At 45.6% G+C, this 144,179-nt stretch overlaps 1 protein-coding gene across 1 annotated transcript; it reads right to left on the bottom strand.

Annotated features, from left to right (window-relative positions):
* Window positions 1-50,625: 50,625 nt before the first annotated feature.
* Window positions 50,626-141,213, bottom strand: RCOR1 (REST corepressor 1). Its single transcript, XM_076345486.1, has 12 exons — window positions 141,022-141,213; window positions 140,858-140,917; window positions 94,820-94,903; window positions 75,607-75,659; window positions 71,341-71,502; window positions 68,592-68,710; window positions 64,882-64,960; window positions 60,345-60,539; window positions 59,267-59,344; window positions 58,485-58,542; window positions 57,704-57,933; window positions 50,626-55,078 (listed from the first exon to the last, which is right to left on the bottom strand). The coding sequence occupies exons 1-12, from the start codon at window positions 141,206-141,208 to the stop codon at window positions 55,037-55,039; spliced, it is 1,347 nt and encodes a 448-aa protein (XP_076201601.1). The 5' UTR covers window positions 141,209-141,213; the 3' UTR covers window positions 50,626-55,036.
* Between the last annotated feature and the right edge of the window lie 2,966 nt (window positions 141,214-144,179).

Below are 144,179 nucleotides of genomic sequence, written 5' to 3'. Positions count from 1 at the left end.
CAATTGCTGCAGAATTAAACCAACGTAATCCAGAGCAGAAGGAGGCCCCAAATGTCTCCTGGCCCGTTCAAGATAATACACAGTCATAAAACCAAAAACCAGTATCCCTCCCTCCTCCAGTTTCCCCGAGGTATCAGTAAACGTTCTGATCTTAGATCCAAAGTGGAAAGCTGTGGTATTTGCACTAACTTTCCTGGAGTTATTCCCAATCCATACTGTGGTAACAGACTGTCAACTCAGCTAAGATCAGAACTTTTTTTTCTTTAGCTGGGCCTCCCATTTCAGTGGTTGTGGAGAGAAGGTGGCAATCTGCATCTTTCCATGGAGAAGGAGAAGTTATCTCTAATGGTATTGCCGCAAAAGTATAGCTTTGCATCTTTTATATACTTCAGGAACTTCTTTATTTGTAAGAAGGGCATATCTAAAACTCAGACACCTTTGAGGAGCTACAAATTGCCAATTCTCACAATTTTTATCATGTTTTGTGATATTTGAGGCTTTTTCCTCAAAGTACCAGCTCTTGGAGTGATGTGATTATGTGAGAAACTCTCATTTTTCTTTCATTTAAACAAAAAGGCAGTAATTTTCTTGCTCTCATGGTTGTAGCAAGAAAGCTTAAAAATATAACCTGAGCACACTGCAAAGGCTTAGGAATCAGAAAGCAAAGTAAAATGAGTTGAACATATTTTTGCTCCTAAACGTTATAATTAGAAGTCCATGTCATAATATTTTTTTTTAAAGAAAGATCTGACTCATGATTTTTAGATGATTCAATTTGGCAATACCATATAGATTAACTATGCTCTTGGATAAAATTCTTTGTCACGCTAAAGGCTAAATTGAGCCAAGAATAAGTTCACTATAAACAATTACACGTATTGTCTATTCTTGGCTTTTTAAAAACGTCATCTACTCTTTACAAAAACTCTATAACACAATGAAGACTAAAGCTTCCATCCAGCCAAGCCCCAGTATATGACAAATATAAAAATTGAAAGGCACAACAGAAACAGAAGCTAATAAAACTTGAAATAGGTTAGATTTATTTCTTTCAAGTGTAACTTTTCCCATACCCACTGGACCACAGTCTGTTCTGGGTTACACTAGGGTAAACCCAGAGTAAATCCAGTGAAATAATCTGACTGTTGGTCATAACTAATATATTTTGCAGTGAATTGGTATCAGTTCTGCTAAGCGTATTTGTCATTCCATTTCTAGTTCCAGCATTTATATCAAAATGTAGTAAGAACAATGTGACGGGGGAATTGAGGAAGTACTAACATTAAGCCTGTGTGCGCAACTTCAGTTTGACTGATATCCCATCTGCCCTGCTTCTGAATATTAATTCTGAAACCTTTAATGATGCGATCACATTTTCTCCACGGGATCCTCTACCTCTCTGAGTAATGGATCACTCTGTTGGTGTTTAAGTGTGAAGTGTGCAGTAAGAGAGACTCCTGCCTTCCAGATCTCTATTTCAGTTTAACCTTAAAGAGGTACTTGGAGCTACATAAACCAAGTCCTATAGAAAGTAGGTGAAAATGGGGTATTTGTGCACTCAGCTGGTAAGGAATCTCAGACTGCAAAGAGAGTTTACCATGCTCTGCTTCAAACACCTTGAATGAGAAGGGAAAAGCATGTGGCCTGCAAAAGAAAAATGATCCAGGGTCATACTTGCAGTCTTCTGATCTGTAATCAGAGGGTGTTAGCCATTGTGCTACTAGCATGCTGTTGGCAAGGTCTTTGCTTGGACAGATGCACCCTATAATCAAAGTTGAAAAACGGATAATGAAATTTATTTCTAAAACCCCACCTAACTCTTCCCCAAAATAACAGAGCAAAATTAAACCCTTGCCAGGCTGATATGAAGATGAATCGAGTGTTTGCGAAGCCCTCACTGCACAATCAGCAGTGATGAGCACTAGAGAAAATTTTAGGACTTGAGCTACCATATTGCTGACAAAAAGTAAGGGGAGTAGAGGTCTTACATGGTAACTAGTAGAGGTCTTACATGATAACTCTCAAACCTTCCAAAGCCAGGAGCACCTATCCCTCAAACTCACTTTTAAAATCCTGATTACCTCCTAAAAAAATCACCCAGATAGGATTCAAAGGGCAGAAAAGAAGGATGTACCAGAGAAAAACAAATATATGGCATCCTTACTTAGAAGGAAACAGATGGCCTTTGAAACAAGCCTGAATAACACAGAATAAAATATGTAGGGGACCACACATTAAATACTGCAGATAAAACAAAATGACTAAGGGACCCTCTGTCCATCTTGTGTGCCAAAGAAATTCAAGTCCTTTGGAAAGAATAGTATCCCACTGAGGACTGCATCATAACGCAGTCTTTGTCATTTTTCTGAGTCATCTGAATTTCTGAATCACCTGAACTTCAACCTCATTGTCACTTGTACATGTATATTTCTAGTTTGGGGTGAGGGGAAGGAGAGTGAAGACTTTTTTTTTGATGTATCATCTGGAATCATTCATATTCTCATGCTCAGAAAGAGGAGACTCTTTAGATCCACTCCACAGACTTCTACCGCTTAACCTAATGGAGTATCTGCTCACGATACTACAATGCCATGTACTCTGGAGGGGAGAGCACCTCTCCTGCCATCACAGCTTCACTGCTATTTAATGACAGCAGAACAGGGAGGCTCAGCAGCCTGATTGCCTTTCCATGCACTGACAGAGGGTATCACACATCTTGATGGGCATTCCCCTAAAATGGACCTTTCTGCGTCTCAGTCTTTTCCACATTCCTGCTTCCTCTCATGCTGTTCACTTCTCCCATTGTTTTAACTTCACTCCCCATTGCTCAGGGATCTCATCTTCATGCCAGTCTCTCTGATGGCCTCACTATAACCTCCTTCTCTGGATTCTCCATCCAAGTACTGTTCTCTTTCTACACTGTCAATGCCTTCGCACTAAAGACCAGCCATCTTTCAATCATGTTAATTCCTGTTTCTCTTCCCTATTGCTTATACAATTTCCCTTTCCCTTTCTCTCCCTCTCACCTCTAGGCCTGTGCCCCATGCCAGGGTACCATTGTGAAACTTTTGCCAAAAAAAACCCCAAAGGCAGGTTATTGAAGACTGCCATGCTGCAATCTGAGCTCTTGTTGGTGCTTGAACTCTAAAAGGGCCATATAACACAAAGTATTGAAATACCATAAAAATACATGCAGAAGTCAGGGTCAGTATGTTTGTCTGTAATTCAGGTTCATGATTTCAGTAGTCCATCACTCAGTACACTTCACAGAATGTGCACATTTTTAAATAGTTATAGGAGGGCCCAGGAAACCTGAAAGCTGTCTGGAACTGCAGGGTCCAAGAATCAAGAACTTTAACATGTGCTCCGGTCTGCTTAAGAGAACAAAAGAAGGGGGCTAATTAGGCTTGACACCCTCTTTCCTGCAATGCTAGACTTGGTTTTACAACCCAAATGGAATGGGAGTAGTCTGGTGAGGATATTTATTGAATGTGAAGTAAATCCAGAGATTCAGTCCATTCCACACCCTTAAAAAATTAGGCAAAAAATCACAAAATCCCCAGACTTCCCATGGCATAGTCAAAGCCCTTTCCTCATTGAAGAACATCAAGGAAAACAGGTTTGGAAATCTAAAATTCACCTGATTTCTGAAGAAAGAAAAAAACCCCACAGACAATTTTACCATGAAGCATTAAGAAGAAACACACTTGCAAGTAAAAGGGTCAGAGTAAATACAGCGTATCCTGAAGCCTTCAAAGTGATAGCAGTAACACACTTAATACACCAGTGTCAAATTTTTATGTCCTTGGTGTATTCCAGTAATAACTGGAATAAAACTGATTTTTGTCTCTAAGCTTATATGTCTCTTTTCCCACAGTTCAGAGAAACCCTGCTGCCTGGAATAAAGTTTTGAGGGGACAAAGACAGAACAAGACTAGGCATGACTAGCTGAATTATTAGGGATGGCCTGGGATGCTGAGACTCAGAGACAGGTGCTGTAATATCTGGAACAGAGTTATTCTCCCCCTTTCTCCTCCCTCAAGAATCTCTAATTATTTCATGGAGCAAAGAAAAGCTTCAAAAGGTCTGCAGGGTCTTCTCTTCCAGCACAGTTCCAGCTATGCCTGGATGCTCTGCTGATAGACAGGAGGCGAATGGATCTCTTTGTCAAGTGCTCTAACCCCTGCCTCTTGTGTCATCTCCAGCAGCTGACACAACAAAAACAACAACAAACAGACGAACACAATAAGGCAAAGTTTCAGGCATTTAGCTCCAGTTTGAATTTTGAAAGGAGAAAGGCACTGCCTGGTGGCATGCAGTAAGATGTCTATGCCATGGGAAGGGATGGATTTAAAGCTTTGGTCAGATGGCCTCTTGCAAATGTAACTGTAGCAGCATAAGGAATTAGCTCTTTGTCCTTCAGCTACAACTCCTGGGCTGAAAACTGTTGCTTTCCCTTAGCAGGGCTGGCAGAGTTGCTCGTGACATAACTCATCTGCTTCAGTGCAAGAACTAACCGGTCAGACATTGCACTGGAGCAGGTGAGGAGCGCTCAGGTGAACCGTTCTGCTGTGACAATGGTAACCTCAGGCAGAGACATGGTGAACTCAAACATCTGAAAGGACAATCATGTCTTAAATTGCTGCAGCTTCTTCTAAAGTGGTAGTGTCCAAGGACGTCTCCTCTTTTCAGTGCCTCCTTTGGACTATTTTTGGTAACTGGCATTTCAGCATAGTGGCTTTTGTGATCCCCTTCTGATGTTACCTCACCATCTCCATGCACTGGGGGACCAAGGGGTCTACCACAGATCTGCAGATCCTGCTGTGTAGCTGTGTTCTGATTACCCCATCTGTAGGGCAATCCTCCCTTCACAGCGAATAAATGCACTAACAACTCAAAGGCACTAGTAAAAAGGAGGAGGCCACAGAAAGTGTAAAAATAACACTTTTACAATAACTGATAGGAATTTTTTTCCCATATCAATCTTACCACAAAGTTAGTCAAGCTTAGCCAAGAGTCACTTGTATCGAAAGAAAATATCCTTTAGCTAAAACATTGTTGTCACCGTTACGTGATGGTCCAAAGAATAACTTTAAACATACCTTTAGCAAAATAAAACCAATAGCAGCAGAAAGGCATGGAGAAGGCAGCTGGTGCCTACCCAGTCTGCAGGATCCCCAGACATGCACAAAGCCAGCAGGCTGCCTTTTGAACCTTGAATGTGTTTACTATTGACTGACTTTGGTTTTGCCCTGTCTTCTGCCTCCCTTCCTCATCATCACTATGGTGACTACCGTATCACAGCCTGTCTCCCAGCCTTTGAAACTGTCTCTCTCTCCCCCTTATTCATCCTTTCTCCCTTAGCGTCCCTTTTCCCTTTGACCCAATCCTGCCCTTTAAATGATAGGATCAGCTCTGGACTGTGGCTGAAGTCATCCCAGCTGTCCAGCCTGTCCCTGCTGCGTGTTTGTCTCATTGCTCATCAATCATCTCCTGAACTACCTCGGTTTGCCAAGCAACATTTTAAGGCAAACTGAAATAAGCAACAGTTCACCTTGAAACACAAGCTCCAAACTGTGGCAGCCAAAGAGCTGACTGACAAGCAGCTGTACAACAAAAGGGGGGCGAACAAATGTCCTAAGGTAAATTTTCCCTTCTCTTAAAACAGTCTCCTCAATAAATACAGGTAATGAATGCTCATCCATCTTCCTCTTATTGATTTAATCCTATGCCAAACCTACCTTTTCACATATTCTGGAAGAGATCCTGTTTTCCTCCACGTGTCACCTAGCATCACCTACCACAGCGGCTGATAGGAGCAGAGTTCAGGGATGATGATGAGCTGTGTTTTTTCTGATGCAAGACACAGCCCCAGAGGCTTGGAGGTGCTAACTCAACTTCAACTTGGTAAATGAAGTCCGGGGCTTCAGACAGAGGCATCTCAGCCCTGCATATCCTCCTTAACGTATTGAAAAAGAGAGAAAATATTAAAAGCATCGGATATGCAAAGGATCAAGTAAAGCTGTTACTTTTAACACTCCTTATTCCCTTTCCCATTAGCTTTTATCCCTATTTTCTATAGAAATAAGGCTTATGAGATCAGCTGGGCAATGCACATCTCTTCCTCTCCCCATGTGCTTTCCCCCATTAGCCAATCTCAACAGAATTTAATACAGAAAGTAAAGTTCTTCAGAGTTAATTAAATTCTTATGGGATTTATAAAAACCAGTGGCCAGGAAGCAGAGAGCATGGTTTGGACCTCCCCAAGTTGACATCAGGTGATTTTGCTCCTGTTATCCAATTTCTAGAATATCACTTGGCTTTAAAATACTCGGGGCTGGGGGGAATGTTGTAAGGGAAAAGAAAGAGGAAGCGTAGTGCTTTGGTGAGTACCCGTGGTGCCTCAACTCACGCTATACGCAACAGCCACTGCGGTGCCATTGTGGTAAAGGCCAAACACAGGAGCCCTCCCGGCCGCACTGGGATAGCATGCCGAGGGCAGGCAATAAAAGGAAGAGTGCAGGCTAATGCAATGCCAAAAAAGTGTGAAAAAAAACCAGGAAACCTCACGTAGCTGTGTAACTGCAGTCACACCGGTGGGACCGACAAGCTTCTCCTAAGCAGCATGGCTTATGGTCCAGACAAGGACTAACCAAATCCTAGTCTAAAGGTTTGAAGTCTGACTTAACACAAGCTGTAAAAGGATATTGGACATTAGGGATATGTCATCCGGGAAATGTCTAAATATAGCTTTACGTGAAAATGAACACGGGGTGCTGACAATGACTGCCATGAACGTGCGACCTTAGGATAAGGATAAAAAATTAATCAATTAAAAATGTATAATAGGACATAGCAGCCACCGAGGAAGTGCACTGCACAGTGCAAAGGGCTGATTGAGTACCAGGGAGGAGTAGCTGTAGCTCAGTTTCCACCTTTATTTGCTGTGCCACATGGGCCCTGGTACTGGCATTACAACTATATACCCTATATATATATATACACACACACCCTATACTATATATATATACACACTATATAATACTATATTACAACTATATATATATATACTATATATCCCACCCCATACCAAGAGCTGGGATGAACCCTGTGCTGTCTAGAGCTGCGTGAAAGAGCTGTAGTCCCTGTAATGCAGTGGCAGACAACAGGAAAAAGAGGTTCCCTAGCTGGATTATGGCCACTGGATAAATGGTCAACAGTGGAGGAGGACCGTTGATGGGTCCCATCTCTGGAGCACGGCTAGTTCTGGAGGGTCTGTTGTGGTTAATGGGGGTGTGAGAGATCTTTAGAGATCACCGGTTGTGGGGGAGTGGGGTGAGGTATCGCCCCACTTCCCCTGGTGCTCCCCGTGTATGGGGAGTTGTTGCTGCTTGACCACAGCCCTCCCGATATTTACAGTTACATCAGCAGCTCGCACGGCCCTGCAAAGAGAAGAACAGTCACATCAGGGGAAAGGATGGGTTAAAAAGGAGGAGGAAATGGCAAGATGATCTCAAGAGAAACCTGGAGCAACAGAAAAACACAGAAGCTGTAACGTGCAGGGAAGGTGGAAAGGAGGAGGAAAGCCAGCTAGCTAAGGCAGTGGAGCGGCTGTGGGGAGGCAAGGGAGGCAGAGTGGCTGAAGAATATGGAAGTCACAGACCGTGATATCATCTACACTTTATGCAGAGATAACAGCAGATCTGAGTATAATTAACATAAAAGTCAATACTGCCCTTTACATGATAGGAACATAGATCTGCAGAAAAACAGGCTTCATTATTTTTCCTGCTTACAGAATGACCTACTATCAGGGAAAGCCACTCTTTGGACGGCTCTTGTAAGGTACTGGAAGTGACAACTGTCCATTTTGGCAAAAAGGGAAAAGGTTATTTTAAATAGGCCGGAGCAGGTGTTGTTTTCTTTTGTTCCTCCAGAGGAAAAGAGCACACAAATGGAGAGCGAGAGGGAAGAGCCGCAGAGACAGAAAACACAGCGGCTGTTGTGGTGCTGACTCTTCCTCTCCATCTCATTGTGAAAGAAAGGGCACAGCGCACACTCTTATCATTTCCTCTGAGATTATTTGTACCAGCATTCGGCTGTTCAGGGCACTGCTCAGCCTTTCTGAGCACCCTCACAGTACTCTAACAAAAACGCGATCTTGGCTGCCTAATCCAGACTTTGAAATAGGGGCACAAGCAGACAGGAGAGAAGAGGAAACAGGGAGAGGGAAGAAAGAAAATAAGTAGAAGCCCAACCGGGTGGAAATGAAGATTTCAGTCTGATTCTTTCCTTCAATTTCCCTGACTACATAATTTTTCCGAGATCAAGTAGAAGACCCCCATTTTAGTAACTTAGTGACTTCTGGGATTCGAGAAGAGCCTGGGCAGGGCAGCCCTGATGGTAACAGTTTCCCCAGAAGCCTGTCCTCCTCACCTAGTGCCCACTGCAGAGCCCAAATGGGCAGAAACCCCACTCACTCATCATTTTATCCTTTATTAATGACCTTCTAATTTGCCACATGAATTTAACAGACACCTGAGCCTGTGACAATAGGCCTTTTCCTCCAATCAATTCCATGCATTTTTAATACTTTCATTACTTTTATTTTTAAAAAAAATCTTGTGTGAGGGACTGAGTTCAACCCCGTGTAACCCCAAATACTTTAAAGGTGTTTTTCCACATTTTCACCCTGCTTTATTAAACCAAAATCAGTCCTGCTTTAATTTAGTGTAGCGGACTGTCACAACTGCTGCACTTCAGGAGCTCCTGCACATCCTCAGCTCCCGTCCCCACTGTAGGGATGCCGGGGAGGGTGGGTACAGCACTGCTGGGAAGCTGATTCAGCTGTCACACTCTAATCCACTGCAGCGTGCAAGCTCCCAGAGAGTGGTCACCTCTTGTAGGACAAGCTCTCCTTGTGCCGGGCTGGGCTGCGGCAGAGCCCCCATGGCTGGTGCTGGGAAGGGAGCAAGCACCACACGTATCCTGCTTCCGTGCTTTCGCAGGGGCTCGGGCAGGGACCCCGCAGAGTTATTGCTCTGGCTGGCACCACGGCCATCTCCAGCCACTGTTCTCCCCCATAAGTGGAGGGATGAGCACCATGCTCAGTGCATGAGCAAACACCTACCCCTATATCGCCAGGGAAGGGATTGCAGGGCCCCAGGGAAAAAAGCAGGCTGCTGCTGCCAGCTGCCCCGGACAGAAAGCAGGCAGGCAGACCCTCCCTCTGCCAGCACGGCAGCAGCGTCCCCTCTGCAGCGCAGCTCCCCTCTGTGTCCCACAGCACAGTGGTCCAGGCACTAACGCAGGAGAGAAACCAGCCCCGTCTCTCCCAGCCCCTGGAGAGGATCTGAGCCACTGGGCTGCTTGCAAGGCTGTTATGGCTGTGCCGGAGCAGAGCCTTGGCCCAGCACAAGGGGGGACGGGAGAGACATTGCAGAGCCAGGGGGTCCCCTCACCTTGATTTGCAAGAGAGCACAGCTACTGATACATTGGAGGTGGGTTGGATCCTGTCGTCTGCCGCCCCTGTGGGGAGATGCATGGGCATGGTCTTAGCATCATGCTTTTGGCTTTAGGGCTGAAGGGCCTCCACACACGCACACAAACTTCAGGTATCCAGTGAATTTTCATTTCGAAAGCCAAGGTGCTTCTTTGGGTTAGGTTTTAGCTACAGAGGGATTTTCAAGATTGTAGTTTTCCACTTACTCGTGTACAGATCTGCCCTTTGCTGCCCATGTGCTCTCTCTGCGCAGTGGGTATAGCAGCACCCGAAAAAGCTCCTGCCGCCCGTGCCTGGTGCGTGTGTTTGTGGCATTTTGTTCATTCTGTTGCAGTGTGACAGGCTGAGGGTCCCAGCTGTTAATTCCTCTCTCCTTGCATTTGAATGGGGCCAGTCCCACCTGAGCCATGACAGCAGAAATACTTACTATAAAAGTACAAATGTGAGGAAAAGTAAGTTGTTAAAATATTGACCCTGAAGTACAGCGTGAAGTAAAGAGAGTCTCCTGAGAAAGCCTCCTCTGCTGCATTTTATTAAACAAAAATAACTTGGAGACGCCGGAGAGTCAACTATTTGCCCAGGCCGCAGTGAAGAGGTTTCATTTTTATTCTTCTCTCGCCGCTGCTGCCTTTACTTCCCCGTGAAGGAAGGAGGATAAAAACACCTCCCCAGGTTGGCAGGAGGGCCCTGTTCAGACCTGAGCCCAGGGTCCAGGCAAGGGAGCTGACACCTGAGGGTGCTGCTGGGTATGGTGGGGGAGAAGGGACAGGAGCAAAAAAAGCTGGACAGGCTTTCTGCGTCATGCAGTGACCCACCTGCATGAAGTCACCTGAAGGACTGACATCTTAAACTCCAGGACATTTTATACATCTTAACTTCATGCCAACAAAACTGAAACAGAGCTAAACAGATATTTGCCTCCACTCCCTGTAAACTTTCATAAGCTGAATGAATCGGTTTAGTCTTTGCTTTTGCTTTGGGACCATCATTTTTTTTTAATAATGCAGGCGTTGCTTCAAGAGAAACCTCGGGAGCTGAAGGACTGTTAAAGCTGAGGAACACAGGTAGCCAAAGAGCACCCCAGCCCAAGAATGAAACCAGTAGTCCTTGACAAAAATAGATCATTACTGAAATAGAACCTAATCTTAATAGATTTTTTAAAGCAATTTTTTAAGGTATAAGGCCCAAGAATTAAATGAGTCTTATCTAGAGGCTAAAGTGTACTGGTCTCTTGAGATTCTCCCCAAGCCCCCAGAGATGACACGTGATACTGGGAGTTCAACTGCAAACACTCATAGAAGGACACCAGTCTATTTTAGTCCTCAGGGTCATTTCTTGCCCTTCCATGGAAATACCCGTTTTAAGTCTCTTTGCTTCTGACCCCTCAGGCAGCCCTTAGTCCCATTCTGAGCACTTGGAGGATCTCTTTGAGGAGTGTGATGACAGAAGAAAGGGATTGAAGGTCCCTTGAGAGGTCATCTAATCCATCTGGTTATCTAGTCCATTCAGGAGGATCAGCTCTACCTTACAGATGTAAAAACCTTAGGACTCTCCCAGATTGCAAGACATTTAGTTGCTGAGCCAGGGTGAGAGGATTGTAAAGCTTTCCTGGAGGATGATTCCAGCAGAGAAAATCTGCACCCCAAAGAGAGCTGCTAAAGCCAGACATAGAAGAATAAGGAGCAAAAACACAGTGAGGCATCCTGTAATTTCTCTGCCGTTGCAACACCCGTTGGAGATACAACACCCATGCAAGATAAGGCAGCTTTCCAGAGTTGCTGCATTCATGCTGCATGCTAAATGAACCCTCAGGATCTCAGTTGTAAGCTTCTCACCTTGCACCAGCATTTCTACCAGCACACCAACAAATGGAGACAGACAGCAGCACGTTGGCTCCTCAAGACCCGATAGATGAGCATGGAATGTGGGCAACAGGGCAACCTGCATGAACGCCTCCAAGCCTGCTCAGAAATGCATCTGTCAGCCCAAAGAGAACAAAAATCAGGTAACTCTTTGAGAACTTCAGGTATATTAGGACACTGACACAAAGGAGGACTCATCTGCAGGTTAACTTTGGAAGGTTACTTTGGAGAAATGATTTAATACTGTGCTGTATTCGGGATGTGCAGGATGTCAAAGTGAGGTTTGGTCCATTCCTTTATTAAATAAGGGGTCATTAGTATGTTTTCAAACTACTCAAGCATCAACACAACCTGAGACCTGAAGTGGGAGGTTGGTCTTCCTTTCTCACACATCAGCCAGCCAAACCCAGCCCTTAGCTGCAGTTGTCTAGGTGGAAAGCATGGCAGCTACCTACTTCTTGGTCATCAGCTTAAAATAACAGATTTCAAGACAAAGCCCAGGCATGATTTTTGCCACTGCTTTTCAAAATGGACAGCTGCTTCTAGGTTAGTAAAAGCACTTCTTTTTCTCTATCCAAATTACTTATTTCCTAGGTTCTTACCAAATCTTTTTAGCCCTCATATGCAAGAATTGCAAGAGTGATTTTTATTTAGGTGACAGAATGAACATCCCCAGGAGACCTGGGGGATGTACAGGAGCTGGAGCTCCTACAAACATTGGCACACAGGTTTCCATGCACCAGTGTTGCCTGAGACTTTGCAAACAGTATCTGGAGAAGCTGGAACACATGCTGCAAAGGAGCAGCTTTCCTCCTGGACATGTAGCGTTTCCAAGAAAAGGATGTTCTGTTCTCCGCCACCTCTAAAAACAAAACTGATTCTGTCATCTCCATGTTTGTTTTGCTACATCTGATATTTTAAAATTGTTTATTAAATACAGTGGTGATTTAATTGAGTGTTTGTAATAACGTGAGATCTGTACCATTGGCCTGAGCCAAGAGCCAGAAGGCATGCAGAAAAATTTCCCCCATCACGCTGCTATTGCCAGGCCTCCATGGCTTGCAGAAAATCCCTTTCCAATCACCCAGTACTAAACCTCCTTAATGTGATTCCCCCACCACCAACAACAGGGATGAAACTGCTGTGAGAAGTTGTCTCAGAGTCTGAACCCATGCACAAAGGACCTCTCTTTAATTTCACCATAATTGTCAAAAATTTTTTTCCAAATCCTATCGTAACCACAATATAGAAAGGGTTCATGTAAAAATCTTCTCGCTGCATTTTCCAAAATCATAGGACTCGTGCTGCAGTACTATTGTACTAGAAACTATTATAAGGAAAGCTCATTAAATTTCATTGCAGAAGTGACCAAACATGAAATGTATACAGCAAAACAATTTCAAGGAAAAATCTTAAAAGAGCCCATTTCAGGAAAATGCATGGTTTCCGTCTGGAAACCGAAGGCAAGTCTCTGCTTATGTAGTTACAGTGCTAAAAACAAATACCAGAAAATATGGAAATCAGCTTTGTAATAATGAAATAAAATCATTGCAAATTAAGTGACTGCTTACACAAAATACGCTAAACAAAAACAATGTTAAAATTACAATATTAAGACATAATATTGTATTTTATGACCTCCACCTCTGTTCCCAAATCCCACTGTGCTTTCTGCGCCTTGCTTTTGCCAACATCTCGTGCTTCCATAGACCCAGCAGCACCATGCTTCAAGGATAAAGGACAAAGGCGCAAAACAAATTTGGAAGCTATTAATGTAGCGCCATACATATTTATACTCTTACACAGATAAGACCAACTTTTTCACTTAGGAATATAGGGCCAATCAAGGGCTGCAAGAGCACATACAGATCCATCCCAAAATAATGCTTTCTGTATATTTCAGGAATGAGCCTTAACTATACTTAGGATAAGGAATTTGTCTTCATGTGATGAGCCTGACCTCATCATCTACAAAGGGAGAGGTTGTGAGCAAGCAGACACTCCTCTCATATGCAAGGTCCAAATCACCAGTATATTTCATATATTTAAAGTACTGATCTGGAACCCATTGCCGTAGCGTCTGGGTGCCTTGTAGTCTGCCTAAAAATAAACAAATATCAGTTACCCAAGTGGGTGACTCATAATCATACACGAGCCCCTTCCAGTGTGAGCGGGTTGGCTGGTTAATTAACTTGAAGTCTGACTAACACATGATCCTAATACTATCCTCAAACTACCATCAAACCACTTTAATTAGTATGTGTAAAAGGTCCAAGGTGCACAAAGCTAGTAAACTAACCTCCCCTTCCCTCTTACACCATGTGCTAGAAAAAATTCCCTGTTCTCAGACCAGAATTCATCCCTATTGACAAGAAACGCTCATAGAGCTCTTTCTGTCCCATATTCAAAATATGGGCAGAAGGGCAGGTTTTCATCATAGCACCAGCAAAAACCCTTCACCAAACCATGAACCCAGCGTAAAATTCAATCCACTCTTCAGATACTTGCCACGATGCTCATGTAGCCTGTTGTTGATATTTCTGATAACTTAACCTCACGCTCCATCCCCTCCACACTCCTAAAAAATACACAGTCTATTGAGATGATACTTCTGAATCTTGACCTCATGGAAATATTTTTTTAAATAACATAAATATTTCAAAATAAAAATATTTTTGAATGAGTGGAGCCCTTTGGGATCTGATAAGTGGTTTATTTCCTTGAGTTTAGTTTTTTGTTTTTAAAAACTCCTGTCTACATATAGGTATATACACACACACGAGAATATATATATATCTATACACATACACACATACATATAGATATATGGGACCATATGGAACTCTTTTTGCCAAGCCAGACTCAGCCCAGGGGGAGCTTTGTTGGCGAGCACAGGAACCTTTGCCATCCTTTGACTCAGTAGCAGCCCTCTCACTGCCAGCAACATTAGTTTAGGTATCATTCAAAAATACAGAAAAAAAATCTAGGCTTAATTTCCTTAAAAAGCCGCCATACTCAATTGTTCCAAGAAAAATAAAGTTCATCTTTTTTTTTTTTTTTTTTAAAAGAAGAACAGATCTTGTGGCAGCTCTCTATGAAGTGTTACAACTGGCCACCTTTAAAAGACGCTTGAAGTCTAAACCCATGTCATACTCCACATGCTGGTTGCTTTCCAGTTCCAAGCACCTCCTCTGGGCTGGAGAGGGAAGGAAGGGGGATCCCGACAGACACTCCTCATCCATAATCAGCAGCTATAATTGCACTTTCCTTTAGCTGGCTCTAGCATTTTCCAGGCTAAACCCCACCGTTCTCATGCAGGGAAAACTCTTTGGAAGTCAATACAGAACTGCCACTCTGAAGTCAATGAGAATTGACTTTTTCAGCCTGTCTGCAGGTGCCGGCCACGGTTGCTTTTTGACATCCCTGCATTACACCGGCTTTGTGTGTACAAATGAGTGAAGTTGCTCCCCGGTGACTGACTTGAAGAGACTTATTACTGCCAACAGCTGCAGGAACTCTCTTTTTACTCAAGAGATAAAAAAGTAAGTGGCTCTTTTGGAGCCAAAGAACCAGTCAGAGTAAAACACACTGAAGCTGATGAGAAAACTCCTACCAACTTCAGTGGGACCAGGAATTCACCCCTTCTCCTGGTGGCTAATGGGTATGTGCAGTCATGCCTCTTGGCTTTGCGGCTTCTTTACAGCTCGCACCCCAAGGGTCTGCTCTGCAGCCCTGCAGCACACACGCACAGCAATATCAGGTGTAAGATCAGAGGTCACATCACAAAGTGGTCTCATATCTACATCAATCCCAACATTTTTCTCTGCTGAAATGTATGCCTGCCAGTGCCATCTAATGAATGAGAAAAACATCTGGTCTCATAACCGCTTCTATGGGCTCCATGGAGCTGAACTGAGATGACTCTTTAGGGCTAAATGCACACATACAATACTTCTCTTGGCATTGCTACTTGAGTTTTCTATCAGCATTCCAAAATGTGTGAAAACAAAGATAATTCAGGTTTTCACCTTACTTTATTGACTATTTCAAAGCAATATGTTCACCATTGCCTACATAATTATCTAAGTGAGATAATACAACAAACACCTTTCAAGCCACAGGACTGCATCGGTGGATGAGCTGTGCATATTACTTGTACCATGAAAAATACTGTTTAAGTAAGTAGGGTTTTGTTCTAAGTTATCCTTCAAAAGTTTTTTTTTTTTTGTAGGAGTTATGAAAGTACATGAAAGCAAATGGAAGAATGTGCTGTAAAGGCAAACACAATGCTCACCACAAAAGCCAGCCCAAAGGAAAAAAAAATTCCCAACATTGTTTGTGTGGGTTTTGTTTCAGGGAAAATAATTAGCATGAATAGTGCAAATAGGCAGTTCTCTGACCTGACCGGAGTCTGAACAAAGGCAAGAAAACATTCATGTTGTGGGTTTTTTTCCCTTTTATTTTAAGATGCGTGTGAATTTCATGGGACATTTTCAGCCTGGTGTTGGGAGTGTGTTAGAAAATACAGACAATTTCATGTGCTACACCTGACCCTTTTCTTTCCACTGGATATATAATTGCAGTTTCCTTTAGAGCGTCCTTACTCTAGAAAAGAGCCACCTAGAACTACAAGGGAAACAAAATAGCTGATTTTACATGAAAGTAGCAGCAAAACTGATTATACAGAGCATATCCTCAAATTTACCCAGGGAACACACTAGAAAAATAGAGACATTTTAATTATTTGGGGTAAAAGTAGTGTGATGCTGAAGTTGGTAGCATCCTTTCAGCATTAGCAAAGGCTGACAGTTTGCACTGGGCGTCAGAGCATTCTTTATCTCTACGTAATTGGGTTTTCTCATTTAATGAAGGTACATACACCTCCCTCTGCCATCTTTTTTTTTCTACTTCTGTTAAGGAAAGCAGGAGATGACATAAAATATTAGAAAACCCCTGGCACAAAAACAAAGGATGAGTTTAAAAGACATTCAAACTACAAGTTTTATTGCTGTCTAAAATAGGTCATTTGTGCCAATGTACTGTGTGCTGTGACATTACACTGCAGTGAAGTAAATTCTGCCATTAATGTTACTAAAGGAAAACAGTTTCTATTGTAACTCCCACCTTGGGGCTTGTGTCTGGGTTTGTTTTTCAACGGAAGTTTTTTTCCTTACTTTAAAGTTCCTGTATAAAAAAGACCTTTAGGTTTTGGGGGGGTTCTCTCTTAATTTCAGCATCTAAAAAGGAATTCAGCCCTTTTGCCTGGGTGAAGCCCTGTGGCAGGGTAAGAGCCCATGTCTGGGGGACTGCCCATACCAGCATCCTCAGGGTGAGCCCTTCCCTGTGGTTCCCTGAGACCATGGGGGAAGAGCTCCCCGCTTCTCCCTCACCTTCTCTCTGTTGCCAGGAGCTCAGAGCTGGTGCTCCTATGCAAGTACCTCATCCATTGCTCGTCTGCCAAGCAGTTCCTACAGGATCCAGGGGACATGAACTTGGCCCCTCTCTCCTTTGTCTATATCCTGAAGCAAGGAGAGAAACAAGTTATATCTTCAGAGCCTGCAGAAGTGCACTCAGGTAAATATGGTCATGATCCACCCATGTAGTGCACACATGCTCTGGACTGTTCCAGCTCATGGAGATCAGACTTTGCTCTGAGTGGAAGCACTTCCCAGGTGCTACACATTGATGGCTGAACCAGATCAGAAGTATGATCTAAAGTATGTAGAGAGCTCAGAATCCAGAGAGTTTGGCACAGGTTTTTTTCATGATACCAGTAACAGAGGGACTTGGAACGTCCTGTGATCGTCTGGCCATGAAGAAAGGACTATCCATCCTATGCTACTGCTGCCAGTGATAGCGCTGTTGGTATCACTGATGGCAGGCAGACGGATTTCAAAAATCTCTTCCCATCCCTTGTCTTTGTGATTCAGTAACCAGCTGATCCCGCAACACCCGTGCCAGCCCTGTAAGCCTCAGAGGCATGTCCACTCAGTGCCAGAAGTACATGTGTCTGCGTGAGATTCAGTCCACACTGCCTGCCTCACTCTCATATCACAGCCCTGAAATACCTGCTGAGCACCATCAGCACCAGCAAAACTGTGTCAGTGATGACACTGGTTTGCACCAGCAGGACATAAACGCAGGCTCTGAGCACAGTCCTGAGGTATCTTGGTACCTTGGCATGAACCATGTCTCAGGCTCCCACACCCATCCTCCTTCTGAAATGCAAGAAGAATACAGTCTGTCATCACCCCCATTCCTACCAACCTGTCATCATCCAAATTTGACTTCGTTAGGGTCCTTCCCCAGGCATATCCAGGTTGTTGTTACCTTTCTGCTCAACAGACTGACCCACTGAGCAAACTGGCAGGTCCAGGTCCAGGCAGGGGTCTCCCCGAAACTCACTGCACTGGATTTTGGCCCAGGCAGCCAAACCAACCCTGATGAGTACCAGGGACATCTTCATCTGTGTCACCTGATTATTCATGCTGCAGGCCATCAGCACTGGTCAGCATCTTCAGGCTACACCAGGGGCTCTCTTGAAATTGTCCATAGGGGACGTCTGAAGAGCAGCTGCTCCACTGTTCACCCCTCACCTCCCAATGCACCGTGCCATGACGAGTTCCAACACAGATGTCGGAGAGGCTGTCCTGCCCTCAGGCTTTAAACAAACCCTGAGTCTCAGCACCATGCAGCCCTACTTGGGATGTTCCTACAGTAAAACAGACAAGTGCAATCAATCAAAGAAACAAGTAATACTGTGCACAGCAAAATAAATACAGTTTTGTTTTCTACAAACATCTTAAAGGTGAGGCTGGATTCTTCCCAGATACCCAGGGAAAGATTAGTTCCTGCCCCTTCCCTGTCCTAGGAGTGGTAACAGGTCTATGTATTCATGGAATTGAAGGAGCTTGATACTTCTGAGGTCCCCAAAATTTTGTCTAATTTGGTCAAATGAGTTCAACATCAGAGGAGGACGGAGTGATAATAGGAGCATGTAATCTCACTTGCATAGTAACCATTTAGCCCAAGTCACACACCCCCTTCCTGCAGCTCCCTGGCCCTCTGCGGGAACTGAGGGCAGGACAGCAGAAGGACATGCGCCACCTGGACCTTCTTACTGTGGGAACTTTTCCTGTGTGCTGAACAAGAGCACAGCACAGCAAAATGTGTGTGTCACACACCTCGAATGGGACACCTCTACGAAGGCATGTAACCATTGCTATTTTTTTCCCTGCTGGCCCACTAATGCCAGGGGGACTGTTCATAACTGAGATAGGGACTGCTATGCAAGCAGTAACATCCAGCAAAGGCTGGGGTGGTCAGATAGAGACAATCAGGCTTCAAACCGCCATCACGGGACCTCCTGGAGCTCCTCTGACAAAGCCCTTGGTCTCTGTGGCTTAGCCAGTCTCATGAAGATAAAAAGACTCCCTTTCTCCTGCTTGCGCTTGTCTGGCTCTCATTAACTGCAGAGGTTCAAAAAGCATGCAGGGGAGCACCCCAAAAACCTGGGGTTTATTTCTTCTTTTTTTTTTTTTGTAACAGAAATGCATATAAATTTGCAAGTTGTTGATTCATGTTTTTTAAAAGGATATCTTTTCCTTCCTGAGCATCCCCACCTTCCCCAGCTATAGGTCACATCTTCCAGCGAACACCCTTACAGAAATGCAGCTTATTGCAACGTCCTTCGGCTGGAATATCTCAGACCAGCTCTTGAGAGAGAGAAAACAATGCCAGCGAAGTCCTTTTCAAGTGATACGACTGCATCAGCACTGGGACATTTGTCAGCACAGCTGTTTTTGGCAAGAGAAGAGTAAAAAGCCACTGCTCCGACCAACATAACAAAGCTGGCAAAACAGAAGCTCGGGCCATTGCATCTTTAATAGCATCTGTCTCCTCTGCCCCTCTTCTCCAGCTCCACTTTCTCCCACCACCACCTACACACACACTTTCGGGTCTGCCCGGGAAGGGAAGGGGTGTGCTGCTATCTCCTCATGTGGATAAAGCCAAAATATCTCACGTAAACAAGTCCAAAGGACCTGTGGGAGATGCGGACCGTATGCTGCAAGTCAATTCATTCACTCATTCACTCATCACCTCATTGAGCCTCTAACCTGACAGCATCCCCTCAGATGTCCTTGCTAACTACAAAGCTTTTGTTTCAAAGGAAAATACTTTGAATGATCTCGTGCAAAACAAGACACCGTGTCGAGGATGAGAGCTGCAGTGCTGCCGTTTGGTCTGTGGGGCACCGCTGAAAGAAGCAAACAGCCAAAAGCTTAGCTGCAGCCTCATCGCTTTAATGAGCAGTGAACTTCACGGGTGAGTTGGGACTGTTTCATCAATAGCGTTATTAAGCTGAGCTCATTTGCCCTCCCACCTTCCACCTGTGAAAAAAGGAGAGAAGTTCAATACCAAACTCTGCGCTAACACAACTGCAAAATTACAGTTTAAAAAAGAGCTCAAAAAGGGGAAGCTGGGGGGCTCTTTTAGCAGCAGCCGTAGACCAGCCTTGCTGCAGTGACCCAGGTGGGCTTCCCCGGGTGAGGGCACGCTGACAGCATTACAGCTTCGATCACGATGCTTCGGCACGGCAGAGAGCGCAGGGAGACTTGGCACAGCCCGAATGCAAGTTCGAGTGCCTCTGCAGGCTCACACCTTGGCTTTCATTTTAGCAAACAGCGCGTGGTGCAGTCTGACAGTGCCTGGAAGGAGGCTGTGCCATAGCTACATATGCATGCAAGCAAACTGAGCAACAGATAGGAAAAACAAAGTATATGCAGCCACATCTCTGCTGACATGCAGGTAAATCCTGATGATAGACTGTAATCCTTCTTGTTAACATAGATAAATTTCTTCCTACCGTTTAGCAAGTTGATGCTATTTGAGCAAAATACCACAATCAACATATAAGTTGGCAGACACGGCAAATTGAAAAGGCTTTGAATAATGTTGATCCAATTCCTAGCTTGAAAGCTTATAGCTTACAAACAGCATAACATGTAACAACACTGCGTATTGATTTCATTAAATAATAGCATTGGGTGGGGGGAAATTGCTCTGAATAGCGGCTTTTAGGAAAATCACTTTATAGTCCACAGTATCTGATAAAAACGTAATGCTGGCAGCCGAGACCAAGGGGAGAAAGAGCTGAATCAGAGGCCCCCGGAATGCAGTGTCAGTCTCTGCTGCAAGGGTGTGGAAATCCTGCAGCAAATTTTACTAATTCTCCTCCAGTCCTGCAGTAGCAGCATGTGACTGCAATCCCCCGGCCCCCAGGCTGCCATCGACAGCCCCGCTCTGCCCTGCGTCCCCAGGAACCGCCGCTAAAATCCTTCATGGCAAGACACAGCATCAATCCCTCCAAGCAGCGCTTGTGCTCGGACCGGTCAGATTGTGCTGCAGAATAAAATGTTGCTGGGGCAGCCAGAAACATTTTGGATAGGGGCTGGAGCTGCGCTGGTGGGGTTTTACTGGGATAACTAGACCAGACTATCCCCAGGCAAAGTGGCCTGGGCGTAGGCACTGGTCATCTGCAAAACTGAGTTTCTACCAGATAAATGTACCCAACCTCTCCTCTGCTCTCCTTACCCCAAACAAGCCCTAGTAGAGAAAAAGCTGCTTGGAGGCATATCCAAGGGGCTTTTTCCAACATGATTCTCTCAAGAATCTACTGCATTTCATCATGCCTCCAGCCAGTGCAGCTCTGCGGGGAGAGACCAGAACCTGGCTTCCAGCAAGATGCGAGGGAAAAGCCTCAGGTTTGTCAAATTAGCTCCCACTCAGAGCGGTGTGGACTGCATTAGGATCTGGTGGGGCAGATGTTTAACCTCACCATTAAGTTGCCATCAGGCAACGCCACTGCCCCTGCCAGGGTGGAGCCCAGTTAATTGGGCTTGTGACCTCCCTGTTCCCCGGCTCCTCTCATTCAGAGCAGGCTCATAAAAGTGCTGAGGTTGCCAGCCAGAAGCATGCTATTAGTAGTAATAGTAGTGGCGCTGTTATTATTAGCTAGTCTTTTATTTATTTTTTAGGAAGTTATACTGCTGGACTGCAGACCTGCCTGTAATGCTTTTCTAAGGGGGGGTTGGGGAGGGCAGACTCCCCGGCACCAAACCCATCATTAATCTATTTTGAAAACAAGATCGAGTTTTCCAAATACCACTGCATGACTCGCTCCTATTCTGCCAACACATTTTTATGGTGGTTTGGGATTTTTAGGGGGTTTCTTGGTGGTGGGGGAGGAGGTTAACAACTGATAAGTGTACTAGCCTGCTTCGCAGCGAGCCAGGAGAAGAGTCCATGCCCTCACCCCGGGTGTGCAGAGCGAGTAAAGCCTTTCTGCACCAGGTGGGGATCGGCTCCCTGGGAAGCCCTCTCCACGGGCTCTGGCTGTAATCCGTTCCAGCCGGAGGATGTGCCTGTTTCATTATGCAGCGATATCTGGAGGCAGCGGCGTCACCGGCCACGCATGCAGTTTTGCTCGGGTGCACGCCCTAGGAGCATGGTTAACCCCCCCAAAAAGCTAGCATGACTGCAGCCCAGAGAAACACAGGGCCAGATTCTCCGCCGATGCTCTGCAAAGCTGAACTTTAACAGCCCCGTCCCCGCTGGAACAGCTGCCTCTCCTGCAGCGCAACACCCCTGACTTCCCCGCAAGGCTGACCCTGCAGCCGGTGGTGGAGGGGAACTGGACCTCGCAGGAGCGGCTCTGCCCGCTGCCTGGGTAGGTTCTTGCGGGCCCCAGCCGTGTTTGCTAAGTGCAAAGGTCCCGTCTTTGTCACTGCTGTGATTAAAGACGAGGATCAGCTACAGGCTCCATGCCAGAGCTGGTCTGAACGGTTTACAGTGCTCGAGAGTGGACCGGCACTCCAAATCCAAATGGATTTGCCCTGCACCTCAGTAAAGACTAGCTCAGGATCGAAAGCTGGTTCAGTCTCTAACTGCTGTTATTTAAGGGAGATGTGCACTGTCCTGATAGGAAGAAATGAGCTGGCTCCTGGCAGCCTTTGTGGGCAGGAGCAGCAGGGACAGGCGCGGACCAGCAGCCTTGCTGTGAAGACCATGAGGAAAGCGAAACACTAGCATTTTAGCTCATAGCTTTGGACCCCGTTTGGGGAATTCCCAGCATGCAAGACACTGTTTGCTTTCTCCTGGGGTCCCTCAGGAGCTTTTGGGCAGTTACAAATGCATGTGGCGGAGCGCAAAACCTGGCTTCTCCCTGGGGTAGACGAGGCAGCCTGGTCCTGCACCAAGGGCTTTCAGCAGCCTGGAGGAGCCGCGCTTACCGTGAGCCTCTGCACCTCCCCTGCCTCTAGCTGGCACTAATGTGGGTAAAAGGCACCCGAGCAAGAAGCAACACAGGTGTGAGCACAGACCTGCAGCTCAAGAAACACAGTCTCTACTTCCAGCACGACCTTCGCCTCCTGATGATACAGGTACAAGATGCCTGGCTCTGTGCCTCAGTTTCCTTCTCTGTAAAATGGGCTTGCAGCCACCCTTCTGGTAAGCTCTCTGACAGGTAGGGAGGGGAAGTGCTGTGAGTGCTATCACACGGGTGCTGCCCTGGGGAGAGGGCAAGGGAAAGGGGACAGGTAGATGTGCCAGCCGTGTAGCAGGAACAGCAGAAAGGGCCTTAGCACCTGGTTTTTCTCAGTTTAAAAAACAGGAATCCTGGGCAAAGGAAAAGAAATTAATAAAGTCAGGTAAGAAGCCAGGTAGCTGGCAAAGTCACACAGCTGGGGAAACTGAGGCAGAGACAAGCTTCAGTTGGGAATCGGTTCACTGACACTGAAAAGCCTCTTCAGCAGAGTGTCTCATTCACTCCTGAGACTGGGACAATCCTGGCAGTGAGAAGTCCATGTGCTACTTCTAAATATTGCAGAAAGTCCCAGCTACTGCAGGGAAAGGAGTCCTCCCCCTAGGGCAGAGCCAGGCCAGCTCAGGAGAACGTGAGTGTGCTGCAAAACAAATCTCATGGAGAGGCTACTGGGTGCTTTGCTCATTTAAAACGGCGTTGTGCTTATTCATCTTTGTGCAGCGTCCCCTGTGATTGCACACGGCTGCACACAATACCGGAGAAGTTAGGAGAAATTCAATTATATTGATTTACAGAAGAAAGAGACAATAACAAATGTAATGGGTAGTTGCTATTCCATATTTTATTGTGAGCCATTAAGACTTCAGCTTCTAATATCCTCTACTTTTAGCGTGAGAATGGAATTAAAACAATCATTTTCAGGATGAGGGGCTTCTCCCCGCAAAGCCCGGAGCTGCCAGCTAACCAAGTGTCGACACACATAAATCAAGACCTCCTCAAATCTGGGTGCATTCAGATGCTTGCTGGAAATCAATTGAAGAAGGTTCCTCTCAGAAAAGGTGCTTCTCAGTATAAAGTATGCCAAGCGGGCGTCCCACTCATTGTGCAAATCTAGTAGTAGACTGGATAAATATACAGTAGGAAACTGAATCTGAGGAGGCTTCTGTTTAATGTCTGTGCTTTGAAGATCCACCTTCTAATTACTAGGTAGGTGACCACAGTCTACAGCAGGGAAATAGAAGACTCAAAGTATTAAGCTAAAGCAAGCAGAGAATTGTACTGGTCTGTAGCATGTTCCAGGTAACAATGACCACAACCTGACTGATTTTAGGGAGACTTGAAAAAAGACAGATTTTTGAGAGGGGTAACAGAATCAGTCATCCAGACCTGAGGTTACTGGCTAAGAAATCCCTGGCATCTCCCGCTGCTGGATACGCGTATCACTAGTGACAGCTTAACGTGCTGCTGCTCTGCTGCCGGGTGTACAGCTCCACTTCCACAAGAAATAAAGCCCTGAGCCTCTCCTAACGGGACTTTCCTCCTCTGGCTCACCTTTCATTAGGGGTCGCAGTACCATGATGGCCCAGACGGAAAACAAAGTGCAACCAATTCTCCAAACCTCTTCCTTTCAGCAAGTAAAATCTGAAAGCACCTGCTTTATAGGTAGGCTGCTAGTGGAGGAGTCTCCCTCCCCAGTATTCAGATTCTACTGAGGACGCACAACCAGGCGGCTGCTCTTTCTAAGGCAGGCTGAAAACGACTGTTCTTTATTATGGGCAAGGGTTAAAAAGCTGCTGAGGCACATTCCAGCATTGTAATATTGCTCTGAATAGAAAAACAATAGGATAAAACTCTGGCTTCTTGAGGTAGAGCATTTTTATGTTAATTGTGGTTTAGGAGCCCTGCTCAGTAATTGAATGAATGGCTATTTGTTTGCAGTGTCTTAAGCTACGACTGCATGCAGTTTACAGCAATTTAACAGAGTATTTATAGCCGAGGTTAATAATTTCTCTGCAGTTTTTCTTAGCTCCATGTTACCATTCGACACCTTGAATGGCTCCTCCCCACCCACTGCCTGGACTGAGCAGTGACATGCTGCAAAAATGGCAGCGATGCCTCCTTCAGTGTGCTCCTGCCTCGGCTGAGCAATGGGAGCAACTTTTACCTAGCTAAAGCATTTCTGTTCCCAGAAATCAGTTTTGGAGTCATACATCTCGCTCCCTGACCCCATCAATGCTGAAGGCTTCCCAAAAGCCCCCCCTCAGAGACACCAGGGCAGCCTGCGTCCCCTCTGCACAGAGGTTGGTGGGACCCCGGCACGGCCCCCATGGGACGTGAGGAAGACTGCCAACCCACCCAGCTTTCCTCTGATGAGCAGACCAGGGCACTGCTTCAGTCTGCAGCTGTCTGGCACTTCTCCAGGTGATGCTTGCTTGCTTGCTTGCTTTTTAAAAGCAAGCCACCCACAGCCCTCTCCCCGGCAAGGTGTGACGCGTGGCAGCGCCTGCCGAGCCCTTGCCAAAGGTGGTCTCCCAGCCCTTGTTTTCTGCACAAAGCCTGGAGGCACGTCATGGTCCAAAAGCACTGGTAGGTGGAAAGTGGCTACTTGAGCCCTGGACATGGACCTTCCCCAGACCATCCTCCCTGCAGGAGGCCTCCAAAGGGCTTGTGATTTCTCCCAGCAAACTCCTTTCCCTGGGGTGGAAAGAATCCAGAGGGCAGCTCCCTTCATCAGGCTCTTCCCTCTGCCCCAGATCGTGGGTTTTGCCCCTGTTTGGATGGATGGATGGATGGATGGATGGATGGATGCTTCAGTGCCTCCACCTCCTCAAGGATGCATAGCTCCTGTAGGGCAGGTCACTGAGGGCTGGCTCTGCCCCAGCCCAAGCCTGGAGCTCATCCCACAGGTCCCTCCAACACTTTCAGACCATCTTTGGGGCCTGAGGTTTGGGTGGAGGCCGGGCAGGTGGGAGGGGGCTCTGGGGCATCCCCGGAGTGCAGAGCCGGGGTGTGAGGGGAAGTGGCAGCTGCACGCCTTCCCTGGGGAGCAGAGCGCGCGCGAGATGGGTTTCAGTGCCACTTTTAAAGGCACATGCTTCTCACAATTAACCTCTGGCCTCCCGGCACACCCTGAGCCAGGCTGTTTCCAGTCTCTTTGGTGTTTCAGGGGCTTGGGGCATCCTCCTTGAGCTTTAGAACAGGGCTACAATGCACTAGTTGTGTCTCCAAGCAGGAGGAGGGAGCAAGAGGAGCAATGGGACTAGATGATTTGCAGTATCAGGATGGCTGAGGCTGGCAGGGACCTCTGGAGACCATCTGTCCAGCCCCTGCCCAGGGCAAGGTCAGCCAGAACAGCTTGCTCAGTCAGGCTTCGTGTATTTCCATGGGTGGAGATGCTATATCCTCTCTGGGTGACCTGTTCCCATGTTTGACTACTGGTAACATCCAGGCAGGCTGGGATTTAATCTTGGTCCACATCTGAAAATGTTGTCAAAGCTTGGGCAGAGCTGGTGACCTTCACCCTTACTCCAGGTCTCCTCCTTTTCTGTGTAAAACTGCTATCCTCTGCAGGGCCCCTGGTCCAGCTCTGCTCCTTGGTGCCCATGGGAGCCTTCACCACCCCAGAAGTACGATCACATCAGCACAGGAGACTCGGTCTCCCAGCTAGACCTACATTCCCCTCTGAGTTCACCGTCCATGTATTTGATAATTCACAGATTCAAATATTCTACCTTTGCCCATTTAACCTTTGTCAGCAAAGTTAATTTGCAGAGGCAGATTGTGAGCTCTGTGGGTTAGAAACCACATTTTTCTAGTGTGTTGTACATAGTAACAGTTTCTATGTAATAATCCATAGAACTAAGAGTCTTTATAGAATGGGCTAAATATAACAGCTCTAATGAAGTTACCTCTGGTCTTAAACATAACGTGCCACCTTCCAGCCTGCAAGGCTTCAGCGCACGCATTGTTCCCCTTCATCAAAAATAGGGGAATAGCACGGCTGTTTTTCTGTCCTCGGGCAGCTTTACCTGCCTCCTCTTTGGCCTGGGAGCCTGTCCTGGTTTCGGCTGGGATAGAGTTAATTTCCTTCCTAGTAGCTGGTACAGTGCTGTGTTTTGGATTTAGGATGAGAACAAAGTTGATAACACACTGATGTTTTAGTTGTTGCTAAGTAGTGCTTACACTAGTGAAGGACGTTTCATCTTCCCACGCTCTACCGGCTGAGAAGGCTGGAGGTGCACAAGAAGCTGGGAGGGGGCACAGCCAGGACAGCTGACCCCAACTGGCCAAAAGGATATTCCATACCATGGGACGTCATGCTCAGTACATAAACTGGGGAAAGCTGGCCGGGGGGGCCGCTGCTCGGGGACTGGCTGGGCATCGGTCGGCAGGTGGTGAGCGATTGCATTGTGCATCACTTGCTTTGTATATTCTATTATTATTATTATTATTATATTTCAATTATTAAACTGTTCTTATCTCAACCCACAAGTTTTCTCACTTTTACTCTTCCGATTCTCTCCCCCATCCCATCAAGGGGGGGGAGAGTGAGCGAGCAGCTGTGTGGTGCTCAGTTGCCAGCTGAGGTTAAACTACAACAGAGCTGCTTCAATACATCCTTCGCTTTCTAAATATCACATGGTGACCCCTAGGAAATGTCACAGCCCTCTTTTGCCACCTCCTCCCACCCAGGCCACTTCCCAGCTCTGTCCCACCACTCCATGGCCTCCTCCACCTCACCCCTGCCATTGCGAGAGCCCTTTACCCCTGCCTTTCTTGGCATCTCTGTCCCTCACCGATTCCCAGCACTACCCAAATCTTAGCAGAAAACAGGTCTGCCACCTTTTGCTATGCTCATTTTTTATTTCCAGTTATTATCTCTAAAAATGAGGAGATAAAGCTTATATGAAAGAAAACAAAATCAGCTCCCCAACCTCAGGATGAACAAAACTGAGCGTTGCCTGGTTAGATAGGGCAGAATTGAAACTTCCCTCTAAAAGCTCACAGCATGGTAGCTTCAAAACCAAGGAAACTTTAATGACCTCAGCTAATCATGCCTATGAATTAGGCTGCTCGGGTTGGCTCCTACTTGTGAGTTATACAGGATCACACACAGGGTAGCAACACAGCCATCCAGGTTAAAAACGTGCACAATCACTTCCAGGGTTGCAGTCAGTAATGGCAGACAAGGGGTTCCTGCCCGGCCCGAAGAGCAGAGCTCCTTGGATCACCGCACCCTAACGTGTAAAGTTACTAAATGCATCTATTGGGACCATCTGCTCCGAGACCTGCAGCGTGAGGGCAAGGGAAGCTGCCTGCAATAGCTTGTTGTCTCTAGCTGCTTATCTGGAACCCGAGTCACAGTTGGCTGGTGGTCCAGAACTGAGAAGTGAAAGACACCCAAATGAAATGTAGTCGGCTCGAGCACTGCTTTAGCATTTCGCTAACAGCCCGCCTCGCTTAAAATCACTTGCAACTTCTGTTACACATGCAGAGGGAAAGAGCAGTCCAGAAGTTACAGATACTCTACAGATGCACAAAAATAAACAGCGGCTTAGCTAAAATTGTGTATACATACGGGGGGGGAACCGCAGTATCTCTATTATGCATTTCAGGCTCTCAGATAATAAGACTCTGATGCAGCAGTGGCACTTGCTATTTGCACAGAATTGTCTTTACTGTATAAAACTGACGTCGTGCTCTTATAAAACAAGCCAGAGACCCCGTCGCACACTCCATCACTAGAGTACACCTACTATAGGTGTACCTATAGAACTCTACCTATTCTATAGGTAGAATAGGTACACTCATTCTCTGTACCCAAAGGATATCCTGAATGAACAAGGGGAGAAGTTCCTTGCAAATACCCGTTTTGCATTCCCTGTGAAGGCCAGATCCAGCCAATAGCACTCTGTACCGCATGCATTGCAAGAAGCTGTAGATCATCGTTTGGCAGGAGACCCACAGACTGCCAAGCTGTCCGGGAGCTAGTAACAAGACACCTCGCTGCCTCTGGCTAACCCTGACGTGCTCGGGGCATGCGGACCACTGTGCATCGCTCTCCCCCATGAAGCAAACACCGCTTGATCCAGGTCATGACATCGCTCTCATTGGCAACGGTGACCAGTGCATCTGGCTGCATCTCAAGTCACAGCTGAAAGCCTCTTGGCTGGGGTCATTTTGTACAGTCCCCCATGGGCTCCCTTTGCAAAGGGCAACCAGGCGGGGTGGAGGCTAATGCTGCTGGTCAGCTGGCTAGTGTTCCTGCTAGTAGCAGTGGAGGGTTAATCTGCCCCGGGGGATCTCAACTTGGGATGTTAAAATTCCAAGTAATAGGTCAGTTTACTGAGTTAGACGGAGAGCTCTGTGCTTGCTGGGGCCTGAGATGCTCTTTCGAGTACCACACTGTCATCAGGAGCCGGCCGCCTGCCAGCCCCAAGGTCTCCAGGTTGGGGCTGCAACTTGACTCCGAAAAAAACCCAAAACCCATGCAACGTTCTCATTTTCTCTTTTACCACTCTGAAACGCTGTGGTTGCTCAAGCGGCCGACTGTACTCAGCCGTCACCACCGAGCAAAGGCAGCTCAGCAGCCGTGTCCACCCTGACACCCGCAGCACGAGTCCAGCTGGAGAACGTGGCCATGCAACCGGGGGGAAGAGCTGCACCAGAGGACCTGCAGGAGAGGTGGGAGAGAGGATCTTCCTTCTGCTTTGCTCTCTGTTCTGTCTTTTCTCCTTTTATCACTTTCACTCCTGCTTTACCTTTTTCTGCTGTTTTCTTCCTCCTCTCTCCTTGGCCATGAACCCTCCCTTGGTTCCCACCAAAGCCAGGTGGGTCCAGCCTCTGACATTTGCAGCCCCCAGCACTGAATTAAGCCGTGCTTTTTCTCAGGAAAGGAGCATCATCTCCCCCACCAAAATTGGTCCCAAATCTCTGCACCTCCATTTCCCTCCACAGCTTTTTCCCCACCGGTCCCAAAGGACATGAGTTGTCTGGGTGAGGTTAGATTTGGAAACTGCAGGCAGATGCCTGTGGTGGCAGAGGACAGCCTTTTGCTGGGTCGCTGGAGCAGAGCACTGTGGACACCTAAGGTTAGATGCCAAATCCACATGTCACCTGTAGGTATGCGTGGGCATGGTGCGTCCATCTGTCCAGCTGTGTCTGGACCCACAGCTCTCCCCTCCCAAGCTGGCATCTCTACTCACGTTGTCACCACGTGCTCTGCCTCCAACACTTGCTGGTAACTCAAAATCAGAGGGTATTTGCAGTGATTCAGTGGGAGGTAACTGTATCCTTCATTCCTAGTGTTTCACCATGCAACAGTGAGCAGATACTCTTCAGATTCAATTTATCGCAAGAATTTCTTTCATTAAGTCCTCGCCAGAAACCCCTCACGTTATCCACGCTGCTAACACAGCGCAAGACTCGGCGTTAACCCAACACGCAGCCACCAACAAATTCAGATTTGTTGCTAACAAACGTGAGGAAATGCTTGGCTGCTGATGCATCCGTGACCTTGTCTCTGGTGTCACAAGGAATTACTGTTTTCCTCTTACCTGCCGCCTTCTCTTTCATTTTCCAGGGTATGAAACAATTAATCATGGAAGGTGGGGAAAGCGCTCCTCCTCACTCCCGGGGAGGGGAAGGAAGGAGCTGCAGGACATTTCTAGCCCAAGTAAAAAGCATCGGGATGACAGTCTGGCACCAAGTCATTCTACAGAAAAATTAGCAATGATCTCCACTGCAACACGAACTGGAGCTGGCTGGATATTTGTCAGGGTTTTGGCATGTGTGGGTTGGGGTTGGTTGGGTTTTTTTGCTTTTATATAAATTAATTTAGAAATGGAATGCAGAGGTGCCTCCTTTATAGTGGCTCAGCTCAGAAAATGTTGATTTGCAGTTTTTGTGAGGGTTTAGGTGATAATGCTCCTCTTGCTTTCACTGTAGCAGCCCATTTCTAGACCACAGAGACACCAGTTTGCTTCCTCTTTGCTAGTTTGTGAGGAATATATATCATATATATATATATGTGTGTGTGTGTGTTTGTTTCCCATGTTTGTATTTCAGACATCCTTTTTTTCCTCTCCAGGCATCCTTATTGACAGACTAATAAATATTACAGCATCTCTTTCCTGTGGATTAGGAGGGCTGCACTATCTGTTCAAATGCTCAGAATAATTCATTATTTCACTGCACATAATAGGGGAGGGGAAGAAAAAGCAACATAACCCACAATGGGCGATCAGGCAGGGGAACAGCATGTACACAAAAGGCTCCATAGCAGCTCTGGAATTACACCATGCCTGTTTCTGAAAGCTGAATTGTCATTTCAGGATTTTGTATACCAAAGGATCCAGCTGCAGGCTTGAATCATTGTATTCCAGTCAGGGCAGCTCACAGAAATCGTCTAGGAGGTAATTCATATACCAGCATTGCAAGGTATAGTGTTTTCTGTAGGCCAGGTAAGAATGGGTTTGCCGAAAAAGGGGCGTTTCAGAACAACAATGTGCCCATAGTTCTGGAAATGCAGAATCAGGTCTGAGGTTCTTCAGTCAAGAGCAATCTTCTGGTCTTCCCGAGCACCTAAATATCTCAGGATGCCACAGGCTCACCTCCCTTCCCAGAGACAGCGTTGCCTTAGTTACCCCCGTGCTGCAGTTTGGGACCAGGCACAGGAAAACCACACTAGATTTGCAGGCAGGATTTGCATCACTGATGTATTATCATACATATATACCCTACCCTACCCTATATCAAGGGTAGGAAGGCTCTGCAGAGGGACCTGGACAGGTGGACTCTGCGCTGGGTCAAAAACTGGCTGGACGGCCGGGCCCAGAGAGTTGTGGTGAATGGAGTTACATCCAGTTGGCGGCCGGTCACGAGCGGTGTTCCCCAGGGCTCAGTACTGGGGCCGGTCTTGTTCAATATCTTTATCAATGATCTGGATGAGGGGATCAAGTGCACCCTCAGTAAGTTGCAGATGACACCAAGTTGGGCGGGAGCGTTGATCTGCTTGAGGGTAGGAAGGCTCTGCAGAGGGACCTGGACAGGCTGGATCGATGGGCCCAGGCCAACTGTATGAGGTTCAACAAGGCCAAGTGCCGGGTCCTGCACTTGGGCCACAACAACCCCATGCAGCGCTACAGGCTTGGGGAAGAGTGGCTGGAAAGCTGCACAGTGGAAAAGGACCTGGGGGTGCTGGTCGACAGCCGGCTGAACATGAGCCGGCAGTGTGCCCAGGCGGCCAAGAAGGCCAATGGCATCCTGGCCTGTATCAGAAATAGTGTGGCCAGTAGGAGTAGGGAAGTGATCGTGCCCCTGTACTCGGCACTGGTGAGGCCGCACCTCGAATACTGTGTTCAGTTTTGGGCCCCTCACTACAAGAAGGACGTTGAGGTGCTGGAGCGTGTCCAGAGAAGGGCAACGAGGCTGGTGAGGGGTCTGGAGAACAAGTCTTATGAGGAGCGGCTGAGGGAACTGGGACTGTTCAGCCTGGAGAAAAGGAGGCTGAGGGGAGACCTCATCGCTCTCTACAACTACCTGAAAGGAGGTTGTAGCGAGGTGGGTGTTGGTCTCTTCTCCCAAGTAACTAGCAATAGGACGAGAGGAAATGGCCTCAAGTTGCGGCAGGGGAGGTTTAGATTGGATGTAAGGAAAAATTTCTTTACTGAAAGAGTGGTGAAACATTGGAACAGGCTGCCCAGGGAAGTGGTGGAGTCCCCATCCCTGGAGGTTTTTAAAAGACGTGTAGATGAGGCGCTTAGGGACATGGTTTAGTGGGCATGGTGGTGTTGGGTTGACGGTTGGACTCGATGATCTTAGAGGTCTTTTCCAACCTCAATGATTCTATGATTCTATTCTATGATTATGGCTGCAAAGCTTGATGCTCTAGGCAAGGCCAAGGCAATGGGACTTACTAAAATCACTGCTTTTCCTCAAAAAAAGTCATCTCTTGCCTTTATCACAGGAAAGTTACCCATTGACACATGGAGTTTTGAGAGCACAGGGCATCAAGTGGATAAAACAGACAGGGGTAAAGGAGAAACAAGATATGAAATTAAATAATGGATTATAACACTCGTCTCTTGCCTGTGGGAATTTGGAAAATAAGAGACAGGAAGATGCCTAGCACCAGAAATACCATCAAAAAAGGCTCATGCAAGATTTTATTTTTATGAAGACACGCTCAAAAGGAAGACAAGCAAAGCATGGCTCTAAAACAAATATAATTTTTTACAGTCAAAAAGATTAGTCTTGCTGAATAGTCTACAGCTAAGTGGGAAGAGCTGGTTATTAGGCAACACTAGAAAAGAAATAGAACACTGCAGTTTTAAAAAAAAATATTGGAGGGATCTCAGTTTCATACAAAGACAGAAGCTTCTGAGGTCCGAGATGGGAGATTTACATCAAACCCACAGCCCAGTGAAATGCCTAGTTTAAGGCTAGATTGTAAGGGCTGTCAGAGACTCAAAGCTGGAAAAGAGCCTGCTAAAAGAGCCCAGTAAGGATTCACCATTGCTGTAGATCACAACTGCAAATCCTGGCCAGAAAACCACGGTGGACCGAGCGAGCAAATCCCAGCCCCAGGGACCAGGGATGCGGAGCCAGAATTGCAAGACCCAAGAAAAGATTTGCAAAGCCCAGCTTATTTGCACAAAGGGTTTTCCATCCAGTGTGGAAGTACGCGTGGGCTTCTGAAACTCTGCTGTGTTTACAAGCACATGGTGAGGACCTACAGAAACAGCTTGAAGGAAACCCCAAAGGTCCATCCCTGCGGGGAGTAGATGGCCTCCGTACAAAGATGAGGAGGGAAACCGCTCGTGGGGATTTCTCAAGAAGCCAAGGCACCCAGCAAGTGGAACGTCAGCATGAGCATGAAGGTCTCTTATAAATGGAACACTTCTGTGGGTGGGTAGATAGAGTTTCAATGAAAGGGTTGAAAAGAAAACGTAATCGTGCTCATCGCTGAACTCAGATATCAAGTAGGAAAATAACTTCTATCATAGATAGAAGCAAACTAGACGTCAGAGGAAAACAAAATATTGAAGAGTTTGTTTCAAGTAACAAGTTCCTATTCCAGGGCTGAAAACATCTTAAGCTTCAGCGTTTGGGTTCATCTCCCCCAGCTTTCAGGATGTCCAGTATGGAAACCTGCATCTGCACTGCCTGTCCCGGGTCCCTCGCGGGCTAAGGGAGGAGAACGGGCACCTCTGGGATGCAGTTCACCTTAGCTAGTTTAGAGATCTAGCTTAAATCTAGCTTAGGAGGAGATGAGTTGTATCCTAGAAGTGGGTATTTTTCTCCATTGGATAAAAAGGGAGGCTTTACAACACAGGTATCTACACATGAGCTGGTTGGTCACCATCATCTGAAACCAGGGTGGGATTCATCTTACCTTACTGAATGAAAATTCATATCATAGGACAGGAGCTTGCGGAGAAAAAAAATAAAGAGAAGCAGAACTAAAGAAAGGAAAAAAACCCCAAATAAAAGCCCAGTTCCCAGTAGTAGATGAAGGCAATGCAGAAAGTGATACCTCTAAAGTAAAATGAAAAAGAGACAGAATAAAAAACCCCCTAAGCTAATGTTTCTGAACATGCTGAAGGAAGCCAGATTCACAGGCCAAGGCTGGCACAGGCCTGCTTATGCTGGGAAAATATATATTGATTTTGGATCATTGTTCTTAGAATTCAAAACCAGCATTATTAAAGATTACAAACCCATAACCATGTGGTCTCCTGTCTAAAAGTCTATCTGCCAGTCATAGCATAACAACTATGGAAACAACAGATAACAAACCATAGCTTGAGTGTTACAGGTTTAAGTGTTTTAGGGGGAAAAAAGTATTTTGAAGAAACTCCTCTGACCCTAAAGCGATTTGGCTCAGTCTGGGATCTCCAGCTTATCTACCTTGTGGAAGCAATGCCTACAGTCCCAGCCCAGCATACAAATGTATAACAAGGTATTATTCTGGGTGCTGGGGGGGCAATTCCACCCTCCTCGTGCCTCCAAAGCAATTACTAGAGGGGACCAGACCTCTAAGAGAAACAGGAAACCCTTTATCAGATTCATCCAGAAAAAGGGGAGATGGCAGCTCTGGCTCTCCAAGCTGCAGAGCGAGGCCTGCTGGGCTCATTGCACCAGGGAGGGGACTGAGGGGGTCAGCACAGGGACACTTGGGGTGCACAAGAGCGAGAAGGCCAGCGCCGAGCACAACCAAGTCCCACTGAATTGCTTTTCCAATGCTATGCAAGTCCTTCCTTCCTTCAAGACAGTGGGGCTGAACCACAGTGTCCTAGAGCAACCCAGTCAGAGCAGTTTTGGGAACAGTAAGAGTTTGCAGCCGGAGACAAGCAGACAATGCCTTTCTTCAGCTGGCAGGAATATTTCTTAATCTCTCTCTTACACTAAGATGCATCCAAGTCATTACCCCAGCCAGGCAACTGCCTCCCCCTCAACCACCACCACCTACACGTACTGCCTGTGTGAAGAAGCTGTTACCAACACCTGGACATCTCCACCCAACGCTGTGGCTGTACCTCTGTGACCGAATTACCCAGGGGGAGTGGGCTGGTCCCGCAGGGGCCAGCGCTGCCGAGGGGCCAAGCAGTCGCTGGCAGAGCTGCAGCCCTGTCTGGGTCACCGGCGGCTCCTCTGTGTCCGGAGCACTGCAACCTCTAGGGTTTGCTGCAAGCTTGAAGTTCACGTTCAGAAACTGAGAATTTTTAGCCCTTGGCAGAGGCACAAGAGAGGATGGAGGAGGGAGAGGGGGATGGAGAAGAATTTGATGCTGTTCTGAGCACAGTGAAAACTAGAGAAAGAAAAAATAATCCTGCAGAGGTAGAAAAGCTGATTTACAGCCACGCTCGTTTCTAGAGTGGCAGCCATCAACATCTGCTAATGGCAGTAAAAGTCCTCCCACTTTGGCTACATATCAGCTCCTGTATAAACTCATCCGAAGGCTGACAGGCATCTGGGGTTGGCTGTTTCAGTACGTTTTATTGCTTCAGTGCTTGCAAAGGGAATGAATTTGTGTCCCCAGTGGCTAAACGCAATGTGTAACCTGCAGCCTCACCTCTCACCGGGGTTTAAGACCCCCCCGCATCCCTGGCTGCCCCAGCAGCTGTGGCTGCCCCAGGGCCCCAGCCCAGCACCCACCTTCGCAGCAGCTTCACCAAGTCCCCACTTCCCCGCAGAGGAAACACCGCGGCAGCCGACCGGGGGCTCCGTTAGGAGGAAGGCTCCAGCCAATCAAGCCCAGGGCAGGCATCGCCTGGAGCTCACAGCACAGGCTGAGCCACCTAGGGTGCTTCCAGCAGGGCAGGGGAATACCTACAACTTCTGCTAAAACTCCTCTGCAAAGTACTCGAGATGCTAATGGGTTTTAATTTTCCATGAATTTGCAAAAGCGGTATCCTGCAAAGCCGCAGATGACTGTTCATGCTTCCTCACCTAGTCTAACATTTATTATATTTTTTAAACAGACATTAGTATTAATTTAATCTTGATTTTCTTTTTTTCCTGAAGCAGGCTATAATTAAATGTCCTTTTCCCGTGACATTTGCTGGGATATAGTGAGGCCAGGGCATTTTTAAAGACTCATTCAATATAACTAGCATTTCAATTAGTGTAAGTAAGTGCATGAAGTAAACATTAAAAAAAGCAGCCCAGTCACTTGAACTCATACACATGGGACAGTTTGATTTTTAATTGACTGGAATTTTATTTTTTCAAAGAAGAGGAAGTCTGACTGAGTGGTGGAAGTCCTAGCAAAGTATGCATGTTAAAGCATGCTGAATTTCTTTTCATTTTCTCCTCAGAGCTGTAATATATTTTCCTTTGCACAGCTGAAGCTTCATGTTGACACTTCATCTCTGTGCTGCTGCCCTTACTTGGGGAGATTTTCATATGGGAAATTTCCTACTGTTTCACTGAACAAAGCTTCTCTTTTGGTCCTTCACATCAACATGCCCAAGCATGGATTGGCAAAGGCATGTGTAATATTTTCAACAGCTTACCATTCCTCTTTAAAAGCAATCACAGAGACATATGTAATTCTTCTCATTCCTATTTTTCAGGGAACATCTCCAAAAAAAAGCCTTCTCTGGGGGTTCACAGATCCCAGCTATCTACTGAGAAGGAGGTCATTAAAGCAAGAATCACATCTTGCTGTGTGCAAGATGTGCAGCATCTCAACAACAGACCCCTGACCTTGCTCGGGGTGCTGGGCACGAGGAGGCAGTGCTATGCAGCAGCAACAGTCATTGAGCCTTTTAATAAGTTGTCTCAAATTACCATAGGAGACATTAAGGAAAGGGGCATTTAATTACAGTTCTCTGTTAGAGGGAAAAAAAGCAACAATCACTTTAATCCATCTCCCACAAGTGTGGAAAAGGAAGAGCATCATCCCCACGCCATTTAAGTCTCCTTTCTGTACCGCTGGTGACCGAAGCGGAGGGTGGTGGGAGAGGGTGCCAGCCCACGGGCCGACAGCGGCTCCTGGAGAAGCAACGTGGAAGGCTCGACTTTTCCAACCCAATATAATGGTACTTATAATACAGCACTGGGAGACGTTGTCCTGCTTTGAGAAGGCTCCCCATGTTCCCACAAGCACCTGCTGGTTGCACAGCTCCAAGGGCGGTGTGTCCGTAAGAGGGCTCCAACACTTCTGGGCTTGTTTCAAGGGCCACAGGGAGAAATGATGCACTGAAGGTGAAGAGACAGGCTTGGGGAAAAAGGCAAATCCAAGATTTCCCTGCTTGGATTCCTCCCCCCCAGTGGAGGCCTGGGGACTCGCATGGTAAGAGGGGCACGTCCCCAAAGGGACGGTTCAAAAGTACATGCAGGAGGCTCCCAACATGGCTGCAGCAGCGGCGAGGAACGCTGCATGCAGATACCTCACCCTTGAGCAACCCAACCAGGCTGCAGTAAATTGGGCAGGTCTTTGGGCCCTAATTACCACCAAGACCTGGAGGACCATGGGAACAGTGCTTGAGAAGAAACCCGGCATCCGTACCGCTGTTTCTCTTCCTGATAATACTGTTGCAACACCAAAATGAAGCATGATTACAAAAGCCAAGAGCATTTCTAAAAATAAAGGAAATACCAGTAAATGCCTACATATGAAATGCAGCATTTTATCTAACACTACCAATTGAACTAAACACTGCGCTGCTCGCTCTGCCGTTCCCAGAATAAGCACGGTGCATCTCCAATTGATTTACCCTTATTACTCATTTTGTACTGGGGTTTGCAAATTCCTCTCCCAGCGCAGAACATAATTTTTCTCCGTTGCTGACGGACGGCAGCAGGCTGACTCTGATAAATCCCACTTGGTCAGAATCGAGTATCTACATAATCATTCCTCCTAACCAACCGGCTGAAACACTGCCAGCACTGCATTAGCGGGAGGCAATTTCAGTAGTTGCATTTATCCTTTCTTTAGCATCTTCCACAGATCCCAGAGCTTTCCCGTTATTTCAGACGCTGGAGATGCTTTCCTCAACTTAGGTGCAAAGCAATCCTCTCCAGGAGGAGAGGAGAGGTTGTAGCGAGGTGGGTGTTGGTCTCTTCTCCCAAGTAACAAGCGATAGGACGAGAGGAAATGGCCTCAAGTTGCGCCAGGGGAGGTTTAGATTGGATGTAAGGAAAAATTTCTTTACTGAAAGAGTGGTTAAACATTGGAACAGGCTGCCCAGGGAAGTGGTTGAGTCACCATCCCTGGAGGTATTTAAAAGACGAGTAGATGAGGCACTTAGGGACATGGTTTAGTGGGCATGGTGGTGTTGGGTCGACGGTTGGACTCGATGATCTTAGAGGTCTTTTCCAACCTCAATGATTCTATGATTCTATGATTCTATGAATACCATCACCTCTGGGTAGAAAGCCACCTTTAGGAAGGCTCAACCCAGAACCACCATCTGCTCCCGAGGGGAAGTGAGCATCCCGCTGCCCTTTTCCCACTTCAACCGATGGCACTTGGCTTGAGCTGGAACCCAACAGACCCCATGGTCGGGGTAAGATTTACGAGCAATTTAGCAACGTGTTTATTTTTGTGCAGTCGGTTACTACAGTTACTGCACACCGACAAGTGTCCTTAAGGTGACAGTAGGCTCTCTTCTGGGGCTGGCACTTCCTGCCCAACAAGTCTACCCAGGGGCTCTTATTAATTAATCCCTAGGCATGCTCAGTATTTGCTGACGGGACCCCTGACTGGGGGTCTGCGCTGCCTTTTCCTGGGCACAGAGAACCTCATCTTCCCCCCCCCTTTTTTTTTTTTGATCGAACTTGCAACAGGTGGGTACCAGAGATAAACAGGGGAGGAGGAGGAAGACGAGAAGTTAAATGCCGAAGCTGACCTGCCCGGCATGCTAATGCGGCTCCTCAGCACGCTGCCACGCTTGCCGGCAGCAAACATTTCCCCATCTCTCCCTACAGCAGCAGAGAGGTGGCACAGAAGAGCACTGCAGGGAACGCAAACCCGTTAGTGTTGCCTCTTAGTTAAAGGCAACATGTAGAAAGCTCCTCACTGCAGGAGGGAGGCGGCACACCTGGCCCGCTGTACCACTCGGTATCCTTGGGAAGGGATACGGGGACTGGAGCCTCCCCACGCCCTTCCCGGAGAAGCCCACCCAGCTCCCTGCCCCACGGATCGGTTTTGCCTCGAGATCTTGGTGCCCCCCAGGCCTCCATGGGAAACCACATTTTTTTTCTCAGGGACGTCTTTTAACACCTGGGGCCTCTTGCCTGGACTTTGCCAATTAGAGACAGAGTTGCAGAGGCTGCAGAATTGCTCTCATTTTGTATTTCATTTTTTCAGTTAGATTAGTTCAGGGATCAGAAAATGAATGAGCTTAGCTCAAGTCCCACGAGCCTGCTTTTCCGCCAGGCAGCTAAACACACTGCTCTGCTTGCTAGACAAACATTTAATCACTTTCTGCACTCAGCATCCTCCGCCATGCTGGGAGATGGGCTCTTGCCACGTTCCTCAAACAGGCAAAGCAGCCACACGCGTACGTTTATTTCCCGTGCAAGTTTTGGCCCATGCACAAGGACAGACACAAAGAGAGGAAATTGCCTTTTGTAAAAGAGAAAACGTGTAAATAGGATCAGGTTAAACAGGATCTCTGACTTCCAGAGCATCTTCAATGCAAGTGTAAAACAGGAACCTACCTGATAACGTACCTATCAGACAAATTATGCCAGGAAACATAGGGGAAGGGAGATTTACTTCCACACATTACCACTGCCAAACACCATAGTTTTGAGAGGAGGGCGACAGCAACAATTTCAGTTCTGTAAAGTTTGCCTTTTCATGAGGACAGCAGAAAACTCATACTACTCAGTTTATGCAAAATGAGACTACGATGTAGGTGACTCCTCATCTACAAGTACCAGGCTGGGAAGAAGTTCCTGATAATAGTCTTTAACCTAGCAGAAGGACATGCAATGAGATATACCAAGTAGAAAAAAAAGAGATGCTGGGCAAATTAAGGCAGCAAAGGTAACTTACTATTGAAGCAACTTGCTTAGGGACCCTTGTGAATTCATCGTTGCTTGAAGTCAAACCTGGGCATCTTTCCAAGAGCTACGTTACAGCTGAAGAATAAATTACAGGTGTGACAGAGCTGATGTTCTGGAAGCGCAGAGATATGATAAAGGCCGTGGAAACAGTCACATCAAGCAGAAGTCATTATGAATAAATTGGTATTCCTTACCTGATGGGAACTGCTGAAGTGTGTGGGAGAGGAAAGGGGAGAAAGGGATAATTAGGGCAAGCTCCCACAATTGCCTGCATAGATGGCTTGTCCTCTTGAGACATCACCTCCCAAAGAAAGCAGTGCCATTTGGCTCAGGAGGCTGGATGGGACCCTTGAGCTAAATACCAGCGCTGCTGGACTCGGAGGAACCGTCTCACTCCAGAACAAAATGCCGAACATGTGCTCCCACTGCCATCCTCCTAACCTGAGCAAACGTGGACTTGCTTTGTGGGACCCTCTGCGATGCTACTGCCGCCAGCAGAGCTGGGGAGGTCAAGCTGACATCCAACGCGTGGCAATCACGGTACATCAGAAGGCGGCTGTGGGTTTAAAACCCATCCCTGGAGAGACATGAGTGTGGGACAGAGACAGCAGAAGACCTAGAGGAGTCCCTGAGGAGCCATAGAAGAGCTGCAAGTATGGCCACCCTGGGGGTCTGAACGGGGTCTCGGTGCAGAGGTCATCAGGCAGGTTCTGAGATGTTTTAGGGCTATTAAAGTCTGAGTGGTGGGATAAGCCACACAAAACATGGCTGTGGGCCTTTCTGGCCTTCAAAACCTACAAGAATTCATCCCACTTGCTCATTTATCACTAGACACGTGGGTCCTTCATGCCTTCCAGCACAGCTTGTGCCTCCCCCTCAAATTACACTCATCTAGGCTTCTCTTCAAAGAAAAACCCCAAATAAATAATTTGTGATTCGTAATTTATTCAAGCAGTTCCCAATCCTTTGGACTAGGTATTGCTTGGGTTGCCATCTGACAAGATTAATCGCTTTTCGGAGCCACTGGGAACACCTTCCCCGTCTTTTCCTCCTCAGAGCTTTACTGGCTCTGGCAAAGTACAGGCTGGAGGTGCCACCTGGCACTCCTGCATTGAACGCAGGCTGTCGAGAAACAGTTTGTGTAGAAAGACAACCAAACTCAAAGTTTCACAGCAATAAAGAATGCGGCACATCTGTCACTCAGCTCTGCTAATGATTAATTCCCTTTGCCGCCTCGTTTCCAGGACTTTGTCAAGAGCTAATTTCTAGCCCTACCACACAGCCTGGGCTGAAGCATCCACCTGTCCACCACCTCCTGCAAAAATAAATCCTGTCGGCTCAGGGCTCCGAGCTGCTCCCTGCGCCCACGGCGTAGACTACACCCAGTGCCTCCTTTCCATCCGCCGAGGACTGGCACCGCTTCCCTCCGGCCCCTCGCCGTTCCTGCCATCGCTCTTCTACAGCCTCAGCTTCACCACTGGACAAGAGGTGGATTTTTTAACAGTAGAGTTCAGTATCTTTGAATGGCTGGAGCAATCCTGACTTATACCAAGCTTCCCACACAAAAGACCTTTTTTCTTACAATGGGGGTAAGGAGGGAGCAAAGAAGAAATGTGACGACACATCCATGCCCCTTCCTCCTGTAGGGTCTACAGATTCTTCCCAAGCTTCTGCTGTAGGCAATATTTAAGACAGCAGCACGCATGCACTGCCCAGCTTCCAGCCACCAACACATGGCTTCCAATGGCTTCTGCAAGCATTAATCAAACACTTCAGGACACGGTTTTCACATACTAATTTACTTAAATGACATGTTACTTTGTCTTCACAACTGAGACACCTAAACAGCTGAAGAGAAATCACAAACTGAATCTCACAGGAATAATTAGTATAAGAAAAATAAACCAAGCTGAGCTAGAGCCACCCAGGCAAGTGGCCCTTGGGGTCTGCCTACAAAACAACTCATTTAGAATCAAAATAGTTGCATGCTGAAGAAATTCGGACAGCATTCTCCAAAGCTCCAGCTATTCTAGGAAAACAACCTGCTATAAAAAGCTGTCATGAAAAATTAATCTTGTGATGTGCAGCCAGACCCAGCATGGAAAACAGTCCAAACTGTTCATCCATTCCTCAGGAATGGTCTTAGAGGTGGGACCATGGCAGAGGTCCCAAGCCCCACCTTCCCCCACAGACCGCAACCGTGCTTCCACTACTCCCAATATAGGTTCAAGGTACTTTTTGTTGATTTCTAGACTCCCACGCTGTGGGAGTAGTTGTCTGTAGCTGGAGCACAGCCCAGCAATCTTGTTGATGTGTGTAATATCAAGACATTCTTCTTGTGCTCTCCAACTTTCCTCTGTGCTTTGATTATCCCTGGTTAGGAGTTTCCAGAAAAACCTGCTATAAATACCATCATTGCCAAGGAGCAAGCCAACACCAAGGGCAATACCCTTCTAGCATCAGAGAACTTTGGCCTTCAGAAAGCAAGTCCATACCGATATCTCTCTCCAGAAGCTTCTTGCATCCAACCAAGGACCCATCCCTCCAGTCTGCTACTCAAACACATGACCTCAGCCTCTGCAATGTTCCTCCAACAGGGCCACACTCACAACCACACGCAGCTCTCAAGTCAGCCCCCTTCCCACCAGCATCGACTTTTCATAGGGCTTGTTTTATACAAGTCAAAAATAACCCTTTGCTACTAGACAACATCTACCACAAGTAAGGTACAACACCTTATTTGAGTGCACTGCCTAAAATGACATTCTGGGGCCTTTGGTAGCCATGTGTCACAAGGATTAGGAAATGCTTTCTTCCTTAGGTACGTAATTGCTCCTCTACAACTGTGCAATATTAACGAAGGGTTTTACCTTCTAAACACCCACAGGTTGGCAATCCAAGCCCTAACTGGGCATTATTCTAGGACTTACTTGTCCATAGGAAGGACACATCCTAACACTTCCCATCTGCAGACGTCAATGCTTTCATACTGACATTACTACTCTCTACCCTGAGCTCACAGGTGAGTTAACATTGACTTAGTTTTGGCAGAAATTAGCAGAAATTATAGTTTTGCTCCTCCTCCTCCTCCTCCATGAGCACGTTAACGACTCTCAGCAGTGCTGTGAGCCCCCCCAAAGTGACCAGCAGTTGTCTGAAGCCTTTAGTAGGTTCTGAATTTTTAAACAAAGATGTATTCTCCTGAGTGTTTACAGGGCATTAAGTAAATGTAAAAACATTGAAAACCATCTCAATTACTCAGCTTTCATTTATACAGCACTGTGACCTCTCCATCCCAGGAGGCTGTAGAAACAAGACGGAGTTACTAAATGAAAAAAGGCACCTTTACAAGAAAAACAGAGATGACTCCACTGCCTTTTGGCAACCTTCAAATGCAAGAACAGCAACAAAAATGATATAAAAACTCTTCACTTCATTTTACAGATTACTTTTCCTTTTCATACCAGAGCAAAAGCAAAACATTGCAGGACAGAAAACTGGACAACATCCAGGCTCGAAGGCACTGCCCTCTTGTTAACACATATTACTAGTGAAACCCTTGAGATTAACCAGTTTGATCCAGGAAATGACCATCGCCAGTGAACGAAGTAAAAAGCAAAGAGTTTCCTGAATGCAACATAATTCCCTCCTCAAAGTCCTCAAAACAGGTTCGCCGACCAACAAGGAAGCAATTCAGAGGTGCTAGATGCTCTCTCAAGTCAGTAAAGCATTGCTGAAATCTTGCTGCTTCTCACAGCGTGCTGACGCTTTCCTTCATTAGCAAGGCACATCTTTCTTTGTCAAGTTTCTGCTTGGCCCCAGACACTAATGAGAGGCTGACAGGGAATCATTTAAAACTGCATTTGCTCTAACGTTATAAAGTTATTTACTGTCCACCTGGTCCAACTCTTACTGCAGACTATGTAAAAGTACCTAACAAGGCTTGGACTAGGCTCACTACTATTTATTTGATGCCTATAGCAGGGGCATCCTTGTGTGTGGGACTTGCAGTTTAAGGCATTAATACAAAAATATCTTGGGAAATCCAGCAGAAGTTAGGGAATCATGAGTAATTTTTATTTTTATATATATGTATATAAAAATTAAGTTTTCTCCTCTTACTGTAAGAGATTTTCTCTGCACCTTGAGAGACAGGCTGGCAGTAGAGGACTGAGTGTATTTCACATTATGGAGGCACCAGGCAGCGCACATTTGAGAGCGGTGAAGATGCAAGTCAGTTCATAGTTATTTATTATGGGTCTTTTTTCTTGACACTGCATTCTGCACTGCAAATCTGGAGCCCTGGGCAGATCCCAGTACTCCCTGCTAACAATGCACAAAAGTAAAACCAGGAGGAAGAGAAGTTATCCATCCATGCCTAGGGCTAAAGGCATTGTTCCTAACAAATTGCTTGACTAGTTTATCTTCCTTGTGTGCATAGCACAATTCTCTTAAATTATTTTTGTGCTGCTAAATCCTGCTGTGGTTCTGGGTCACACATTGAAAGTCAAACTGAGAGGCTGCTTGTGCACAGACACGGGGTATTGTTTGCTTCCCGAGTACGGCATGGCGCTGAACCCAGGGCCTCCCGTGATTAATTGCAGAAACTGGAATCTTTATACAAATACTTTTAAAGGAGAATTTGATTAAGCTTAAAAGTTATCTTCTCAGAATATTTGTACCAGTGAGACTTGATAGCGCAAGGAGAAGAGAACCAGCCATGCAGCAAAAGGGAATTAGCTTAAATAGAACATCCAATTAACTGCTTTTGGTTTTGTTTTTTTAATAGTTGTTTTGAATTTATTTCTTTAAGGGAGAACATTAACAGCACAAGATACTGATCAGAGGTGCAAAGCTACTTTTGGCATCAGAAAAGCTGTCCCTAAAGTTGTATTGGAAAGGCCAAAAATGATAGGAAATGCATAAGAATAACAGCAGGTCCAGAAGAGGGCCACGAAAATGCTCAGGGGGATGGAACACCTCTCCTGTGAAGAAAGGCTGAGAGAGTTGGGGTCGTTCAGCCTGGAGAAGAGAAGGCTTCGGGGAGACCTTCTTGCAGCCTGTCAGTACTTAAAGGGGGCTTATAAAAAAGGTGGGGGCAAACTTTTTAGCAGGGCTCATTGCGACAGGACAAGGGGGAATGGCTTTAAACTAAAGGGGGGTAGATTTAGACTAGATATAAGGAAGAAATTTTTGATGCTGAGGGTGGTGAAGCACTGGCACAGGTTGCCCAGAGAGGTGGTGGATGCCCCATCCCTGGAAACATTCCAGGTCAGGTTGGACGGGGCTCTGAGCAACCTGGTGTAGTTGAAGCTGTCCCTGCCCACGGCAGGGGGGTTGGACTAGATGACCTTTAGAGGTCCCTTCCAACCCAAACTATTCTATGATTCTATGAGTCTATGATTTTTTGGCTCTAGTGAATGATGACAGTTCTTCCCCAAGCTGTCTCTTCAAGAGAGGTGGGACACAGGGCCCAAAAGAATGGAAATTGGGTCCAGTGAGGTTTCCCCCCCAATACAGGTACATTTCTAGAGTACTGAAAAGGTACCAAGCCACAGGGGAGCTAGTTCTGTTATCAGAGGCATATTTCAACAAGCAACTAAATTTGGGACCTTCAGGAGGACATACGTGTTTAGAAGCTCCAGAAGTTTCCAACTCTGTCCCAGATTTCCCACTATTATCTCATGGCAGGAAGCAGATTTAATCTTCCTTCACGAGGAAAGAGGACAGGACAGGAGTAGGGACCCTTCCTACAGGAAAGCAGGGCAAGCAATTCAGTTATCAATGATGGAGACAAGCCTACAGCACGTGCCATGCTGCAGTTTGGGGAAACTCAACATCTGCTACTGAAATTAAAATAAACAGAATCCTTCAAGCCAATCTTTCCTATAGGGAACCCAATTCATCTTACATGAGGAAAAAGAAAACATAAGCCAACACAAAATCCCCAAGCCAACACAGCAGGAATCTCTGGGAATCTGCTAGTGCTCCCATGAATGCCCTTCCCAAGCCTCCCTGAACCAGCAGCGAGGTCCTGGGTCTGGCACTGGGAGAATGAGCAGTTATTGCATCCCAGCGGCAAGTAGCCTGGCTGCTGTGGGCTGCGGTCCAAGGCTTCTTCAAATCAGCTTTTATACCCAGAATAGCACTTGCAAAATCCAGACCAGAGTGCCACAACTTCTACTTGGCCAACTTTTACTTACTCCTTGTAAAGTCCTTAGACATGACTAAGACATGTCTCTTAGTCTCCCCCTATCCCAAAGCCATTTATCCCACCCCGCAGGCAGAACGCAGAGCATAGCCATGGTCCTGACAGCTCCAGGGAGCCCTCCATTCCCAGCTCTCATCCACACAGCTGTCAGCCAGCAGCTTCATCCTGGTGCAAGCTCGGACTCGAAATCCACAGCCAGCACACTCTTACATGCTCACAGCACCTCTCCTCATCTTTCATACCAGAGAGCTGCCTGGCCTCTGCAACGCGCTGGCCAGCTGCAGGCAGCCAGGCACCTGGAAGAGGGGAAGGCTAGAGATACAATCAGAGGTAGGTATGTCTCCTGGAGCACCCTTCCACCAGAAGCTGTGGCCCTGCCAACAGTACAAATCCCTGTGATTCAAGACCACTACTCTCCTGGAGGAAGAAAACCAGCTGGCAGTAAGGGTGGACCCAACTGGCAAACCAGAGCTTACCCAATACCCTTCTGAACCAAGAAGCAGGGAGCTGGGAAGAATCTTGTGCGTATGAAGTTCAGCTCAGTAACCATGGCACCTCCTATGTGTACTTTCAGAGCTTAGGATTAATGGAGAGATTTGTCCCCAAAGCTGGAAGAATCACCTCACTAAGACTATGGACAAACTAAAATCCAGCCTAGTTTTTCTCCCATCGACACTGCCTTTATCTTAACCTGTGACCCCCGGGGTGCCATTTACAGAGAACAGGCACAACCCCCAGCCCTTCTTCCACCTACCCGAGCAAGCCAAGCTCACTGCGTGCCTTCCTTTCGTTTCCATCTGCTCGGGCAGACCTGTCTTCCAGAGGATGAACCAGGATTGTACACAATACCTCAGAGGAGCTTTTTAAAGCATTGGTATGATGGTATCAACGTCTCCTCATCATTGTACGCTGGAAGTACAATGCCCAGCGCCACAGTGAGGGGTCTGAGTCCTTGTCCCCTCCTGGGGTTAAGCCCAGGCAGCCATGGCACTAGCGTGGTTAATGCCCAGCTTCCACATCTGAGACAGAGCCCTAGGCTCTGCCTAGAATCTATAATACGGAGAGAAATAAGCACTTTCAGAATGTAATATATTAGATCAGTTTTCAACATCTAATTTAGGATTAATTACACCCTAGAAAAGCTTATTTCTCTCTAAGGGATTCTGGACAGCAAGCTCGGGCAACAATATCCGTATCTGCTGATGAATCCTGCACCTTGTGATTGACTAGTCAGGCACAAGTTTTTCTCCGGCAAACCCATTGCGCCCATTCTTCTATTTTATTAATTCATCTAATTCTCCTTTCCGTCATGACTTATTCTAAACTTAGAATACACAAGGCAGTATCAAGAAGTCTGCAGCTGTCTAAGTCTCCTATTCATCTTTTTCTTTTAGAAATCAGTTCAGTTTTGTCAGTCACATAGTATCATCTTCCATTTTAAAAGCTTATTCAGGTCTTGCCAAGCTATACAGTTTCATATGCTAGGTGTCACATTATACCTGCTCCCCCAAAGTGTGCAGATGCGGAAAAGCTCCTCCCAGTTCACATGTACACATTTTGTTTCTATCATCCCACACACCTTCTCCTGTTCCAAACTACCTTACTGAAAACTAAGCGTCCACCCAGAATCAGAACAAACATCTCAACCTCTCCCTCACCATTGTCTCTGGCTGGAAACAAAGAGAAGTCAGCATGACATCTGTCAGTTCTCCTCTTACTCCCATTTCCTGATCTCCCCAGTGTAAACTCCTTGGCTGATCAATGTTTTTCCCCATCTTACAAGTCCCTGCCCTTTGCTGCCCTTGTTAGGCTAGGCCCGCAGCCTTCTTCCTTGCAAACTTCTCCCCTTTCAGTAGGGGAAACTTCCAGGTGATTTCTCCATCTTTTATAAAAGTTCAGACCTCCTGTATGCTACTGTCCTCAGGATTTCCCTTCTTGATGACTTCAGAAACTAGTTCCCTTAATATTTTACAGTAATTCTCTCCCTAGCCCTTCTGCAGAAAAAGCAAACCATTCCTTTACCACTGATCAGCACGCCCTTTGCTGAGTGTTGGGTGGTTTCTGTTTTGTTTTTGTTTGGTGTTTGTTTTTACATACACACATGCACATTTTGTTTACTGTTTACTAAAAGCAAGACCAGAAATTAGATTTGCTCTTATTAGTTCAAAGATGATTTGGGTGGATAAGCCAGAGCATGGTTTAGAGCGGAATGAGATAATAGGTTTGATACCCAGTTCTCTCTCAAACATCACACTGTATCTTTCAGAGTGGAAGTTAGTTTATGAAATAAAATCCACACTTATACTGTTACTTCATAAAGCTGGTACTTGGGGATTAGATTAAGATCTCAGCACACAAACAGCATCAACACTGAACTCTTCCCTTTCAGCCTGAACTCCAGCTCATATCGCATCCTGCAAGGCAGCTCCTATCCTAGGGGAGAAGTGCTCGCTGCTGCTGTGCTGTTCATACTCCACAGCTTGCAGAAATGGGAAAGGCCTGAAAGACACATGCACGTGTTCTGGAAACTAAGGTTTCCCCATTACACATATTCCCATCCTTAGTGAAGGTCCAAAGCTTAATTAAGGTCAGACCTTGAAGTCTAAACCACAGTAGTTGCTGGAGTGCTGGTGTCTTAAGACTTCAACACTGGAAGTTATCAGATACCAGTTTGTTTATGTAGGAAACAGGCTATCAGGAATACTAAATACCAGCATTAATTCAACACTGCATTCCCATTTACAAATACATACCATTACTAGGTAGAAATGTAGCACTTGTGTTTTTAAGAACAGTAGCATTACCACTGCTTTACCTTTGCTTCTGGACTCCTCAGGAGACTCCTCAGGTATGTGTTTGGGCAGAGGAAGTCCCCGTTTCCTCACCTGCTTATGCTCCCTGATTGAAAGAAGGGGAAGTTCCTTCTTTTTTATTTGTTTCTCTCTGCTTTCCTTTGGGGTTGGGGGGGGCATATGGGCAGGAAGGGCTGCTTTGTATTGAAGGTTAAGGGCTGAAAGATCTTCGAGTCAAACGACTCCACTAAAAAAGCGGATCACTACCTTACAATACTGATTCTCCACCACCAGGAAAATTACAAGGATGCCTTCCAGTAAGGAAACACCCTCAACTCTTAAAAATGCTGTCTGTGCTTCCAAACCCCAAGCCCGTGTCCCTCCCCACCCCCCTTGCTTTACGATATAAAGGCATGACTAATTCCTGCCCTCCATACACTACAGCATTGGAAACCACCAGAGTATCTTGCTGTATTAGTTCTGCTGCATTTAACACGTGAGCAAAGCAGAAAACTCCTTGTCATTTGTCCCGTGCTAACACCCAGACTCACAAAGCGCTGCTGGTACCCTACCTGTGGAATGTAACAAGACAACACAAAGCAGTTTTCTCCTAACTGCCCTGTAACGTCTTATCTGTGCTTCTGCATTTAGTGCTTAGTTGCAGCCAGCACGTGAAGACAGAAAATATTGCCTTCCTGAAAATTCCAAGGTTCAACCCCAGTGCAAAATTTCCTGCCATTTTGAGCATCTGTGATAGCAACATCTACACACTGCTAAGCTTCAAGGGCAAGAGTCGCCTTTTCCCATGTATTTTAAATGCATTTCTTTCATTGCAGGACAAAGATGATGATCTTGTTAAGTTGTACAGCCAAGTGCATGCAGACGACAGCAGTTTATTCTTCGGGTCTCATTACAATAGCGATGACACTGTCAGCTAGTCTCTATCCATAACCTACAAGCTAGACTCCGGCTCTACCCCCTCAAGACCAGCCAGCATCCCAGTCCCACCGCTTCCCAAACACGAGAGCTGTCTCGCAACAGCGCTGCCCGTTGGCTGAAGGCGATGCCCGTGCCAGCAGGACTGCGGAGAGCGTGGCTGCGTGGCCAGGGGAAGGAGTATGCCGCACCATCAGAAAAGGAGCGGCAGTCTCTCCAGGGCCACTGGCATGGATTGCACCAGACAGCTCCAGCTGGTAGCACCGTACTAAAGGCTCCTCGAGTTTTCCCAAGAGACTGGGACTCTGCCCACCGGCTCCAGCAGCAGTTAACCTGCCCTCCAACGACACCTACATGTGGACGATGCAATACAGGAAGGGGCAAGCCCCGGTCGGTTCTCCTGACCAAAATTTGAAAGGTAGTGGATCGATTACATTTCAGAACCACATTCTACATCAATAACATTTTACTACATATTTTATTACATCAATGGCTTGAAAAAGTTTTATTTGATGTCAGCAAACATTGGAAATCATAGAAAAATGAATTATGTAGAATTTCACAAAGGAATTTACCCCACTATAATTCCTCATACAGTAAAATAATTCAAAACCAAATGTTACTTTTCGGTGGCTAAGCAATTTTATAATGCTATGAACATTCATCACAGTAAGTGTGCTGAATAATAGAAAACAGGCAAAAAAGACATTTAAAATATTACTTACAACAGCATTATTACAACATACTTTCTTTAAAATCCCAACGAGTATTTTATCACTTCAAAAGCTATACAGCATTTCCATTATATTTGCAAACTTAACCTTATACATCTTTTAAAATCTTGAAAAAACTTCTTTTAAGCAATCTATAAGCAGTTAACAAAATTGATAAAATCTACATAATGGAATACTATACACTCCAGTATAAATTTTATTTTAAGAGAATATGAATGTAAACACTCATTATTATACAACATGCATAGACTATACTGACCTTCCATCTTCTGAACTGTAACTTTCACTGCAATTGTGCTTTACTATCAACAGGAAAAGCTGCATTAATCCAGGGAGTGGCAGAAAGTATTTGCTTTAGGGGCATTGCACAAGATCACTAGACTTTGACTTGCTGAAGACAAGCTGGAGCTAATAAAAATCATTTTTCTGGTTTGTTTTTTTTTTTTTTAAAGAGTAAATAATAGGCCACTCATCACTGAATGGGCTATGCATAATTTTATGCAGATTTGAAAAAACGCATTATCAGAAAAATCTCCTATGATATTTTTGCGCTTCATTGACTTGGAGATTTATGTTCACAAATCCAGTGATCAAGTTAGTGTAATGCACTGTTTGGCTCATATTTGGTGTGCAAGAATACCAACAGCATATTAGCGATTTAGAGAATAAAAACTGAAATTTAAAGTGACAATGAGCATATTTTAATACATAATGTTTCAGATGCATTGGTACAGGAAAGAAAAATGTTTGTCAGGACATTGCTTTAAGAGAGTAAGAGTTTCACTCTTATATTAACTATTAAAAAAGTGTTCTAGTGGATATTTATGGGGTCTTCCTGGTTGCAAACTTGTAAAAATATATTAAGAATTCATTATCCCCATTGGTATTAAATATATCAAGACACAACCATTGTGGTTGCACTACCAGTTATGGCTACTATGGTCTTAAGCATCTGATTGTACATTGTTGCTATATTGTTAAGCACAACTGAGGCATGTATTTTTTTTTTCCCTTGGTTATAAGATTATATTACAAAAATTGATCACTGTTTCAAACCAGTTAAACACGAATATTCAAGTAACAAGGTTGTTTTAATGGATAAGCGAAAAGAGAAGTTACCTAGCACTTTACACAACTACATAAAAATTAAATAGAACAAATGAAATTTGTTTATGCATATGCAATACACTTTTATATCTTTAAGATTTCTAAAACTAAAACTTAAACTATCATTTTCTTTAACGATACCATATTTTGCACAATAACTTATACTTAGGAGAAATAATTTCCCATTTTCCACAAAATATATATAATTATGACATTCACATTGATAGTTTAAGAAACAAAATTTAAGTGACTATTCTATCTTATGCAGTTTTCTTTGTGGACCCTTCTAATCAGAATGCAACCAGTTGATGTATCTAATGCTTGACCCATTTAAAAAAGAAAGAGAGGGTCTTCACCTAAACAAGACCAAACCATTTAAACTTTCAAAAGCTAAAATGATTTTATCGCATTTAAAAACATAGTTAAAGAGAATGTAAAAAACTAAACGTTTAAAATACAGTGCTATTATATTGTATGTATCAACTACAATAAGATAGCAGTCAACTGAAAAGTAATTAAACAACTTTTTTCTTCCTAATATCATGAATTATACATGTTTCCCCCTACCCCTTGGGGATGAAGCCAAAACACAACTTTTCTGATCATAAGGATGGACAGATTTGAGGGCAAAAACCGATGAGAAGTCTTCACAGGTAACTTAACTCGCCAGCAGAAGCCTCTCCTGATGAGTTTCACCAACTGGGATGCAAGCTCATACAACCCTCACACTGGCGAGGACCCGTCTCCATGCACTGCTACCAGCAGGAGGTTTAATACTAGAGTATTTCTAACGAGCGGCATTGCTTTACACCAGAACTGTCAGCTGAATTCACAGTGCTATTTGCCCATCTTTAATCCTAATTCACACTGGCTAACAACTAGTGTCTTTTCCCACAAGAGACTCCCAACTCCAACTGGCACAGGACTGAAGGAACATCTGCAGGGCCACCATCAGAGCTGCCAGTTCATATCAACAGCTGTAGAGACACTGCCACAAACTTGGGATTACACGTTTCCAATACAGAGGATAGGGAATAGCTCCTTTCCATCCTCCCATCACCTCAGCGCATCTCTCTGGAGGTACCAGAATGAAACTGCTCAGAACCAGCTGCAAAGTAGCCGAAACAGGCCCTTTTTGGGCTCCACACTCTAGCTTGCCCTAAGAAATGGTTATTTGCTCCTTCGCCTGTGTGGTGTTGCTCGATTTCTGATGTTGAATTACTTTCCTCACACACGGCCCAAAGAGGAGACCACCTCAGCAATACATGAGCCTACCTCCCTGCCTTTCCTTGGGCTGTGTTTACACTGCAGGAGGTGCAGTCACAGCTGGCTCTGTTAGCCAGCTGGCATTAGCCTACCTCGTTTAGGTACAGAGAACAGAGCCATCACAGCACACAACACGGCACAGCCCAGCAGCTCAAACATCAGCACCAAGTTCAGGGCTAGACTCTGAGCTGCAGCACCTCAGCTGCAGGCCAGAACATGGACTAGCTCATTTCAGGTTGTGTTAAGGGAGGCTGGTGCCGTACATTGCTGTGTGCCATCTTGGCTTGAACCCTCTGTAGAGGAAGAGAAGCAAAGAAGGTCCTTTTTTCCACTTGCAAAGACAGCTGGTGGTTTCTTCCAACATCATTAAATTAACCATTTTTAAATGCTTTGTGACTAGTGTTATTTTGCAGCTTTCCACTAGACAAGAAGTAATACTGCTGCTTCTAGCTTCTCTGAAGACTGTCTGCTTGGCAGTCAGCAACTACCTTGTTCAAGGTGCAAAGTCCTCATACAGGACTTTCAAGAACAGCTCCAGTTCAAGCCAGCTGGATAGGCCACAGCACAGGTCATCCAAACAGAGGGCTGGGGATTTGAAAGCTGCATGCACCAAGTATTTGGAAAAGCACCTCTTAGATTTTAAATTGCATATTTTGGTTCAGAACATGAAAGCGATGTGTGCTTCAGAAGGGTTAAAATGGCCAATGAAATTAACCCAGTCCTTCTCCATTAAACTTCTGAGAGACTAAAAACTACCTGAAGGTTCAACTTTGTGCTCCAACCCTCGTCCAGACTTCCAGTGGGAGAAGTAGTTTGATGTCTTTGGCAAACAGCGCTCTGAAGAGAAATGAGACACTGGGACAGAAAGTGACCTATGGTAGCCAAATGTAAAAAGGCACATATTCCAAAAGGAGAGGCACCAGAGAAAGTTGTTTTGACTTAATCCCGCAGAGGATCAGGAAAAAGAAAGTTGTGTAGCACGCATTTAACAAGTTACAATGCAAATGCTGAATGCCAGGGGTTAAATAGCGTATCAAACAGTTTCAGGTTACGTATTCCCTTTTGCACTAAATAAAAGCCATTAAAATATACAGGAATAAAATGCTCAATTAGGGAGCTTTCTATGAAGCAAGAACACACAAATACAGTGGAAAGAATTGCACAAACCAGAAGTGTAATGAGTTACGTTTACAACCTTGGACTGACCAAACCTTAGAAATAACATTTCCTATCACTTTGCATTATTCAAGATTGCTTGTTAACATGCCCTGTCATTTCAGAACAAACCTGACACCACTGGCACGTGCACAGGCCTCTCCTTTATAGAAAGCTCGCTAATAATAGTGTCATCGTAAGAATACACAGGAAGCGGAGACCACAAGGCCATGCAGCAATATGTACTTATACCCTACGGACCAAGTATTATAAGAACTCCTAATGTGTAGAGTTACTGTGGGGCTGCTAAGGAGCTCCTTGTTTTGCAGGTTGGTCAAAATTTACAGACAGGTGTTACTGGTTCTAGAAATCCCCATGCTTAAGCAGGACATTGATGAAATGGAGAGCTGAGCTACCTGGGTGCTTTTGAAAGAAAGTGGAGGCAGTATGGAGGAATGAGGGGAGATTAAGGCAGATGTAGCACAGGACTGGAAGCGTTTGCCTTTTTTTGGTAATAGCTGCTTGTCCACAGATATGATGCAGATGGCTGTCTGAGGTTTGCTAATACCTGATATCCTGGATAACACAGTAGTCAACACAAATTGTTCTAGGCTACAGCACCTTCTCACGAAGCAGATGCATATCTGACATCAAGAACAGAAGTAGCCTGGAGGGAAGGGGGAGGGGGGAGAAAAAGGAGACGTTTAGTTTAAAAATGAATACACATAGGCTTTCTTGCATCTCCAAACTTCACCCCAGATCCACGGTACTGAAAGCGACAAAACAGACAGCCCTGGCACATGGGAGGAATCACAGCAGCTTCCCATATTCTGAGCCACACTGGGATTTGTTGGGAGTGTAAACATACAAGAATTAAGCCTGGAGTTGAGGCTGCTTTATAATCAGCAGTCTTACCTCCCTTCTTCAAAAAAAACCAAAACAAAACAAAATGAAAAAAAAACCCAACAACAACAACAACAAAAAAAAACGGAACCACGGCCACTTGCTATAAAAACACACTGAAGGGGAAAGCCCAGAGCAGTCAGAGGGCTGACGAAGCTTTTACTAGGCTGGCAGCCAGGCAGACAAGGCATGCCAGGGAAGAAAGCACCCGAGGGACTTCAGTGTTAGGCCAGCAAAGTCTTCTCCTGGCTACTGCTGAGTGAGTGCCCCTGACTTGACCAGTCGCCTGTGCAAGTGCTCTCAAGAGCAGGCACCAGCTGCATGGTACTGCGCAGCTCAGGAGGGACCAGGAACCCCCCTCCCAGCCCATGTAGATCAGTTATGTGATAATCCCAATGACACTTCACTTTGCCCCCAGAACTGCTCAGACAGGCACCCAGTCAGCACTGTGGTTACGTTACCTCTGAAGGCAGCAGCATCTCATTTATAGCCAGCCTGAGAGGCACTGTCTGATGTGCTCAGAGTGCATGGTGGCCATTAGATGTCCATGGTGTGACACCCTTGTGTCCCTTCCTTGTGCATTTTTATAAAAAGCTGCAGGCTTGGTAGTTAAAATCCCCTCCATGCTGCCAGCACCTTCCTCCTCCCAGCTGTGACACATCAGTTCCTACTGTCCAGAATAGGCTTCATCAAGAACCACAAGCCACATGGTGCTAGTGTAAGGCACACATGGTATGTCACGGCTGGCAGGTCATGGCCACCCTGCCTGGCTCCTGCCTGTGTCAGCCTGGTGCAGGCAGGCTCTGCCCTCATCCCTTACTATACTGCAGGGCACAGGGAACTGCCCGACTCTCGCAATAACTGCCTTTTCTCTAGGCTTTGCAACTATTCCCACCAGCCTATTGTTTTGGTCCCCTTTCCACCACTCAACACTTGCTCGGCTCCAGCCTGGGCACTCTCCATCACTAGTTTGGGGATCACGACTGCTGCTCCACCAGTCATTTCACCAGACCTTGCTGTCATGCCTCCACTCTTCCTCCTCCTCCTCTGCTAACTTGTCTGGGATCCTCACTGCTCCAGTATCCATACGCTTGGACACATCAGCACACTCCAGTTCCTGCTGCAACCATTCTCTTCCTATCTCAAGTGAGACTCCCCTTTTTTGACTGTAACTTTCAGGAGCAAGGGTGTATTTGAGGCCAGGAAGAATCTCAGAGGGCTCAGAGAAGAAAAGTTCTGCACTGCTAACAGATACAACTCTACTGGTCACAGGGAAAAGCAGTGACACAAGCCACCTGTCTTTCAAATGGGTGGCTACGTGCTAGTACCATTGCTTCTTTGCTCCACCTCTCAATTCTGGAAGAATGGGACAATTTCACTCACACCCTTCCAAGAAGGCAAGTTTTTTGAGTTTGGTTTTGTTCATCTGTCATACCTTTGGATCTAGTCCCCATATATAAGCATCTTTGAATAACATGTTATTGGGATTTGTGAAGCAATGAAGTTCTGCTCTCTGAATGTCTGAACGGCAACGTACAAGTGAGTCAACCATAATCAGGGCAACAAAAATATACAGTCACTGAGAAGTCTTTAGTCCATGTGAGACCAAAATTCACCTTATGCTGTTGACTGTGCTTGCATTTAGAAGATACGGCTTTTGTGTCAAGCTGTCTTATAAAATTAGGCCAAAGGGAGTCCTAGACCAGACATTTTTAACATGCAAACCTCTAGCAGGGTTTTCTTTTGCAAGACTGTGTTAATATTACATTTTTGTAACTAACTTGCACATTTAAACACTCTACAGTCTCTTAGTTAACTTTAAACACACATTGTATTTGGAGAAGTGTTAACTCCATGAAGCTCCATCAAGGAGAGGCTGTTCCTAGAATTTCTGTCTTCACAGAAACTTTGCCTCTAGGTAATTCCAGAGTGAACAGTTTCACACACTCGCCTTGTTTATAGCTTTCTTCCCTTCCCCTGAGTGAAACCACTCCATCGTCAAAAATGAAAGAGCGAGCTTTGCCTCAGAAGACTGTACGGTCCCACAAAGCCAAACCTAGAACAGCTTGGAGAACTGAGTGCAGGGAAAACATCCAAGTGAGATAAAGATGTATGGGGTTTCAGCAGCAAGAGGCATTAAAATGTCCATGTGCTGAGGAGATACAGATACTGTCAGAGGGCTGCAAATTAACTGTTCTCTTTCCACTTTCATGTATGTCTGGAATTCCTAATTCCCAAAATCAGTACTGGAATCTGTATATCCAGAGGAAGTAAAATATGCTCAGTTTGAAGATTGTCAAAAATGGCTTTTGCAAAAAGTATATATATATACATCTATCTGATCTGAGCTCAGATTGGGAATTTTATGCGATTTTTAAATTGGATTTACCTCGTCTTCCTCTTCGGACATTTTAGTGGAATTATCAGGGGATTTTACAGGCTTCTGGCTATTGGTTCCATTTGTCTCCTCTTTGCCGTGCTCTGCCTCCCACTCCTGTAGAACTTCATCTATGTTGAAACGACGTCGATAATTTACAAAAAAGTTTTTCACTTGCACCACAGATTTGTTTCCAATCACATCAGAGATTGCCTGAAAGTCTCGGCCGTATTTCCTGATTGCTAAAAGCAACAAAAAGAAAAACAAAAGCAACATGTTATTTCCACAAAGACCACAAATCAGGCTCAAGTCACAGCATAAGGATCCGAAGCTGAACTTCTGTCAAGGTTTCAGGCCTTTCTCAGATTAATCCAGGGGAAAAGAAAAAAGTCTAAACTGGGCAAGAGATGCAGTTAAGACTAGCCCTGAAGAAGAGGAGAAAATAGAAGTGTCATAAAGATGGGCAGAGCCAAATCTAGAAGACCTGTGTAAATCTGCCTGTACTACTTGAGAAGCTACACAGGCAAAGAGCATAGCAGTGACTCCGGTAGAGTTTCACTTTCTGAAAGCTTGGACAAGCAGAGATTATTTGCAAACATTCATACAGTGCAATTTATACTGCCCAGGGAGGGGAAGGGGGGATATTGTTTCCTTGTTCAATTCCGTTCTTTGGGCATTAGTACACAGCAATGTCAGAATCCTTCATTAGCCACTGAAGGGAAACACAGCTCTGAAACGCAGCAGAGTTTTGATTATCACCGACTGAAGTACAAATAGACTTGTAGTGCCATACCTTGCACAGCAAGAAGCTGCTCATCCGTGGTCCAACGTGCATTAAATTTCTGAACGACCTAGACATCAAAAAAAAATTAGATAACTTCATTTACATAAGCAACAGCTTTCCCTTGTATCCGAGCTCATGAAAACCTCATAAAAACACAACAAGGAATTAACTGTTTGTCAAACTATATCATTCCTTTAGTAGCAACGTTTTCAACAAAGAACTGCGTATGGCATCCATTCAGTTAACTGTGATATACACTGCGCCTGTAAGTCACGGTAATACAAAAAGATAGGGAATGGTCTGAGCAGATAACCAAGAGCCACTCTCTTCCAAAGCACCTACTTGGTTTTATCACAGACACCCTCTGTAATCTTGGTCAAATTATTTCCAGCATGAGGTACCAGAGTTGGAAGGAAAACAGCAAAAGCACCAAGTGCCAAGAGAAAGATGGGCCATTAACATCCTCTCCTACATTTCTCAGTATTTAGAGGAAAGCAACTACCTCTCTCGCAAGGGCATATGGATACAACACTGACAAAACATGGTATATCTGGGATACCTGTACTTCTGTTAGAAACCACTTTCACGTGTGAAACTGCTCTTACTTTCTTCTCATCTCCCATTTCCATTACACAACAACAGTGAATATGGTAATGGTCTTGATTCACACTGACAACTAATAGGACATTGGTCCTAGTTTACTGGCAATGCAAATAGCCCTATATAGTTTCTATATAAACACAGATTAGCATTTATCTCCACAATAAACAAGGGTCAGAAAATGATCCTACCTCTGGAAGTCTGTATTGTTCTATACCACCTTCAAGTTTTTCTTTGAGCGCGCTGTTTGTCTGTTTGATATTCTGAATCTGAAAAAAAAAGTTTCATCCCTTTAAACAAGGATATTAAAAAAAAAATCTTTGGACAAGCCTTCTTCCAGCTGCCCCGGCAGGAACCCCACAAGCTCAGCATTCCAGTTTTTCTCACAACCTCCCTTTTCCAAAAAAGAAGGTTTGTTATACTGTAATAAAGGAATGCAGGAGCAGCTGGCACATCAGGAGATCCCATTTAATTTATTCTATCCTGTCTGCAAGTTATTTGGTGCAAGAACTGCCCCAACTTCCAGGTCTGTATAAAGCCCAGCATAAGACGACAGACCCTGTTCACAGCAAGTAACGAATCAAAGACTGCTAGAGAGCTCTGCTTCTCCCAGAGTGCCAAGAAAAAGGCTTCAGGCCAAAATACCAATTCTATTAAGTTTAATAAAGAGCTTGAGCCAGATCTCTGCTTTAAAAAGTGAAAATGTTCAGATCTAGGAAACAGACTCGTAGTATAAACCTGTCTTTACTAACAGATATTAGAAAAACATTTGTTTAAAAGGCAGATCCATCAGCAAATCAAAAAAGGTACGTAGGAAAGTTTGTATGATGCCTGTCTAAGAAAGAATAAAACAAACGTATCTGCCTGTTCCAAAAGCGCCATATGAAAAGGCAAAGAAAACTGAATGCTGCAGATGGAAATCAGATACTGCTGAAACCAGTGTCATCTGAAGGAAGTTCATAGTTAAAACATAAGGAACTCTGAACTGCAAGAAACACTAAGCGCCAACAAATGTTCCTTCAAGTCAGTGCTGTGGACTTTTCCTTGCTTCACTTTAGGTATAAAGTAGGCTTGCCCATAGAACTAAAACATAAGAGACATAAAACACAGGGCTGCATTGGTTTATAGCACAAGGCTAGCAGCTTGTCACTTAAGCCACATAATGATGTGCATCATTGCTGTCAAGCTACAAATTCCTGTGAACTTTGCAGACTGTGACAGGCACTACCACCAAAAATAGCAGTTATTCTTGACCAATCCCATCCATACCTGTCGTTTTATTGAGACTAATTCCATGTCCAATTGTCTGAGTACAGTGGTAGCAGCTGTCGCATTGGCAGAAACGGCCTCCACATCTTCTTGGGAAAGGAACATTCCTTTGGGAGGTTTCCTCTTCGCCCTGTTTTTGGCCTGCGTACTGTGCTTCTCCTTCTTCACCTGAGGAACGGTTTCAGCAGGTGGCACCTGGCAAACAGCAGTCATTTTACAAAATTAAGTGATCTTTAAAGGTCCCTTCCAACTCAACCATTTTGTGATTCTATGACTTTTAGCCATTGTCAAAGGTTGGAGAATGAAAAAAGGTAGCTTGCAGACAGGAAGACATTTTTTGCTTTAAGTGGCATGTCATACAAACACTGTCTTAAACAAATCTCTCCTTTCTTCTAGGCAGCTTTCAATGTTTACAGAGATACTGGTTGTCTTCTCTGCCCGTTTTCATTTTGGGATACAGATGCCCAATTTTCCAGCAGTTAAATATTCTGGTTATTTTCAAACACTCCGAAACCTCTCTTCTCACTTTCATCACCAGGCCTGAACACGCCAGTTTAACTGAACACCAGAAGGAAACAAAGTGGAGTTTGGAGACAGGGGAAGAACACAACTAGAAGAGTTTACAGAGACCTTTTCTTCTACGTGTCAGACAGGAGAAGCAATAAACCAAATTTATTTAAAGGCTAAGGATAAAGGAGTGAGGTGACTACAAAGTAATTCTTAGATCGTTACGCAGTTCCTTGGAAGCCAAGTTTTCTTGCATAGCACTGATATATCAACTGTTCCATTAAACTGATGCAGTTTTGCCCACAAATAAAATTTAAGTCTCTTTTGGAAAAGGGAATATTACACACACCACTAATTATTTTTATGCTTTCTGTCTAAAGCAAAGAATTAGGCGCACACCTCTGACAGGTAGATTAGCTAGGACACTATACTACAGATCCTTCAAGAGCACATCTGATTCTCTAATACTAAAACCATTTATTCCAGAAGTTATTTTCAACAAGCAACTCATACCCAAGATTTATTACCCAGTGGCTGGAGCCTGGCCAAGAACACAGAAGTGAAGAAGAGTGGCGGGGAGGGAAAAAGCAGAGAGGGGAGGCCACACGTCTGAAATCCTCTAGTTGATCACTGCCAGCTTTAAGCACATTGGCTTCACTTAGCACTATTGTTTCCCTCCTAATTTGCAGCTACATGTAGTTTCTACACAGTTTGAGGCATTTGCTCATTAGTGAGCATGAAAATGCTCACATTCAAACCCACAAGAGGCTGAGCACAAAGCCCCACGTAAGCATGAGGCTCTGCTTCCCAAAGACTGGAGGACCCCAGCACAGCTGCCAGCAGATAAAAGCTTGCACCCTCTTCATGGGCTCAACGGCCAGAGCCACATAGGAGCAGTAATGTGGACAATGGCCTGTTCTCAACTTTTTTCTTCCCTCCTTTAGTGCAAAGGACTCCTCCATGAGAGACAATGCCTAAGGCAAGCCCAGGAGCAAGAGATAACTATTGCTGTTGCAGGATGGATACCCTATTTCTTTTTGCAGAAGGGAGTGGGGAGCAGAAGAAAACAGATGGGTTTAGCTATGTACAAGTGAGGTAAGCTCTGCACTCCGCTTCAGAAACGAGCACTTTGATAACTGAGCTGGGTAAATTATTCAACATGGATACACATTTCAGATTTATTCCTATTTCATCTACATACAGAATTTCACGGGATCACGCGGTAATGCCTCACAACAGGTTCAGGCTGTAGGTTGACCAACACACAATGCCTGCAGTGCAAATACCCCAGAAGCCTCAACATTAAGGAAAAAAGAATTCAAATGATTGTTTTACACAGTTCAAAGAATGTGAAGCTCTTGTGTTGTGGACAAGAAGCCAGAGCTCCAGCAGAACAGTTTTTGACAGCTCCAAATGCCTCTAGGCCCTGGTGATATTGCACAGGCTCTGAAAATTTGAACATCTACCCTATCTTGGAAACTCTTGCTTTCCTGGCCACACACATCTCTGTACAATTAAATCAATTCAGGAAAACCAGAGAGAATTAAAATGCAGGGATTTAGCAGTGCTTCTCTGTTTATTTAGATACCGCCACTGCTATCCAACACACTTCAGTCTTAAAACCCCTTAATACAAACAAGGTTCCCCTCCTCAGATTTCATGGCGTAAAAAGAGAACACCAAGCTGTCTCAAGCCATGTAAAAGCAGAGGATGAAGTGGGAGGCATTTCCAGGAATAGGGAAGATGTGGAGAAAGCAGCTCTAGTCCATGACCTCAGCATTATGGAGTCACTATCTGAGGAAACCTGAACAGTTGCACTAACACTGAAAGTACTTAAAAAAAAAAAAAAAAAGGGAAGATTTCCCCCTCCAATGACCCTCAAAAGAGGAAACGGATGAGAGATTTCAGATACTCTGAGAAATCCCAGTACTACTCGGCAAGTCATACAGTAACCAACATGTCTCAGAGCTGGAAAAACCATCTCTGCGGGGTTGGGACAGGGAGGCTCTTTACGGTAAGAGTCCTGGGCTAGTGGTACATCACCACCCCTGCACGTCTGACCACGTCATTAAAAGAAACATAATGATCAAGAAAGAACATATCCCCCCTCCTGGATACCTGCTCTCTCAAGGCATTTTCAATCAGCCCCAGGCTCAGGTACTGCAAAATCAAATCAAATTAACTCTGAACAGGCTATGCAGGTTGCCAGCTTCATTTTACCCACCAGTACATTCCCTGTCCAGAAAAGCCCTCTCAAGGCTACCCGCCATTGCATACACGGCCAGACTGCACATGCTCCATGAGTTCTGGTGATCTCTTTCAGATCAGTTAGTGCACTGTGGCCTTTATTAATGTGACAGGGAGGGCAGACAGCCTCCTCCCATACCAGACTTTCTACAAAAATGTCTTGATGGTAGCTATCAGCCATCTGCTCTGGTTTGGCCTTACAACAAAAGCAGCCAACTACCTTTCCCTCTTCTGCAGCAAGTTCAGAGCATGCCAGCATGGTAGGGAAGGAATCTCCCTATCTTCCCTATTCCTGGTAATAAAGGGGACTGAAGGGAGCTCTCTTACAGATACAAGCTTTCAAAGAGCTTACGGAGAAATCTAAACTTGAAAATTTATTAAAATAATGGGAAATGAGATGATAGTATTAATTATTTACAAGACACACTGGAGAGCTGCGGTATGCAGCTGCAACTTAGCCAAGTGAGAACCCTTCCAGTTTGCATGTTGCTGAGGTTTTTGAGAACTCAGCTTCTTGTAAGGGTGAACATGAGTGGCTTCACATCCACTCTGCTCCTAGGAAGTCATCAGGGATGCCGGTTCCTTCACTGGAAGCAACAGCTAGGCTTTTCTAGAAAGTCTAGAGAGCACCCTGGCATGGGTGAAGAACAGACTAGAATGCTGTGATTTTTCAGTTATTTCCATTCAAAATAATTTATTAGAGGAATTAATCTCACTGACAGTGACTGACAAAGCAGCTGCTCTAGGCCTTTGATTTTGCCTGTGTGCAATCATGTTTTTAAATAACTCTAGTGGTTTTTTCCTACATACACCCTTTTAAAAAAAATAATTTAAAAAATTGGAAGAGAATGACTGTGGGAGAGAAATCGGGCTACAAGAAATCAGGAAAGGGAGCTACGTCAAGGAGAGAAGGCCTTAGGGTAAACATCTTCCTGTAGTACTCACTCACACATACAACTCACACCGCTGCTGAACAGCAAGGCTGTTTTCTTTAGTAACAGATAACCAGCAGGTTATACACATGAAAATAAAGTATACACTTTCCTGTTAAGCATCACAGACTAGGTTTCCAAAACTGTTCTATTTGCATGGCTCTATTTTAATCTAGAACTGTATGCTCACTTAAAATGAAGTATTAAGTGAGGTGCAAGTACTACGTTTTAAATAGACAAAATATTATGTGCATAACAATAGGTTATTGTTTTATATATATGGCTCCTCTGCCAGACAAAATGAACTGGCCACACAAAAGCTCTCTCCTCTACTGTTCACCACTGTAGTTGCAATCCTGGTGCCACCGAAATCCTCAGTTTGGATTGCTGAGGATTTCAGTACATCAGGAATTTACCTTAGAATCTAAGTTGTAGATAAACACACTCTTGCTAGCCTACCTAGAGCAGATTAAAGGACATATTTCCCCTCCACCAAGCCATCTCAGTGGGGACATAAGTGCTTCTACTCCATCTCCACAGTTAGGTTGATTTAAACCATCACTGAAGGTGGTTCAAGCTAATACAGCCAACTCTGAATCAAAGAGACTAGAAACATTTAGATAGTACATTATCATGGGATAGTAAAGTCTTAAGTTTTCCCAGCTCCATCCATAATAACTTATTTGTCTATACTTGTCTTGATCTAAGAATAATTCTGAAGACAATTCTTCTTTTCTTGTATGACAACTATATGAAGCACAAATAAAGAAGATTAAATACTGTCAGCTTCTACATGAAGTAGGTAGTAAGTAAACACTTTAATTTGTACAATAGTAAGAAAAGAATTATACCTCCTTTTTGCTCTCCTTGTTTTGTTCAACTTCAATATCAATAGGGTTATTTCCATTTGCTTCCTCCATTTCATCCTCACTGGAAGACAAAAGCAAACAGTACTGTATCAGTTTGTGAGGCTCTCTTTTTCTATAAATAGCATGCTAAAAGAAATGCATGGATGCAATAGCAAGTCCAACGGGTTTCCTTAGTTTTATTCCCAGGGTGTTTTTTTTAGGGGGTTGGGGTGGGTTTTTTTTGGCTTGGGTTTTTTGTTTATTTATTTTTGGTTTAAGTCAAGAAATTCTTAATTGTAGAAATACTAGGGACCATGTCTTGTAAAAAGACTTCTCAGTAGTGTACTTAAGCAAAATAAGTCTGCTCAGATGAAGGCAAGATGCATGAAATTGATTACACAAGTTATCTTTTAAAGAACATGGGACATTGAGCATTTTAACTTTAGCCAAACTGAGACAAAAACAAAGACTTAGAATTACAGCAAGTAGCTAAAACACAGACTTCATACAACTCCTTAACATTTAGCAAAATAGACATGCACAAGATGAACTCCCTCAAGAACAAGCATAAAAAACATTTGAGGTTTTTTGTTTTGTTTTTTGTTTGTTTGTTTTTTTCAGTGACAGCCTCACATTTCATTCTCCCCTGGAAAAGAAAAAGAGGTTATCAGTTACAGAATAATAATAGGCATGAAATTGGGGCCATATTGAAAGTGACCTTGGCACACCTGGCCAGTTTGGCTTCATTGGAATTTTAATCAGACATTAAATCGAATATATTTTCACCATTTAGAATTTTTGTACTGTACACAACTAAAGTTAATTGCACCATTTGGGATGATGCCCAGAAACGGAAGAAATAAGCTGACCTAATCAAAGCTTTTTTTTCCTTTTTCTTTTTTTTTTTTTTAATTTAAAAAAAAACCCAACCCTATTTTGCCACATCAAACTTTATAGCCTGGGACAAGGAACTTCAGCTGGTGCAGGTATGTCACAGCACCAGCGCAAGGCACAGCTGTGCAGAGAAACCCCAGCAGAAGCTGTGCTACACTGCTGGGGTGCTGGAGCCAGGCGGGGTGCGTTCACACAGAAGCAGGGGACAGCAGGCACAGCGGGTGCTAAAGAACATGGCTGTGGTACTGGCACTCGCTCACAGCTGTCTCCCTGCTGCAGCGACGTCCTGTGCAGACATAGCCTAAGGAGGAACGTACTGCCAGGTGGCTTGAGCTGGCATCCATCTCTACAAGAGCAGTCACTTGTACAAGCCATTCCTGCTCTCCCAAGCCACCTGGCTCACCAGCTGATTCACAAGATATTTAGTTTGTGTAATCACGATTCCAGGGAACAAACTCACAAGCACCCCCTCCCAGAGCTGCATACACAAAGCCCCTCACATACAACTAAGAACAGCTACTGAAAACCTGGTCCCAAATGCACTGGGAGCTATTTTAGTGACAATCTGAGGGGTTGGGGAATTTCCCTGCCTAGCCACAGAAGAGATATAGCAGTATTTGAGTGAGATACCTCAGACTGCCTCTTCTCTTAACCCCATCTCCAAAAGAGCTTCCTCGTGTTCTCACCTAGGTTCAGATCTCAGCCTTTCTGCAAAGGCCAAACCCCCATGGGCTTTGCTGTGCTCAGTTTGCTCTTCTATTCCAGCAAGTTCCATAGACATGAGTTGGATCAAAACCCACCCACTCATTTCTGCAGTTTTAGACATTGATCACTATTAACAGAAGCACATTTTTGAAGTTTTGCCAACACCCAATGGCACAGTACAACCTCAAAATCCGGGCACCCCAAACTCACCCAGCTTTGCTTCCACGCCCCGCATGGCTACACTGACAAATCCTTCGGGGGTGTAGGGGTTTGAGTATTTTACATAATGAAGGGGAAGAAGGGAAATCAAACATCAAGCTGGTGTTTGGTGCTTAGCTTGCTGCAGATGTAAACCAAATTACGCATTTCCAATCCAGCTGCCTTCCTCAAAGGTTACAAAATTACAGCACGTGGCAGCCCATACAGTTCTTTCCCAATCACCAGATGGTCTGAGGTGCTGCTTTTCCCAGCAAACAGGCATAGGTACCAGTGAGGTGTATTTCCAAATTGTAGTAATTTCATTTATGAGCACAGAACAAAAATAAAGAGGTAGTATTAACAGATCCTAAACTACATAGTACAAGACAAACACATACTCCTTATAAGAGATTTTTCCCTCCCCTCATAAATTAGTAGGAAAATCTAAAAAAAAAAGCACAGGATACGGGGGGGGGGGGGGGGGGCGGGGAGGGGAATCAAGACAGCCTTTGCAGAGAAGGGAAAAGAACAGAATGGAAAAAGAGACTCAGGTCAGAGAAAGCCAACCAAATACTGGACAAGTTGGCTGGTAGTATTCTCCCTGGCCCTGCCTGTTAAGCAAGCATTGTTGATCTAGTGGAGAGATGGGAGAGGTTGAGTGAGTCATTGGTGCAGTACAGCTCAACCCTGGGAACCCACTTCTTCCCCCTTCCCAAACAGGGCTCGCTCATACGCACTGGAGCCAGCAAACAGCTCCCTGGCAAGTGCTAGAGCAGCAACTCCTTTGAGAGAAAAGCTTTTGCAGAATTTCGCCCAATTATGTTAAGAGTCTTCCAAAGCCAGGCACACCTCAAGTTTGGTCTGCAAAGACATTAACTGCATTTTAGAGCAGGTTGAGAAGGCACCTGCGTCAAGCAGATGGAGTTGCTGCTGCTCAGAGGGGTTGGGTTTTTTTTTCCACACACACACCTGAGGCCACCGCATTTCTGAGGCCCTGTCAGCTCCAGAACTAGGCAAAGTCACCAAGTGGCAGTTCTAACTGTACAGATACTTCTAGCAATACACACAAGGCCACTGGCTGACCTACCTTCAAGGGCTTGCATGGGTATCCAGGAGGGTGAACTTGCAGACAAAGCTGCACAAGCAGGAGTCAAGCTCATCTGCTGAAGCTCAGTGGCTAGTGACCTCCTGAACACCACCACCCTCACCCAAATCCTAATGCACCCAGCACTCCTTGGGACACCTCTGCCAGAGAACCCATCCCAGGTTCCCCTGTGCTACCCTTTTCTCAGTCACTCAAAAACACAGCCTTAACTTCAGCTTTCTCAGGGAACAGAGCTTGGCCCAACAGCCTTATACTGGTAACAGTTTTCTAAGTAAAAGGCAGGGGAAGGGTCTGTGTGTGCATACACACAGGCTGAGGGGTGCTGCGCTGGAGCCTGTTCCCCGTCAGGTGCATGTTCTCACTCTACTGAGCTTCACATGGAGGAAATAAAGGCAGATTTCTAGCTCTTTCATTACTTCCTTTTACTGTCCTGCTTATCAGCTTTTCTGGCTCTGCTGACAACAGTGCCAATCAGCTTGTAAACAGTTTTAATTTCATCTTCTCCACCCTCAAGCAGTATCAGAGAAAAGGCTTTTAGAGTGATAGGATGGTGACCACTGCACCAGAGGGCAATCGGGAATTGCACAGCGTTGAAAAAGGGAGCACCCCCAATTGCCAACAGATTCCTTTTGGCTTTAAGCAAAGCAAAACATGCACAGCAGGGAAGAGGGGTGGGGAAAGAAGGTGTGGTACCAGGAAACATTTTGGGGAAAATCCTACATCTAGTTTCTTACAAGCTAACAGGAATCTCTGAGATAGTCTAAAGATACCAGTGTGTGTCAATACACAGCCTTTCTACTTGCAAACCTACCTTTCCTCACGTTCCCTTTTTTGTTTACGAGCATGACGGTCCATCACGCTAGTTTTAGTCCTTGTCTTCTTCCAGGAGTAGTAAAATTTCACCAGGCTGGCTATTGATTTGTCAGGAAGCTGTAAATTAAACATGTATCCTTTTATATGTTTATATGTAAAGTATCCCCAGGAGTTCACATACAATTGGTCTGTTTTTCTCAAGGAACATCTGATCTCTCTGTGTTGGATTCTCTCAAAGGCTCAAGCAAGGCAGTTCTGCAGCCTTTCCAAAAATGATCTAGGGGGGAGTGTTTCAGGTTAGTGCCTACTATTTAGGACATCAAAATCTCTAAAGAGCATCTCAGCAAGCCTCCACTCACCAGCCAGGTAGCTGGTTCCCTTCAGAATAGAGGAACATACCAAGAGCAAATCCAAAATGGGGCCTTGAAACTGAGATAACAGTTTTAAAAGCCAACACAGGCATGGGTAAGCAACCACAGGAACTGCTGAATTGCAGGCTACATCCCAAGCATACCTTTGATGTTTGGTTAAAAAGGGTTATTCACACCATTCACATGATGAAGTCTATTCAAAGGTCTCAACAAAAGATGTTTTCACAAAAAGTGAAACGTTACTGCATGGTGAACTGAGGATATAGGAAAATACGAGAATTTTTTTTTTTTTGTCCTCTTACACTAATGTCATTGCCCTGTAGCTACGAATGAAAAGTCTGCCTCCAAAAAGCATAAAACTACCTTAAGACTAATTCTCTACTTCTGACGTACTCTGCATTGATGTTCTTACACAGCACTTCTACAAGGTAAAATTCCAGCCTTTCTTGCTGAATAAAACATGTTTTAGGTAAGTGTCTGATTCAGCTTGGAGGGCAGGACAGGTGGGGAGGAAAATAAAACTGTGAGCAAGAGCCAGATATCTCTTATTCAGATACTGCAGTTTAAGTCTTCACTTGAGATAAGCCTGGTTCTCAGACTGCAGGTTGACTTTAGGTCCTAATAATGGATCACACCAGAACTACCACCTTGGCCCACAGCTGCACACAGGCATAAATCCATCTGCACTGGTAAAGCACAAGTGCTATGTCGATGTTGTGCTGCCAACAGCCATACAGCAGACCGGTACACTGGAATTAAGGAGTTCCACAGAACAAACTCAGGGACAAGGCTGTTCGTGACAAACATCCACTTTGCTACAAACACATGCTAAGAGTACCAAATATCAGAACCAGCTCCGGTAAATAACATAATTCACTTTTCATTCTTTAGCTTCGATGATTTTTCCCCTCAGTTCCAAGCTGCACTATTGCTAATGGGGCAGCATATATAAACTAACAACTAACGTGCTCCCGAGCCATTGATTCCTGTCCCCTGCTAAACACAAAGCTTCATGCCATTTAATTCTTTTCATGCAGGATGGCTTTTCTGGGAGCAACAGTAAAAAAATATCATTACTTAGGGAACAGTGCATGAGCTTGGCATCCCTGTATTAGAATGCACTTCATTCAGGGACAGAGTCATACTTCTGCACATAAACTGAATTGAGAATTTCTTGCTTTGGCATTTAACCAAGCAACAGGACAGGCTTTATGTTCTCTTTTTTTCCCCGGGACATTCCCCTTCCCATTTTTTTCCCCTATGTAAGAACAGAGGAATAAAGAAGAAAACAGCTTCACTCTTCAGGAGTCCACAACTCTCCAGACTGTCTATATCAGCTCTCCATAATATGTGCAAGCCCCATCATCTGACCCAACGGAGTGGAAGACCCTAGGACTCCAAGAACATTTGGCAACAAATGCCAGTGAAGTAACATTCAAGGAGGACATGAGGAGAATGAGCATCTTCCTGCCACCCTTTTGAAAAGGGACCTGGCAGTTTTCCTTCATACTTAGGAAGCAAGTTGCCTTTCGCTTTTCAGCAGGATCAGCAACACAGACCTTCACACGTGCTTTAAAGAGGCTGGACAGACTGCAACAGCCTAGGCTCACTTCAGTGGGTCACAACCACCATAACCGGGTCCTGCTGGAACACTTGAGAGGCACTTTACTGAAGGAGAGCAAAGAACAAAGTCTGGTTCCCACCCAAGTGATGAACCATTTGAAGAGACTCTCAAGATATCATTAATAAAAAAACCTTTACATCCCATCCTCTCCCTCTTTCGAAAGAAAATTGCACACACCCCAGCAGTTCCCTTTCAGGCAGAAACCTACCCTTGAAGTTTTCAATCACAGTTTAAAAAAATATCACTACCAACCGAAAGCAAAGGGCTGAATGCTTGCAATGATGTATAAACCTCCACCACAGCATCCACTGACAGTCCCAAACACATTAAACACAGACTTCATAGTCAAATAAAATGAATTCCTAAAAAACAGGCTGTAAGAAAGGAAGTCAACTTTGCGCAGAGATGATCTTTACTCTGTGTGTGGGCAGGCACGTGTGTATAGACCATGCCTGAACTCCAGCTGAGATGTAAACACTACCATAGCATGCAGGGGACTGAAAACTCATTTCCAACCAAAAAAATTGCACAGTCAAAGTTTATCCTGAACCAGTAAAGCGCTTCAGGAACACACTTCTACAGAGACTCTGGAAACAATGTTGTTTCTTTCTATTCATAGTAATATTTTTCCTCTAACACCCCCTTTGGCCTGTTCTCTCCCAAGAGCGTTAGACAGGAGTTCAGCACAATCAGCATGAAAGACAACAGTCCAACCGCCTATTCTGCTTTTCCATTCCTCTGCCACCACTTACCATCTGCTGGATCCTGTGAAAGGTTTTCCCATGGAAACTGAAGGCCTGTTCAAACAAGACCTTGTCTTCCACTGTCCACTCATCTGGGAATGGAGTAAAGTTTGGCAGATCTGCCAAAGACTTCTCGATGTTGTGCTTGTGCCAAAACAGCATCCCAAGAGCCTAGAAATAACAAGGATACCAAGGGGACAATTGTAATCACAAGAAACATTATTATATGCATGCAAAGGCAGAGCTACAGCATTTTTCTCAGGCAACACATTAGACATAATTTTAATTCTCAGCTACATCAGACACTTTCCTGTGTGCAAGAAACCTGGAATCTGACCCCCACCCCGCTAGGTTTTGAAGACCAACTTGAAATTTATTCAAACCACACAGGTAGTAATGTAATAAGAGAGTAGCAACAGAAAGGGGGGAGAAGAAAATTGAAGAAGTGACTCCAACTTTACTGATCATGGTATGCACAGGAAAGTTAAGCAAAGACTTGGGAAGACTAGCTAAAAAGCTTGCTGGACTAAAGGAAGCTTTTTGCCAGTGCTAAACTCCCATCATTTCCCATGCAATTAGGAGGACAGTTTAGTTGACTGGGGGTTTTTATGGTTGTTTAGGGGGCTCTTTTTGAGGGGGAGGGGGGAAAAAGGGGAGGGGATGAGGGAATAACTGGAAGAAGGAAAGGCAGAGAGCATGCACAACCTTGACTTGCTGCTAAGATGTCCCTGGCCCGAAGGAGGAACAAATCTCACTTGTTTTGGGGGCTGCTCATTTGTTCCCTTCAGAGACGCCTCGTTTCACTGTTGCAGTCTCCGGTTCTCAGTTCCACAGACAAAGTGCATGTGCTGCGCTTCACCACCTGCAAACGGTCCTCCTCCCGCTGAGACACTCGCTCACAGCCACCCCTCTCCCAGGGGTGCGCAGCCCCTGTGCGTTATGACACATCACTACATCTGGCATGCCAGCGACCACCGCAAGTCATTTTGGGAAGGCCTGACTCTGCAGAGCTAGAAACCAGCCTTTCGCAACGGCTGTAAAGTGAAAACAATCCCCAGCACGCTGAGTAAAACATCAGAGTAACCTGCTCATCATATGCAAACTGAGCTCGGGTTTCACAGACACAGTTACCCCCATCTAGTAGTTTCGCCCTGGCTGCTCAGAGCTACAAAATCTCTCCAAACTCGGGGTTTCCCCATTATGCTTTGCTATGCAAAAAGCAGTTCCTTTATGGGATCTTGCTCCCCTGAGATTCTGCGGAGAGTATGCATATAAATATTAATGTTATCCAAGGTCTTGTCCTGACCCTACTGGCCTCTCAGTGCTGCCCAGGCACCCTCTCCTCCCTTTTGCCACCATGCAGAACAAGAAGTAGTCTTGGTTGCAGCCCAGTCACTCGAGGTGTCACAGGAGCCACTCAAGCCACTTATCTCCATCCACTCTGGCAAGCTATGGGGCCAAAGAAACTATTCTGCAGTCATGAAGGACCGAGTTTTCTCTCCCCTGTCATCCCTTTCAGCTTCAGATATGAGCTGTACCAAATATCTCTGTGAGAAAGCAAGGGAAAAACAAGGAGGGAGACCTTTTGGGAGGGCAGGGTAGTGTTAAATAGCACTAAGGTGCTAGCGAGGGCTGAGGGGACAACTGCTTACACAAAGCAAAAGGTAATCAAAAAGGTTTTCCTTATAGGCTTGTTTAACAGGAGAGCAGTATTCCTCCTCCAAGCCATGCTGCCCTAGAAGAGCTCTGCACTCATACACAGGCGAGTACACAGCTTTTCCAGCCTCCTTTGTCCCAGGGCATCTGACACAGGCTGGCAGGAGAGCACAGCTCATGGCCAGACTTGCTGTAGTGCTCCCAGAAACCTGTGACTGCAACGGCTCCACACAACCACCTACCACAGTTTGCTAACACCAGCTGAAGTGGGCTTGCCCTGCCGGAGCCTGCCCTGCCGGAGCCTACCCTTTGCCTGCCCTCGAGCTGGCGAGGCTGCAGGGACGCCCACCAGCACAGCCCCGAGCCTCCAGCCATCATCCCACAGCAGCAGAGCCAACAATGGGGCACTCGGCCACCGGCAAGGGGAGAGAAAGGACAGAAATATGGGAACCACGCACAGTGCAGATGTGGCCAGCTGGACGGGAAAGCTGCTGGGCAGAGGAGCGCCAGCACACAGCCCAGCCACCCTGCCAGACAGCTCACCACTCCCTTTAACAAACTGGCACATCCTAATCTGCAAAGGTAGGTTTTGGACAGGGGGCACGGATGGAAGAAGGGGAATCTCTGTGCAATGACTGTCAGCCAAGCCACCTGCACAGGGGTCCAAAGAGACCAGCTGTCGGGGGGATGCACATGTGGGAAAGAGCTGCCTCGGCCAGCAAAGCCCAGAGACAGTGGCCAAATTCTAAAGTGAGCTCTGACTGGCTTCCAGAGAGTCCGTATCAGCTTGTCCACAGTTACCCAGCCAACAGAAACTCTGATGATACCCACTGAAGAGAGAGCGTCCCTTGGTGACACAACAAATCATCCTGATTTGAAAGCCCTGACACTTGTCCCTGTAATACAAAATGAGTATGTGGCTTCCAGAGCAATACAAGATAGATCCTCTCCAGTTATCTCCTGGAAGTGCCTAGCTTAGCTGTCTAGGAAATCACAAAGGACCTGGGAAACATAACAGTTAACATCATTAACTCTAGAGTATTATACGAGAGTGCTAGGGAAGGAATGAGAAAATTTTTAGAAGGAGCGACATTTTTACAAGTTGCTCAGCCACTTTACATCCTGGTGTGGTGAGTCCCATAACTTCTACTTCTGTACACAGAGGAGGGGAGAAAAATGGGGAGAAAGTCTTTGAGGAATGAGTGGGATGTCTAATTCCAATGTTAAAATGAATGCAAATCTCTGTTAGCCAAATCTAAGGGTTTTTTTTAAAAAACTGAATTCTCATGTTTTGAAAAATCACAAGCTTCATTCTGATCAGTCTTCTGGATCAGTCTACACTCTCTAAACAACACCTCTCCACTAAAATAATGAAACCCATTTTTATTACCCCAAGACAATCTCTTTTGGCAAATACTACCTACAATATCCAATACTAGGATATACCCATCTCAACTGAAGTGAGCTACCATCCTTATTTTTATGCAAGTTTGCAGCCTTTTGGTGCCTTCGTGTTCCTTTTTCTGCTGTTTTCTGCTCTTAGAAACTATAAATATCAAGCCTGATCATTCCTGGGTTTGCTGGAAATTTTGCTGGCTCTCTCAACTTCAATGTTCTTGTTCCACAAGAAGTCTTTTTGAGCACAAGTATCAACCACTGAAAGTCTGACTCAAAGATGACAGCAGAGTCATTTAAATAGAAACCCTTGCCCATCCAAATCATTGGTTTCTATGCTCATGGCCTTTGCCTGAACAATTTCATAAACTTTCAAGTTTTCATGGAATCCCTTTCTAGAGACAGTACATAATTTGCCAATACAGTAAGTCACGAGATTCCCCGCCTTCCCTTTCCGGGCAAGTATTAGTGCATAAGGAAACTCCACACAATTCAGAAAAGCTTCCCAGGCACAGGTCTACTCATCTCCCCAGATGAATGTTGAAATCGATGTTAGTTAACACAGGGAAGATTAGTACACAATCCTAGACCACATGGAGTAAAGGAGAGGTCTGCTCCTCAGACCAGGATTTCCATCCCAGGGCTAAAGGCACTGGCTAACCTCAGGGACAGCTGGTGAAGTCATCCACCGCTACTGCACCGACATCTGAGGTACCCATCTATGAAATGCAAAATGATTTGCAGCACAGTTTTAAGGTAAATAACTGTGGATGTTGGTTTGCCTCAGAAAAGCATATGATGGTTCAATAGCTCATTAATAACTGCCAAGACATCCATGAAGCAGAGATGGAGCAGTCAACTGGAAACTGCAATGCAATCAGGCAGCTGTCCAAAGACAAGCCAATCTTTTCAACATTGTTTAGGGGTTCTGAAAATGCTCAGGAGGTAGTCACCATAGCAAGCATAATACTCATGGCCAAATTCCGTTAGAAGTTATGATGGTTTTGGTTTTCTCCTTTTGACTCTTGATGTAAAACTAGGGGCGAACTCCATATCCCCAGAGCACAGGTTACTGTTAGGAACAGTCAGTTTTGGGAGAAGTATGAGGAGAAAACACAGACTGTACACAAAGGAAGAAGCAGTTCTAAGCAGTCACTTTAAGTCATGTTTTAATACCTGCTGAAAAATATTTTAAAATAAACTAAGTATTCAAAGGGTTGTTACCTGCTCCATATTGTATCCGTGCTTCTCTTTAGCAATGGCAATATATTCGTCCACTGAAAAACAAAGAGAAGGCATAAGAGCATTTCATATAATGATCTCATCTCTCCTTCCCTTCCCCTTTCCAGTCTAAAACCCAGTCCTGCAGCTCTGACTTCAGTCATGGTCATTGCATCCACCACAGAGAACTCTCATGAATAGCTGCTGTTTCCAACAATTCAGGAAAGGAAGGAAACAGAAGAAAAACAACAGTCACCAGACAAACTACTACATATTTTCCTTAACAAGCCTAAATGATGCATGATATCCAATCCAGTTCCAGTACTTCTGAAACATAGCATATAATGTTTCAGAACTTGTTCACCAAAGCTATAGACATGACTGTCTCAGCTAATTTTCTTTTTTTTAAATCCCCCAAAGAAGTTGTTTTCTTAAGAACAAAAATCCTCATACACAATCCATACATTCCAATACTGCCAGACTTCTAGTGTTGCACAACCACTGCATATATCTTGGCAAATTTTTCAGCTTTTATGCGTCAGCAATTTTCATCTTGGACCAAACCTCAGCCCTATGCATTATTAGGCCCCCACAAGCTCCTAACCTTTACAATGTGAAGATGCCCGAGGAGTTATATTTTGTATAGATGGGACTAAAACCCAAATGTCTCTTTCAGTATGAGTGACTGAGCTTACATTATATGTTCAACAGCACCCATTTGAGAGGATTGGATCAAAGTCAGTACCAGTGGTGGTGCTCTGAAGTCTGTGCCCTTGTGCTTGGTCATTATTAAATGCACTGTAATGATAATAACACCCCTGAAAAAAACAAAAAACAAAAAAAAACCCAACCAAGCTAAAAGGTGAGAATCCTGCTTCATCTAATGGAATGGAAGATGCTGCAAGCATTGGTTGTCTGTAGGATCCCCAACGTGCTAGTACCCTGAAAGACTTAGAACTGGTACACACAGCCAGAATTCTCATTCTTCTACAAATTTTGGACTTCAAGACAAGTCACTTAGTAATGAACTCAAAAATCATTCCCGCTTCCTTCTCTGCTTGCACCCCTCCCTGGGTATCTGCAAATTCCTGTGCTGAGCACCCGACTCATGGAGAGCATGCGCAGCACCTCCGGAAGGAAATGGTTCTGTGCGCACTGCAGCTAAGGAAGCCACATTTCCCACAGTCTGGGCCTCACAATTAACTTCAGCTCTCAGATGTGCTTCTCCCACGTTTTCTGCCTTTATGGACTCTGGCATGGAGTCTCTGGTGTCTAATAGCGTGGCATTTCTTAAAGCCTTTCCTTCAAGCTGGGACACTCCTCAATTCTTCCTTCAGCTGAGCAAACTAAGCAATGAACTCAAAACAGTATTGGGAAAACAGAAAGATCAGAAAATGCACAGCAGGAGAGCACCAGCCTCTTATTTTCAGCTTGTCATCGATACAAAGAAATTAAATCTAGGTACTTAAAATAGACATCCCATCTTACTAGACAACATGACGTGATAACAATGCCAGCCCTTCATTTGGAGAGGAGATGCCTTAGTTAATTTTCACGAAAAGGGGTTGCAAAAAAGGGCTTTGTTAAGTGCCATGGAAAAGTCCATGAGAATATTAATACAACCACATGTTGTGGCAGGAAAAGAGCATGCACTAAATACAGGCACAGTTCCACGTTAACAAGGACACTCCATGAGGTTCTTGCTCTTTCAAGCTCCCACCTGCACGCAACAGGGAATCCCAAGGGGCTGACAAACCTGTTTGTTGGACCATGTTCTGGATACATTCAGTAAAAGTTTTATGAGCCCTTCAGAGAAAGGTGTAGCCACAACCATTCATTTGCACCCCTGCAGCACAAACACATCTGCCTCTTCAACAAATTGTTTCCAAGGACCATGCTGAACTGGGATGAAAACTATTCCTTCTTGCAAACAACCTTTTCTTGCACAAGGCAAACATAGTAAAATAGTTGCACAGACAGTGGAAGTGACAGGGACAGTGATAGAAACTTCTTAGGCTGAAATCGCTGCATTGCCTAATAGAACATCCTGAGGGTTACCAAAGGGTAGGAACCCCGGAAATTAGCTTTGCCATGGAAAATAACAACTTGTAAAACCACACCCCAAGGGGAGAACATGATCCAGGAGGACCACACAGGGGAAATGGGGACAGAGAAGGGAACTGCCTCCTCCCTACACACTATCCCTTCCCTCCACATGCCAAACAGGGCAGGGAACATCAGTAGGATGTGGGCAGAAGAGCCACTTCAGATGCCTCCAGACTTCATAACCACACCAAAAACTGCCAGGAAACCCTAAGTGCAGCATTTCCCTGTACTTCAGCTAAATGCTCTCGGCTTCCTTAGGACAGGTATTGCACATGCAGTGTTATATATTTTGTCTAAGGGGGCGGTGAAGGAAGGGGGCGGGAAAGGAGTTGAATTCTCTGAAGTCCAAGGCTGAATTAAGCTCTTGAATGTTAAGTACTGCTGCATTAACTAGCTCGCTTTCACTGTGGAAAGATCTACAGTTCCTGATTTGACTTCAGCATCTTATCCTTTAATATATACAGAGAAGAGATGAGGTCGTTCTCCTTTCCAGCATATTACCTTTCTTATGACAGATGCTATAAGCAATGAAAACATACTTCCCCCCCTTGCTCCCCACCCCCCAAAATATCATTACAGCCTTTTCTCTCCTAACTGAGCAAGAATGTTAGCAAGGTCCCCCCATATCAATAGGATTTCTCTTGAATCAAGTCAATACACCACAGAGCCAAACAGTATACTATGAGTGATCAGACACCATGAAAGGAGGCAGGATGCTTTTCTTGTCATGGTGGGGTCTGTAACACCTCAGTGTTAACACCTCATTATTACAGTGGAGGAAGGGAAAAGAAAAATAAGGAAGAGGCAATAAGGCAGTAAACCGACCATGAGCACACAGCAATGCTCCTTCTATACACTAAAAGAGTGTTTGTGGATGAAGGAAGGACAAGGAGTACACCAGTTCCCTGCCTGCTTACTGACAATCTAGCCTGTTCTGCTTGTCATTTCTTGGCTAATTGCGGGCTCACTCACTTTGATGCTTGCACCATCTGAGAGGTATGCCAGTCCCTTGAGCAATCCTTCTGATTGCTCTTTCTTTACCATCCCCCTTCATATGAAGTGAGCAAGAAAGAGCATGGCACCAGCTGAGTCACAGGATCCCTTAAGTCTCCCACACCAGTAGAGCCTGGAATTGCCACAAGCTTAATGCTTCACATGCCACGCCAGATAAATAAGTGCCCTCTTCCATCTCTGCCTTCCTCACACACCTCTAGCAAGCCCAGGGCAGCGGGCACATGAAATTCTGCTCCACTACGTTTCAGTGGCATTCAGTCACGCTCAGCATGTAACCCAGCAATCTGTTTAGACATCAGAGTTGGGAGCCAGAGGAGCCTGGGGCAGAGCCCTGCTTAAACCAGACGAGACAGTTTGCCAACACAGCTCTTAGCTGCTTTCCAAAAGAGAATAAGCAAGAGCAGCAAAGCAATCCCATCCCATTTCCCCCAGCATAAACTACAGCACCACGTGCTCTTTCTACCAGCATAACTTTTCCCTGAACAGGGCAGACAAGAGCATCCTCCCCACCCATCCAACTAATTTCTCTATGCCAGAAAGATATTTTGGCCAAAAAGACAATGATACTTGACTAGAGACAGTCGTGTGACACAGGAGATGCATTGCTCCTGTGAAGGCTCTTGTTGCTACTAGAAACAAGATGGGGGGAGGGACAGAGAAGAGAATCATAAACTGGTATTTCTTTACCTATTTGGCTACATTTCTTCTCTTGCATGCATTTTAGCTCTGTGGGGGTGAGCAGGACCCCCCTGTCCACCCCACGCCCAAAATGGAGTGAGCACTGGCCCGAAGAGCCCCTTCCTACAGCCAGTCATGCTCAGGAAGGCAGAAGTAGCACAAAAGGTGGGGACGCAAAGGGAACAGAGCCCCACGTACACATTGTCACCAGCAAAGAGGAGCACAGTGTTCAGATGCTAAAAAACACCTCTCCCTAATACAAGAAGTGAGGTCTACAGTGAGGTCATCAAAGGACCCCTGGCGTAGCACTAACACAGCCAAAGAGACAAGGGAAACAGAAGGGAGTGGTAAAGGAAGCAGAGAAAGATGCTTCCCTCCCTGCCATCTAGAGAGGAGAGTTTGACCAAAATGGTGCCATCAACCCCCTGAATTTTGTAGTCTTGTTTCCAGCTGTCTTTCTCATACACCCTTTTCTTCTGCTAACCATCTTCCTGCAAGAATTCCTCACTAGAGGCAAAAGAAAGGGGAACCTCTTGGCTGGCAGAGGGAAGGAGAGACAAAAGCAAACAACTGCATTGCTGATTTTCAGTCCCGCATCCTAGAACAGCGAATTGAGAGATGTAAAACAGGAGCATTAATTTCAAGGGGGTGGGAGAACTCTGAAAAGAGAAATGCCTGAAAGCAATGATTCCCCTCATCACCATTTGATCAGATTAAACGATCTCTCCAAGTGGGTCTTTTGGGAGAATTTCTCCCCCTACCCAAATTGCTTCTTAATGACCCCCACAAGCATCGCATCATGTTTAGTGGACTCAGTGACCCCAAGTAGGGTTTGCAGCAGAAGCGAGTGTGCTAAAGCCTATAGAAAGCAACAGGAATGCAGAGGTAGAGCTGTTGCTGCAACCTCAGTTCACCCCTATTACTGGGGTACTGCAGGAGCTCTGAACACTTTGCGTATTACGTGATGCAATACCCTGACAGAACGGGGTGAAATGAGGACAAAAGCAGCAGCCTTCACAGCCTCAGTAATGTGCTTCACAGGGTTTGATCAATGCTGGAACCTGTGAGGAATTCTGGATGTTGCTGTACATCTCCCCCTCCCCTCCATCTCCCTTGAGAACAGAGGAAAAAAAAAAGTCAAGACGCAGAACAAATCAATGCTATATAAAGAAAATAAGGAACATGGATTAGACACATACATGTGAAATTCATCCAAATTTCAAAACACAATTATGATGGTACACAAACAACTAAGCACAGTTTTTGCCTTGGCTATAAAAATGAGCAGCTGCATTGCCGTCCCGCCACCCTCGCAGCATCGGTGGAACAATCCTGCCACCTCGTGGTCCCAGCCCAGGAGAGGAAGCTGCAAAAAGCACAAGAGTTTGGACAAGTGTCTCACTAAAGCCAGCTGCAACAGGAGGCAGGGGGGAGCAGGCAGAGATCAAAGCGAGGTGGCTTGACCACTTTTTCTAGGCAGAATCACTTAAAAGAAAATAAAGCCTGCCTATTTAAAAGTGTCTTCTAGCCTTAGAAAAGCTATTTCCTCTTCTTGGCAATATGTGATGTGTATCACAGGCAGGACAGCAGCGAAGAGCCAGAGCACAGCCATGTTTTGTGCCCCGTGCTGCACCCACCTGGGCAGGCATACAGCCTCTTAACACTGTTTCTAGGAACAGAGAGCACTAGTTACAGCAACACAAAGGCTACTTAAAGATCACTTCATGCAACTGAAGGCACGAGAGGATTTAGGCCTCAACTCCATTGCGTCTGCAGCAGGTGAGGGAAAAGTCTGGATGCAACTACAAGGCAAAGGAAAACCAACCTTTGCTGGAGAAGCTTATAGGAGCACGAGAAAATACCCTGCTGCGGGGCAGGGTACCTTGACTACACAGTATATCTCAACCTCCCACCCACTTACCTCCCTCTAGCTCAGATTTTATTTGTATATCATCTCTTGTCCACGTACCAAGGACCATAGGGTGCCATTGCATTAGAAGTCTCCTTTGGCAGCAGGGCCAGGATAAGTACCCCTAGTCTCCAGCCACCTCTTCCCACCTGGGAGCACAAACATTTGCCTGGACCCCCAGAGAACCGGACTGGGAAACTGTTCCACCTGAAAAACAACCAACCCTCTCCTGCTGCGTTAGCTCCCTCACCCAAGCAGCAGCGAAGCCATAGGAGCACAGAGTGGTGGTGGTTGAAAGTATGGAGATGCTCTCACCTAACCAGGAGGGGCAGTCCCAGACTCTCCTATTGCCAGCCCTAGCTACGCAGGCTGCCCCCTTCTTTTGCGCTAGCTCTGGAGCCACTCAAGGCACTGAACAGCTGACCACCACCAAAGCAGCATGCTATTCATGAAACAAACAGCTTTACACTTTTTATATGGTTACACAAGCCTGAGAAGAGATGAGCCCTCCTGGTTCCAGCAAGCAATGAGACTGGCTCAGCCAAAAGTGCGACTCATTCCTTGCCCCGGCACAGCACAGTAGCAGGGATGAACAGGCAGGCAGGAACAGGCATGGCTATGTAAACTAGCACTGGTGAGGAAAGAGTTACTCATGGAACCACACACGGAGCCAGGAAACTGCAGCCTCAGAGAGCAGAAAACAAGGAATAAAATGGAGTGCCCCATTGCTGGGAGATTTATCCCTTTAAAATCTCTGATACCTACCAAAAGCTTCTTTTCTCAAAGGCAACCACCTAACAAGCTAGCAAAGAAACACACCTATTTCCCTTTTTTAATTTTCAGTGCTGCTCTTTAGCATGGCCTGCATCTAAGGGCAAGTCCAAAGTTGAAGCTCCAGTGATGGTTAAAGACCCGACTCACCTGCCTTTAGATTTTGCTATACCAGCAAGAAAGCTGTACCGCAGACACAGGTGTACTGACAAATCTAGCATAGTTTTTGTAGCTTGCCAAAACTATTTTAAACTGTTTACCAGGAAAGGCCTTTTGCTAGCATACATGTGTTTCTTTTAAAGCTTTACCAACATAGGCTCTTTTCTAAAGTTGCACCCTCAGCTGACACTATCACATCAAGAAAAGGCTCAACATACTGTGTATATGTGTGGGACAGTGTATTAATGAGGATTACCATAAGGAAAGCCAGCCAGCTGTTGCTCTCTTGCCACCCTTGCTCTCTGATGATGATGCTGCTCTCCCTCAGCAAGGCCGTGTGGATGCCCATTGTAAGGACATCCATGGAGGACCCTCTGGGAAGAAAGACTGCTTCTTACATGTCCATCACATTTACCCTTCAGCCAGAAATTTGCTCTGCCATAGCACTGAATGCCACTTTACTAGAGGAGTGGCACAATTTTCAGTATCTACAAAGCCCTGGGTCCCATGAGCTCAGATGTCTCCTTATGTACCACAGTAGAGAAGGGACAAGGGAGATCTGAGAGGGCAATAGCAAAGAGGAAACGCTACCTCTGGGACCTAGCACAGAATAGGCAGAGCCACGTCAGATCACCTGGAGACCTAACCTGTGACCACACAGGATCTGAACATGGCTGGATCATTTAGCGGTGCAAACCTGATCATAGAATCATAGAACCATTATTAAGGTTGGAAAAGACCTCTAGGATCATCGAGTCCAACCGTCAACCCAACACCACCATGCCCACTAAACCATGTCCCTAACCGCCGCATCTGCACGTCTTTTAAATACTTCCAGGGATGGGGACTCAACCACTTCCCTGGGCAGCCTGTTCCAATGTTTAACCACTCTTTCAGTGAAGAAATTTTTCCTCATGTCCAATCTAAACCTCCCCTGGCGCAACTTGAGGCCATTTCCTCTCATCCTATCGCTTGTTACTTGGGAGAAGAGACCGACACCCACCTCGCTACAACCTCCTTTCAGGTAGTTGTAGAGAGCGATGAGGTCTCCCCTCAGCCTCCTCTTCTCCAGGCTAAACAACCCCAGTTCCCTCAGCTGCAAATCTGATCCTAAATCAGACACAGGCACTGGACTGTATTAAATGTAATTAGCCACAGCACTTGATGTTGGGTTTGAAGCCCACGTACAGACATAAAACCAGCACACAGTAGCTTCTGGCAGGGAGGGAATACTCATTCCCATATATGACCTTCCAAGACATAGTCAGGAAGTTACAGACAGGATAAATGCACAGAGCACGTGCCCCAACAACAAAGCGAGTTTATAGCAGAACAGCTCTTTGCATTATTCAGCACAGTGCTCGCAATTCAGTCTGAGGAGCCCTAAAGCCAGATTTATTCTGCTGTCAAACCATGTCTTGAGTTAACTCTACTGAGAGGTTATAGCCTCGGATTATATACTTCAACTACAGGCAGCAACATGCTCAAGCAATGCAAGTAGCAACATTATCAATACAGTTGTGACAAGGGGTAGAATATTAAAAAAATATATATTCGATCAGATGGTTCACTGCAGGAGATAGTAACTTGGATTAGAAGAAACCTCCCTTGTGGAGATTTTCTTATGGAAATTATTTTTTGCACTCCTTGAGAATGCCGGACCCAGTGCATCCTTTCCAAAAGCCAGATTCACTAATTCGAAAAAATACAGTTTGACACACACTGATGCCAGAGTCAGTATGGGAGACCACAGATTCAGACTACTAGCAGTCTGATACAAGGCTTCGGTACTCTACCTAGGAACATTCTCAGCTCTTCATCCACGTCATGCTACATATGCTGAAATACTTGGTCTGCAAAATAGTCAGCGCAGACTACCATAAAGCTTGGTCAAGCAACCTGCTGTCAACCAGCTTCAGAAGCCTCCAAGGAATATCCAGACTCAAAGCCCTCTAAAGAGAGTGAAACCTTCCACAAGGTCCATTTTCCACCCTCCACAAGATTTTGAAAGCTCCTGTCTAAAACCAGAACTGTTAAATTCCCCATTGTAGTAGGAATGCAAACTAATAAAAGCACTGTATCAGAGCCAGGCTTCCTAAACAGCATGGGTAACTCCACTGCCCCACAACACAGGATCTTTGTGCAGCATGAGGGAACACACACAAGGAGTGTGTGGGAGCAGAATAGCCATCAGGTTGAATTACAGCTCATTATTATTGTTACTGATAATAAAGCCTATGACAAGAGAGTAGAAGCCATGCTGACCCCCTTTATAATGGATACAAAAGCAACAGAAAAGATCAATTTGTCCCCTAGCTACCTCCTTGAAGGATGTCACTTGGGCGGAAAGGAAGTATCGAGCAAGCCAGCAGGCAGCAAAAGGAAGGAGACAAGTCAGAGTCACACAGAAGAGCTGCCCTCGGCAGATGTGCCGAGAGCCAGGAGCTGCTCACAGAGGGGAGAAAACCTCCAGCTGTAATTGCCCACATCCAGCTCCTCAGCAGCTGGAACAGGAGAACCCCGTGATGCTGAATGGCAAGTGGTCACCACTCGCACCACTTACTATTTCAGTTATTTTTTGCAGCCAGCCCCCTCACTTCCAAGCCCAGCTATATGAGTAACATAATAGTCTCAGCAACCCAGGTGGCCTCTGCCCTCATGAACAAGTTGCACAAAACTTGCTTCCAGCAAAATTAGATGAAGAATGATAGGGACTAAGTGAAGGCAGCTTGATGTTGGAGGGGAACTAATCCTTCAGTTGCATTTTCTGAAGTATTACTGAGATGCTTTTGTTCCTTCTACATCTACGGTTAAAAACCTATTTTCAGGTGTTTGGGGCTGGCCCCTTCTGAGAAGCCATGGGCCTTCCCACAACTCCACTCATTGCACTACCACACCTGGGTGCTAAGAATGAAAAAATTAGGTCTCAAACTTGCTCTGAAAGACTCCATTTTCCTCACTTTCACATCAGCTGGATGTGAGCAAGTTAGCGGGAAGCAGAACAATGGAGACAAGACAAACACTTCCAATGCACAGAGTGCTGCACAACCTAAAGGGAACAGCTTATCTTGAGAGTGGTCGTGGCTCTGCCCCCCAGCTGCCTGCCCCATCCTTCTCCTGAAAGTTCCTGTTCCTGCTTCCTGCAACAACAGTTCGGCTGCTTGATCAAGCAGCTGCTTAATCACTTAATAAGACAGGCCATGAACTAAGGCAACATAAACAAGCGCCTACTGCAGGTTAAGGCACAGTGGTTCATTAAATTCCTGGTACCTTACCCCACACAACATGAGAACCTGGACAATAAACAGAGGTTTAGGTGAAGAGCCCTTTCTCTACCGGAGATCAGAAGCTACCTATGGACAAACTCCTATGGATTGCCCTACTGTGGGCAGGCCAGCCTTCGGGAGACACTAGCACTCAATCCATTCTTGCACTTGTTTACTTCCTACAGGTCTGAAACCAAAGAGATGCAAAGAAATGCTTTTGACCCCTCCAAGAAGTCTGTGCAGAAAGACAGCAAGCTCTACACAGCCACATCTTGGACAACATAATCTTTATATTAGCCTCTAAACCAAAGTATTAGTGTCATGTTGACAGATACTAAGGCATTCAAAAATACATAAAATTAAGCCAATTTAGAAAAAGTCAAGTTACAGATCCACACAGCACATGCTGAAACATGGATTTCATACAGGCCCTCAGCCTTCAAGGCTGATGCTAAGAGACTGAGCAGAAAAGCCTACGATAAACCAATGTCACTAACTAGATCCTGGAGCATCAGTGGTAGGCAGTCACAGCTTTTAGCCAGGATTTAGAAGCCCAGTCCTTACTGAGAAGTTATTATGCATTACTACTGATGTTTGCAGTGTTAGAAAATTCACTACTACCCTATCATAATATGAATCTGCATGAGAAGCACATGATCGGGAAAGTAACTTAACATGGAGTGCAAAAATAAGAGTACAGGAAAAATAACTAGCAGGAGTGGTTCCTAACTAGAGCAAATAATACCACAGCAAACACACTGTGGTGAGGGAAGCTCTGGCACATGTCCTTAAGAAAGCCCAGCTGCTCTGCCTCCTGCACTAGCACCTCTGTAAAGGTCACACTCGGCAGCATATGAACTCATCACACCAAGCTGTTATGACCATGACCTCTTTGAGCATTCCTCAGTGGAGGACGTTGCCCATAAGAGCTCCTCCCTGCCTGTGCACAGCTCCCATCACATCCCTATGAACATGCACATATTGGTGCATTTGCTGACTAACCTTGCTCTAAGGAAATAAAAAAAATTAAAAAATAGTTACCGTCCAGTTCCCTGACCCTTCTTATTTTTCCCCTCACAGCTACAGTAAGAGACAAGAGGTCAGGAAAAAAGGCCTAGTCCTCTGAAATGCTCCGAGTCTGCCATTTCCACCAAGACCAGCAAGACTGGAGCACACTCGGCCCGTCCCAGGGCTGGGTCCAAGCAGTGCAATGTAGCTGCAGCCTGCTAGTTCTCGTCATACTGGTCCTACAACTCACACAGCGCCTATCAGGCTGGCTAAGACTGCTCCCAAATGTGTTTCAGATCAAGGCTCACTGCCAAGGTAACTCTTAACATGGCTATCATCACTCCATTACATCCACATCATCTTGTCTCTAAACTTCTTTTAGGAAAAAAGCTTCTTCCTAGTGCCAGCACTAGTTCAATCCCCGCAGCAGCAACAGTAGTGGCAGCCGGCATTTTCAAACTGGGTCATCTCGACATGTTCAGAGAAGGCCTGTTTCACACTGCAGTAAAAAGGAGAAACAAACAGGTGGCAGGAGAGAACAAGGCACATGAAGAAACTGGTGACTGTCCCCCCCTCTCCCAGCACAGCAGCAAAAATTCCTCCAGGACAACACAGCTACCTTAGATAAGACATCCTTTTCCTGGATACTCTCCAACACATTCTCTCCTTCAGGTTTTTCGTGGGTTGGTTTTTTGGGTTTGGGTTTTTTTGGGGTGGGGGTTGTTTGTTTGGTTTGTTTTTTTTTAAACTGTACCTTGGGTGAAATCTATCCCAAACACACACCCTAGTCCTTTCAAACTAAATTGCTTTCCTGGCTCCAGTACAAACCACTGCTGTGAAAGGGTTAAAACTTCATCTTAATTTAAATATGCATTCAGGATCCAGAAATATCAACCTGCAGCAATAATGATGAAAGAGCTGCTCTGAGATTTCCACACAGCATTGCAACAGCAACTAGCACAGCAGATGACAAAGGGGAAACTGCAGCTAAGTTTGCGGCAACTCAGCCATTTCTGAGATACACCCATAGCCTTTGAAGCCTGGTATCTTCTCTTTGCTGTTCGCTATATTGCTGCTATAAGCATCAAAAGTTGCCTCAGTTAAAATGAAAAACTGCATCCCTTCACCTTCATCTTTTGAGCATTTTCTGAAGTGCAGTAACTGCAGCTGCTGGGAGAAGTGGCCATGACTATTATTTCTACAGCTAAACTCAAGCAGAATCTTAAATTAAACACCAGTTCTCGTATTTCTGAATTCATGGAGTTGTATTCTTCAGCTACTGTATTCGCATCCAAGCTTCACAACTGCCAGGTTCACTCCATAATATGAAGTTTGGATTAGGGATAAACATAAACCCAATTCTGCTTTTCCATTAATCCTTTTTGCTGTTATTGGGACAGCCAACAAACTGATATTTCTAGGGAAGGAGCACATACAAACAGCAATATCATAAGTTTGGTTTTTTTGCTATCTTCACTTGCGTGACAAAAAGTAAGCACCTAGCTTCAGGCAAGAATTATAACCCCTGAAGTCCACCCCTCAGAGACCTGGAAGTCTTGGCTCTACCTGGCAGCTATTTTTTTTAAGGCTAACACTTTTCCTACTACCAAAAAAAACCTCAACAAAAAAAACCCTCAGACACAAACAAGCAGAAAAACCCCAAACAAGAAAAGCACAATACATACACTCAATCTTTCAAAACCTCCCACAGCACTTAGCCAGCCACAAAAAAAAAAAGTATAAGCTCAGCTAAGAGTTCAACAATACTTTTTTCTCTGGTGGCAAAGCCTAAGCAGGTCCTACTCTCCCATCCCTGAGCAAGGTGGCTGCACTCTCACCAAGCACCAGCACAACCTTTCTTGGGGTTGTGTTATAAACCAGGTCACAGAAATGATAGGGGTTGGAGGGGAGAGGGGCCCAAAAATAAAACCACAATTCCAACTGTTTCAAGGATCCTGTTTACAGCATGATGGAGAGGAGGGACTTAAAAAGCAGCTTTGCTGATGCTGAATACACACTGGACTACATCCTCTCCCTCACTGCTACTGCCCAGGGCAGGGGTGCCTGTGCACCAGGAAGGGGGTGGCTCTTGGGTACCTCTGGAGCATTAATCCCTTCCATTTTAAATGCTTCCTGTTAAGTAGGGGCTTTATTTTCTAAAAGGGAGATTTTAAGATCAACACACTTTCCCCAGTCTACTCTCTCCCATTTGTGGTTTTCCACTCACATTTATTTATTGCTAGGGCACCCTACACCCCAAGGAAAATGAGAACTGATGACGATAGTTGATGGAGTCGCATGTCCACAGAATTCACAGGCCAAAATAAGTGAGCCGAGGGGGAAAGGATATGCCCAAGCAGAAGCCCTTCTTAAAACAGCTATGGCTCAGCTACACACTGAAAACATTGACTTGCCACACAAAGCGTGATCAGACACACTCAGCAACCTGAGGAGACAAACATTTTCCTGTCCTCTACTCTGGCAGTCATTTTAAGTTAGAAAATTTAGACAAAGGTGATTTCCAAGGCTGTTTAACATGCCCTTTAAAAGAGAAACTGAAAAATAATTACAGCCTGTTCTATGCAAAGATTACCCCCTGAACTACAGCTGGAGACAGATTCTGGCTACTTAAACCTGCAACCTGCCCTCAGAAATTTTGGGATTTGCCTCACCTTCACAACAGAGGACAGCTACCAAAACTCACTCTCACCCAAAGAAGGCTGTTGACACACTAATGACCAGGACACACTTACAGACTTGGTTGGGACATAGGCTTTTGAGATCCTGAATGCTAACTCATAGCTTCTTAGGGTGGAGCACCACTGCTCCACGTTCCCAAACCGTTACCCAGCCTGTGGCACAGTTAACTAAACCTTGCCCATCCAGACACCACAGGGTTAATATCCTTAGTAACCATAGCAACCAGTACTTCTTCCTCCATCAGAGCCTCAGCTGGCACATTGCTGCCTTCCCAGCATCAGGTTTTGCAGCACATTTAGGGACCTATCCCTTTCCCCCCAGCCACGGGGTTTGGCCAAGCACATCACAAGGATGTTGGAACACTCACTGCTTCACCTAATTCTGTCATTCCTCTGTCCCCATGTCCCCTGGGCACTTCTACCTCCCCTCCACAGGGGGAAGGAGGCTGTCTAAATTCTCTCCAAGTGCACCAAGGCAGGCATAATGTAAAGCAGGGAGCCAGCTGCAGCCTTGCAGGAAGAGATGCCACAGGGTAAGGGAGGGAGGGACTCGTGCGCGTCCAAAGTTGGCATGCCGATCAATCATCAGGTCAAACAGAAGCAGCACTGCAAGACCAGGGGACTCAGCTGCCATCCACGACCCACTGTCCCATGGGTATTAGGGACAGCTAACTGCCTCTTCAGTGACACCCCGTAAATCCACTGGAGACACCCACCAAGACCATCAGTGAGAAACCAAAACTCCCATCTAGGGGCACACATTCTGTCAGGAAGAAAGCAGAAAAATGACTTTGAAAACAGAGCTTATCACTAGCAAAACAATACATCTTTCTCCTCTTGTAGTTCACCTCTGAACTGCAGATGCATAAAAGCAATCATCACATCCTATCCTCCCGCCTGGTTTCCATCCCTTGCTCCTGGGCAGCTGCAGCATGCCAGCACTTGCTCATTTCTAAACCAACTCAATGTCATTTTTATGGTTCCACCCATTGGTGTACTTGGCACAGAGAGAGACACTGCTGTTTTATTAATAGCTTCATGCTGGCCCAGCTCTATCCTGTGCAGGATTTCCACAGCATCATTACAATGCATTTTTCACTATTTCCCTCCCTCCTTCCCCATGTGCCACTCAAGGAGAGCAGATGCTTGTCTTCCACCTAGCTGTTCCTGCTCCTCAATGTCACCTTGCTCAAGACCTCACTCCTGCTCTCTCCCTGTCTCCTTCCCTGCTCTCCACGACAGCGTCCCAGCACAGCCAGAACAGTTGCCCTCCATGGCACCAAGTCCTCAGAGAAGCCTCTCAGGAGTCTCATTTTGAGAGCAAGCTCTTTGTAAGACATGCGACGCCAGCCACAGCACATGGGGTATTTAGAGCAGAGCTGGAAAGGGAGCACGGTTATTTTTAAGTCCAAATGTTCAGTTACTGCACAATGACAATTCTTTCTTTCTTCTTCAAAAGAGACAGGACAAACTCCTAGCTTTGGGCTAACTTTGTGAACTACTCACTAATGGTGGCAACTGCTATGCAAGTGACCCCTCAAAGGCAGAAGTCTGGCAGCAGATATGGAACATGCTGGCAGCATTCCACTTTGGTATTAATATGGGCAAGGCAGTAAGTGGTTTGTACCCAGGATTAATGGTTAACAAGGCACAGGATAAAAACAAGTGATCAATGTGCCAACACATACTTTGGTTTGTTTTCATCTTCTCTACCATATCCATCATTTCATGGCATCCAGGCAAAAGGTTTCTCCAACATGATTAAAACATTGCTCCAGCATATAGGGTGCATGGGACCCAAACAAGCTTTAACTAATTGTATGAGCCTGGAGCATCAGGTATGCAGATATCCACCACGCCCTGGCTGACACACTGGTCTTTCCAGGATTCATTTCAGCAACTCAGAGGACCGTCCCACAACCTCCACCAGTTTTGCCAGCCCTCTGCCAAACCCATCAGCATGTGTTGCTCTGAGCATTGTCACAGACCTGCTCACAGTGTTTTGTAGCACAGATTCACCTTTAACGGAGATGGCTTCCAAGAGCTTCACTGCACAGAACTGTCCTGCTCATGAGAGCTACCAGTTCACTCCAAGCTGACAGCTAACTTGTGCTGCATTAACTTCCATCTTCACATTGAGCCCCAGCCACAGGAACAGAGAAGAGTCCTAAGACTTTAAAAGAGTTCACCACGAGAACAGGCACAGGATGGATTAAAGGCTTTGGAGTACAAATGAAAGTAACTAGACACAGGTACCAACATGCTGCTGATTGGAAAGATTTGTTCACCCACACTTCAACCTGAACAGCAATATTAAGAATGGATGTGCTAGCTAGCATTCATAGTACATACAGCCCAAGGGGCTACACGAACCTCCTGGAGACCACAGCTCCTTCCACTTGCCATTTCACACTGCCAATGATTCCTCCCACCAAGCATAACACACACGTCACAAAAATCCATGGTTTAAAAAAAAGGCATCAAGAAATAGAGAATCTATCACTTCCCTGGATAACTTCCAATAGTTAATCACAAAAAAACCCCACACACACTCAGACATTTCATTTCAGTCCATGTGGACTTATTTTGTAGCCATTTATTTGTATTATGCACATCTCTTACTATGTCAAAATTTCCTTTTGAGAAAATAATTGACAATAGTCCCCTTTCAGTAAGCTAAACAGATGGAGTTTGCTTCATCTTCAGTTTCCAAGACATTTCAGTAGCTCCCATCTCCATCCTTTTCTCAGTTTTTCAACACTAAAGCCACTACTCTGAGCTTCATTTTCCTGAATGCTGCTGGGTACAGAGGCAGCAAACCATTCCAGTGACTACCTCACTCTTCTCTTTACACCCACATCATCCATTGGGTCAAGCAGGACACCAGGAAGCTTTGTCAAATTACCTGCCCACTGTGGCCCCAAAATTGCTCTCCCAGCCACTTCTTTCTAAACATCAGCCTTGATGCAGAAGATAAGGCCAGAGCTTTCAGTACTGAGATTCATAACGCTGCAGTTGGGTCATTAAGAGCCCATTGCGTTGGCATCAGTTCAAGTTAAGAAAAGACCCAAAGCACTCTACAAGACTATCTGTAGCATTCATTTCATTTACCATCCTGTCAGTCTATGGCTCATCCTAAATGTCTCTCCACAGCAATTCTATATCAATTCCCATATCACTGATAGAAATGTTGATCATCATCAGTCCTCTTACACGTCCCCACGGACCCCATTTAATTAGGATTCACTATCAACAATGCCCAGACTTGTCAGTGAACTCAAGAGTAGCCGAAGAAACCTTCTGTCCCCTGATGTTCTTTCTTCATAAACCATAAAACAGGTTAGAGGACTCTGCTTGTAATACATTTAGTAAGTGCTCTACAGCCATTGGAGAGCACTGGTGTTTTGGAGGAGGTGCCCATCTTTTGAAAGGAAGGGGGATTGAATCAGACTCTCGTGCAGTAGCAAATCAATGCCTAACAGCTGGCTGAATACATTAGAGCTACAAAGTTATTTCTACTGATCAATCCATTTCTAGTCTCAAAAAGAACAAAACCAGCTACCTTCAGCAGGATTTTTCACAGCTCACTTTTAAGTAATGCCAGGTAGAGACGGTAATAACTGATACCTTTCAGTAGTGTCAGCTCAAATTGACACAAGACAAAGCAATGACCAACCAGCCCACTCTTACCCTGTTCTCTCATTCCCTGCACAGCTGCCCTCTCTCCATCTACTAGTTTTCCTGCCACCCCAAGGTCCCCTCAGCCACCTCTCCCAATGCTCCTTTGGTTTTTTTACTACTAACTAGATGCTGAATTTCACAACTCCATCCCTCTATATCAATTAGGCGCCTGGGAGATATTTTGTGTGTCATGTATGGCACAAGAGCATCATACTTCTCTCCCCCAAACACTGTATGAAATATTTATTAATTTTTTTCTGTATCTTTTTTGGAAGGTAAAATCATTGATGAGTCTACACTCTTACTAAAATTGAGTCTTTTGAGAAATTTCTTCTTGCCCTCTTCTTACATTCATTTTTTCCCCAACTTTTTTATTGTACCAGCAACAGTGAACTGCCACCTATTTTTTATTTATCAATGTCATACTACATTTTTAATTACCTCTTAGGTTCATGACGACATCTTAGCAGATATCATATCCTTTTTATGCTCTATAATATCCTTGCATATTTTTGTGCCAATTGCCACAGAATATTCAGTCACAGATTATTTTACGCAGTTCCACATATTTTCACTCCTTTTCCTCCTCCATTCTCTCTTCCCTACAAGAAACCTGTTTCCTATCAGGCAGGAGTTAAATGTTCCAAAGCTGAGCTGAGATTCAAAAGACTCTCAGACTTGAGAGGCAGCTACAGGAATCCTCTGTGTCACAGATGACCCACGAACAGTCGTTCCTTTTGGTGGAGGCAACAGTTTCTTGCTCTTACACCTTTTTAGAGGTTTCTAGCTGTAGATAACCGTCAGATATATCCCTCTCCTCATCAGCCTTATTTAGTTCAGCATCTAATAGCCAGCAGGGAGCAGACAAGACACCACTGGCAGGAGAGAAGGCAGACATGATCCTTGCAAAGCCCTTTTTATCTGTAGATCACAGTACCATCATCCTTCTATAATTTAAGGGGCAATTTGCTCAGTGGAACAAATGCCCCAGGGCTGAACCCAGCCCTTTCATGACAGAGCCAGTTTGTGCACAATCTCTGCTGCCTTAATTTGCAAATGCCACCACTACATCCTCACAAGTGTCTTGTGATGCATCTTAGCCCTTGCGTCTAGGGGAAAACCAGGTATCAACTTAATAGTGCCACCACAAACAACTGCAGAGGAACAGGAATGCAAGATTCTTATTCTTGGTCTCAGAATTAGAAAGGAGGGGGGAAAAAAGGTACGAGCACAAAGTCAAAAATAGGTCCTTTCAGCTCCCTCCCGCAAAAGCACTTAGGTTTAGTTACTGCATTCAAACAGCAGCCCTTTAATCAAGGAGTCCTACTTATTCATGAGGAGAACTGTAGCTAGACAAACCTTTCAAACACTAGTTCTGCCATCTGGCAGCAGCACTGAGGCTTGTTCCCAGACACACACAGAGCACTGGTAATTGCCCTCACGTGGAATTCCAAGGCACTGCAATTGTTCTGGCATTTAAACTTCCATGGGCTCCAGATGTGGAATTTATTTGTGTCTTTCTGAGGAAAAAGGTACTACTAATTACTCTATACTCCCCCCCGCCCCAAATACTTTTCATTTTGCTCTCCCCAGTTATTTCTGTCATCTTCTACAGCACCAGCAGCAAAAAAGCAGATCATGTAGGCCTGTGGATAAGTATCTTAAAGAATTCATACCAAGGAAGAAAGTGTGTCACATTTCTCCTGCTTTTCCTGCCTCCGTGGATTTGATGCTCTGAGCAGCTGCCCAGTGGAGAACAAAGCTCTTCCGGGGGATTGCTTTGTAGGCTTTTCTTTTTTCAAATTAATTTCAAATCATAATGGAAAGGTCACAGACATAACCTCTCTACTGAAAGTGGCAACTTTGCATTCTTGAAGCGATACATGTAAGGGAAGGGGGGAATAAAAGTATTTGAAGAAACTTACATTTTGCTTCAGACAGATTCTGGTTAGGTGACCAGACCAGCATGCCGAGATTCTCTCTCTCCTGACTTCGCCTTGCGAGTTTGGCTTAAGAGAAAACAGATACAAACCAAGTTACAGAGAAAGTCATTTCAGATGCAAAATGGATACAAAAGTGACTTACCACACATCTGCAGCTTTTAATCAAGATTCAAAACCCATCTGCAGAGTTAAAACCCTATCTTCCCATTTGACATGAGGCTTTTCCTTGTTTCTTCAATGCATCACCCCCTATATAACATGACAGATACCGCACACTCACTCTTTCATGCAGTACACTAAGAAGCATACGTTGCATCTAAATTAAAAGTTAATTAATGTTTCTCTTCCAGCATACTTGATTATTTTTCTTCCAGCCATCATTAAATGAAAAAGGGAGGAGCTAGGCTCAGGCAGCAGGCTCCAAGCCCTTGACATCATGAGACCGTACTGTGCAGCTAGATTAACACTTCAGGGTAGATACATGCATGAACCTCCCGGATTTCACTTCTGAGCGCTTCCTCCCCAGCCCCAGCAGCCCTTCTATGCCTCCGTCCCCGATACAGACAGGAATGCCCACCAAGGTGACACCAGATCCCTCAGGTCAGTCAGGTCCTCTGCTCAACCACTCCAGAGAAATTCTTGTGCATTCACACCCACACTGCGTACACGCACCCACGCTCAGAAAGCAAGTCCGTTTTTAACCAACTCAACACCTGGCTGGCATGAGAGCTCTGAAAGTCTCAGGTGAAGACTAAGACCACAGCTGCACATAGTTTGAAAGAGCAACCTCAAGCTAAGGTACAGAAGTACAGCGAGTTCTTGTGAATCTGCTGTTGTTCGGTCAGAAGCAGTCAAAAGAGGAGGAGGACGAGAAGAGAAAGAAACTCACTCTGTTGAGTCAGCACGCACACAGCCAGCTCAACTACCCACCCTGGCCGAGAGAAACTTGCAGGTCTTGTTATGAATGAGTGCCTACAGTACTACTTCCACTACAAAACATCACATAACGCTGAAGTTTTATGCAATATTTCAACACAATGCTATTTTCTCTGCGCTGTGCAATTAGACATATAAGCACCACTTCATGATGCATTAAACAAACAGGTCAGAAAAGATCTAGTAACACGAAAGATGCAGTGCCAGGACGCTGTCTCACGGCACAGGGTATGAAATCAGAACATAATCTGCTCACATGTCTCCACTGCAGCACAAAGAGGCCTGCCAGCATCCAGCTCCTGCTTATCTGAACACATCAGAAAGTTTAGTAATTACAATGCTATGAATGCTCATGGTTTGACTACTGTTCTTAACCTGAAATCTGCTCAGCTAAGAATAGTTAGGGTTTAGATGACAAAAAATATTTTAACATTAAATTTAAAGCACAAATAGCATGTATTAAAAATAACCCGTCGCCAGCAACATATTTACATTGAAAATTTTTTTCATGGCAAACACCATTATTATCTTTCACACAGTTTGTTTGTTTTTTAAATAAGGTCAGCAACTGCACATACAAGATATTTTGTGCACTGTGCATGTTCATTACTTTCTACACTAGGCAGAAAAACAGGAGTGAGAAGAGACAACAGCCTCTGGCGGCAAGAGATGGGGGGTAGAAGCCAGGTCTATACACAGAACACGAAGGGTGTCTGAATTTAAAGTTACCATACTGAATTTAAAATTACAACTTCACAAAAAAAAAAAGTCTTGAAACATTGGGGATTAAATTTTACTTTCTCCCTCATTTCAAGTCTAGGTCAGGAATGCAAAGAAAGAGGCAATCTTAAGCCTCCCCTTTATCAAATTTTGCTCCTCACTCCCTATCCAGGATGGTCTGTCCTACTAAAGTCTAGCATAGTGTTCAGAACACAGAAAGAAAAAAAGTGTCTCCTCACTTTGCATTACACTGAAAAGCACATTCTCATCCCATAAAAATACTCAAAGACAGAAATCATCAGTCAGGTCTCCAGGAAGTTAAACACTTTCCACCCAAATCCCAACACACCCCCAGTAACCCACTGCAGTTCAGGAGCCTGATGCCCAAATTCTGCCAGCGAGGCTTAACACTAGGCAAATTGTCAGCCTAGCTTTACCACAGTCTCACTCGCTGGCGAAACCCACCTAACTCAGGAAAAGGGAAAAGTTTTCTCCTAGTTTAGCAGGCTGAACCTCCTCCCTGACACTTCACGTGCACACCCCAGCCCGGCTGTCCCTTTCAGGAGGAGAGCGCCACCAGCTCAGCTCACCTAGAGTAAGGTGGGTGAAGTTTCACCTCCCACGGTTAAAACCCCAAGTTACACTTTAGTGCATTGCAGAGGCAGCACCACAGCCTCCCTGGCTGTGAACTGCAGTGAGCGCTGGGAGGTGACAACCACTGCAGGGAGGTACTGTGGGACCTCATGGCACCCAAGCAGGGTTGGTGAAATGTGCTCCTCATCCTCCATCACAGCTTCCCCCCCCCCCCCAGGCACCCAGGAGCTCCCTTTGCCTTGGGTTAGGAGCTACCTCCTTCCAGCCCCACATCCCCTCCCTATGAGCCAGGGTAAACCACCCCCTGGACCTCACATGCAGAACAAGAACCTCCTGCAGATGCTGGGCTTCATGCAGTCCCCAGGAACCCTTCTGCCCAGTTCCCACAGCCCAGCTTCTTCCACTCTGCCTCCTGCTCGCCTCTTGGTAGCAACAACCAGCAAAGTTACACTGCACTTGTAAACGGGCATGAAGCAGCACCTCTGGTACTCCCACAACATCTCTCCCACCCTGCCTCTCCACCCAAGCCCACACCTGTCCACCCTCAGCCCTCATTCCTCAACAGAGGGAAAGGCCAGTGCAAGGCACACAGTAAGGTTAAGTTAAAACTCATGCTTCTCTCATGCTTCCCCTTCTTAGGGGAGGTTTAGATTGGATGTGAGGAAAAATTTCTTTACTGAAAGAGTGGTTAAACACTGGAAGAGGCTGCCCAGGGAAGTGGTGGAGTCCCCATCCCTGGAGGTATTTAAAAGACGAGTAGATGAGGCACTTAGGGACATGGTTTAGTGGACATGGTGGTGTTGGGTCAACGTTTGGACTCGATCTTAGAGGTCTTTTCCAACCTCAATGATTCTATGATTCTATGATTCTGCAAAGGACAGAAGCACCTAAAGGCCAACACACATGGGGGGGTGGGGGGGTGCATTCCTCAAACATCCACAGAGGCCGAGACTCCCTCCCTAATATCAGAGGTGACTTAGCCTGCCACCCAGCTCCTTCACCATCCAGCACCACATCCTCCCCATCACCCCTTCTCAAGCCCACAGCCCCCACGTTTACCGTTCCCCACACGCAAGGCAGACACGACAGGCATTCTTCCGAGTCCAGTGTTGACCCCATCATAAATACATGCAGCACAAGCATTCTTGCTACATGATGTAGCACAGAAGAGCTTAAGAGTTTGCTCAGAATTTCGAAGCACATTAAAATGGTTATTTCAGAGCAACAGCCACAAGAGGAGAGGAGGGGGCTTATAGCAGAGTGGTTATTGCATCCCTTTCCGGCATCTTTCCAAGTACAGCTGCAAGGCCCACCAACACGGGGGAATTCCTTCTCCTGTCCCCTGCTTCTGGACAAAGGATACCAGGGTGAATTCAAACACTCTACACTTCAGTTGACAAAGCTAAAAAGCAAATTCAATTTAATCCATTCTATATTTCATATAAAAATAGCCCCGTAAGGAGGGCAAGGGTTACTCTTTTTTAGGGAAGCAGATCAATTTAGGATCAATGGGTTTGCTTGTTTAAGCAACTGCAGTTAAACCAGTGCAACCTGTGTTTAGAGAAGCTGTATATTGGCAGACGAGATCATCTGACATTTCAGTTAATCCTGCACTTTCATGTAGGCTACCCACCAGGTATTTGTAAAGTCTCTGCCATAGCCATTAGCTCCCTATCACAGCTGTTGTGGGAGCAAACACTTTGTAATCACTTTCCCACTGCTGGCTCTCCCGTTTGTCCCAAGTCTGGGAAGAATCACGGATGCTTCCTCCAACCCCAACAGAAGAACCTCTGCTACAAGCAGCACCCCCTAAACTTTGTTCCACTGCAAGAATTCACAGGGGATGCAAGCTCCCATTGCCTTTACCCACGCAGAGATGTACAGCCCCAACCAGGCACAGTATCATGTTGCTTTTTCCACAGCAGTTCCCATCCCCCTCTTCCCTCATCCCCCAAACATACCCCTACCCCATGGACCATACGCTGAAACACAAGAGGGAACTGATCCAAGTTAAAACTCACTGTGTAAAGAAAAGGTTAAAGTTGGTCCCACTTACAGATCTAGTTTACTGCACAAGCCCAAACAGTTCAACTGGTACAAGAGAGGAGATTAGGCAGGGCAGAATATCCATAAGCCAACAGTATCCTAAAAAGAAGTTGTGGGGGCTTTCCCCCCCACACCCCGAGCTGTGAGGGCACATCTCAACACCAGCGTGCAGTTGACCACACAGTGTGTAGGAATATATTGATTTGCACAGCAGAGAGACAGCACCGCTGTTGGAGTTCCTATCACTTCTGCCCATAGGCTGCAGCTCTCTGTCCCCAGGGGCTCGCTGGGCTGCCCATGCTAAGGCACCAGCCTGGCACACGCAAGAGCAGCACACTGCAAGGACATGAAACCCTGACCCGCAGCAGCTACAGCTCTTCCCCAACTTTTGGAAAGCTGTTGCAAGACTGCCCCACAGAAAAACAAGAGAGGTTTCAACCAGCAGCAGCAGTCAGTTCAGACTCCAAGAGGCATTAGGCTGATTTTAAAAAAAAAAATCTTGACTGAGTCTTTAAAGCATGTCTTTCCCCCTGCTGTGAAGGTTACTACACAGCACAGCCTCACTCCCAAGCATCTGTCTGTCCAATTTTCACTTGCATACAGAAAGATGTCAGTCCTGCTATCCCACTACCACCCACAAAGTTTAAAGCTGCAGGGGTAAATCCACCTTAGACCCCATACCTGAGTGAGCCCAGCTCACACAGAAAGAGGGGGAAAAAAAAACCAAAAAGAGTGAAGTGAGAGCAAAGATTTTTTCTGTCAACACAAAAACAAAACCCCACAAAATCAAAACAAACCAAAAAACTCTTAAAACCCACTCTCTTCCTCCCAGAGCCACACTCTGCTGCATTTACTGCAAGTCAGAAAGCAGAGGGTCAACCCTGCCAGGACCCTCTGCAGAAACAGAGGAGAAAGGTGGAACTTGCAAGTTCCTTGCAAGGAACTTCTTAGAGCACACCAAGCCCTAAATACCCTTGTGAGTCCTCTGATGTGTCTATTACCTTAACCCCTGGGTCTGGAACCCCTCCCTACACCAAGAAATACACATGTATCTCCTCGCATCTGAGGGGTTCTTCTGCAGATATTGTAACTTCATATTTTCTCTTAGGCAAATCAAAAAGTTGTACCAGTGCTAGAATCAGGACTGTATGAATAAGCTCAGTGTTGAATGTGCTGCAGAGTTTGTCATCATGAATACATTTGTGTTGACGTGAAACCACAGATCTTTGTTCAGGCTCTCTCCAGAACGTTGCAAGAGAGCCAAGACATGCACATGTGCCCTGTAGGCTCCTCAGCCACCATGCTCGGCAGAGTTACTGCAAATGGGCAACAAAGCGGGGCTGAAAGCAACAAGTGTGCTTCTCTCCCCACATCTACCGGGTGCTGTGAAGTCAGGACACCTGACAGGGAAAGGGAAATGGGCACATCTCTTAACAGAAACTACCAAAGACCATTGCACTGCACACATGAAGTCCCCACTACAGGTCAGAGGGTACCTTCCCCATCCTTCTGACCTCTCCCCAATTTCACATTAGCCATGGAGCAGCTGGCATCAGTACAGAAGGAAAGCTGTGCTTGGCAGTAATACCACTTCTTTCATCCCACCTGAATTTCCTTTCGGTGAGATGAACTAAGAGCTTCTGAAGAACCGTGTCAAAAGGCCAAAGGGTGAAGTTTGCACTTCACAGCTTGAATCCATCCAACACCTCACCACTTCAGAAGGGAGAGGAGGTCCTGCTCAGCCAGCATTGCTCTGCTCTCCTGACACATGTTCCCTGCCTCTCCCCTCCATCCTGTGTTGTCTCTGGCATTTATCCCTCCAAGCCAAGCACATTTGCTAAAAGTAACCTGGCAAAATAGAAAGCAAACAGCATTTTCCCCAGTTATTAAATCAAATCAGCTGGCTGCAAGATGAAACAAACAGCCAAGCAGGTGCACAGGGAGCAGCAGGCCCACATGGACGGGGGCCTCTCTGCCTTCATGCCGCAGAGCTTCACACCCCAACGTGATGGTTCAGCAGCACCACTGCAAAAGAGAGGGAGGCTGTTTCCCCTTCCACCAGCACCAAGACCTACTTGACAAACCAAAGCAGGGAATCTACCTGAGCTTAAAAAAAATAAGTAATCCAACAAAAAAGCAGTTAGCTTTAACTCCTATCAATTCCTAGTTTTCTATTGCATATCCTAAGAGACAAGGAAGGGGAATAAGCAGGGACAGGCAGGACACCTCTCAATCACAGCACCAGTTTAGGCTGTCTTAAGGACCACTGGTGGAATGATAGCATACGTGAAGAGCAGGCAGGAAGGCAACGGAGCCTGCCAGCAAGCGGGAGCCCAGCACTGTGCAGCTCCAGCCTGAAACATCCTATTTTATTTGTCTTCTCTAAGTTAGAGAAGAAACGTGCCAGAATAAACTCAGTGGGAGCCGAGGCCTCTCAAAGAGCCACCAATCACTCTGTCGCCTATTATTTTGCTTCTGTGCAAGGCAGCAGTGCCAGCTCCCACTTGAGTTCCTGCACTTGAGGGAGCTGCTCTGTCTTGCAGCTCTCCCCAAGGATGCTGCATATTCCAGCTGCAGCTGGGAGCCATTCAAGAGTGCTTTGCACTTTGCTTTTGGCACCTGCACTGACCCCTCGGAGAGATGATCCTTGTCTCCTGCAGATGCCAAGACACACTTTGCTCCCAGCTCCATCCTGCCCAAGTCAGGGTGAAGCTCTGCCAGGAGGCCTCCTGCATTCTTCCTTCTCCATAACCCTTTCAATAGTCTCTGATGTGTTTTTGCTGTTGCTGTTTGCACAAGGCATTTCAGAGCTATTGAAGCCCTCTGAGTTTCAAAGCAAAACACACTAACACATGACTATGTAAGAGCACTGCAACACACACCATGAAGAGTGGGAATATGCTGCTAGTCAGTTCCTCCATTATTTAGAAACGGCAAAAGGTAACTCAGAAAAGCATGTCCACCATCAGGCGCTCGATACAGATACACACTTCTGCACCTTCTCTGGAAGGCAAACACAGGCAAATCAAAGTTTAAAAAGCACTTGCCATAGAAGTACAGGGAATTCTTCAGGCACTGATCTTTTGCAAGGCAACAGGTAAGAAAACAGATCTAAACAATGTATTTCATGAAGTTAAAGTTTACACAACAACTGAAATATTCAACATATGGATATTTCTCGTCATCCAGGATGGCAAGATTCCCACCTACAAAGGCTACTGCATTACTAACAGCACTTATTGATCCCCCCCATAACGAGTACTAACTCATTTTTAAATCACATATTGCAGGTTTAAAAAGAAAGACTAAGAAACACCTCTTCCTTTTAATATGTAACCCTCAGCATTATATATAAAACATGCATTGTATAATACCCAAAGGTGAATAAATGTTTTTATTGTTTGGGGAAGAGCTGGAGTTGACATATAACAACTTAGCTGTTGAATGCTGCTTAAAGCAGTTTTGGACCAAGTCTAAATGTATTTACTTCTAATGAAGTGAGATTAAACAAGTGCTTCCATTCCCAACCCTGCATTTTCTTTATCAATGCAAACCTTATATTTATTGCATAGGGTAAAATCCCCTGTTTACAGTACCCATGATGACTGTTAGACAAAATAAGACAAGGGAGGCACCGGCTCCCATAGTTTAAAACTCGCTCTCACTAGTTCATTGATATTACTCAGACTCACAGTGTAATTGTAAATGCACAACTGTGATACAACAACAAAATACCTATGTGGCACAAAAGAACTGAACCAAAACAGAGTTAGAAGAAAAGGTTTTTCCGCCCTCCTTCCCCACTGCTGGCACTGGTGTCTCAGCAGCAACTCAAAAAGACATTTGAAGAACTTTGCTGCCCATCTCCACTTCCTTCTGCATGTGACTTCTCCCCAAGTCAGCAGATAATGCTTGTGATCCCCTTTCATTTGTGTTTTCTGCAGACTGTCTAGATATAGTAGCTGGTACCTCATAGTAATATTATCTTTGTACACACTATAGCAGCATGAAATGCAGCAGAACATTTTAGACTGGAATCCTGTAAGTTGAGGAACATTTTTTTAATTAAAAACTTATAAATTAAGCAGCGGTTAGCTCTTCCTATACATGACTACACCCGGCTGGCACTGTAATCTATATGCAAATAAAGTTCTGAGGGCATTTTTGTATCTGCCTAGGGAAACAAAGGCAACTATTTGGGTTTCTATACAGAGCAGCAGCACTGGAAACGCAGGCTGAAGGGCCTTATTGCCTGAGAATAACTGTAGGTGCTGTGCTACAAAAACCCATGGTATCACACATTACAACAGTGTGAAGAATATTGCTTTAAAAATTGCCCAGTTAAAGATTAATCATCCAGCAATGATTACAAAGGTCACTTTGCAGTGATAAAAATTATTACCATTAGAAGAACTGGAATAGAACATGAGAAAAAGCATGGATAGCAATACAGTTTCCTTTTCTTTAAAGTAATCAAGTTCAACCCATACTAAGTCTGAACTTCACATCTTTGTATGTTTTTATTTTATTTTAAACCTTTTAAGAACATAGCTGATCCAAGATGCTTTTCCAGTTTAAGAGCTAGTAGTAAAGCAAAAGCTGTGGCCTACATTTTGCCCACAGCCCGGGCCAGACCGAACAATGAAGCCAGAACAGATGTTGAGGCCTCGCCTTGATTTTTTTTTTCCTGAATAATAGGAGTCCACTCATTCTTTCCCGCAAGCAGGTGGCACCAATGTGCAGCCATAGATGAGGTCTGAATAACTATACAAGCAAACTGCCTTTCAATATACACTTTAAGTGTGTAAAATTATTTTTTCTACATGCATGCAATTCCAATCTGAGCTCTGCAGCAAGTTCTGCATACACAAGCCCTGCAAGCCATACAGGAGCAGGAAATACATTAACATAACATCAGAAGCATGAATATACCCCCACACATACTCAGTACTGAGAAGCACACCCCTGCTAATCACAACGGGCTTTTGTCTAGACATGGCCAAGGTTTGCACTGAAACTGAAAGGGTTGGAGTTTGTTTAAAGAGAGAATTAAGTATAAAATTAAGAGGAGAAAATGCACATTTGAATAAGATTTTACTATAGATCTCTTGAAAGCCTTTTTAAGAATGTAAAAATTTGCACCATCCACTTTTTTTTTTTAAGGAGGAGGGCTAGTAACTATACTACAGTGATCCTGAATACACAACCAAAAAGCAGGCAACCAGAACAAAGTAAAAGCCTGCAGCACACGTGTCGGGTTGGAGCTACAAGGCTCACCTGCCCTCCCAAGCGCACTTCTACCCCCTCGACATCACCAAGAGCATCCCCAGCCTCCCCAGGCTGCGGTTCAGAGCCACAGCAGCTCCAAAGCTCCATCAGGAGGACTGGGATGGGACTGGACCTGTGCCACCCTGCCAGTCAGTAGCAACAAAAGCAAACACCACATGTGGGGCCTAGTGGGCCCCACACACCCTATGGCTACCACCCCACAACCCACGGCTGCCACACTGAGCACCACATCCTGCCACCAACCCTGGGAACCCCTACACTCACAACTCTACAAAAAAAAAAACCCAAATATCAGTGCAGGACCTCCACAGAGCCACGCAGTGAACCATTGTAAAAGTTTGTTAAAAATAGGTAAACGCATGCACACAATTAGTTCTGAGAGCCAAGCTACAAGCTGAGCCAAGCTACAATGAGCCAACTACTGTTGGTTTCTGTTCAATCTCCCTGAACACTGCCCCAACAAGAAATTTCCTTACTTCCCTCCACGCTATTTCCCTTCCACTTTCATTTAGGTGACCAAGAAGTCACACAGGCACACCTACACATATGCAAGTAAGATCCACGTATAGAATTTAATGCGCAGAAAAGGAACAACAATAACATAGCACAGTTCCCTCACGTGCCAAGTCTCATGCTGCCAACAAATATCTAGGCACTGCCAAATCTATTTGAAGCCAAAGAGTCTACTGATGAGGAAGCAAAGACAAGGCAAACACATCTTCCTCTCTTTCCATCACAGATCTTGATTCTGCTGCCTCCCCTCAGCAACTCCTACACGCACAGCTCCACATTCACATGGTTTCCCCATTTCTTTACTAAGCCAGCCCTCAGCTCTTCCTGAATGGGGTCCTCTGTTGTGTTCCCTTACCCCCAGCAAGAGCAGCTGTTTGGGCCCAGTCCTGCCCATTATTCACAGGTAGCACTTAGGAATAACGAGACCAGGACCAGCAGACAGACTTCCTGAGCCTGGCACTGTATCTGCATCATTGGATTTAATGGCCCTTCATGGGGGAAGGGCCGGGGGGGGGGGGGGGGGGGGCAGGCGGGAAGTCCATCAAATCGTCTAATCCTTTTTGAACCCATTTGTAATTTTGGCATCTACAACATCCTGTGGCAGAGTGCTACAATTTAATTATATGTTTGTTGTCTGAAGGAGAACAAAGAAAGCCCATGCACACACTCCCTTCTCGGCTCTGCAGCTACTACCCAGTCACTCATTTCATTCGGTGGCCCCATTTCCTGCCTTATGAGAAGCAGAGAATAATTCCAACTGCGCCCTGTTCACCTCCTCCATGTCTCTTGCTGTTTTACAGACCCTCTACCACGCTCCTCTCGGTCATCTGTTTTCCAAGCTAGACAGTCTGGGCTTTTCTGCTTCTCCCTCATACAGAGATGGGAAACAAGAACAATTCCTGTACTTTATCTAGTTATCTTACAGCTCTGAGAAGCATGTATGCACGGGGGAGGGATGGAAATGGGGCACAACCAGAACTGTACGCAGTGTTCGAGAAGAGGGTACACCACAGGATTTATAAAACAAGCCATAATGAGGTTCTGTTTTGTTCTCAGATGCTTTCATAACAGCTTTTAACAATACACTTGCCTTTTCACTATTACCATTGAGTTGATGAAAAAACCACTATGACTCCCAAGATCTTTATCTGGAAAGGCAACAGCTAATTGAGAGACCACTACCGTACACATACAGTTAAGGGCTGTTCCACCCTACCCTGCTCCCCAAATATTACTTAGCACATAACAACAAGTGTCACCTGTCATTTTTACAGCCATGCTGTCACAAGACTGAACAGGTTACCCATTTCCCCCATTCAGCAGATATCCACACTCCCCCTGCCACCCCCTCCTCCCATTCACATACTTTCTTTACACACTGACAAAAGGACAATACAGCTGTTAGTTGTAAAAATAAAAAATAAGAAACAAAAATAACAAGATATGTAATTTGACATGGAGAAGTGTCACTTTATTCAGAGAGTGAGAAGTGCACAGTGGCTCCTCTCGAACCCCCAACTCCAGGACACCTCTGGCTTCCCAAGGCTTCTTCCCCCAAGAGACGTGACATAGGGAGCAAGAAGCCAACAGAGGGTTTTCTCAGACCTTGCAGCTCCTCCCATTCCCTTTCCCATTAAAAGACAATGCTGTTTAGACCACCAACCCAAGTACTCCCTACTCCCCAGCTCCAGCCACCCTTTCCCATTCCCCAGCACCCTTTGGGGAATGATGAGAGGGACAGAAAATGGGGGAGAGGGACCAGTGCTTTTGCCTCTGCTCAGAAGATACATTCCCACCACCCCAACTTTAGAAAGCACTGAACCTCCTTACTCATAGAGCAGACCTAGTTTCCCCTGCAAAGCTTCAAACTTGGCCTTTATAGGCCTGCACAAGCACTGGCAACCCAAACAAGCAGCACTTTACTCATCTTTCCCACACGCTAAGGACCAGCTGGCCTGTTTCTATTGCCCAATGCAAGAAGAAAAAAAGAAAAAACTCATCTCAAGTGTTCACAAAGAAGAGAGATTATTTTTGATATTTTTAGCAACACCTCTTCCCTTCCCACCCATCCAAAGTTCACATGACAGCATCCTTTTGAGATAGCTTACACTGATTAGTGGAAGTAACGAGTGCCTAGAAAGCACCAATGATATAAAATGTAGATTCTTGGTTAACATAAAGTAACTGGTTTATTTTTTTCACCACGCTTCAAAAACCCTTGCCAAGAGATAGTCAGGAACAGATCTGACTAACTAGAACCTGGTCTCCAAAGAGTATGGGATGTGGGCACTTTTCCTCCTCCTCCTCACCCTACATCTCAGGAGTTCAGGAAAAAAAAAAATCACAACCAGCTATGCTTGATGGCTTATGAACTAAGGCTGCTCAGCAAATGTGTTACTGCTTGGCAAGACAGTACTGTGAAGGGCATGCACATAGGACACACTGGTGTCTCCATCCAGACAAGAGTCCACTTAAAAGGTCAAATGAGAAATTCCATGTTACTGTACTCTTGCAGTACCAAATCATTTTACACAGTAGAATGAATCAATCAGCAACAGCTAAGCACAGTCAGCTCTCAAAGACTGTAAAGATTTCTCACATTATTATTATTATTCTTTAAAACCTGGGTCAAACACCAACACTTTCCAAGGCCATAAGCAGACAAGCCCATCACATACAGTGGCAGACATCTTCCAAACCCAGCTGGGTGCTGTGGAGAGGCTGGACATCCAGGAAGGTACCACCACTGCACCTCCCTGCTGGAGGTAGTGCCCTCCCCAAGAGCAGCAGAATCAAGCCTTGCCAGCACGCCCAGGAGAGGCCTCACCTCTGCTGAAGTCACCTAAACTAACCCAGTCACTTCTACCCGAAGCTGGTTTTGTAGAGGTTACGCGAGTGGCCTGGCTGACAGAGCGGCAGAGATAGCAACCTGAAAAGGGGGCAAAGCTTCCTCTCCAGCCATCTCCAGAAGCAGATACCTGTCCTCAGGCCAACGTGAGTGTATGAGAAGCTTATATATCAAATCCCACCCAGCACTGAGTCATGCACCGATGTGGTGTGCAACTGCAATCAACAGGCTGCGAGCATGCCCAGTTTAACCCACACAAATCCGACTTTTAAACGTCTGTGACTGTTGCATATCCTCCTCTCACCCCCATCCATGACAGTCTTCCAGGTCCTTATCCTCACAGCACCCCTACCAGCAGCTGAGAGCTTTTATCAACACACACGCAAAGAGCCGAGTGCCAGGCTAGCAGGAGTTGAGCCAGGTTTCCCAGGCCCCGTGTTAGAGCCCCAACTGTGGGTCATCCTTCCTCATCATCCCACTCTCAGAAATGCTGAAATCAAATAGGAGCCCATAAATAACACATTTGTAATATTTCAAATCAGATCTTGAAAACTCAGTCAGCTTCCAGCTCACCTTGGAGCTGACTGTTGTATTCATTAGCTCACAAGCTCCCCTAGGCACAGACAGTCCCTCTCCTCCTGTCTGCATGGGGCCTGGCTCAACAGGGTGCTGTAAGGATAGTATTCATACCCAAAAACACAAAGTCAGATTTAACATGCCCTTGAAATGCAGGCAGCTCCTGGATCGCATTTTCAACAGATTTCACAAGTCAGTTTGTTTTTTCCCCATTTTTGCCAAACTTGGAGGCACAGTTAAGGACTATATTTAAAATGTAGCTAACAATCATGGCAAATCTTAAAATCTTGTTTTTAACATTCAACTTTTACTAAAAGACTATCCAAAACAAGCTACCTGGTTCCCCTCCTTCTCCCGCCTTCAAAAGAGTCTCAGAACTAGTTTGTCTTGCATCTACATTAATAATTTCAGAGCAAGAAAGCAGTATGATAACTACAAGAGAAGCTAAACAATTACATTGCTCCACACCAAGCACCCCCTGGCACTCATTCTGCACTGCTGGTCTGCCCATACTCCCACTTTACACTGAATGTAACTGATCCTAAAAGGTGCCAAGTAACAGTGAACCAAACCCTGGAGAGACAGGCCCTCAGCCATAAGCAGCAGCAAGTACACTTGCAGCCCAGAGGAACAAAACAGGGGTACAGCCCTGCAAAGATGTTGGATTTTCCTGAGCTGCCTCCGCTTTGGGATTATGAACGCTCCTTCTGCAGTGCCAGCATTTGCATACCACAGCATATTTACAGAGAAATCAATCGGGACACAAGCACGAAGGTGAATATGGAGAAGAGGCCAGTAGTGCTTGGGGCATCCTGCAGAAAAGCACGCAGCTTTCTGCTCTGCTTAGATGCTTCAGGGAAAAGCAAACTGGTTACGACCTATCCATGTCTAAAGCACAATCCCTTTCCCCACCTCATTTAACAAAGAGGACAGAAGTTTGCAGGCGCAAGGCCTTACAAGCTCTCTAAAATGCAACCACCACGTGGCAAGCGTCAGGAGCAGAGCTCACACAAAGAGCCGAGAGGCAGCAGGAGACAGAGGGGAGAGGGCTGGGAAAGCCTTGGCAGCCAGGAGACAGGGGAAGGGGAGACCAAGCCTTATTCTCCAGCCATCGACACAAGGAAGCGAGCACAAAGGGAACGGTGAGGCTAAGCAGATAAGGAGAAGCCAGCCGAATGCCAGCTTGGCAGTGTAGATAAACTGAGGAGCCAAGACCCCGCTAGAAGGAGAAGAGTGTGGTTTGGTAGAGAGCTGAGGGAGGAACCCGGCTTGGCGCTGCCCTGGGAGGGGAAGTAGGAGACGCTTTCCAGCAAGGCAGAGGAAGGTGGCTTGCACAGCACTTACCTGCCCTGTAGCACGTCCCTTGTACCACACACACTGCGGCACGGTCCTCCTCTCACACACAGATACACAGCTACAAAATTAACTTAATTTTACTGTGTTCAGGGCCATTAGTCTTTCCAATCTGAGGACCAAGATCCTATTCAGCACTTAAATGCCTCTTTATTGAGGCTGAAAATTCTTCCGTTTTCTCCAATTTAAAAAGAAGAAAAAACACATCCCTTTTAGACATAATTCATGCTCAAGGCAAAACATCCCCTCTCTCCCTTCCTTCCAAAACCCATCATCATAGTGAAAGCAGCTGGAGCATCCCTGCCTGTGTTCAAGACCTCTGGGCTCTTTTTTCCCTTCCCACAAATTATATAACGGAAAAAAAAAATGCAGTGGCCAGCCCCTGGCAGCTGTTTTGATAGGAATACAACTGTCCCTCCTCGCACATCAATTATGCTGCCCCACACTGCACTGGACAAATTCAAAACGTGGCTGCCAAGCTCATTTTCTTTACCCAGTGATCACTGGATAACTCCTTAAAAGCAACTAGTGGGTCCCCGCAGGGCACCATATTGTGCCCCAGCCACGTAAGGAGGCGTTAAGCAATCATCCCTGTCCTCCTACATCCAGTGCGACCACCCTGGCCACTCTGGAGCACTGTCTCCACACTTATGACCTTCTAAGCAACAGTGACCCAATGCAGCCTCTTGTTCTGCCACCAGGTCACTTCAAATCCAAACCTCAGCTCCCCAGCTTGTAGAAAAGTGCTTAATGGGGCATACACACATCCGTACGGGGGGGGGGGGGGGGGGGAGAGAAAAAAGAGCAGCAACAAGAACAAGGCAGCAAGGGAAACAAAACACACAGGGACATAAAGAGGACAGAAAGCCTCAGGGGATGGACAGTATTTAGAAGAGCCAAGTTATTAGAGACTGAGAAGCTAAACCATGCTAAGGCTGCTGGGCCTTCAAAGGAAAAAAAGTCTGTGCAGAGCATCCTGGAGAACACAACAGCCTTACAGGTGCATATGTGGGCTGAAGCAGAGAAAAGCTTAGACACACCGGCCCCGGAGAGGAAAGCAGACTGTCAAAGAAAACAAAAAGCAAGGCAGGCCAGAGAATCCACACTATTTACCGGTAGCAAGGGGCTCTGCGACGCGTTTTGAGACACTTGCATCTTCCTCAGCAGAAAAGCTGCGTGTCCTCTTCATTTCGATCCTGGCCTGCACTTTCTCCATAACTTTCCCAGCACAAGTTATTGCATTTACTGAAAGGCGACCATTTTCCCTGACATCTGGATTTTCATAGGCTGCTATTTCAAGAAAAGTTCGCTACCTTGAAGGACAGACTACAAGACAGGGGCCATGAAACAGGGACTAATAACCACCATTCTTAGCACAACTGAGCTCTGATCTGTGACTGGGAGCTATAGGTACTGCCACAACACTGATTTCACCCTGCGCATCTGAAAGTCTTGAGTCTTCTGCTCTGTGCCACCACTCAAATACAAATTGCTACAAGTCCAGTTATATCTATGTTGAAGGGAAAGAATGAGCATCAAAATAATTCAGGGTAAGTTGACTCCACAGACTTCTCTCTTCTACTCCTCCTCCTACCCCAGAAAATCCCTCAGCCTAACCTCCTGCTCCTTGCATGCACACAGCCCCTCGGCAAAAGCTTTGCACACATTAAACCAATACTTGCTAGCACAGCCAGGGACACTGCTGAGAGCCTCAGCTCTCTTTAAGGCATGCTCTGATTGGTCCAAATTCCTAATGATAAAACTATTCGTAGTCAGATAGTCATGATGCTGGCACTGATTCCTGGTATAATTCTGTTCATTAATACCTAGCCTGAATGTACAACAGCAAAGGAGGAAAAGTCCACAGCCTGTAAAAGATATCAAGCTCAAGTTAAAAAATAAAATAAAATAAACCAACACAAACTCAAGAGTAAACCAGCTTCACTGAACAAGATGACTGAAGCTCTTTTCCTATGGCAGATTTCTGCAGCATGCATTTACTGTGCAGAGCAACAAGAACATCTTATTCTACTTGTTCCCAAGATCTTGCATGAGCAATGCCCACAGAAGGCTCTCTGTACTGGGCCCAAATGCAAGCAAGACTCCAAGCTCACTCTTGTCAACACTTCCTATGTCTCCACTTGCAGAGCCCTGTGTGAGGGCATCCAGCTGCAGCACCGTGACATGCTCACCCTCCCACACCTCCGCAGACAGCTCTCCACTACCCTGCAACAGCTGTGGGAGCTTCCTGCAGGAGCAGTCATGACGTGTGCCACTGCACAAGACACAGAAGCAGCAGACAAAGAGAAGACCCAGACAAACCCCATCTTCAAAAACTGTCATTCAGCAGAAACATGGCCCAGACTTTCTCAAGAGCTGGATGCTAGATCTTTGCACCCAGGTATTTCTTCTGGTATATCCAGCATAAGCTACAAACACCAACTCTTCTGCAAGGCATGAACACCAGCAATGCTTGCAAGACCTTGGCACAAGGCAGGGAGACAGAAACATCCCTTCCAAGACCCAAGAAATTTGGGATGGTAATTTCCTCAAGGTCATGATTATCACAGGTACCAGCATTGTGTCCAGACTGGTAAACCACATGCTAGATCAATTCACATGGCCTCCAGAAACACAGTCCTAACAACATCAGTCTTAGACCTGTAGCCACATTTTGCATGGTACTTCAGACTGCCAAGTTGCTGACTGCATGGCCTTACTTGTTTCTGTGCCTCCACAGAGAAAGGAAGAAGGAAGCTGCTTACAAAACTCCTTAAAAGATCACTTTCTAATAGCAGTGTTCCAGATCCATTGCCAGCTGTTCCAGGCTTGCAGAACAAGACGGTCCCATTGCATCTGGTGCTGTCCTGAATCAGAAGCATCAATTTACACGCAGGAGAGTTTAGATGCCTGTTGCTGCCGAGTTCGGTCTAAACTTGCAAACAGAGTCCCCTCCAAAAGCCTCCATTTTCCCCCTCTCACAGAACACAACAGTTCAGCCACAAGTATGGATGAACAAGGAGCTCCTGGACAAACTCAAACACAAAAAGGAAGCCTACAGAGGGTGGAAGCAAGGACAGGTAGCCTGGGAGGAATACAGAGAAATTGTCCGAGCAGCCAGGGATCAGGTTAGGAAAGCTAAAGCCCTGACAGAATTAAATCTGGCCAGGGACGTCAAGGGCAACAAGAAAAGACTCTATAGGTACATTGGGGATAAAAGGAAGACAAGGGAAAATGTGGGCCCTCTCCGGAACGACACGGGAGACCTGGTTACCTGGGACATGGAGAAGGCGGAGGTACTCAATGACTTTTTTGCCTCGGTCTTCACTGGAAAGTGCTCAAGCCGCAGAAGGCAAAGGCAGGGACTGGGAGAATGAAGAGCCACCCACTGTGGGAGAAGATCAGGTTCGAGACCATCTAAGGCACCTGAAGGTGCACAAGTCCATGGGACCCGATGAGATCCATCCACAGGTCCTGAAGGAACTGGCGGATGAAGTTGCTAAGCCACTATCCATCGCATTTGAGAAGTCGTGGCAGTCCGGAGAAGTTCCCACTGACTGGAAATGGGGAAAGATAACCCCCATTTTTAAAAAGGGAAAAAAGGAAGACCGAGGGAACTACAGGCCAGTCAGTCTCACCTCTGTGCCTGGGAAGATCATGGAACAGATCCTCCTGGAAACTATGCTAAGGCACATGGAGGACAGGGAGGTGATTCGAGACAGCCAGCATGGCTTCACCAAGGGCAAGTTCTGCCTGACCAACCTAGTGGCCTTCTGCGATGGAGTGATTACATCAGTGGACATGGGAAGGGCTACAGATGTCGTCTATCTGGACCTCTGTAAGGCCTTTGACACGGTCCCCCACAACATCCTTCTCTCTAAACTGGAGAGGTATGGGTTTGATGGGTGGACTGTCCGGTGGGTGAGGAATTGGTTAGATGGTCACATCCAGAGGGTAGTGGTCAACAGCTCAATGTCCAGATGGAGATTGGTGATGAGTGGCATCCTGCAGGGGTCCGTATTGGGACCGGTACTGTTTAATATCTTCATCAATGACATAGACAGTGGGATCGAGTGCACCCTCAGCAAGTTTGCAGATGACACCAAGCTGAGTGGTGCAGTCGACACACCAGAGGGATGGGATGCCATCCAGAGGGACCTGGACAAGCTCAAGAAGCGGGCCCATGTGAACCTCATGAGGTTTAACAAGGCCAAGTGCAAGGTCCTGCCCCTGGGTCGGGGCAACCCCCAGTATCAATACAGGCTGGGGGATGAAAGGATTGAGAGCAGCCCTGCCAAGAAGGACTTGGTGGATGAAAAGCTGGACAGGAGCCAGCAATGTGCGCTTGCAGCCCAGAAGGCCAATCGTATCCTGGGCTGCATCAAAAGAAGCGTGGCCAGCAGGTGGAGGGAGGTGATTCTGCCCCTCTACTCTGCTCTGGTGAGACCCCACCTGCAGTACTGTGTCCAGCTCTGGAGCCCTTAGCATAAGAAAGACACGGAGCTGTTGGAGCGGGTCCAGAAGAGGGCCACGAAAATGATCAGGGGGATGGAACACCTCTCCTGTGAAGAAAGGCTGAGAGAGTTGGGGTTGTTCAGCCTAGAGAAGAGAAGGCTTCGGGGAGACCTTCTTGCAGCCTGTCAGTACTTAAAGGGGGCTTATAAAAAAGGTGGCAGCAAACTTTTTAGCAGGGCTCATTGCGACAGGACAAGGGGGAATGGCTTTAAACTAAAGGGGGGTAGATTTAGACTAGATATAAGGAAGAAATTTTTGACACTGAGGGTGGTGAAACACTGGCACAGGTTGCCCAGAGAGGTGGTGGGTGCCCCATCCCTGGAAACATTCAAGGCCAGGTTGGACAGGGCTCTGAGCAACCTGATGTAGTTGAAGCTGTCCCTGCCCATGGTAGGGGAGTTGGACTAGATGACCTTTGGAAGGTTGGAAGGTCCCTTCCAACCCAAACTACTCTGATTCTATAAGTATGAACAGGTTCATCAAAAGACATTATCAGTCCAAGAACAGTTCAACAATGAGTCCCAGAGCCCTGGCATGTCCCCCCATAACCTCAGCACCTCCTTATGCAATTGCCCAGTCAGTATATAGAAGAGTCACATGAGACTAGCACAGATGCTGGGAGAGCAGGTTTTAAGTTATTCCTGCACAAGAAAAAGGAATAATAATTAAGCAATGCCTAATAAGATGCCTGGGCTTTATGTATTTTGAGAATCCTTGCACCCTTGACTATAGCAATACACCAAGAAAACAGCACTCCCTCTATGCAGTTTAAATATCTGTGCTATCTCCAGTAGAAAACTCTGCAGCAATTTCTAGGAAAGATGACACCAGAGCACCAGTTTCCACATCTCTGGCTTACTGCCCTTGGATAGTTCTTTTTGTGCAGAGACAGTAAGGCTGGAAAGCTTGTTTCCATCTGACACTAGTTGGTGATGCAACCTCCCTCTCCCACATCCTAATCAAAGCCCTTCTGAAGATCCCGCCCAGTGGTCTACAGGAACAGAATAACTACACCTTTTTCTTCCAAGCCTCACTTTGCCAGGGTGACACTACTGGAAAGCTAAAGCTTTCACAATGAGCTTCTAGGTTGCTTCTCGATTCCTAAAACTGAAGGTCACATACCAGCAGGCTCAGCTAGTGCCCTGCAGTAATGCTTCACATAAGGCAAGGGCACCATGCCTTTGCTCTACTGCACCACCTGCAAGAATTTTCCCTGTAGGAGCAGGGGAGAGAGAAAAGGGACAGGGAACACACCAGGCTATGGTATGCAGAAATAAAATGTAAGCATTTGTCTCTTACAGCTATCTCCTGACAGAAGGATACTGCAGAGTAGATCCCCCCACAAGCTGTATGCATACTCACTAAGTGGTCAGTTGTTGTTCCCTCATCAAGTTTAGGATTGGTCATGTCCAACTTTACCCCGTGACACTGATGCTTTCCTGAACAGAGGTTTCAATTCAAGTGTATAGGCCAAGGACATGCTACCAACACTGCTAGGAAAGCGGATTTTTCTGCTTTCAGGAGCCCTTCCTCTGCTGTTCCTACAGAACCATCAATTTTTGGCCACTCAAAACCATGCCACAAGGGAAAAAAAAAAAAAGGTTTGATTTTGTTTTGTTTTTAAATAGAAGCAGCAATTATCATCCCTGGGTTTGCCATTTAGCTATATTAACAATCTCTTTCCTGTCTCCCTTGGCTCTTCTGTAGAAAACTCACTTGAAACCATCACACAACCCTACCACTTCTGCTGCTGTTCAAAAAACATGGTGAGTTTCCCTTGTTCCTCCCCTTTCTTTGTTCCGGTGATTTCAAAACCATCTAAAACAGTATCATTCTCAGCACCGCCACTAAAAATAACACTTGTGAATTAGAAAGGGAACTTCCCCAGCCACCTAAATCATGGTAGAACAAGGCACACACACAGAGGACAGAGGGAAAGGTCTGTGCCATGCCCCGTGTTCTCATGGGTTAGACACTGTCCTGTCTCATTACATCCTAACGTAAAGATGATCAGTCTTTTCACCTCATGCATCACCCAGAGGTGTAATGTTTCCTGAAGTTTTGAAACATGGGGAGTGAAAACTAGTTCTCTTTTCTTTCTACCTGCCCTTTCCCAGAAGTTTTCAAAGCAGCCAGCTGTAGGAACTTGGAACTTCATTTGCTCATCTGGGAATGAGAAACACGTCATGCCTAATTGAGTTAGCCCATAAATTTCCATCAGGTATGCTTTCAAATAAAGCTCTTTAATACAAGATACATTTATCACCATTCAGAAGTGAGACTAGAATGTCACAGCACACTACAGTAATAAGTGTATTTGTTGCCAGTTGGTGTATCTCTAAAATGAGACAAAGGAGGGAGGAAAAGTGTCAGAAATAGAAAGTATCAATATTGTTAACTCAAACAGAAGGTTATACATCCTGGGGGCTCTGAAATGGTACGTAAATAAAGACCTAGTGTTATAATGCAAATGTAAAGAAACAAGTACATCATCCCAGTCTACATAAGTGTCCTCCATTGTGACATGGAAACAGCAAGGACAAAAAGTAAATCTGATCCCATGTTATCACTAATTAAATTCATATATACCAATTTTATTTTTTTTAAATGAAGCAAACATAATTGAATTCGTTAGTGACAGAAAACATTCTGAATAACTTAAGTGCAGCAGTCATCTCCATTTAAAGCTTTTCACTTTTAATCCTAATATATCTCAAGAATATCCCTTCTGATTTTTCCACCCTGGAATTGGGGAAGGGAAAGTGGATTCTGAGAGCTCTTTTTCCCTATCGAGTCCTCACATCTAGTACATTGTATCCATCTCACCTTTCCATAGAGATTAAGTGTTGTTTCATGTACTGAATCTTGCCCTAGAGAACTATCTGGCCTTCATGAAACACAATGCTATCATCCATGAACCAGTCCCAGGTATCATCTACTTCTGGTTATGAGGACCTGTGTTAGTCTGACCTTCTGACTTTGAGCCCAGAGTTCACAAGACACCCATAAAACCACTTTATTCACTTATTAAAACAAACAAAAAACCCAAGGGAATTATTTTCTTCTCATAGACGTAAAAGATCTGTTCCTTGGAATGGGACTCCCTGCATTTCATTACTGATTCATGAAGACCTTACCCTGCTAAGTTGCTTTGCAGCCAGAAGCCCCATGTTTTCTTCTCTCAAGCACTGTTACAACAAAAGCTTAGATCGTCTGCTAGAATGCTTATGCACTGCAGTTCTGAAGAAAAAGCTGTATGAAAATGGATTTATTTCTGACTACCACAGAAAGTGACTGAACGTGGAACAGGGATGCTGTGTGGGAAACCACGTTTTGTTCCCTGGAGCAGAATCAAGTCATTTTACCTCAATGCCTTGATTTCCTCCTGCCTTCAACTCGCGGCGACACTCAGCACTTTGCAGACATACGTGCAGAGGGCTAGAAAGTCTAAAGGCCATTATCAGGACAGCATTCCGGGCTCCATGGTAGAAAGAATTGCTGCACACGCACAAGCCAGGCAAAGACAGACCTTGGGGGAATTTTTAGCACTGTACTTCAAAGTGAGAATACTACAGAAAGTCAATTCAAGTTACCTCCTGGAGGTAATGGTGGCCATAGGAGGCTTCCATCCATCACATCCAAACAATAAATCTCCCAGTATTAATCGCTTACCAACACAGGCAGATCACCATGCTTGCTGAAGAACAACTTCCACAGCAGACTAAACTACAAAAATGCCCCTTCTGAGGAAGAAAAAAAAGTGGAGTTCTACAAGAGAGCTACTGTGCTTTGCAGTCACACCCTCAATTATGTCGTAACTTTTCCAGTGTAGACACCAACAGCACTTGCACATCCAGTTCCAGTGCTAATGGGAGCAGGCACCACTGTCAGGCCAGTTACCTGGGCTGTGTCCCTTTTGCTTGGGCGTTTCCAGGGACCCAGATATCAGAGATCTCCATAAAATGGTTCCTGGCCTGAGGGTGCAAAGCAAGACCAGAAACCATTCACTCCAGCAGGACAAAAGGAAGGTGAGCTTGGGCTCACAGCCTCAGAGTGGTATCTAGTAGGATATGAGATGCCTTGCCTATCAAGGAAAGTCTGCAGCTTCCCAAATATCATTTAAGGTTTCACAAAACCCCTTTCTAAATAGGAGACCCCACTGGGAAGAAGAAGAAAGGGGAAAGCAAGCTATTCACAACTGACTGGAGTTCCTCTGTAAGGGTTATACAGCCTTTATTACAACCTACAGCACATTAAATTCACACCTTAGCTCAGCTCATACAGGAAAAGCTTTTTAGTATAGATAAAGAGCAAGTCAGAACCCTACGTCTCTGCAGATCTGTAGCCAGAGTTGTGCTACACAGCTTAAGCTTTACTTAAAACAAAGTACTAAAAGAATATAGCAGGAGGATGATACCCATATACTTGAGCTATCAAAATGAGTTCCTGAAGTTCTTATATCCAGGAATCTTACTGCAGAGTACAGTTAGCCTACCTATAGCTACTACCCCAAGCAGGGACAGTCATGACATAACCCAAATCTCTGTACAGATATGGAAGATGAGAGCAAGTTAAACTGAGCAGTTATTATCAGTGAAAAAGTAGTCGCACCACACTATGTCCATTCTTGCAGTGGAAGGAGGCTGCTCTGTGGTTATACTGGTACGATTGAGTCAATTCAATTCAATTGAGCCGGCAGTGTGCCCAGGCGGCCAAGAAGGCCAATGGCATCCTGGCCTGTATCAGAAATAGCGTGGCCAGCAGGAGTAGGGAAGTGATCGTGCCCCTGTACTCGGCCCTGGTGAGGCCACACCTCGAATACTGTGTTCAGTTTTGGGCCCCTCACTACAAGAAGGATGTTGAGGTGCTGGAGCGTGTCCAGAGAAGGGCAACTAGGCTGGTGAGAGGTCTGGAGAACAAGTCTTATGAGGAGCGGCTGAGGGAACTGGGATTGTTTAGCCTGGAGAAGAGGAGGCTGAAGGGAGACCTCATCGCTCTCTACAACTACCTGAAAGGAGGTTGTAGCGAGGTGGGTGTTGGTCTCTTCTCCCAAGTAACAAGCGATAGGACAAGAGGAAATGGCCTCAAGTTGCGGCAGGGGAGGTTTAGATTGGATGTAAGGAAAAATTTCTTTACTGAAAGAGTGGTGAAACATTGGAAGAGGCTGCCCAGGGAAGTGGTGGAGTCCCCATCCCTGGAGGTATTTAAAAGACGAGTAGATGAGGCACTTAGGGACATGGTTTAGTGGACATGGTGGTGTTGGGTTGACGGTTGGACTCGATGATCTTAGAGGTCTTTTCCAACCTCAATGATTCTATGATTCTATGAATTCAGCAGCAGAACTTCACCTGGAAACCAAAATCCTCTGTGTCCATCTGGTGTGCTCCTCTTCAGAGGCTGCTGAACTAAGCCTTCCTTTCCTACAGTCAGGTTAAGACAGACAGCAACCTTCAGGCTGAGTCCAAGGATGCTCTGACATTCTGCAGTGTCTCCACATACGGTACCTTTGTAGGGAATATTGCCAAAATACAACAGAAGGGCAAGGCAGGACCAACCCCACTCTCCCTCAAATCCCACCTTTCTCCATAATGAAACTTGATGTGCCGAGAGAAAGTCTAGCCCTGGCTCAGGACAACTGATGCCAATAAAAAGGAATTTTAACTCTGGCTGGTAAAATGCTGGATGGAAAAAATCAGACTGAACCACCCAGTTATTTACAGCACTGCAGACTTCCTGTTTTGATGCAAGTCAGCAAGATCTTCTGGAAAACCCAGGAATAAAAAGCAGTAGTTAAGGAGGATAAGTTAGTTACAGAGAAGCTAATGATCTATCTCTGTTAGACTTCAGAACAGAGGAAAATGCATCTATGCCTATTCTTTTCTAGCAGTATTTCAAAGACTAATGCACAGGAAAACGAAGGAATAAATTAGTGAACTAGGAAGAAAAGCAAGCTCCTAGCTATGAGAAAGGCTATCTATGCCTTTGCAGTTTCAGATACAAGTCTTCTCCACTACTTCCCCAGTCCATCCTTCCTCATGTGCCACATCAGTTTATTCTAACCAGGCACTGCAACAGCAGGTACTGAGTACAGAGCCTTTAGGAGGCAGGCGGGCAGGAGAGATTCTGAAAAGTTCAGAACAGCAAGTCTTACCTCCACACGAGATGAACTGCCTGGAAAAGATCACTGGAGACAGCTATTAAAAGGAAAAGCTAAACAAATGAGGACAAGACGTTTAGGTTCTAGAAATCTTGTTGTTCTTATCATAAAAGCTCCTAGCAATATATTAAAATCTTTTTTAATATTCTAAGCTTTAATCAAGTCTCTTGCCAATTTACAATTTTGGAGAATCACAGGTGATAGGATAAGACAATACTGTGGATTAAAACTAGCTACATAAAAATAAAAGGGAGAGGAGGGGAAAAAAATCCCACAATTCTTTCATATCATAAATTGGGAAAGAGAAGAGAAATGGCAATACAAGGCCCAGCCTACAGTCCTCCAACCCAAGGGACTTGTTCCACTGACCTAGCTGGGCTCTGGTTCATGGCATTTATGCTCTGAAGTTCATGGATTCACTCCATAGCAGTTAAGTACAAAACAACCCCCAGAGCATTCCCACTATGTATCCTGCTATATTGGCAGAGCTGTGCTTTGTACAACTATAGTGAACTGCCTCCCAGGCAAGTTCTTCTGGTAGAAGGGTGAGGTTTGCTGGCCACACAGCACCTACATTAGGGATTTCTGCCAGCCAGCAGCTGACCCACACCTCTATCTCAAAGATGAACTAACAGCATATCCCGCTATCACAAGCCTGCACACAGCCAATAATTCCAAGTTTATTTTTAAAGCTGTGATTGATAAAGCCACGAGGAAAGCGCTTTGCAAACTAGTGACAGAGCCACCCTGCAAGCCTTCGATCACAGCCAGTCATGGTGTACTTAAGAACAACGGCCTCAAGGACTGCTCTCAAAATACCAGCAACATCACTCTCTGCTCTCCTACAAGCAGCTCTACAGCAGAACACGGTGCTGCGCACCTCTTTCTTCCAAGCCCCTGGACCAATTACTGAGAAAGATCATTCGCTTAAAAGCATAAAACTTCACAGAGCTGAGAAGACACAAGCAGCAGGCAGCCTGGCTTCCAGCAACTGCTCCTGAACCCAGGGGCTCCATCCAGGCTCCCTTGCACATACTGCATCAAGCAGGGACCAAGACAGCACCACGCACTTCAGACTTACTGCTTAGCCCACCAGAGAGTTCACACACTGACAATTCAAAAGCAAGTTTCCAGGAATAATTAGCAGGGATTTTTGTCACTGGATGGATGGATGATTTATATTAGCATGATAGACATAACCTGCAACAAGTGATAATCAAGGTACAGCTATAGACCAATTTGTCCGAGATACGAAATGCTCTGCACAGTTGATAATACACCTTAAAGAAATACATTTTCAAGACACTGGGGTGCACACTAGCAAGCAGGTTGCTGAGCCGGTGTTTGTTTCATTCTTCTCTCCACAAGCCATTCCCACAAAGTGCTGATTAGCACAACGGCTGTTTGGCTGCTAGATCCAGGAGAAGCTCTTCGAGGCACTCTGACCTCTTACCCTCTTCTCTGCTCACCTGTGTACTCATCTGTCATAACACACATGTCAAACTACAGCAAGGCATACTTGGTCATAGCCTTGGACCAGCTTCTGCTTGTCCTTGTCATGATAGCATCTCTTCATGGTAAAGCAGGTCACCAGCAGGCCTTGAACCCTGAGAGGGGCCTCCTTAAATTATGCCTCCACATCAGAGTAACAAGAGCCTAATTCCCCCCAGGGTGCCTTAAGGCTCCGTTATAACTGAGCCTAGGAAGATAATTTCACCATCCAATAGACCATGGTTTTCACAGACCACAGCAGACACATTTAGGACCTGCTTTTAATCTCTCCTTTCCAAGAGCCGACTGAACACGAGTTCTTTTAAGACTTCCAAACAACCGACACTCGCATGTTGTACAGACACACCTTGCACAGAGCGGGCTGGAACAAACCTGAGCTTCACTACCAAGGACTTCTGACAGATGCAGCAGGCACTCAGCACCCTCTGGCTACCTTGCACGTGGCCAATTGATAAATGCTGTGGTGTCTCCGTGTAGACCAGCTGTCCTCTCGTCGCTTAGCAGGGGGTAGTGCTGGAGTTGTCATTTAATAAAGATTTGGAATTCATTTCCTGTTTTACACTATTGTGGGGAAAATTAGCTTAGCTCAGAGGCATGAGACAACGGTGTGACTGATGCAGAGGGTGTTTATTTAGGCAAGCAGCTAGAGAGGAGTCCAGGAGAACTGAACATGCTTCTATTAGCATCACTTGGCATTCATTTTTCCAGCTTTCACAGTAGATGAGGCCTTTGAGTGTGGGAAATTCTGGGCTTCAGGCACTTGCTTGAATCCAGCATGTCAGAACACACTGCCTCAAGAGTTTCCCTACCTTCTCCGATACCTTGTATTCCCCTCCCAGATTTTCAGGGGACAGGCCTCCAGATTCTCAGAAACCATCTAGTGAAATAGTCACAGAAAAAACATGGAAGAGAAATTGCCAAGAAACACTCTCCAAACCCTTTACTTAAGGGGGAAGAGGGTTTCTCCTGAGCCAGTGAAATCCCCCTGCTCCAGGGGGATTGCTCCACCTGCTCCTGGCATGCTCCACCATGCCAGGCTTCACCCACAGAAGTGACATTCCAGAAACAGGGACAACGCCAAAGCAGTCAGAGCAGAGGACTCCAACTCCAGTGGTCCCTGGGAGCAGTTTTTCTTGCATGAGCAAGCAAGAGAGGCAGCATCATGAACTAGAAGTTAAGGTAACCCAGAGAAATATGCCCTTACATGAGCAGCACTGGACAGTCTAGAAAGCCTTCCAGTCCTTCATCACTCCATTATAGGCAGAGGGAAGGAATTAAACTTTGAGACACGTCAACACTGCTCATAAGGCACAGCACAGGGCTGGCACAACTGAGTCTAACCCCAACACACATTTATTTGCTATATATTTCTTTTCCTTCCAAGCAGCCTGAAAGGGAAATGTGTAAATTTAGCTCCTGCCTTCCCTGCTAGAGACATGTCTCCCTCCCCCCGCAGTGCACAAATGCAGACTCCTCCCCGAGATGGACAGGCAAGCTGAGCACTGGCTGCACCTGCTTTACTTTGCAGTAAAGCTAGAGCAAGCACACTGTCTCCACAAGGAATTCACAGTGGAATAGTTAATGCACCTTAGTTACCCTGCAGCCAGAAACACTGTTGGCTTTTGGAAGACAGATTACAAAGGAAAATTTCTTCTTGTTTTACCTCCAGAACATGAATTTGTCTGCTGTGGTCAGGCCAGACTTCAGATGCATCAATTCTGTTAATAAGACACACCACAAACACTGACACCTCCTCTCCCCATCTTAATTGTCACCAAATCAGACGGGAGGGATTCCAGCCCTGCCTCATAAAGCACTAGCTCTGCTCAGGCTGCTGGTTTCTTCTCTAATGTCTCTAGATGCACACACACTTGTCCACTCCACTCTCATCCCCATACTGAACACAGGTAGATTTAACATAAAACAGAGAAAGCTAAAAGGTTCAGCTTTCTGCCCAAGGTCACACTGGAAGTCAAGCAATGAGTTTCCTATGGTGAAACACCTGTCACAGTCTATGCCAAGTGGAAATGATTCTCACATGTCAAGATTTTAGGTGACTTTGCTTAATGAAACCAAGCTCTTTTTAGAGTCTTCTCCCCTCCACCACCTCTTACCTTGAGATGTCAGTGTCATTCACTGCAGGGCAAAGTAACCTAAACCAAGCTTACCTTCCCTTATTAGAAGAAGTCTTGCCTGTTTCCCTGTTTGAAAAATCAACTGGAGGATGATTTTTCAGAACACAGTTTTAAGCCACTGAGCCAAAAGAGGAAGGAAAGGGAAGAAATATCACCACATTATCTGCATACCAAGCTGGCTCACCTCCCAGCTGGTTTCTCAGTCATTCAAGTCCAGCCTCCATTGTGCAAAGAGAGGTGACCCAGCTGGGGGCTAACAGAATAAGAAACACAAGAATTTGATGAAGGCTTAGCTATTGAGAACACGCATGCAGAGCAGAGGTGCTAATTACTCATCTTAGTACCCAGATTAACTGTGCACTGGAAGTCCTGCCCTAAATGGGAACAGTGGCTATTTTCCCTGTGGCACACAAATGTCCCAAGCTCCTCTATGTGGAGGGAAGTAAATACCAAGAGCCATGAACACTGCAGGCGACAGCATTCATTTTCCCCAATCCCACCACAGGCTTGTACTCTTACAGTCCAAATGACTGAAGGAGGGGAACAATTTATTTTTCTTCCCCTGCCACTGACCAGCTTCTTGTTACTACATATCCAAACCGTGGAAGGAACCTAACAGCCAGCTTCACAAGCCATCTCCACCAGTCAGATATGCCCCAGAGAGCCCTTCAGAGACTAGTGTCAAATCCCCACGTCCTACGTGCTCTTTCCCCTATCGCTGCCAATTAGTCAGACGTCTACACAGAAGGGCCATTTTTGGTGTGCTGACAGCTTCCCCCATCCAATTCATTCCAGGGTCTGTCCACGATCATTACTTCATTCCCTCGCTCACTTCACTAATGCTCTAGCTGTGCTTGGCTGCAATCAAAGACTATTTATTTATGGCTATTTGGAGGCAGTATTCCCACCACCTCCCTCAATGCTAGCCCATACTCCTACTCCACTCAATTGTAGTTGCATGGAGATAGTTCACTACAATGCAAGTTAAACAGCCACTTAAACATCTGCTTTGACAACAAGATCTTTGTCACCCTACAGTTGTGTGACAAGGACACACCTCTGAAACAACAGGGTGTAACTGTACTGTGATCCAAGTATGACAGGGATCTCATGCCTGTCTAACAACAGCACCAGCACAAAGTGCCTGCTCTTACTGAACAGGGTCCTGGGCACACCTGCCCAAATTCAGCACCAGAGTAACCACCTGCTGCAGCAAGGACACCCCAACAGCAGAGGGGGATCCTGCTCTGGACACACAGCACAGGAACAGCGAGTGACTGCAATGTTGCTTGTTTTTCAGAGGGGGGAGGTTGAGCTGTTGCATGGTACAAGGAACAGGAATTGGCATGACCCAGGAGATCTGAGTTAGGTAAGGCCTGTTCCAGGCTCGGAGAGGTCTAGGAATGCAGACAGTAACAGTATTTCCACCTCTGAATGAGATACGGTGCTTTGTGCAGCTCAGGGATGAAACAAGGAGTCTGGAAAGAAGGGAGGTTAGAGGTAGAAAGAGAAAGCCATAAGGGCCCCTTAAACCAAACAAATATTTAGCCAAGAACTTATATGGAGTAAAACATAGAGATGGAGGAATGAAACCTGTACTGTAAAACTCAAGCCTGAACAAGATTTGAGAAGATCCACTCAGAGGTGAATTCAAACTCTAGACCCTACAAAGCACGTCTTGCAGTTCTAGTCAGCTGAATATTGTGCCAAGAGCCAGCCTGCACAGTGACTTACAGTGTTTGGCTCTTCCTGCATCTGGCTCAGGCACACTCCCCAGAGCCAGCACTCCCCAGTGCGCACTCACTTGCACTTCCAGGAGCCTGCTACAGTCCAGCAGAAGGTAATCACACACAAGGTCCCCACGCCCCAACAGCAGTACAAAGGGATGCTGCCTGGCTTCAAAGGACAGGCAGGACAACCAACAGGAGAGTAAAATATACTGACAGGATGGCTGAAATGCTCACTTGCAATCCCCCCTACACCTTTATCGCAGGTTATGACAAGCAAGTCATTAGCTCCATGGTGACCAAGCTTCACCAAGCCCAGCACAGTGGGGCCAAGTAAACAGTATGCTGTGGGGACACTTTGCTGATGGTCACAGGAAATCACAAGTGACAAAGCAACAACAGCAGGTGCCAAACACAACTTGCATCCCCACTATGTAAGTCCTCAACTTCTGAGCAAACTGCTTTTAGGTAAGGTAGAACAAAAGTCACAGCAACGAAGAGTTTCAGCTGAATGGCCTGAGCAGCTGCAGGGCTGGCAGAGGGCACGTGAACAGAGAAAGCCACAGCCCTCCTTGCCTGGGAGGAGAGAAAGGAAGGACAGGCCTGCTCTGGCTCTCCCATCACCAGGCAAGCTGCATATTTGCCCAGGTTGCCAGAGCAGTACCCAGCCACGTACGTAAGCCCCTAAGAAGACAAGAACAGCTGCTGTAGGCAGAAGCAGTAGCTCAGCTCAGTGTGGATGCATCAGGCCTTCAGATACAGCAGCTTTTGGCTAGTAAGATACTGTCATGAATGTAGCTTCCCTTCTACCACCACTCCACCAGCCTGGTTGTCTCCTATGTCAGGAATTCAATTCAAGACCATACTCTCCAAAGTGTAGGCAGGGTAGATTTGCACTCACCTGAACTGGCAACTATATGTTTAATCTACCAAATGATAAAACAACAGAAAGAATAGCCAAATATCTTTAGAAAAGGACACTAACAGCATGAGATGTTGGGGTTTTTTTAATTAAGATTTTCCCCGCTGCCACTTTTCAGCCCTTCTTGGTTGGTTCTCTTCCTATTCCCCCCTCCCATCTAAGTTAGCTTCCAGCTCTGCTGACCTCACAAGTCCTTCTCGCATCTTTCTTGCATCTTTACTGACTTCTCTCTCCTTATAGTTGCCCTCCAAGACCACAGAGTCTTGCCAAAATGCAGAAGATGACAACAAGAATGTGTTTTAAGTCGGTTTGTCCTTTTAACATATGGCAATGTTTTTTAAGATGTTTCATCTTAAACTCAAAGCAACAAAGTTTAACAGCCAGCTCTCATTATATTATTACAGAAGTTGAAATTTTAGGCTCATTAAAAAATAGTGTGTTTAAATTTCTATATAGATTCAAGAACACTGGAAGCTACTTTAAAAAAAAAATCAAAGACAACAGAAAGACATGAGTTTCATACAGCCTGGAAGCAACTCTGCCATTTGTTTTAAGCTTTCTAGTAACATAACATGGTCTTTGAGTTAACACTTCATTTCAAACCACTTTAAAAATATATGATTGCTCTGTGATTGTTCTGCTCCCATGGACATTTTCATTGGAAAAAGTAAAGTCAGGATACGTATGTTCTCTAGTCAGTGCTCACTGATTCCCTAAAACAAAGGGCAAAAAACCCAAGGGCATCAAAAGATGTTTCTAATTACTTTTACACTATTGATGAGAAGCAGACACTTACTCCCTGCAGCACAATCCCCATGCATCAGGTACTGTACAACTCACCAGGACATTCTCTTCCAAACTTGCTTAAAACAAGCTTTTGTATTTTGACCATGCTCTCTACCAAGCCTGTACAATAGTTACTAACCAAACAGAGAGAAGATGACACATAATAGAATGGTTCTGTTGAAATTCATTACAACTGTCATTCCTAAAACTTCCAGGTGCTTTCTGAAAACATCTCCCCTCTCCATTCCCATCAGATGCATAGAGATTGACGATACACCACTGCTAAGGAAACTTCGCACGTAAGCCTTACCCAGGTCTTAACTATAACTTCACTTAGTCAGGAAAGAGAATTTTAGTTAGTATGATTATGCTCAGAAAGATATGGAAGGATGGATTTCTTCTGAAGGCAGTATCCCATATCAAATCCATTTCCACCTAGAGAACAGCTACTTAGAACATTTTGTTCAAACTGAAAAATTTCCAGCCCTTTGATTACAAAGGCAACCTGCCAAGTGAGAGTATAAAATTAGCACATTAGTGCAGTAGGGTCTTCCTTAGTCTGAAGACAGCTTCAGTGCCTCAACTGCATGCCATAGTTTTATGGAGGTAAAACTGAGCTAAGACTAGATCCGTTCTTTCCTACTCCAGAGGCTCAGAATCACTTGAATAGCAGTGAAATACAGATATCAAGCCAAATTATGTCTACTGATGAAAGAGCAAGAACCGAGTAGCAGTAAGAACGTGAAGGCAACCCTAGCACACAAGGAGAACCCTGCTACAACAGCCAACAAATACCACAGTAAGCAAGCAGCACCCAACCATTTTATCCCTTCCTGCTGCAGGGCATATTGCAGCACAGGTGTTTCCCACTGTGGCTTGCAAGCACCAAGTCAATTTTTCAAACCTTGGTTGTAACTGCTGCTCACTTTAGAAATGTAAGGGTTTTTTTATTTTTAAAATGCATCATCAAAAAAAGGTTAAATACAACCCTTTTCCTTTTATTCTCATGTTTGATAAACATTTCAGCAGGCATCTATCCAACTTCAGCAAGCTCTGGGTGTGCACCTGCTCCAAGCTTTGTCCCAGCTCTGGCAGCATGAATTAAATCCGCTGCCTTTATTTACATAGGCACTATATAGTCACTGTAAAGGTTTCTCCTACCCATCTCTTTCAGAGGCCCCATCGCATGTCTTCCTACCCCCTCCCCCAGCAGACACTGAAATCATTTTGCAAGCAACGCTACTGCACCCATTAGTTTCCTTCTCTTGAGCTGAAACAAAAGGACACACTGCTGCTCAGGAGGTATTGCTCTGGGCAACGCAGCAGCCGCTGCAGAGCGAGCGATAACCAGACAGGGCAGCATTCCACCAAACTGAGCTGAGGTTGGTTTCAAGGAGACCAGTATTTGCTCCTAGAGCCTCTTCGCAAGTGCTCAGGTAAGGGGACATGAGAACAGTCCCCTTCCCAGCAAGTTTCAGAGCCATAAGGACTGCTTCCAAGCCTAATTCTCCTGACACCTCATTTATTTGTTTTTATGACTTCTAAAAATATTCTTATTAGGGGACTAAGAAGTTCTGTCTTTTTCTCCCCCATCCTCCAAAATAACTTCAGCAAGTTGGGTACAATAAAAGACATCAACTTGCCTAATGTAACTACTCTCACACACACTTTGAACAGCTTAAACATTTATAAAGGTCCTCTCCATATACATCCATCCTTTCAAACCAGTAGCAGCCAGTCTTGGATTGTCAGGCAAAACAAGTGCTGCCCATCTCTTCTCCTGGACCAGCACACGGGTGTTCCTCAGTCACTAGCTACACTAGAGCAAACTGCAACACCTCCCAGCTCTACCACCTTTGCTTCTGCTCCAATAGAAAAAGTCATTTTTCAACCAAATCCACAAATATACCCCTAGACCCTTGCCAATTTTCAGACTGTTGGTGGGATGGCTGGATTTGTGCCTGCCCTGTTTGCGCCACAAGGACAGCATCTGACCTGCATGTGGAAGACAGCCCGCTGTTTCACCTGAAATTGCCCAAGAAGAGAAACAAAAGAAACTGATCCAATGCACTCACACTCCTAAGCAAATCTGGCAGCAGGGAGGAAACCATCTTAACTAAATCAAGAGGACTAAAAACCCACCCAAAATACAGAAGGAGCTAGAGAACAATGCAGCAGTTTCCCAGAGAGCAGACCCGCTTCTCGGAGCCAGTACGCACAGGAGGAAATAATTTGCCAAGCAACTCAGATCTTGGGCTGAAAGCCAGAGGACAACTCTGAAAAAATCTTCCCTCTGCCACCAAGTTCCCATCAGCAAGCCTCTCCCCCAAGTTATTCAGTACTTGTACAAAGCCTAACAGGAAAAGAGAGGCGATGAGAACTTCAGATGAGATCCAGCTGTACCCTCCCAGCTCCCCTCAGCACCACCCAACTCAGCACACCCAACGATGAGCCCGAGGCTGAGTCTACAGCAAAAAGAAAAGAGGAAAAGCTCTTCAGAGCACTTGCCCGTCCTCACTGCATCACAATTCGCTGCTTGGAGATTTGAGTCAGCCAGCAACCCCAAAATTTGCTTTATTCACAAAACAGGAGAGGATACCTCCCCTCCCTCCTCTCCAAACTCATAGGATAGGCTTCAGAGCTACTCACAGCAACTCAGCCTCAGTGCCAACAGGCAGGGGCCAGCTGGAGGCTCCAGCCAAGCGCTCAGCCCGTCCCCAGGGCAGCCCTGGCTGCAGGAGAGATCAGCTTTCTCACACACCTGTTTGCTCACAGCAGCAACAGTTCAGAAGAGTGACACTACTGGCCAAAGAGACAGATGCTCTACCAGGCTAAAGTGGGGGAAAGCATTGGCTCCAACAAGAGCAAGCAGCGGCTTGAGGCTTCCACAGGAGAAGCTGAGGCACAAAGTCTTCAGTGATGCAAAAAAGCCTTGAGAAAGGAGCCTGAAAAGGTGGAAATATCACTGCTATTTAAATGCTTGAAAAGCAGGCAGACACCATATCCAGAGAGGCACCCAAGTTTTAAAATAGGTTGTTAAGGGGCAGAGTTCTGCTACATTTTCCCCTCTTTTAGAGAAAAATTATAACAAAGTAAAAGTCATGACCACTTTCTTCCAGCCTGAGGGGGAATTTGGGAGAACTACAATGTAGCTCAGGCACAGAGAAGGTGTTTCTCCTGGAGGGACAAAGCAGGGTGAAAAGAGGGGCTCAGGAGCATAGAGAAGAGCACAGAAATCCAAGCAGGGCAGGGTTAGTAAGAGGGTGGACAGATAGGATCTAGAAGCTGTACACAAATTATAATGAAAGTAGGAGAACCACAAACAGCAACTTGGAAAACAAAAAAAAAGGGCTGAGGCATATTAAAGGAAAGCAATGTTTTCTTATAAGAGTTGAGATGCCCCAAAAAACATTTGGGGCAAACCAAGCAAGCAGTTTTTCCCCCCAGAAGTAGGTAATTTCTGGAAGGACAAACAAGGACAACTGCAGTTTGTTAGGGTGGTCAGAGGGGAAAGGGATAGCAGTGAGCCAAGGTGCAGAGAGAAAACTTCAAAGCAGTTGCTGTGGGAGGTTAAATTAGGTAAGAGTGTACTTTGCTAAGAAAGAAAAAGAGCAGGTGGTAATTGGGAGCATCTCTATAAATGGCCTTATTCCAACAGGAATGACAGTTACTGCACAGCAAATGTTTATAAAATAAAAAAGATCCATTTAAACCAGTGGCCAGAGCATAACCAATTACTGCTGTGATACAGGAAGCCAACAGCTGCAGAGACAAAGGCGTGTTGGAGCTCAGCCCTCAAGAAGCACACGAGGCCCACCTCTCCCTTAGAGTTTGGGTCTCCAGTTCCCTTCAGGCCCCTGTAATTTGCCATACATCCTTTGTCAGGCATCAACGACAAAAATAACACGAGGGAACAGGCTGCCCTTATTTCTTGAACAAGGAGTGCCAAAACACGAGCTTGGGACAAAGCAATTTATCAATAAGAGATTGCCCAAGTTAAAAGGTCTAACCCAGCTCGTCCAGCACATACCAGCACCTACGCTAACAGTGTGCAAAAGCATTGTAAGTTTTGAAGGTGTTTACCTTGCCTTAGTCATAATTTTAAGTTTTTACAGCCAGAGTTTAGAAGTGATCTTGTGATATTTTAAGCCAGTGACCTTTGTTTAGAGTGTATGTCACTTTTAGCAGTATCTATTTTAATGCAGGCTACAACTTTTAGACTATATGAGCAGTGCAATGGTTTTGCATTGGATGGTACGTTGCTTTACTTTGCAGCACTTTATTTTTAAGAAAAGGTTGTGTCAAACCTACCTGCTGAAACTCCCGCTCACCCAGCCACCATGTACTCACTATTCAGATGTACAAGAGGGGTTTCCCCCAACGTTGGCTGGTGCCAGGGGACCCTTTTGGGGCTGGTTTCATTCTGCCAGCCTAAAGACAAAGACCCAGAATTTGGGGCAGGCTGAGCTGTTTTCCCCTATGAAAGAGGTAGGATATCAGAACAGGGTTTTTTTGTTGTTGTTAAGACTACTTAATCCACATATTGAGCTGGGTCTGCCTAGCAACAAGTTGGAGTTTTAAACTTGTATCATCCTACTTGTGTTCCCATGGCTACTGTCATGAACAGTGCCGTGGCAGCTGCACAAATCAGCACAAGGGTCCCAGGAGGGACATCTTTAAGATTCCCAGACAGAAAACAATACTGAGAAAGTACGAACGCTACACCTGGTATGCCTGCCTGCCTTTACAGCCCTTTACCCCTGGCAAAAGCACCTAGAGCAGGGGATGGAGAGAGGTCAGCTGGGGGAATAGACGTGCACACTGGTATCATTTGCACTGCTTAGCACAAAAAAAGCGTGGATTACAGATGCAGCACTTTTAGCTTCTCACACAGCTGTTAGCAACCTAAATGCAAAACTACATACAACTCCAGCCAACGGCACCTACTAGATGGGGCAGCTAGCTCTCAACACAAAGTGAGGAGTAGGTGAAAAATCCTCCCCCATCCCCATTCACACGTGGTCAAGACTCAAACCGATGTTATTGATGAGAACAGAGGGACAAGTTTAGATCCCCAAAGAAGGTGGGAAGTCAGAGGGAAGAGAAAAAACTCCACATTTCAATGCAAGCTGCAAGTAAAGAGTTGCTTCAAAAGCAATGCTGTTATGTAAACCGGACTTTCCCAGTCCTGCCACTTCAGTTCCTCAAGAGACGAGGCTGTTTCCTACTCAGGAGAGGTTTTTCTTAGCCTTTATCTATCCCCGGTCCCCCTGTGGAACTAGAATCCCTCTGTGCCCTCTCCAGGGACTCTCACCAAGGAACAGTTAAGAGGGGAGGGCAGGCATCATGCCCCTGCATGCAAGGCTTGTTTATAGTGTTCCTTAGGGATTTCTGAACCCAGAAGCCACAACTATGATTACACATTTGTTACATTGTGCTTTCATACTATGGTTTTAAAGTCTAGAAGGACACCAATTCAAGATCACATACACTAATAACTACTTTCAATACCCAACTTTGAAATCAAAGTCTCTATATGAGCTAAACCCCAACCTGATAAGACATCTAGTCATCTAAAAGTACATGCACATGCTATCATGACAGGTTATCACAGATACGTACAGACAGCAGAACTGAAAAGCTGCGATAGACAGCCACGTGGTTAGACTCCTCTAATTAGACAACCACACTACAAAAACAAGCCGTAGGCTCTCTCAGATTATTATTTGTGAAATCCATCCAGGTGAAGAGCATGGAGATAAGGGATGTAGGCAAGGAAGATGAAATAACTTCAAGGACAAAAATTCACAACCTTATTCTCCTGCCCCTAATGGGGCAGGGGAATATTTTTCTAGAGATACACCTAGTTACACACACACAGAGTACATGAGACCCTGCTGATGTTTCCTAGAGGTACCTGCACAATAGAAGAACAGGGCTGAAGGGGGAAGCACAGACTAGAATTTCCTCCTGAGAGGGGATTTTTGCAATTTTATCACACTGCTGCAGCCTCCTCCCCCCAGAGAGGCAACATTTACCAATACTTCCTTTATGAAGTTCAAAGAGCAAGCTGCTGCATAGAGCTGAATTTTTGAAGATACTTGGAAAGGTAGGTTAAGCTCACTTGTTTAGTCTCAAAACCTTACATGAGAAGTGAAGCAAATTTATTGAGTTTGACCTACAATACTTAAAGGCAGTCACATCACAATCTGTTGCATTTCAAAACAAACAGTGAGAGGAGCACAAAAGCAGCCCAATTCTAGAATATGCTGGAAAAACTTTCACTGCCTTCACTAAGGCTGAGCACATCCTCTTGCACTTTCGAAAAGCACAAAGAAGTCAAAACTTTCATATGGAACTATAAATTAAAAGCTTGTAAAGTTTAAAGAAAGAGACACGTAATCTAACATTCCTTACAAAAGCATTTTTTAAGATAAAGTTTAGTTTACAAATCAACTTTGTATTTTCAAGAACTGAATTTCAAACTGTTCTTTCAAGTTTAAACACTTAAGAACATGGGATTGCTCATCTTGTTATACCGTCAAGTCAAAGCCTCAAAAGACAAGGTCACCCAGTGCAGAAAGAGGTACACAGCTTCCTAAGAAGAGAGCACATTCTTTCTAACTACCCCAAAAAGTTTTCTTTTTGATTTGTTCTCTAGACTCAATCAACCACTAGCCACCACGTCTCAATCTTACCTTACACTTGGAATGAGTAAGGCAAGCCTTGACCACGACCAGAAATTGTTATATCCAAGGGAAGCGGGGACTAGCACTAACCACAAGTTTCTGAGGAGCCAGTTACTTCAGATTTACCTGCCTGGCGCATATTAAAAAATGTATATTAAAGTTACAACACAGTTAAAAAAATACATACGGATGTCCAACAAAGCATTGTCATTTATACTACTCTGAGGGTATGTGACAGGACTAGAGCCCACTATAAGCCGCATTATACAGTGCACCTTGATCACAGAGGCAAAGATTTCCGAGCTAATTATAATGACTAATCACAGGGAGCTCTAAGCCTTCACTTGGCCAAGTCACAGACCTAACTAGGGCTGAAAACAAGAGTTTTAAGAGCAACTCATTAAGCAGCAGGAACCAGCTATGAAGAACAAAGCATTCACTCTACCTAGTATTAATTCCAGTCCAGCCATTAATACATTTGTCAGTACATGAGACAGCTATTACCTCCACATACAAACACTGCATGTGCCAGGCAGGGAAGGAAGCCACAGGCTTTGGCTGCACCAAGACTTGTTTGTTTACTACAGCATTCAGGTTTGAGAAGGATGTTCTCAGCACTATTTGAATAACGAGAAAGCTCCAAAGCCATGCCTTGGAATAAGGTGGAGCAGGAGCTCTGCTCACCACCAGCAGCCCCTGCACCCCTTCACAGGACAAGTGAACAGACCGGGTGAAAGCTAACTACTGAGCCACGCAGGCTTAAAAATGGTCTCCCTCAAGCGAGCAGCCCAGCGGTAAGAAAGGTATGGCATCAAACCAACAGCTGCGCTCCTGCTGAGGTATCAGAGATATGGATAACAAAGTCTCCAACTTGAGCACTACTCTTCTTTTTCTCCAAGATGGATTTAAAAAACAGAGGATAAGCTGAAGTGTCACTATCTACAAGTCAGCTTCATTCTCCTAACATAGGTGTAGTGGGACTGCACCCTCTCCTGCCACGACGACTGGACCAGCAGTACGTACCAGTGATGGAACAAGACGAGACTGACTCACCCACACACCAGCAGAGTTGCCAGCACAGTAAGGAGGCGGCAGGAGTCATCTCCCCCTTCCCCAGGGCTGCCAGGGACCAGCCTGACCTTGAGAACCCCCTTCGCTTGTACCTAAACTGCTCATCTGCTCTGCAGTACAGCACATACAGAGAGGCTGTGACTTGTGGAAGAAGGAAGGCAAGACAGATATAGCCCACGAAGGAGTGAGGGGCTGAGCAAACTACAACTAGGAGGAAAAGCTCCTCTTCTCCCACCAGAAAGTTTAACAGAAAACCCACAGTACCTAAATTTTCCACCACCTAATTGGGAAAACACACTCTTGTTGGGGACAATGGATGTTTCCTCAGACAACAGTGAAAGGAAGGAGGCGTGCCTGGTTTATCAAGATACTAGGAAGCCTCTGTCAGCCCAAACACATTGGGCATTAGTACATTATGGTTTGGTATTTCTGATTAGATCAAACATCCTCATAACCCTCCCTTCTTTTCCAAAGAGACTGTTGCACTAAGGGAGTTCCTGCCTGTTGCGTTTAAGGCAAAGTCATTTGAGGAGATGAGATAGCTTTCCGGAATACCAGTATTTCCAGTTTCAGGAGCTTGGTTTTGACTTTTCCACTTGCTTAGATGGAGATACCAAAGTCTCACCTGAAGACCACACTTTTTTCCCCACCCCCTTTCTGATGAATCCGTTCATCTAAACACCATTTTCTCTTACAGTCATTGGGTACTCAGCCTATTTGCAAACTATTAGGGCTGTTAAGAGCAGGACTATTTGCAAACAAAGAAACGGAACAAGCTGGCTGGAAGTTGGACTTGCCCAGTGCAAGTCATAAGGGGGCTTTTAACAACCTCTTGTTCAAGGGTTACAGTCCCTATTGTGTAGACCAATAGGTGCTTCTGCCAAAAACCCCGTGAAGTAGCTGAAGACACAACCCCATGAAATCTGGCCTTTACAACCACCAGAGAAACACAGCTATTCTAAGGGAATCAGCCACTCAGGGGCTGTCCCATTATTATACTTTCACCTTTGATCCTAAATAGGCAGAAGGTGGGCACTTTTTAACAGCCAGAGTTGGATGGATGGATGCACCAGCTTCCTCCCCTAGGACACCGTCACGCCACCACTCCCCTATCAGGCATTCCAGATCAGAGACAGCAGAGACTATATAAATATTTTTTTTTTACCCTTCTTGGACACAACTACACTGACAGAGTTTCTGACTACATTAAAAAGAGTTGTTGGTTTCTTCCCCCCACTCCCCCTTCATTTTGGTAATACTGAAATAACACAGTCTTGGCCATGAAAGAAGGTCAGGGAGTATAAAGTGTTTGTGCAGGAGCATGCAGAGCACAGCTAACAGCATGGACCAGAGAAGGAGCTCCTCAAGGATTAGTGACTTTCTGGCAGTGAGCACCTTCCAGTAGGCTTTTCTGCACCTAGAGGTGAAAGCACTACAGAGTATTTCCTTCCACCATTTTTACTTTAACCATTACTGCACAACAACAAAAAACTGGGAAGAAAGCAGCATTGCAAACAAGGGATTGAAGTCTCCCAACTGACACACATCCCAACTTTGGATCTCTACAACAAGACACTATTGAGTCAAACCAGCTTGTGCTCATCTGTTTCCACTGGAAATAGCCCCAGACGCTGCTTTCCAAAGATGACCAACAGAACTGATGTCCAAAGGTACAAGATGTGGCTTGTATTTTTACTGCCATTGCAATGAATGAGGGAACCTAAAGTTGTAGTGCTATGAAGGAGAATGAAAAGATCATCTGCCTTCAATACGTGTCAAAATTCAGGAGAGACCATTCTCTTCAGGGAGTTATTTAACACTCCTCAAAATTATGGAAGCTTTAATCTCTACTTAAATTCATTGGCTACGTTAAAGTGCTCACTGATGTTTTCTTCCTCCTATTTTCAATGTTCCTATAGCATAAATTAATAAGTAACAAGTAGAATGGTCAAGCACAGTATCGGTGCTTCCCTATACAAAAGATTTTTATTTAGCTTTAGGATATGCAATGTTTCCTTCCACTGAGTTTTTCCATTAACAGGACATGTGAGTTTCATTTGTATGGATTAAAAGAACCATAATCGTTTTCCCTCTTCAAAGCCTTCAATGTCTCAGACCGAGAACTCACAAGAAATGCTGACCTACTGATACCAGCCTTTGTTTAATGTACAGAAATTTTGGCTGGCAAATATTTGACTCTGAGCTCTAATAAGAGAAGAAATAGGAGAGACAATAGCAATTTTTCACATCGCATCTGTGAAATCAAGGCCAAACAGTGAAACACGGCTGAAGTGCAAGTTTTACTGATTCTATTGAGCTCTGGCATGGGATTTTCAGCCCAAAAAGTTTTGCCCGTTCTTCTCCCTAGTTGAATCTGCTTGTTTTTATTAAACACATTGCCTCTGCAAAAGCCTTGCCTTTACTGTACAACTATTCTTATTATACAAATAATGAGAGGTGTAAGTACTATACCAACAGTAATAGAGGTGTAAGTTTTTGAGAAAATAAAAGAAATGGGATCAATGCAGTGAGAACTTACTTTCCCAAAGTTAAGAGGAGATTGGGATAGGTAAGAAAGATAGCAACATTAATTTTGGCAAAGAACCTACAGGCTCTGCCAGCACATGGAATAGGCCTTGCCACCATAAAGAGATTTACTAAAGGAGCTGCGAGTAAGGACCACCTTCTACAGAGGATTCCAGCCACGAGCATTTTTACAGTCAAAGAATCACATCAGGCCCTTCTTTGACCACTGCCATGGCAAGTTTTAGCCACAAGGAGAATTAAAAACTTGCACCAAGATATTTTAATCCAGAATGAGAACTTGTTATTTTCTGGTTCTAAGGATTAAGCAAAAACAAAGAAGCACAACCCTTAACCATTTTCCTCATACTCTGCTCAAACAAGGGAGAGACAAGCACTCTCTATTCTCCTCCATGCTAACTGAAAGGTCCTGAGGTCCCTTCCCCGCCTAAACCTAGGCAATCATTGAGGAGACACTCTCTTCACTTTTAGGCCATACCATTTGGTACTTTTTTGCTCTTCTCTGGCTATTTAATTCATGAAACCCAGACCAACATCCCACCACTGCCTTGCTCTATCTCTCTTTTCTCCCATAGTCTCACAGATAAGGATTTCAGAAAAGCTTCCCTGATTTTACTGCTTTTTGCTACAGCTCGCATGTGGCTGAGAAGTGAAACAAAATTAAATGCTTTCTCTGCCCCTATGCATGCGGACAGAGGAACACCCACGTAAGAATGCTGATGTAAGAATCAGCAGTTACAGATATACCTCAGCCAAACCCGAGGTATAATTGAACATTAAGTTAAAAAAAAAATACACACAAGGCCTAGTCTGTGCCATTTTCCTCTCAGACACAGCTAGAGCGGCATGATCCCTCTGCATTTTACCAGCCAGCTAATCTGAAGGTGAAAGCCTCCGCAACACGACACCAAGCAACCTTCAAGCTTTAGGATCCTTTGGTCAACCAGTCCCTAAAATTTCTAGTGAGAAACAGACACAGCATCTGTGTGCTCTGATAACACTATTCCATTGATTTAACTTTGAAATTACCAGTGAGATGGGACAATTTAAGAGTTTCGGTCAAAAGGTCTTAGTGCAGTGTGTTAGGCTTATTTAGGGTTTTCTTTCTTAAACACAGAAAGAAGAGGCATAACAAATAAATACAACATGGCTATCTAGCCTTTAGGACCAAGAAGAAATCACAAAATTCAGGGAACAACACTGCATTGCAAAATTATTCCTGGGTAATTCCATAGGCCAGGAAACCAACTCTTCAATACAGAAGCAGACAAAAGTTCACCTCAAACTTAGTTAACTAAAAAGTATACTTTTAAGGGAAGGAAAAAAAAAAAAGAGAGACCAGTAAAGGAGGATCCAATGCCCATTCAGGTCATCAGAAGACTGATCATTTACTTCAGGTGAATCTACTAAGAGCTTGCTATATTACACAGTGTACTCAAACAAGAGTGCCTGCTGATACTGTGTTAGGGTATATATTACTCAGAAAAAAATTTGTTTCTCCACATCACACGCTTCCCCCCTCCCTTCCACTCCACACACCAACAGAAAGCAGTAACCTTTGTATAGGTCACTGTACGTCTATAAGTTAAAACCAGAACAATGTATAACTAAGCACATAATAGTGAGGACGGGGCACATAGTATTTTTTCCCCTCCATCTATTATGTTAGAGAAATGAATTGCACAAGAGTGTAATTCACAGGGGTGACCAAAAAGCCCAAGTATTGTTGTGATACCTGGCTAATAGCCAGTGTGATGCACGTCGCGTGTTACAGAAACGTTGCGTTTGACCTACAGATTGAAAAACAGTGTCAACTGCTGCCTAACTAACAGTTCTCCCTCCCCCCCACTTCTCTCCTCCTCCTTCCCCCCCCCCCCCCCCCTTCCTCCTCCTGGTCAACCAAGAAATGGAGTTCCCATGTGCCAAGACCTTGTATCTTATTTTGTCAAGAAAATGAAGGGGGGGAAGGAGTGGGGAAAAATGATTCAAATAAATACAAGTAATATTGAACTTAAGAAAAAAAGCCTCTTTGCCCTCTCCCCCCGAGACTGTTCTTAACAGTTAAGAACAAACATACATATTTAATAATAAAAAAGACATCCAACATATTAGCACACAGTCTGAGGATGACCCACAAGAAACCTTTTTCCTGAATCCACACAATAGTAACTCTCAGGATTATTCGACAAGGAGACACCGTGGCTTTCCACACCATTCTTTTTGTTTTAAGGCAAGAGGTGCGGAGGATTCAATTAAGTTTGGGCTGGGCAAAGGGACAACTCCAAACGCTAGGATCTCCAGGCAGGAGGAGGGTTTTCGCTAGCTTCAACCTCCACTTACAAAGGAACAATACAAAAAAAAAAAAAATTGCTTAGATTTCAAACTAAGGAGGTCAACAGCCTGTCTTTCTATACACGGAGATACATCAGTACTAACGTGCTTCCAGCACCTGCCTTTCAGCACAGCCCCAATTCCTTTGTTTGCTCAAAATTTGCTTCCATACCACTTTAAATTAGCTTACAAAGAACCGCAGCAGAATAGCTGGAATGTGAAACATTTTTTTTTTGGAGGGGGGAGGCAGCAGCTTCTTAGGAGGAGAGAAAATTAAAATACAGACCCAAGTCGCTTCTAAATACCTTCGAAAAAATTATATTTACAACTTGATGCCTTCTAGTTCCACCCCTACCACCGAGCCCACAGACACACGAGTCCAGAAGGGGGCAAAAAAAAGAAAAAGAAAGAAAGAAAGAAAGAAAAAAAAAAAAACCACCCAACTGCCATCTCCTGCCTCCTCTAGCCCTGCCAGCTTCCCTGTTCCTCCCTGCCTGCAAAGCGCCCTCTGGAAACCATCGAGACTTCTTTTATCAACCGTGTGTGTTGGGGGGGGGAAGGGGGGGGGGGCTCCTTGTTCTTGCTCTGAGTGTTTGGGACTGGAATTAGAGGGTATTATTTTTGGACCCCCCGATGAGCGGAGCCCAGGCGGGGGGGTACCCCCCCCAGGCTCCGCTCATCGGGGGTGTCCAAAGCAATGCATGGGGGGGGGAGGGGGGGGGGAGTCGCCCCCCCTAAAAAATAATAAAGACTTACCGGGGTCGAAATCGGGGACCACCGCCTGGTACTGCGGCCCGACCCTCATACCGCCGCCAGCTGAGGGAGGCAGAGGGAGAAGCGTTACCCGCGTGGGCCCGCCCGGTCCCTACCCGCCCCCCCCCCCCCCAGTTACCACACACCGCTGCCCCCCCGCTTCTCACCGTGCTCCTCATCGCTGGAGGACCCCGAGCTACCCTCCTCCCAAGAGTTGCCGCTGCTGTTGCCGTTGGGGGCGGCGGATAAACTTTTGCTACCGCCGTTGTTGTTATTATTCGCGCCGGCGGCGTTGTGGTTCCTGCCCCGCCGTTTCCCCGAGACCTCCGGGCCCTTCTCGATCATGGCTGGCATTTAGGGGAGGAAGGTGTTGGGGGGGGGGGGGGGGGGGGGGAGAAGAAGGGAAGGGGGGGGGATCAGAGTTTAAAAACTGCGGGGGGGGCTGGGGGAGGCGCCGAGGGCGGGCGGGAGCCGGGGCGGGCCGGTGCGCGGCGGCGGCGGCGCTGCTACATCCCCCACCACGATCGCCCCGAACTTTGAGGCTCATCCCAGCCCTGCGCTGGGACTCCGTTCAACCTGCACTGCTGCCTGCCACCGGCCCCGCCTCCCCCCGCTCCCGCCCCTTTCCATTGGCTAAACCTACATTTTGGGAGGCCAGCCCGCCTGCCCATTGGACGGCGTTTCCTGTCCATCGTGGCGGCCCGGCGCTTCCGTTTGCTGGGTTAGGTGGAGGCGTATCGCCGGGCTGTACGTGTGAGGGCTCCGCGATCTCTCCGCCCAGCGATACCTCTCCTCAGAGGGCTGCGCCGGAGCGGGGGGGGGGGCGAGGGCGGGTTCGCACGCCCCCGCCGGAGCGGCGCTCCCCGGCCCGGCCCGCGGAGGGGGCGGCAGCGTGGTCCGCCGCCCCGCTGTGAACTCAGCCCCGGGAGGAGGGTGGCGAGGGACTACTTTCCCTCCCCCCTCCCGCGGCGGAAGGTTACTGCGTGGTTTGAATGGGATTCCATACAAAGCTCCCGTTGCTCGGGACTCGTGGCTGAGGGGCGCCGGGGCGGGCAGGGTCGGTTGGCGCTGCGGCTCTGTGCCCGACCCAGCCGGGACAGCCCTGCCGGCAGGGGGCGGCTGCTCCGCGGGGGGGAAAGAGTCCTCCGAGGGGTTGGGGGAGCCCAGCGGCCGGGAGTGCCCTGATGGGAGTGGGGGGGTGGCCCGGCCCGGCCGGGAGTGGCTCTGAGAGTACGGGACAGCGTCGGGGGCGGGGGAGGTTCAGCCTTCCTGGGAGCGGAGCCTGAGGGGATGAGAGCAGCCAGCCGGGAAACAGGCACCACACGGACGGAGCCCGCGGGCCGCAGCCCAAAGCAGGATCAGGCCCCGTCAGCAGCGTGCTGCCGGCTTCCCCCCGGAGGCAGAGCTGCCCGCCGGGGTGTCTCGCACAGTCGCAAGTTGCCGTTGAAGCCCTTGCCCCGGGCTGCGGCGGTGGTCACCCCGAGGTCCTCTCAAGTAACTCCTGGGCCCCCCCTTCCCCCCAAGGGGCTATTCTGCCAAGTCAAGATCTGCTCTTTGGGCTCAGCGTGAGCAACCGACCCCGTGCCCCAAATTTCCGTGGCTTGCGCCTTGCCAGTGAGGTGCCTGGCTCCCCAAGCGACCTCGGCGATGTGGCTGGGGGGCTTGGGCTGCGGAGGAGCCCCTTCAGTCTGCGAAGGCCTGGCGCGGCACAGAAACCCTCCCCCAATGGCTGCCGTCGTAAGATCAGGCTTTCGGAGTCGGGGAGTGCATCACCCTACGCACTGGAGCCTTCCCCGAGTCTAATCTGGGAGCGTGCATACTGCCCCTACTGTCAGCCCCCAATGGCCGCGCTCCCAAAAACTGGGAAGGAGCCCGGGCCAGGGAAGGAAACAAAAGGGGAAGTGAGACCACTTTTCCTTTCCTTATTGCACGAGGCTCTTGTCGGCGAACCCTGTGTGCTTCAGGGGAGGAATTGCTTGGGGGGGAGGAGAGGGAGGGGGGCGCAGACCAGTCCTCACAAAAAACGGGCAACAAAAGTATACAAACTGCTCGCTTTTATTTGCAACTTGGACTGTACAGCAGGGTGAGAGAAAACAATACATAATCATGGAAAGCAGCTTGTGGGGTGTGTCATCTATTTTCATTCAAATAAACTTCTGTAGCAAGTTTTTTTAATTGGCCCGTGCAATTAAAAGCGCAATTTGACTAGCAGCGGTTATCTCATATCAGACAAACTGTCCCCAGCCACTCCCCTCCTCCTCTGCCATTTTAATCCAAGAGAATTTGCACAGGGGGAGGGGGAAAGAGCTGCTGAGGGAGAGCTACGGTCTCTACTACAGGGCTTACCGTTCCTTTTCTATATTGTGCTTAAGATTACCAAAACGATTTCACTTCTAGGTAGTAGTTTGGAAAGGGCCCTCCTTAATTTTCATGCGCTATTTGCTCCATTAAAATTAGGGAAAGAAACACCTTTTTGAAATGCATGGTAGTTTCTTTCAGCATACTGACCTCTTTACAATATTTACTTTCCCCTCTATGCTCAGTATATGTGTTGTGTGTATATACTGACAGATGCATAATCAGTTTCCTTCATGTACACATGCATGTACCTATGTATTTATTCACTGCGGTTATTTATTTACAGCACAAAAAATAAGTTTATTTACACTATGTAAAAATAACTTTTTCTAGCTCACAAAACTAAATTTTGTGATGGCGACTCTTGATCCCACAGTCTTTAAAAATATCAGTTCTAAATCGGGAATAATTAGCAATGGTCTTAAACCCCAGCACTGACAGCCACAAATATTTCCCAGTGTGGAGTGTATTAGTTCTTTAGCGCAGAATACATTTTCATGACAGACAGGAATGCAAACATGGCAGAGCGTTCATTATCCTTCTCCGTACTCCAATATTTCTACTCCAGAAATGCAAGGGCAGGAAGGGAACACCCGATTTTTCATTTAAAAACAAGCTTGAGTGAAATTCGACAGGTTTTTCAATCTGCTTTGCAGGTCTCAGCCCTGAAAGAAAAACATAGCTCACCCAAGAATTAGGCTGAAGCACACCTGAGTATTCAACTTGAACTTGAACCTGAGACCACAGATGTGCTTACACCGAGACGCATGTGTACGGCTTTGCAAATCGGGGCCTAATTTTGGCCTTCCTTCACTTCCTCTCCCTCCCTCCCTCCCTCCCCCCTCCTCTCTTCATAGCCGTTACCCACTTAGGCCCCAGGATTAAAATCTAAGTCAACCATCTAAAATATTTCTAACACAATTGCACTCTTAAACTGTTGAAACGACATTTACTGCGGGCACTTCAC

This window comes from Aptenodytes patagonicus, chromosome 7, assembly GCF_965638725.1.
Source record: "Aptenodytes patagonicus chromosome 7, bAptPat1.pri.cur, whole genome shotgun sequence".
Lineage (NCBI taxonomy): Eukaryota > Metazoa > Chordata > Aves > Sphenisciformes > Spheniscidae > Aptenodytes > Aptenodytes patagonicus.
Note: the sequence above shows the minus strand (reverse complement) of the source record. Positions and strands in the feature narration are given on the sequence as shown.

Bases quoted from the DNA above. Each gene is read 5' to 3' on its own strand.
- RCOR1 (XM_076345486.1), bottom strand. From the start codon at position 141,208: ATGCCAGCCATGATCGAGAAGGGCCCGGAGGTCTCGGGGAAACGGCGG. The intron at 60,540-64,881 runs GTATAATTCTTT...GCTGTTTGCCAG, and splicing joins ACAAGGAGAGCAAAAAGGAG to GTGCCACCTGCTGAAACCGT. The intron at 59,345-60,344 runs GTATGGATGGGA...TTTTTTTTTCAG, and splicing joins TAGTCTCAATAAAACGACAG to ATTCAGAATATCAAACAGAC.